The sequence below is a fragment of the Schistosoma haematobium genome, chromosome ZW, assembly GCF_000699445.3.
Source record: "Schistosoma haematobium chromosome ZW, whole genome shotgun sequence".
Lineage (NCBI taxonomy): Eukaryota > Metazoa > Platyhelminthes > Trematoda > Strigeidida > Schistosomatidae > Schistosoma > Schistosoma haematobium.
Genome location: NC_067195.1, coordinates 38,747,083 through 38,889,224, shown reverse-complemented (window position 1 = coordinate 38,889,224; position 142,142 = coordinate 38,747,083). Strand labels below are relative to the sequence as shown.

The 142,142-nt window shown below is 39.7% G+C and overlaps 4 protein-coding genes across 6 annotated transcripts; 3 read left to right on the top strand and 1 right to left on the bottom strand.

Annotated features, from left to right (window-relative positions):
* Positions 1–20,108: 20,108 nt before the first annotated feature.
* Positions 20,109–27,017, top strand: MS3_00003501 (uncharacterized protein). The gene has a single exon (XM_051211320.1). The coding sequence runs from the start codon at positions 20,588–20,590 to the stop codon at positions 21,515–21,517; it is 930 nt and encodes a 309-aa protein (XP_051071365.1). The 5' UTR covers positions 20,109–20,587; the 3' UTR covers positions 21,518–27,017.
* Positions 27,018–30,662: 3,645 nt separating this feature from the next.
* On the top strand, positions 30,663–35,008 carry MS3_00003500 (uncharacterized protein). The gene has a single exon (XM_051211319.1). It carries the CDS (start codon positions 31,140–31,142, stop codon positions 32,067–32,069), a length of 930 nt encoding a protein of 309 aa, XP_051071364.1. The 5' UTR covers positions 30,663–31,139; the 3' UTR covers positions 32,070–35,008.
* Positions 35,009–63,004: 27,996 nt separating this feature from the next.
* SASS6_1 (Spindle assembly abnormal protein 6) lies at positions 63,005–91,704 on the bottom strand. 2 transcript variants are annotated; one of them, XM_051211318.1, is made up of 16 exons: positions 91,562–91,704; positions 91,375–91,516; positions 91,290–91,338; positions 91,174–91,253; positions 91,029–91,133; positions 90,831–90,996; positions 90,724–90,801; positions 90,573–90,692; positions 90,422–90,538; positions 88,387–88,492; positions 87,159–87,322; positions 85,183–85,326; positions 80,758–80,965; positions 77,532–77,911; positions 72,016–72,121; positions 63,005–68,089 (listed from the first exon to the last, which is right to left on the bottom strand). In XM_051211318.1, exons 2-16 carry the CDS (start codon positions 91,419–91,421, stop codon positions 67,887–67,889), a joined length of 2,073 nt encoding a protein of 690 aa, XP_051071363.1. In that variant the 5' UTR covers positions 91,422–91,516; positions 91,562–91,704; the 3' UTR covers positions 63,005–67,886. The 2 variants fall into 2 exon arrangements, with proteins under 2 accessions (XP_051071363.1, XP_051071362.1); XM_051211317.1 differs by having other exon boundaries at positions 90,422–90,692; positions 91,375–91,704.
* An 11,128-nt stretch (positions 91,705–102,832) lies between these two features.
* SENP6_1 (Sentrin-specific protease 6) lies at positions 102,833–127,940 on the top strand (the record flags this gene model as incomplete). Of its 2 annotated transcripts, XM_035732593.2 has the most annotated exons (12): positions 102,833–103,016; positions 103,055–103,380; positions 103,410–103,553; positions 105,695–106,140; positions 109,801–109,940; positions 110,981–111,259; positions 115,013–115,105; positions 116,442–116,646; positions 120,297–120,364; positions 121,553–121,621; positions 125,347–125,506; positions 126,066–126,215. In XM_035732593.2, the coding sequence occupies exons 1-12, from the start codon at positions 102,973–102,975 to the stop codon at positions 126,213–126,215; spliced, it is 2,124 nt and encodes a 707-aa protein (XP_035586950.1). In that variant the 5' UTR covers positions 102,833–102,972. The 2 variants fall into 2 exon arrangements, with proteins under 2 accessions (XP_035586950.1, XP_051071361.1); XM_051211316.1 differs by having other exon boundaries at positions 110,981–127,940.
* Between the last annotated feature and the right edge of the window lie 14,202 nt (positions 127,941–142,142).

Sequence of the window (142,142 nt, the reverse complement as noted above, 5' to 3'; positions counted from 1 at the left end):
CCTAACAAAAGGCTCAACGAATCTTCTTTTAGTATCACATAATCCTATCAAGGTTTTAGGGCTGCAATTAAACGCAACTCAATTTCGTAAATGTGCCCTTCAGCTTAGCAACCAATCAGAATGAGGCAGGAATTATTACATCCGCCATCTTCGTAAGCAATGGCGGTCAGCTTTCTTCGTTCTGTGCTTCTTTCAGCTATTTCTTTTGTGTAGCTACGGAATTTGATGTTTCAGTGTGCTAAAATTCAGAAGTTAGTGTAATACTCTAAACGTTGGAGCAAAGTTTTTCCTGATTTTGCTTTGTTTTCTGGGTTTTACCTGCTGCTAATGAAGTCACTGTATTTATTCAGCTAAGCTGGCTAGTACTAACATAAGACCTTACGTTTTCAAACGACAATCGGTTATGTTTTACCTTGTTTTCTAGATATCCGAAGCCGAAGTTCGTTTTCATTTAGCTAAAATAATTGTTGCTGCCGCCTGTGACTCTAACTGTTAGCATGTTCGTTCCTAACTGTCCTTTATGATGTTATCGGCAAAATGAAAGGAAACAGTCTGCGTTTTTTAAATTTTCTTCCGTAGTATGGACAACACTATCCCACCAACGAGTCAAACTAATACAGAGTGCCAAGCAGTAGGGTATATCGGCACTGATTTCGAAAGGACCCAGACTTCCGACAACTATAGATGAAGTCACAGATGCTACTAATCTATTGCAGAGGGTTTGTTATGAAAAATATGCCATATAGCAGTAATAGAGGGGTTGTACTCATTACTCAGCGCGTTAAAGCAAGCTTAACATCGAAAAGCCGGAAATCTGCTACCAGTGTGTAGTGTATATTTGCTGTTTTGGCCATAAAAGGAAGCCAAAGGGTCATGATCAGGGAGTAAAAAGGTAATTAACTGTTATTAAGCTCACTCTTTTATAGACCATATTTCACCACTCGCAAATATGCGTTTTCTTACGGTATGATGTCAACTGGTATTTAATATGTTCACCCTCACGATGAAAAGTACCTGCAAATTTTCACCTCCATATTCGAATTATTTTTGGACAACTGTCTTACAGTCTGAGTGCTTCGTACGCCCCGAGAAACTCTATTTCTACAACATTCGTAGTTCCAGTATAACTTTCTCACGCAGTAAGTTCAAATTAGACACTAGTCTTTCTAAATAAGCCTGTTAATCTAATATCCATATTCTCTATTTCAGTTAATCGATGAAGACATGTACCACGTGCATCTGCTGTATACTGCCATTTTACTCCAATTCTAACTGTTATATCTTAGTTTTGAATAATAAAATTGCTATATGCTGCAAATACAGACTTATTTGTTTTGATGGAGGTAGGGGGGTTCATGGGATTTTCACTAAAGAGCTAAGCGAGTGCGTATACTGCTGTTTTGCGGGCAACTAAAAGCTCAGACACTTAGCTATCTTGCTACCGATGTTATTGCTAGGGAAATTGTTTAATGACAGTGATCATGAAATATGGTCAGTGATAGATGTACAGTTTAGAAATAAACACCAAACATACTTATCGCTATCTTATAATGTATGACAGCAACAGCATCAAAGGCACGTTTTTTCCTATTTTTAATCAGAGTGATCTGAATCCCTATACACATTAGAAACAGGCAACTCTACTTACTAAACTGATCTGTTTCGTTACAGGCTTCAAGCACTATACTTAAGTATATCATAATTCTTTCAACTAAACAGAATTATACGACAACCAAGAACACTAAACTAAGCAAGTGTCATAGTTATTGTTTCACTTGCAAAGACATGTTGCTCAAAGTAGGTAAATGGACATAATTAAGCCGATAAAACCAAAACACGAAATACAGGCCAGTTGAACTTACCTAAGAAAAAAAGAAGGATACATATATACTGCTTTAAAGCAGTATTCAGTATGAATTCATACTGAAGACAACAGGGAGTTGATCATGGAAACACAGTTTACAGTACAACAAACCTTTCTTCAGTAAAATCATGCACTGACAGTCTATCTGGAAACAATCAACTATGTGAATAAACTCACTATGACTTGAGATATCATCTCAGCGTGCAATGGACGTACAGTGTAACGCAGTCAGACGTGGCGAATAAAAAGTAAAAACAGAGAAAAATTAACTACATAATCTAGTTATTTAATTAAAAATACATTATGAAATGACAAAATCTGTGGTTACTTTAACGCACAAATGACAGTGTGCGATACATTAAGTTTACATGGTTGCGTTGCGGATAAGATCACCCAGTTTTAGTGGGCTAGAAGCTGACAGTATAAGTGTGGTCGTTGAGTATGGTATGAAGAGATATTGTTTCATAACCCCCAGTGAGATAACGTATTCTTATTCTAGTCTCAGAACTTGAATACTTACATCTAAAGTAATATATAGATTTCAAGAACACAACTTGCCTCTTGTTACGAAGTCCAGCACCCTGAATAGGACGCGAGATCCTGAAGGTACATTGAAGCGGTACGCACTGATACTTCGTCTCAACAAACTTAACAAGATAACGGCCTGAAGTAACTGTTTAGCTAATATTGGACTTCTGTTATATGAGTCTGATGAAACTGAATCTATGTAGAATAGATTAAAGACATTAAAACTTGTTGGAGAACCTCGCGAATATCTCGAGATTCACCTTACGAATTATACATTTCGGAAGTAGACGTATTAGCCATGTTGATGTTAAAATCATTTTCGACTTTATATACAGTATTCGTTCGTCCTAATCTCCAGTATTGCATACAATCGTCTAGCCCCTTCTTAAAAAATACAGAGAACTTTTGGAAAACGTTCAGAGAGCAGCAACTAAACTGATTCCCGGAATAACGAGGCTTCCATATAATGCTCGACTGGCCAAGCTAAACCTATTCCCATTGTCATATCTAAGAACTAGAGGTGACTCGATCACATATTTAAATTAATTATTGATGAATTTACATCTGACATGTCCTCACTTTTCTTGTCCGCCAAAACAGAGAATTTGCGAGGACAGTAGGTTTTGTTGGGCAAATGTACTTTGAGTACATTCGAAATATCTCAAACCACACGCTTAAAACAGATATAATGGTGGACATTCCCAGAAAAGTGAATCGATTGTCTATTAATACCCACGAATAATCCAATCGACTTTGGCAGAGCAATCAGATTAGTAGTGTTGCTTACTAATATGTACCACATTACTCCTAGTCCCCGGATTAGCAAGAAAACACCTGGTCTCAGTGCATATATAGGAAATTATCATGTGGAGTAGTACCTGATAATATATGTTCTCAAAGTGTGATTGGTAATGAATCAACTCGTCGACAGAGAATTCAAAGTAAGTGGTAGTTGATTGTATTATGGAATCGTGACAGTTGTAAACAAAGAATGATGAATAGTGTGAAATGAGCAACAATGTCAATAAATATTTATATAAAGGATTCGAATGACAAGGAGCGCGAATAGCGACCTGGCGCGAATGTTCAACTGACAACTGCCTGTAGCTTTTGCCTATCGTCCATACCGAATGTTAGACACTGCAGATGTGAGTGTACCACATTAGAGTTAAGCTTATATTCTGCCTCTAGAATTGTTGCCTAGAGTTTTTTTATATATTGATCTGGTATTGGTTTGTGCGAAATCTTTTTAAAATTTGAGATATTCAATGTTTATCTACTCATGGTAGTGTTCATCACACTTTTAACGAGCTTCTCCGTTATCGTTGTTGGTTTGAAGTGTCTGTCGACATTCCTCATTGAACGACAACTCAGTGTTTCGCCATGTCTTGTGATAAAATTAACAACAACCACTCATGCTTCCTCCTTAGTATTTTCGTTGTAGTTACAACCATCTAAAGGAAAATTTACTACATTACTTAATAACATTAAATATATCAGTCTATGGTAGTAAGTGTAACAAGTTCATTAAATCAGCAGTATGCTTCTGAGTATATTGCATAAATATTGGTGGCCCAATAATGCTGGTTGTACAACCTCATTCGAGATTGGCTTTTCGGACATAAACAAGCCTGTTTCGTCCTAATCTTATGCATTTTCATAGGTATCAAAAGGGTAGTTTTGAGAAAGGTTGCTGGGTTTGAATCAGTATCTCCTCAGTTGTTTGTGTATGATTAATCAATAAAAACTAGGAGCTATTCAACAGTCTAGAGACAGCTAACTTTAATATTCATTTATTTAAGATCTCATCTAATAAAGTAGTCACTGTTTGATGTGCAAATGAGTTTTTTGTTTATGTACAAACGTCTCAAGTCTGATTGAGCTGGTCGAGTTATGTGCGTCAAGTAGTAAAAGTAGTATCCATCTCACAAATTATTAAAACTTATTTTAATCCTAAATCTCCGACTATAAAACTGGCCATTAAAAATAATACACTTAGGAGAAATAGAACTGTCACAGTAAGTAGGCTTGATATTAATGTTAGCTCTTCTTTCTGTGCTCTATCAAGCTCATAGTTGGTTAATGGCTAGTGAAATCTGTATGGTATCAGGTTGTCTCGTCTCGAACTGTCTTGCAGCAATTCTCCATTCATGACTACCTGCCTGAATTCAGTAAGATAAATATAATTTAAAAGCAGTCTCCGTTTTGTAGGTAGGTCATACTTAATTTCTGTCAGAAACTTACTGAGTGTTCATTTTGGTACAAGCACGTACTACGAAAAATATCCTTCAACTAGTGCTACGTTTTTTAGCAGTGTAGGAAAGCTGTTATTCAAAAATTAGGGAATCAGTAGACTAGTAAAGAGATGGATATGCATAACCCTACCCAAACTGTATTCCTACTCAATTTTGTAGTAGTCTTCACCTCAAATTTCAGTAAAGGCGACTTCAGTTTTAAAAACTAAGGGCAAGCTTCTCTTTTTAACCCAGTTTGATAAAACCTTTGATTTGTGATGTCTTCTGGGATTGTAACTGGTTTTTCAAGTGTATGCCTTTCAACTACATTTTTGTGCGGACACTGATGGTATTACCTAGTTGGTGAAGCCAGATTACATTTAGTGGCACCGGTTGAAAATCAGGACCCTCGCCGTTAGGCCACCTCTACGCGGCTTGTGAGATTAGTTTGCTAGTTTCTGTGGTCACACAACGACATCAAGGGTTTAAGAAACTCAGTCGCCGTGTTTTTATCTCCACAAATCGCCGTCAAGCAAATAAAAGTAGTAGTGGGAAGTCATAGACTGAACATATGTCGCTGAAAGTGCTCTGAAATCAACGAACTTGCATTCAACTGAGATGCTATAGGAGATTCTTAGTTCAGGTGGATAGTTTGGGAGTTTCATTCTCCAAGCTAGATGGCTTGGTCGTCGAGCCTTCATTGTTCTGAACAACATTAACACAAACTTCAGGTAGAAATGAAGTATCTGAATTTCTCCACATATGTCTCAGTTTGTCCAGTTGACCTCGATCGTGATTAGTTGTTGTTAAGCTTTAACCTGTCGTTATCTACCTCTTTATTTTGATTGTATCTCTCTCTGATTTGATTCCCGGTCTTATATTTGTTCGTGGTTTTCCTGATTGGTTGATAAATTGAATCGACTTTATTGTGCTTGTTGATTGCTGATTGGTCTGATTGCTAAGTTTCTAAAATTCCCTGGTGTTTGCAGTATTCCCTCTACTGATTTCGACATTTTTCCAATCGACTGTGCCCATAGTTGTTCATGTGCGTTGATATAAACGAAGATATGTCATAGCCTCTGACCGCTAATTGACATTCATGCAGGCGAGGATGAAGGGGACATCCACTTTGTTCGATGTTGTGTTTTTGTAGTTGAGACAGTTTATTTTGTAGATGATGTTCGATTTTTCTTCTTTTGTCATTTTGTCCTTTGGTGTACATAAAACTAATTGGAGTGATTTTACTGTTTTGTGCTACACCCATTACAAACGCCTTCAATAATATCGTGATTTCTGATGTCTTTTATGTATGATAGGATGATCCGTTTGTTTGCTTCTTTACTTGATTTCAATTCTGATGAGTTGGGACGATATTTTTCGGTGAATTGCGTGGGTAGCCGTTTTTTTAAAGATAGTCATTGGGTACTTTTCTTTATTCTTCCGTTCTACAAGTGCTGCAGTGTGTTCTGGCCCTCGAATAAAAATTTTACGCAGTTGATTTTTGTGCATTCAACTAATAAACATATACTCTGGTTAATTTAAGCCATACATAAAGTTTAAGTAGCTTAAGGTTTTAAGCAACCACTAAAAATACATTTGGGTTTCTCGTCTCATTAAAACCTTGAATCTTACACAGATTGTAACAGAAATGTGTTTCATGCAAATCTGGAACTTTTCTCAGTTCAATTTTTCATGATATTTTGTTACGATTTGAAATACTGTGTAACTGCATTTAGAACCGATAACTATAGTATCCCTATGTTGTTTCGGAATGGCGGAAATACTTAGATGTGTATTACAATCTTTGATCCTTATCCATCGAACTATGAAAGTTATCTGTGGATTAACAATATTTTCAATACTTGAGTTCATCTACTTATATACTCCATCTTCAAAGCTATACGATCGTACCTGTGTAAAATAATCAACGTGATAGAAGGTCTTTCCCATGAGATGCTTATATATGTTAGGTGGAATTCGCAAAGTTCAGTTCATACAATTGTTGTTGGTATCTTGACGTGGTGGTCGGGCTTGTCTATCGTGATGAAGCAACCGAGTTATACTGGCTGGAACAACCGTTCCTCAAGGTCCTACCATGTCAAACAGGTCGGTTGAAGAGCGGTAAGACTAAAAGCAACAAACCCAAGGTCCGAAGGCGAAGTCGTACTGCTGACTGTACAGAGGTGTGACAGCAGTAAGGTGTTTCCTTCAGACAACCAGCATGACAGCGATGCTGCCTTCCCACAAGGAGGGTGGGGTTGGAAACGGTCGACCCTAAAAATGCACACCTCGCCTTATCCCACGGAGATTACTCACAAAGAGGTCGGGTGTGACCGGCCTCAAGCAGTTGTCCGTTGGGCACTGCGGTCACGCTCTCAGGTCACTATGACCACCTCTAATCCAATTTCTTTTTCAGGCACCTCCAGAAGAACCCTTCCACGGTGTGGGCAACCAGGAAGTGGTAACCGCCCTCATACCTCTAACAGCACTCAAGACTACCGTATTCATAATCAACCTCCATCATCAATTCCTATTATTCCTCCTACATCGACTTTCACCTCTAAACTTCCTTTTTCGGCTTCCTCCTCAAATGTCACCGTACCCAACGATTCTAGTGCTCAAAACACTGTCCCGGGTCTACTGAAACCTCGCTCCAAACTACACATTGGAGCCTTCAACGTACGCACTCTATGTCAAATCGGTCAGCAGGCTTCCTTGGCTAGAACCCTAGAGTCTCTTACCAGTGTGGTCATTCACTTGACCTCACCTCGGCAACACGGAGAGCCAACGAGATACACCCTCCGTGTATCTGGTGATCCGATAGCCAGCTCTCGTAGACTGGCAGGTGTGGGTATAGCACTAAGCATGAGGGCGGAACAAGCACTGCTAGAGTGGATCCCCGTTAACAGTCGTTTATGTGGTGTTCGACTAAACGGCTCCGTAAGAACTCGGAAGGATAGGGACACACGTCGTTGCCTTTTTGTCGTTTCTGCCTACGCTCCCATCGACTGCAGCTCAGATGAAGTGAAAGATGAATTTTAGAGAAAGCTATCTGAACTTCTCCAGAAAGCTAAACGTTCAGACATAGTACTCGTAGCAGGTGACTTTAATGCTCAGATAGGTAGTTTAAACCAAACAGAAAGGCATTTAGGTGGATATTTTAGTATTCCGACACAGCGAACAGATAATGGTGATCGTCTGCTGCAACTGTGTTCAGACAATCGTTTATTTTTAGCAAACACAAATTTTAAGCATAAGGAGAGACATCGTCTAACATGGCGACCCCTACACCAAGCCAACGATGGACTCAAATAGACCATATTGCCATCAGTCGTCGTTGGAGAGGGTCGGTGAAAGATTGTCGCTCATTCTGGAGTACCTGCTTGGACTCCGACCACGTCCTCATACGAGCACGCACTTGCTTGCGCCTCACTGGACGCAAAAAGCCACATTAAAAAGACCCATTAGAACTGAATTGAGCAGCGAGTAAACCAAAAGTAGGTTCCAGGAACAACTGACGTCACAATTAGGTAGTTCTGAAAACGAGGTTGACCCAGGTGTTGCTTGGAAAGCTATACAAACAGCTGTGGAAACAGCAGTGACATCTATCAGTGATTTAAACCACAGGGTTACAAAAAACCAATGGATTTCCTTAAGGTCTATTGCACTGATGGATTATCGTAAACTCATCCCATCAGGCTCTGAACACGATGAAGAGCGAAAACAAATCAGATCTAGGTTAACCAAAAGTCTAAAGAACGACCATGAGCAGTGGTGGGCGACGAAAGCAAAAGAGATGGAAAAGGAGGCGGCTGTAGGGAACACAAGACAGCTTTATAGACTAATAAAAGAGACTGGAATTAATAAGTCAAGCGTAAGTGAGATTATTTCGGAAAAAGACGATACTCTCATCTACTCCCAGTCCAGACGTTTAGAACGATGGGCGGAACATTTCAGAGAACAGTTCAGCTGGCCTTCAGCTACTCTACAACTACCCTCCATCCCCAGACAGTGTAAATGGAACATTGAAGTAGGTCCCCCAACTCTAGCAGAAGTTCAAAAGGCTATAGTTAATCTGAACCGAGGAAGGGCAGCTGGTCCAGATGGATTGGTTCCAGAGGTCTTTAAGGATGGTGGTCCAATTTAAGCGATTAGGTTGACTAATATTTGAGCTAAGATATGGCAGTTAGACCTTATTCCATCTGACTGGCCACAATCACTTATCGTCCCAATATATGAGAGAGGGTTAAAATCACCCTGTGACAACCACAGAGGGATTAGTTTAACTAATATAGCATCTAAAGTACTGGCCTCAATAATTATCAGACGCCCAACTAAGACTCGTGAACTGCAAACACGAGAGAATCAAGCTGGCTTCAGACCTGGTCGTGGCTGCATCGACCACATATTCACCATTCGTCAGGTTCTAGGACACAGGCATAGTTATCGACGTCCGACGATGGTGGTCTTTCTTGACTTAAAAGTAGCATTTGACTCGGTAGACCGCGAGATTCTGTGGCAGTGTCTGTCATTGAAAGGCGTACCCCAGAAGTACATAAACCTTGTAAAGGCTCTTTACTCGAACACTACCAGTCGAGTCAGGGCTTATGGCGAACTGTCATGTGCTTTTGCAAACTCAAGTGGTGTCCGTCAAGGCTGTTCAACAACCTACAGTGGATCATTAGACATTCCCTTACTAAAATATTTTCCTTCTTTCTCAGCAAAACTCATTACACATACCTTAAACCCGCATTGGGTTTACTAGCATTTTTTACTCCCGATAAAAAGGGAGACACCACGAATTTTTTGGATTAAGTTACACAAAGTGAATAATTTATGTATTTCGCTGTTTTGAAACACCCCATATAAACTTAATTAAGTAGAAAGAAATAATAATCAACAGATGTATATTATTTCTCATGGGCAGACATTTGATCATAGCCGACAAATGTTAGCCGTGGCTATTGTACGTTCAGTCATAAGGTCTGTTTCTGTTCTTTTCTTAAAACTCAAAGGATGGTACCGAAAATTTTGTGCCTCGACCCTCCACAAACATATACGGTTGTATAAGGGAAAACTTGTTATGGAGTCCATAGGATACCCCGAGTGCTTATACCCGTACATAAACCAAAAGACAAAGAGAAGAGAAAATGTTCCAGTCTTATGGAGAGGCAATAGGACTGCATCATTAGTGGAGAACGATTATGGTAAAGCTCAGGTATTCTCAAGTTATTTTGACAATGTTCATGTCATAGAGATGCCCTCCTATTCAGTTAAATTTGTGCAAAATTTTCGGTACCATCCTTTGCACTCATTGCACTGCATGACACTTTCCACAGGTTATGAACATCCTGGACGTTGGTAAATGATTTTTTGCACTGTCCAGTCATAAATCGGAGGTTTTCAAAAAGAAACCAGATGCAAACTATAACCATCTGCAAAATGAACTGATAACTGGTTTGACCATTTTTCAGACTGAACGCTTTATTCGTTTTCCCAAGCTCTACTTGCAACCATGAAACTAAATCTACATGGCAACTTGAACACGCAAAATAAGGCGCGGAGTGTTGAAAAATGGCTTTACTCTAAAGTTAGTTTACATACAGGGAATCGAGGGTATTTATGGAAATTTCAGATGGATTTGGGATGGTACTATGTTAAGTGTACATAGGTTATTCTGGCCTCTGGACAGATCAGTCTATTCGTTCTTCTCAAGCCACATATTTATCGCTTCTCGGCTCTCTGAGCCAAGATAATCATGTGTAGACTGAAGACTTCAGTAATAAGGATAGGGGGTCTATCGACCTATACTAATCCTTGCAGTTTGTAATACTGTGGAGGTCCAATCTCGTTTTTAAAATATTAACAGAAGGTGCTGATATTATTTGTTTCGGTAGAGAATTCCAGTAATTCACTACTCGATGCGAGAAACGAAACTCCGGACGTAAACGATTTGATCTCGGTTTTTGGACTTTCTTCGAATGTCCTCTCAAATGATCAGTCCTAGACAAAAGTAAAAGATAAGACATGCTAATATCAAGGTCGTCGTTCAGTATACGATAAGTCGATATTAGATTACCCCGTATTCTACGGTAAGATAACGGAAATAAGTTAAGGTGTCTCAGTTTGTCTTTATAAGATAGGCCAGATAGACCTTTTACCATCTTGGTACCTCGTCGTTGGACTCTTTCCAGCACATCTGCTTCATACTTGAAACAAGGACTCGCTGCTTGAATCCCATATTCTAAATATGGTCAGACATAAATGGGGTATAATAATCCAAACATTTCATCATCTAAATACTGAAAAGATCTACGAACAGACCATAATACTCCATAGCCTTTCGCAGCAGCAGCCTTACAGTGAATAGGGGTTTTGAGATCACTACCTCGCTAGTTTCAAAAAGGGCAGTGATTTTTGTACTTGTTGTGATTATACTTTCTTTTGGTACTTATTGCACTAAAAAGCATTATTGGTCTACTTTAACTAAGAGTTCTTTGATTAAAGTTTGAAATTTTTCGCTAAATTTTGTCCTGAGTACCTGTTTTTAGTCCTTGACTAACACTTGTGTTCACATTGTTATCATTTTTTGCTTTTAAACCTTTTAAATCGAATTTCAATGGTTTGTAAGACTCACAAATGTGGGCAACCAAATTGTTTGTTCTCCGTTGAGGAGGGAATGCAGTATGACGATTGTAAAAAGTGGTATCACAAAATGTGTACACGACTAAGTCCGACGGCTTACAAAAGATGCTCGAAGCCTAACTCGCATTGGGTTTGTATGTTCTGCTGTACGGATAAGAAGGTACTAATACAGGAGGCTATGGGCCTATTGGCTTTGGCCTGCAAGAAAAACGATGGCGGAAGCACTGATAACAGGAGCACTGACGATGAAGAATGTGTCAGTGTAGTAAGTGATGCTACTGGACCCATTAAACACCTGACTGCGGTTGACAGGAACGTGAAATCTCCGTTGATGTTAACGAGGAATGAGGTGTCGCTTGATATTGACATCGGCAGTCATACACCTCTAGTCGAAATAGAAGATCCGGATAAAACTGTCACCGTTCCACATAGTCCAGGTGTGGCTGTTCTGAGTGGTGACAAATGGACTTCGGTAAGAAGAAAAAAAATAAGAAGAAAAAGGCTGTAGGCAAAACGCAGCTGGTCAGCAAGACATTGGAAGGGATGTTATCAGGAGAAAAATCCTCACTGCGTGACAAGACAGATCTCTCTGATAGATCAGTCATTTTTCATAAGATAAAAGAATCTTCAGATACTGAACCAAAGGCAAGATTTGAACATGATCTCAATCATATTAAGACATCATTAAGTAAACTACTTCCAGATACAGTTTCAGGAGTTAGTATTTGTAAGCTTTATAGAATTGGAAAAAAGGTGGATTCCGAAAGTCCTCAGAAAAACCGCCTCCTAAAGGTTACATTCAACACGGTGGAAGAAAGGAACCTGATTCTAAGTAATTCACATAAACTGATTGGATCCGGAATATATGTCCGTGAGGACCTCAGCCTAACTGATCGTATTAAGAGAAGAGCTGCAGAAGCGGAAATAAACGAGCGTCGCCGAAACGATGAAAGAAACCTCGTTCTTAAGCGTTTTCAGATTGTAAAAGTTCGGAGCAAAACGATCCCCAAGCCATTCTGGGTGGCAAGGGGAAGTTCTCCACAGACTTAAAAGTGTGCTACACAAATGCTCGCAGCCTACTAAATAAAATGGCGGAGCTGAAGTCAGTGGTGGATAAAGAAAAACCGGACGTTATTGCTGTCTCGGAAACTTGGTTAACGTCAGAAGTATTAGATAGTGAAATCCAATTGACTGGTTTCATAAGCAGTAGGGCTGATAGATTAAACCGAAGGGGAGGCGGGGTTATTGTGTACACGAAAAGTACCCTAACCATAAGATTAGCTGAGACAGTAGCACATGTTTCAGGGACATGTGAACTGGTGAGATGTAAGTTGAAATGCCGAAGGCAAGATATTGAAGTAGTTGTAGTTTATCGCAGTCCAGAATGTGTAGCAGATGATTTTCTCCTAAGTAAACTTAAGTCCTGGTGTAACAACGGTAAAAGCCTTGTAGTAGGCGACTTTAATGCACCATATATAAACTGGGTTAACTTAGAAGTAGGGTCATCCATATCGTCGTTCGACTCCAAACTGTTAAAAACCTCGATTGGACTAGCATTATTCCAACACATTAGAGATCCCACAAGATACGACTTAAGAAACTCTTCTTCTCTTTTAGATTTAGTCTTCACACACGGTGATGACGTTGGTCAAACGGCTTTTCTCCCGCCACTTGGGAGAAGTGACCATGCAGTCATCTTATTCAAATTCATGACTGAGATTGCTTGTCAAACAATTGCGCCGGCCCGTCCTAACATATGGAAGGCAGATATGCAGGTAATTAACTCCGCAGCATCGGCTGAAAACTGGGAAATTGACTCAAAGCCATCAGTACAAGAGGCATGGACTCTATTCAGGCAGTTATAAAATCGGGTAACTCAACCATACATACCCTGGACAGTTCCAAAGAAAAAGAAGCACGGACATCCCTGGATAGGGCGGGATATTCGACGTTTACTAAGACAAAATAAGAAATGCTGGGATGTTGCCATCCGCCTTGGCACAGCAGGTACGATGGAACGCTACAGATCGATAAGAAACGAGTGTATAACTAAAATTTGGGAAGCGCAAAGAAAATATGAAATGCAGCTGGCAGAATCTGCACTCAAGCAACCCAAGAGAATATTCTCGTACATAAACCACAGAACAAGGATGCATCATTGGATTCCTAACCTAATTAAAGTAGGAAATGAATCTGAAATGATAGAGGAAGATCAGGAAAAAGCAGAGGTTATGGCTGACTACTTTGGGGCAGTTTTCACTCAGGAACCTCCTCTAGAGAAAGAACCAGACCCAATTACAGAGTCAACAAACCAGCTGCTCACCGTGGACTTCGACCAAAACGATGTGCTTAAGACTCTTAGTACCCTAAACATGGAGAAGTCAACAGGACCAGATGAACTACACCCTAAAATCTTGAGACATATTGCCCAATATATCGCAATCCCACTGACTGTGATATTCAAAATGTCACTTGACCAAGGTGTGTTACCTATGGACTGGAAGGACGCAATCGTCACTCCCATACATAAAACAGGTCCACGACAAGTTCCATTGAATTACAGACCCGTAAGCCTCACCAGTGTTGTAATTAAAATACTGGAAAGAATAATCAAACGGACCATGACGGCATTTATGGAAACCAATAACTTGCTGAACATGGCACAACATGGTTTTAGAAAGGGTCTATCCTGTACAACGAACCTCCTTATAGCTAGGGAGCTCTGGATTAATGCGCTAGACAACGGAAACTCAGTGGATGTTGTCTACATAGACTTCAGTAAGGCTTTTGACAAGGTGCCAACTAATAGACTGCTATTGAAGTTGGCAAACCTTGGTATTGCCGGACCTTTTTTAAAATGGATTAAGGATTTCCTAGTAGGTCGTAGGCAAAAAGTAAGAATAAATTCCAAGTGCTCCATCTGGAGACCAGTACTTAGTGGAGTACCCCAAGGTTCCGTCTTAGGTCCTTTACTTTTTATAATGTACGTTAATGATCTTACAAGTATAGTACAGTCTCCAATGTTATTATACGCTGACGATGTAAAAATTTGGCGAGTAATAACTGGAGACAAAGACGCATTTACTATTCAGGCGGACTTAAATAATATTATAAACTGGTCTAAAGAGTGGCTGATGCCTATCAACTCGGAAAAGTGTGTCTACATGCACTTGGGGATTCAAAGGTTAATACGTACAACATAGGGGATGTGCCATTACCCGTAGTCCGGTCTCATAAGGATCTAGGTGTGACAGTGAGTAATGATCTTAAGACAACGGCCCATCGTCGGGAGGTCGCAGCCAAGGGGTTTCGAACCCTCTGGGCTTTAAAAAGGACATTCACTAAGTTTGATACTACCATGTTCACCACATTATACACATCCTTAGTGAGAACTAAGTTAGAGAACTGTGTTCAGGCTGCAAGCCCCTGTTTAAAAGGTGACTCAGACATACTAGAAAAGGTACAGAGGGCAGCTACGCGCGCAATTCCGGAACTCCGGGGTTTATCATATAAAGAGCGGCTTGAAAAACTGAACCTCTTTACTCTGTCCTATCGCAGACTAAGGGGAGATCTAATATTGATGTACAGAATACTGAGAAATGATTTCGGACCTAACTTATTCTCTCTCTTTCTTCCCACTAGATCGGGACACCTCAGAGGACATAGCAGGCGAGTAGAAAAGCCAAGAACGAACAAAATACCCGTGGCATACAGGTTTTCACACCGAGTCATCAATACTTGGAGCCTGCTGCCTGAAGCAGTGGTGTCCGCACCTTCAATTGACTCTTTCAAGAGAAGACTGGACACTCACAGAAGCATACTAGAAAAGGAATAACATAGGCCGTAGGCCTTCTGTCCTTACTACACAAATCTGAATCTTAATATGACTCCTAAATCTTTATAGTTCCTTACTTTGTGTAGCACGAATCCACATATTGTATAGTGATACGATTCATCATAGTTATTTAATTGCATCATCACACTCTTATTAGGATTTACTTTTAGTGACCACCTGTCCAGCCATGTCACTAATGAGCTAAGATCATCCTGTAATTCTATTCTATCCGACATACTGTGTATGGGTCTCTAAATTTTTATCTCATCAGCGAAGAGTAGATTGGATGGTTTTGCTACAGTTGGTAATTCATTTGCATAAGGTAAAAAGAGAAGAGAACCGAGGATTGTACCTTGGGGAACTCAACTTTTTACAGGTACCCACGAGGAGAGAGCTCCATTAACCCTTCCCCTTTGTCTCCTGTCATGGAGAAAGTTACTTATCCAATCTACGACTGTATAATGGATTCCAAAACGTTCCAGTTTGAATTTAAGACCAGAATGGGAGACCTTATCAAAGGCCTTACTTTGATCTATGAAGATCACATCCACATGAATATTCCTATCTTTTGCAGCAGCCCAAACTTCTCTTGCAATGAGAAGATTTGTCAAGGATGATAGGCCTCTCCAAAAACCATGTTGTTCTTTTCAAGTTGCATATTTATCCTGTGAATTATTGGCTTATTAAACTTGACTGCTTTTAAGAAAGCATATGTGCTCCCGACCTTATGCTTAACAATTATTGCTTTTTAGCAAGTATGGGATAAATCGATTAGACGTTTCATAATGAGTTTTAAGAAAAGAACAGAAACAGACCTTATGACTGAACGTACAATAGCCACGGCTAACATTTGTCGGCTATGATCAAATGTCTGTCCATGAGAAATAATATACATCTGTTGATTATTATTTCTTTCTACTTAATTAAGTTTATATGGGGTGTTTCAAAACAGCGAAATACATAAATTATTCACTTTGTGTAACTTAATCCAAAAAATTCGTGGTGTCTCCCTTTTTATCGGGAGTAAAAAATGCTAGTAAACCCAATGCGGGTTTAAGGTATGTGTAATGAGTTTTGCTGAGAAAGAAGGAAAATATTTTAGTAAGGGAATGTCTAATGATCCACTGTAGGTTGCTGATTTTTTAGTTGCTGGGATCATCGTGTAAGTAATAGTGAGGTTAGACGCATTGTATTAGGGAATAATGGTAAACCAGTTGTCAAGGTTGTGAATCTTCATCGACTGAGATGGTTGGGCCACGTGTTGCGTTATGCCTGAACACCGATTACCACAACGTGCAATGCTAAGCGGTGTTGGAGACGGTTGGAAGTTAGGGGCGGCCAAACCAAAACGTGGCATCAGTGCTTGAAGTCACTAACTTCTGGTCTGAGCCATGTTGGTAGATGCAGACTACTTGGTTGGGTTCCGCGTGACTAATGTAACCAATGGTTGTAGACCCTTAGTGACATGGCTGAGAATCGATCACAATTGTATAGGTGATACACTTTTTGTCCTCCTTTAACTTTGCGATAGGAAATGCTTTATACCTTTATTTCTACGAATTAATTCTTTCTTCCTTATGCACAATCTTTCTTTTGTACATTACTTCCACTGAAGTGACTACTATGAATTCGGTGTTCATCTTCTTGTCCTAATGAAAGATAGAAGTACTCGTCGTCGTCTCTGCCTACGCTCCCACTGACTGCAGCTCAGACGATGTAAAAGACGAGGTTTACAGAAAGCTTTCCAACCTTCTCCGAAATGTTAGGCGCTCTGATGTAGTAATAGTGGCTGGTGACTTCAATGCTAAAGTAAACTAAGCGAAAAGGAAGGATACCTGGGCGGATCTTATGGTGTCGTGGCTCAAATAACAGATAATGGCAACCGTCTATTGCAGCTATTCAGATTTGTCAAGGAAACTGGTATTAGGAATTCAACTGTTAGCGAAACTATCTCAGGAAAAGTTGGACATATTCACTCTCAGTCCAGGAGATTAGATAAATGGGCAGAACAATTTATGGATCGGTTGAACTGGCCCTCAGCCACACTTCGGTTTCCCACTATTTCCATTCGACCTGAATGGCAAGTTGATGTAAGTCCTCCAACTCTTTACGAAATTGAAAAAGCTATGGAGAATCTAGAGCATGGGAGAGCAGAGGACCCTGACAGGTTCACCCCTGAGATTTTTAAGGATGGCGGTTCAGTATTAGGAGTGAGATTGACTGAGGTCTTAGGTAGGATCTGGGAACCGGACGTAATCCCATCTGACTGGTCTCAATCACGGATCGTGCCAGTCTATAAGAAAGGAAAAACAGTCCTCTTGTGACAATCTTAAAGGAACCAGTTTGACTAATATAGTATCTAAAATAGCTGCTCTAGATTGCTGATTTTTTAGTTAAAATATTCAACTTTGACCTACTTAGTTGGAAACTTGAGCGCTTATCCACCTACTTTAATCAATATAACCAACTCTATATCCTAAAAGTAAAGCTCAAAGAAGAGTTAATGAGTTTGCTCTTAGTACGATACATCGTTGAAGCCATGTTGTTCACTTTGTACTTCATCAATCATTTCCTGAACAACCTAATGAAACCGTTTGTCTGGGAATTCATGTAGGTAGAATACAAAGACTATTTCACAGATGGTAAGACTTGGCCTATAGCCAAGTGGGTCAGTCTACTAAGAAACAATCATCTAGACAGTAGATTTTAGGCTGATTAAATGGAACAGCCACTTCATGTTGTTAAATAAAAACGAGCAAACAGTGTAACAAAATATTGACTTTAGCAACCGGATTATATAGATATGTTATTTACTGCTCCAGGCCTCGTTAATCTCAATCGCTCAACGTATTCTCTGATGTTTTATCCTGTTTGCTTTGCTTTTTATGTAATTGGATCAACTTACTAAAACTAATTAGGAACCAGATGTCTAGAGCATTCTTAAAGCAAAACCTACGTTAGTACTCACACTTCTAACCCTAAAAGGCAGCCTAAGGCTTTTTCTGTAACAAATGTCCAAAAGCGTGCTCTACAACAGTTAAACGACAATAGCCAAAACAACACACTATCAATAAAATACTGATCCATTTAGTCTGATTAAAATGGCCTATTGCTGAGGATGTGAAGAACTCAAATACAATTTATGAGCAATACAATCGATATTGACTTAAGGTGAATTTAAGGTCGACCTTTAACATATATTCGTTACATTACTTAGTGAACTTTTAACACACTTATACTGTGATTTGTGTTTAGCGAGAATTTATAAATTACAGTCATTTTAACAGATGTATAACTGATTAACTCAAGTGAATTTTCATTTTTACGGTCACTATCAAAAAGGCTTCCAAAGCTGTAGTCTCATACACCATTATGAAGTTCCAGTTGCGAGATAGTAGCTTAGTGTATGAATACGCAAGTTGTCTAATTATTTATTTACGTACAAACAGTCCTCTGGTGACAATCTTAAAGTAAGCAGTTTGACCAATATAGTGTCTGAAATATTAGCTTCAATAATTCATCGACGCCGAACTAAAGCTGGTGAAGAGCAGACTAGAGAAAACTAGGCTGGTTCTCGGCCTGGACGTGGCGGTATAGACCAGATATTTACACTACGTCAGGTCCTAGAACATAGACACACTCAGACATCCCACAATCGTAGTATTTCTCGAACTTAAGGCGGCATTTGACTCTGTTGATCGTGAGGTTCTACGGCAGTGTTTGTCACTGAAAGGAGTACCGAAGAAGTAAATTAACCTTGTAAAGGTTCTCTACTCGAACACAACTGGTCGAGTGAGAGCTTATGACGAACTGTCATCAGAATTGATTACCTCAAGTGGTGTTTGTCGGGGCTTTCCACTCTCTCCTTTCTTGTTTAACTGTCGGGAGTCTTATCAGTCTTTAAGGACCGGTGTGTGACGGAATCTCAGCACGGATACAGAAGGCTCGAATAGGTTTTGCCAAACTCGCACCATATATGTCGTAGGCGAGATATCTGTCTACCAACCAACGGACGGGTTTACTGCTCAGCAGTTCGTTCCGTCCTACTTTATGGCAGTGAGACATGGCCGGTAAGAGTAGAGGATATTCGTAGGTTACTAGTATTCGATCATAGGTGTCTCCGAAGCATTTCTCGTATATTCTGTGACCACCGAGTAAGTATTGTGGTTGTTACGAAACGGGTACTAGGTAATTGCTATAACTTGTGGCCTGGGTGCCCTGCAAATGTATGACGTAATGATACCGCAAATTAGAGAGCATTGAATTGTCGATCGACCAATGACGCATAAAACACGTACGAGCAGTATAGAGTCCATATTAGGCCTGCTTCCTGCCTAGCCCAGCCAGTTAAGTTCAGAACACCCATCTCAGCCTCTGCAATATGAATCATTTGTTTCAAAGGTACTCGGTTCATATACCAACCAGAAAGACCACATCGTACCATAAAATAGGAAACAACATTTGCACAAGATTTAGCCAAAAGTGAATGTGAGTGTGGGAGGTAGTAATTAATAGAGAGGGCACAATTCAAGAATGGCAAGTCGTAGAATAATAGTTCAAAATGACGCTCATAACAAGAGGGACATGAATAGTTTAGTTATTTAACAATTATATGATAAAAATATACGCACAGTATTAGTCCATAAATGCATCCCCCATGTTACCATTCATTATTCTTATCGAGACATAACAGTAAGGATGGCAAGTCAATTAAGAAAATAGTGAGACTTCATCAGTTGAGATGGCTGGGACATGTGTTACATATGCCCAATCACTGCCTGTCCCGGCGTCAGTTTTTCGGTATAGGAGAAGGTTGGAAGAAATATAAGGGCAGTCAGACTGAAACGTGGAACAAAACTATAGTGACTCACATTTATCACGAGAACACGACTGGTTTAATAGAAACAATTATTCTTATAACCAACTGTACCAGTGCTTGTTTTAATGTGCTTTTGTTTGACTGTGCTAATGACAGCTATTTTGTGCTTCCATTCTTATACTTACACTTTAATTGTAACTTCGCGCGAATTCGGTTACCTTCTGTAACCAAGGTTGTATCGTGGCACGATCTCGGTATCCTTTCGATGCCACGAGATCGCCAGCAAATAAATATCTCGACTTGGTCCATTAATTGCCTTCTGGTATTTGGCTTCTCGGAGATTTTATGGGTTTCTTTGGTTACGTTCAACCTTCGCCTTCTGATCTATTTGGCACGTGTTTCTTGGTAGCGGTGTTCACAGTTAATCTCAACTCGACGCCACGCTACAATTGGTGATCCCAAAGTTTGGGACACGCGACAATTGGTGACCCGTATTTTGGAACACGCCTCTGCTTCTGGTCAAATCTTCCAAAGAAGCCGATTCGGTGAGTCTATGATTTATCTATCCACGTCTGTCGTATATTTTCATATTTTTTAATATATAATATACGCGACATGACGGATAACGGTAAAAATAGTACTAATATAATAGACTCCCATTTATGTGTACCGAATCCCTGGCAATTTTCATTCGCGTGACGATGAATTCCACGCTTTATTCGAGAAATTTTCCCCTATTAACTATTCTCCTCGCTGACCCGGCTGCTTGGTACGGAATGCATTCGCATAAGCATATCTGTCTACCACCCAGCACCAAATGGTTAAGTAAACGGTTTCACTGCCAACTTAAAAGTGCTCTACGAGCACACGAAAACGGCAACTGGTACGAAACCTTACCGCTCGTTCTTTTAGGGATCAGAACGAGCTTGAAGGCAGATATCCAATGTTCCGCCGCTGAACTTGTATACGGCACGACATTGCGTCTGTCCGGAGAATTCTTCACACCACGGAGCAGACCTAATTTCGGTAAATCAGACTACGTCCATCGACTGTCTGCATTTATGCGAACGCTGTCTCCGGTGTCAACTCGAATACAACATCGACAGGTCGCTCTCCCTCGAGAGTTATCTACCTGTTCACATGTTTTTGTACGAGTAGATTCGGTACGCAAACCTTTGCAGCAGCCTTACGAAGGCCCTTTTCACGTGATCGCTCGTCACGAAAAGACCTTCAAGGTTGATCGATATGGACGCGTCGAGATCGTCAGCGTTGATCGTCTCAAACCAGCACACGTCGATGACAGTGCCCTATCTGGTAACCTGAGATTCAATGCTAGACCTATTAAACCTAGCGGGATCCTTAAATCTTCTTCAGGTCCCACGCTAGATACATCTGAGACCTCATTCTCACGTCCCGGTCAACAGCACGCGTCATCTGCACCGTCTACGGACGAGACGATAGTCTCACGTCCAGATCAGCAGAACACGCCGCCTCTGACCTCGGATGAGATTGCAGGCTCACGCGATACGAACGAGACTGCCGTCTCACGTTCCGGTCGCCGAGTACGGTTGCCCGTACGCTTCCGCGAATAGTCGCACAGTCAACAACCGATACGGTGTAGGAATATTCCTATGCTACTTGCATGCTACACTCTTCTCTTTTTTTTGATTTTCTTTTTGTTTCCTGAGCCCTCGCCCTCGACCATCTCCGTTTGGTTCCGTCGACTTCAGTCAACTTTGGCGAAAGCTGGATTGGCCACCCATGCTCTCGTCAACGCACCCAGTCGATATATTGGTTTCGAATGCTTGGCATACGCTTGGTCTCGAACTTGGTCGTTATGGTCGCTTCTGGTCTTTTGGCTCAACGTGGTTTCGTCCTTCGTCTGCAGCGTTTCTGGTCCGCATTCCCTACGAACGCCCTCTTCAGATTCTGGATACAAACCACTCTCGTGTAGCATGCCAACTCAAGCAACAAATACAGCACATCGCTCCTGGTACCGTTCTCCGAAAAGACCTTCGTTGGCAACTCGACGATCAACGATCGCTTTCCTGTTCGCCAATTCTTCCGTCCTACAATCTCTCGTCAGCCGATCAGTCCCACGATTTAAACCGCTATTTATCGAAAGTGTAAACCCTTTCTAGCGGGGGCTCCTGTAGTGACTCACATTTATCACGAGAACACGACTGGTTTAATAGAAACAATTATTCTTATAACCAACTGTACCAGTGCTTGTTTTAATGTGCTTTTGTTTGACTGTGCTAATGACAGCTATTTTGTGCTTCCATTCTTATACTTACACTTTAATTGTAACTTCGCGCGAATTCGGTTACCTTCTGTAACCAAGGTTGTATCGTGGCACGATCTCGGTATCCTTTCGATGCCACGAGATCGCCAGCAAATAAATATCTCGACTTGGTCCATTAATTGCCTTCTGGTATTTGGCTTCTCGGAGATTTTATGGGTTTCTTTGGTTACGTTCAACCTTCGCCTTCTGATCTATTTGGCACGTGTTTCTTGGTAGCGGTGTTCACAGTTAATCTCAACTCGACGCCACGCTACAATTGGTGATCCCAAAGTTTGGGACACGCGACAATTGGTGACCCGTATTTTGGAACACGCCTCTGCTTCTGGTCAAATCTTCCAAAGAAGCCGATTCGGTGAGTCTATGATTTATCTATCCACGTCTGTCGTATATTTTCATATTTTTTAATATATAATATACGCGACATGACGGATAACGGTAAAAATAGTACTAATATAATAGACTCCCATTTATGTGTACCGAATCCCTGGCAATTTTCATTCGCGTGACGATGAATTCCACGCTTTATTCGAGAAATTTTCCCTATTAACTATTCTCCTCGCTGACCCGGCTGCTTGGTACGGAATGCATTCGCATAAGCATATCTGTCTACCACCCAGCACCAAATGGTTAAGTAAACGGTTTCACTGCCAACTTAAAAGTGCTCTACGAGCACACGAAAACGGCAACTGGTACGAAACCTTACCGCTCGTTCTTTTAGGGATCAGAACGAGCTTGAAGGCAGATATCCAATGTTCCGCCGCTGAACTTGTATACGGCACGACATTGCGTCTGTCCGGAGAATTCTTCACACCACGGAGCAGACCTAATTTCGGTAAATCAGACTACGTCCATCGACTGTCTGCATTTATGCGAACGCTGTCTCCGGTGTCAACTCGAATACAACATCGACAGGTCGCTCTCCCTCGAGAGTTATCTACCTGTTCACATGTTTTTGTACGAGTAGATTCGGTACGCAAACCTTTGCAGCAGCCTTACGAAGGCCCTTTTCACGTGATCGCTCGTCACGAAAAGACCTTCAAGGTTGATCGATATGGACGCGTCGAGATCGTCAGCGTTGATCGTCTCAAACCAGCACACGTCGATGACAGTGCCCTATCTGGTAACCTGAGATTCAATGCTAGACCTATTAAACCTAGCGGGATCCTTAAATCTTCTTCAGGTCCCACGCTAGATACATCTGAGACCTCATTCTCACGTCCCGGTCAACAGCACGCGTCATCTGCACCGTCTACGGACGAGACGATAGTCTCACGTCCAGATCAGCAGAACACGCCGCCTCTGACCTCGGATGAGATTGCAGGCTCACGCGATACGAACGAGACTGCCGTCTCACGTTCCGGTCGCCGAGTACGGTTGCCCGTACGCTTCCGCGAATAGTCGCACAGTCAACAACCGATACGGTGTAGGAATATTCCTATGCTACTTGCATGCTACACTCTTCTCTTTTTTTGATTTTCTTTTTGTTTCCTGAGCCCTCGCCCTCGACCATCTCCGTTTGGTTCCGTCGACTTCAGTCAACTTTGGCGAAAGCTGGATTGGCCACCCATGCTCTCGTCAACGCACCCAGTCGATATATTGGTTTCGAATGCTTGGCATACGCTTGGTCTCGAACTTGGTCGTTATGGTCGCTTCTGGTCTTTTGGCTCAACGTGGTTTCGTCCTTCGTCTGCAGCGTTTCTGGTCCGCATTCCCTACGAACGCCCTCTTCAGATTCTGGATACAAACCACTCTCGTGTAGCATGCCAACTCAAGCAACAAATACAGCACATCGCTCCTGGTACCGTTCTCCGAAAAGACCTTCGTTGGCAACTCGACGATCAACGATCGCTTTCCTGTTCGCCAATTCTTCCGTCCTACAATCGCTCGTCAGCCGATCAGTCCCACGATTTAAACCGCTATTTATCGAAAGTGTAAACCCTTTCTAGCGGGGGCTCCTGTAGTGACTCACATTTATCACGAGAACACGACTGGTTTAATAGAAACAATTATTCTTATAACCAACTGTACCAGTGCTTGTTTTAATGTGCTTTTGTTTGACTGTGCTAATGACAGCTATTTTGTGCTTCCATTCTTATACTTACACTTTAATTGTAACTTCGCGCGAATTCGGTTACCTTCTGTAACCAAGGTTGTATCGTGGCACGATCTCGGTATCCTTTCGATGCCACGAGATCGCCAGCAAATAAATATCTCGACTTGGTCCATTAATTGCCTTCTGGTATTTGGCTTCTCGGAGATTTTATGGGTTTCTTTGGTTACGTTCAACCTTCGCCTTCTGATCTATTTGGCACGTGTTTCTTGGTAGCGGTGTTCACAGTTAATCTCAACTCGACGCCACGCTACAATTGGTGATCCCAAAGTTTGGGACACGCGACAATTGGTGACCCGTATTTTGGAACACGCCTCTGCTTCTGGTCAAATCTTCCAAAGAAGCCGATTCGGTGAGTCTATGATTTATCTATCCACGTCTGTCGTATATTTTCATATTTTTTAATATATAATATACGCGACATGACGGATAACGGTAAAAATAGTACTAATATAATAGACTCCCATTTATGTGTACCGAATCCCTGGCAATTTTCATTCGCGTGACGATGAATTCCACGCTTTATTCGAGAAATTTTCCCCTATTAACTATTCTCCTCGCTGACCCGGCTGCTTGGTACGGAATGCATTCGCATAAGCATATCTGTCTACCACCCAGCACCAAATGGTTAAGTAAACGGTTTCACTGCCAACTTAAAAGTGCTCTACGAGCACACGAAAACGGCAACTGGTACGAAACCTTACCGCTCGTTCTTTTAGGGATCAGAACGAGCTTGAAGGCAGATATCCAATGTTCCGCCGCTGAACTTGTATACGGCACGACATTGCGTCTGTCCGGAGAATTCTTCACACCACGGAGCAGACCTAATTTCGGTAAATCAGACTACGTCCATCGACTGTCTGCATTTATGCGAACGCTGTCTCCGGTGTCAACTCGAATACAACATCGACAGGTCGCTCTCCCTCGAGAGTTATCTACCTGTTCACATGTTTTTGTACGAGTAGATTCGGTACGCAAACCTTTGCAGCAGCCTTACGAAGGCCCTTTTCACGTGATCGCTCGTCACGAAAAGACCTTCAAGGTTGATCGATATGGACGCGTCGAGATCGTCAGCGTTGATCGTCTCAAACCAGCACACGTCGATGACAGTGCCCTATCTGGTAACCTGAGATTCAATGCTAGACCTATTAAACCTAGCGGGATCCTTAAATCTTCTTCAGGTCCCACGCTAGATACATCTGAGACCTCATTCTCACGTCCCGGTCAACAGCACGCGTCATCTGCACCGTCTACGGACGAGACGATAGTCTCACGTCCAGATCAGCAGAACACGCCGCCTCTGACCTCGGATGAGATTGCAGGCTCACGCGATACGAACGAGACTGCCGTCTCACGTTCCGGTCGCCGAGTACGGTTGCCCGTACGCTTCCGCGAATAGTCGCACAGTCAACAACCGATACGGTGTAGGAATATTCCTATGCTACTTGCATGCTACACTCTTCTCTTTTTTGATTTTCTTTTTGTTTCCTGAGCCCTCGCCCTCGACCATCTCCGTTTGGTTCCGTCGACTTCAGTCAACTTTGGCGAAAGCTGGATTGGCCACCCATGCTCTTGTCAACGCACCCAGTCGATATATTGGTTTCGAATGCTTGGCATACGCTTGGTCTCGAACTTGGTCGTTATGGTCGCTTCTGGTCTTTTGGCTCAACGTGGTTTCGTCCTTCGTCTGCAGCGTTTCTGGTCCGCATTCCCTACGAACGCCCTCTTCAGATTCTGGATACAAACCACTCTCGTGTAGCATGCCAACTCAAGCAACAAATACAGCACATCGCTCCTGGTACCGTTCTCCGAAAAGACCTTCGTTGGCAACTCGACGATCAACGATCGCTTTCCTGTTCGCCAATTCTTCCGTCCTACAATCGCTCGTCAGCCGATCAGTCCCACGATTTAAACCGCTATTTATCGAAAGTGTAAACCCTTTCTAGCGGGGGCTCCTGTAGTGACTCACATTTATCACGAGAACACGACTGGTTTAATAGAAACAATTATTCTTATAACCAACTGTACCAGTGCTTGTTTTAATGTGCTTTTGTTTGACTGTGCTAATGACAGCTATTTTGTGCTTCCATTCTTATACTTACACTTTAATTGTAACTTCGCGCGAATTCGGTTACCTTCTGTAACCAAGGTTGTATCGTGGCACGATCTCGGTATCCTTTCGATGCCACGAGATCGCCAGCAAATAAATATCTCGACTTGGTCCATTAATTGCCTTCTGGTATTTGGCTTCTCGGAGATTTTATGGGTTTCTTTGGTTACGTTCAACCTTCGCCTTCTGATCTATTTGGCACGTGTTTCTTGGTAGCGGTGTTCACAGTTAATCTCAACTCGACGCCACGCTACAATTGGTGATCCCAAAGTTTGGGACACGCGACAATTGGTGACCCGTATTTTGGAACACGCCTCTGCTTCTGGTCAAATCTTCCAAAGAAGCCGATTCGGTGAGTCTATGATTTATCTATCCACGTCTGTCGTATATTTTCATATTTTTTAATATATAATATACGCGACATGACGGATAACGGTAAAAATAGTACTAATATAATAGACTCCCATTTATGTGTACCGAATCCCTGGCAATTTTCATTCGCGTGACGATGAATTCCACGCTTTATTCGAGAAATTTTCCCCTATTAACTATTCTCCTCGCTGACCCGGCTGCTTGGTACGGAATGCATTCGCATAAGCATATCTGTCTACCACCCAGCACCAAATGGTTAAGTAAACGGTTTCACTGCCAACTTAAAAGTGCTCTACGAGCACACGAAAACGGCAACTGGTACGAAACCTTACCGCTCGTTCTTTTAGGGATCAGAACGAGCTTGAAGGCAGATATCCAATGTTCCGCCGCTGAACTTGTATACGGCACGACATTGCGTCTGTCCGGAGAATTCTTCACACCACGGAGCAGACCTAATTTCGGTAAATCAGACTACGTCCATCGACTGTCTGCATTTATGCGAACGCTGTCTCCGGTGTCAACTCGAATACAACATCGACAGGTCGCTCTCCCTCGAGAGTTATCTACCTGTTCACATGTTTTTGTACGAGTAGATTCGGTACGCAAACCTTTGCAGCAGCCTTACGAAGGCCCTTTTCACGTGATCGCTCGTCACGAAAAGACCTTCAAGGTTGATCGATATGGACGCGTCGAGATCGTCAGCGTTGATCGTCTCAAACCAGCACACGTCGATGACAGTGCCCTATCTGGTAACCTGAGATTCAATGCTAGACCTATTAAACCTAGCGGGATCCTTAAATCTTCTTCAGGTCCCACGCTAGATACATCTGAGACCTCATTCTCACGTCCCGGTCAACAGCACGCGTCATCTGCACCGTCTACGGACGAGACGATAGTCTCACGTCCAGATCAGCAGAACACGCCGCCTCTGACCTCGGATGAGATTGCAGGCTCACGCGATACGAACGAGACTGCCGTCTCACGTTCCGGTCGCCGAGTACGGTTGCCCGTACGCTTCCGCGAATAGTCGCACAGTCAACAACCGATACGGTGTAGGAATATTCCTATGCTACTTGCATGCTACACTCTTCTCTTTTTTGATTTTCTTTTTGTTTCCTGAGCCCTCGCCCTCGACCATCTCCGTTTGGTTCCGTCGACTTCAGTCAACTTTGGCGAAAGCTGGATTGGCCACCCATGCTCTCGTCAACGCACCCAGTCGATATATTGGTTTCGAATGCTTGGCATACGCTTGGTCTCGAACTTGGTCGTTATGGTCGCTTCTGGTCTTTTGGCTCAACGTGGTTTCGTCCTTCGTCTGCAGCGTTTCTGGTCCGCATTCCCTACGAACGCCCTCTTCAGATTATGGATACAAACCACTCTCGTGTAGCATGCCAACTCAAGCAACAAATACAGCACATCGCTCCTGGTACCGTTCTCCGAAAAGACCTTCGTTGGCAACTCGACGATCAACGATCGCTTTCCTGTTCGCCAATTCTTCCGTCCTACAATCGCTCGTCAGCCGATCAGTCCCACGATTTAAACCGCTATTTATCGAAAGTGTAAACCCTTTCTAGCGGGGGCTCCTGTAGTGACTCACATTTATCACGAGAACACGACTGGTTTAATAGAAACAATTATTCTTATAACCAACTGTACCAGTGCTTGTTTTAATGTGCTTTTGTTTGACTGTGCTAATGACAGCTATTTTGTGCTTCCATTCTTATACTTACACTTTAATTGTAACTTCGCGCGAATTCGGTTACCTTCTGTAACCAAGGTTGTATCGTGGCACGATCTCGGTATCCTTTCGATGCCACGAGATCGCCAGCAAATAAATATCTCGACTTGGTCCATTAATTGCCTTCTGGTATTTGGCTTCTCGGAGATTTTATGGGTTTCTTTGGTTACGTTCAACCTTCGCCTTCTGATCTATTTGGCACGTGTTTCTTGGTAGCGGTGTTCACAGTTAATCTCAACTCGACGCCACGCTACAATTGGTGATCCCAAAGTTTGGGACACGCGACAATTGGTGACCCGTATTTTGGAACACGCCTCTGCTTCTGGTCAAATCTTCCAAAGAAGCCGATTCGGTGAGTCTATGATTTATCTATCCACGTCTGTCGTATATTTTCATATTTTTTAATATATAATATACGCGACATGACGGATAACGGTAAAAATAGTACTAATATAATAGACTCCCATTTATGTGTACCGAATCCCTGGCAATTTTCATTCGCGTGACGATGAATTCCACGCTTTATTCGAGAAATTTTCCCCTATTAACTATTCTCCTCGCTGACCCGGCTGCTTGGTACGGAATGCATTCGCATAAGCATATCTGTCTACCACCCAGCACCAAATGGTTAAGTAAACGGTTTCACTGCCAACTTAAAAGTGCTCTACGAGCACACGAAAACGGCAACTGGTACGAAACCTTACCGCTCGTTCTTTTAGGGATCAGAACGAGCTTGAAGGCAGATATCCAATGTTCCGCCGCTGAACTTGTATACGGCACGACATTGCGTCTGTCCGGAGAATTCTTCACACCACGGAGCAGACCTAATTTCGGTAAATCAGACTACGTCCATCGACTGTCTGCATTTATGCGAACGCTGTCTCCGGTGTCAACTCGAATACAACATCGACAGGTCGCTCTCCCTCGAGAGTTATCTACCTGTTCACATGTTTTTGTACGAGTAGATTCGGTACGCAAACCTTTGCAGCAGCCTTACGAAGGCCCTTTTCACGTGATCGCTCGTCACGAAAAGACCTTCAAGGTTGATCGATATGGACGCGTCGAGATCGTCAGCGTTGATCGTCTCAAACCAGCACACGTCGATGACAGTGCCCTATCTGGTAACCTGAGATTCAATGCTAGACCTATTAAACCTAGCGGGATCCTTAAATCTTCTTCAGGTCCCACGCTAGATACATCTGAGACCTCATTCTCACGTCCCGGTCAACAGCACGCGTCATCTGCACCGTCTACGGACGAGACGATAGTCTCACGTCCAGATCAGCAGAACACGCCGCCTCTGACCTCGGATGAGATTGCAGGCTCACGCGATACGAACGAGACTGCCGTCTCACGTTCCGGTCGCCGAGTACGGTTGCCCGTACGCTTCCGCGAATAGTCGCACAGTCAACAACCGATACGGTGTAGGAATATTCCTATGCTACTTGCATGCTACACTCTTCTCTTTTTTGATTTTCTTTTTGTTTCCTGAGCCCTCGCCCTCGACCATCTCCGTTTGGTTCCGTCGACTTCAGTCAACTTTGGCGAAAGCTGGATTGGCCACCCATGCTCTCGTCAACGCACCCAGTCGATATATTGGTTTCGAATGCTTGGCATACGCTTGGTCTCGAACTTGGTCGTTATGGTCGCTTCTGGTCTTTTGGCTCAACGTGGTTTCGTCCTTCGTCTGCAGCGTTTCTGGTCCGCATTCCCTACGAACGCCCTCTTCAGATTCTGGATACAAACCACTCTCGTGTAGCATGCCAACTCAAGCAACAAATACAGCACATCGCTCCTGGTACCGTTCTCCGAAAAGACCTTCGTTGGCAACTCGACGATCAACGATCGCTTTCCTGTTCGCCAATTCTTCCGTCCTACAATCGCTCGTCAGCCGATCAGTCCCACGATTTAAACCGCTATTTATCGAAAGTGTAAACCCTTTCTAGCGGGGGCTCCTGTAGTGACTCACATTTATCACGAGAACACGACTGGTTTAATAGAAACAATTATTCTTATAACCAACTGTACCAGTGCTTGTTTTAATGTGCTTTTGTTTGACTGTGCTAATGACAGCTATTTTGTGCTTCCATTCTTATACTTACACTTTAATTGTAACTTCGCGCGAATTCGGTTACCTTCTGTAACCAAGGTTGTATCGTGGCACGATCTCGGTATCCTTTCGATGCCACGAGATCGCCAGCAAATAAATATCTCGACTTGGTCCATTAATTGCCTTCTGGTATTTGGCTTCTCGGAGATTTTATGGGTTTCTTTGGTTACGTTCAACCTTCGCCTTCTGATCTATTTGGCACGTGTTTCTTGGTAGCGGTGTTCACAGTTAATCTCAACTCGACGCCACGCTACAATTGGTGATCCCAAAGTTTGGGACACGCGACAATTGGTGACCCGTATTTTGGAACACGCCTCTGCTTCTGGTCAAATCTTCCAAAGAAGCCGATTCGGTGAGTCTATGATTTATCTATCCACGTCTGTCGTATATTTTCATATTTTTTAATATATAATATACGCGACATGACGGATAACGGTAAAAATAGTACTAATATAATAGACTCCCATTTATGTGTACCGAATCCCTGGCAATTTTCATTCGCGTGACGATGAATTCCACGCTTTATTCGAGAAATTTTCCCCTATTAACTATTCTCCTCGCTGACCCGGCTGCTTGGTACGGAATGCATTCGCATAAGCATATCTGTCTACCACCCAGCACCAAATGGTTAAGTAAACGGTTTCACTGCCAACTTAAAAGTGCTCTACGAGCACACGAAAACGGCAACTGGTACGAAACCTTACCGCTCGTTCTTTTAGGGATCAGAACGAGCTTGAAGGCAGATATCCAATGTTCCGCCGCTGAACTTGTATACGGCACGACATTGCGTCTGTCCGGAGAATTCTTCACACCACGGAGCAGACCTAATTTCGGTAAATCAGACTACGTCCATCGACTGTCTGCATTTATGCGAACGCTGTCTCCGGTGTCAACTCGAATACAACATCGACAGGTCGCTCTCCCTCGAGAGTTATCTACCTGTTCACATGTTTTTGTACGAGTAGATTCGGTACGCAAACCTTTGCAGCAGCCTTACGAAGGCCCTTTTCACGTGATCGCTCGTCACGAAAAGACCTTCAAGGTTGATCGATATGGACGCGTCGAGATCGTCAGCGTTGATCGTCTCAAACCAGCACACGTCGATGACAGTGCCCTATCTGGTAACCTGAGATTCAATGCTAGACCTATTAAACCTAGCGGGATCCTTAAATCTTCTTCAGGTCCCACGCTAGATACATCTGAGACCTCATTCTCACGTCCCGGTCAACAGCACGCGTCATCTGCACCGTCTACGGACGAGACGATAGTCTCACGTCCAGATCAGCAGAACACGCCGCCTCTGACCTCGGATGAGATTGCAGGCTCACGCGATACGAACGAGACTGCCGTCTCACGTTCCGGTCGCCGAGTACGGTTGCCCGTACGCTTCCGCGAATAGTCGCACAGTCAACAACCGATACGGTGTAGGAATATTCCTATGCTACTTGCATGCTACACTCTTCTCTTTTTTGATTTTCTTTTTGTTTCCTGAGCCCTCGCCCTCGACCATCTCCGTTTGGTTCCGTCGACTTCAGTCAACTTTGGCGAAAGCTGGATTGGCCACCCATGCTCTCGTCAACGCACCCAGTCGATATATTGGTTTCGAATGCTTGGCATACGCTTGGTCTCGAACTTGGTCGTTATGGTCGCTTCTGGTCTTTTGGCTCAACGTGGTTTCGTCCTTCGTCTGCAGCGTTTCTGGTCCGCATTCCCTACGAACGCCCTCTTCAGATTCTGGATACAAACCACTCTCGTGTAGCATGCCAACTCAAGCAACAAATACAGCACATCGCTCCTGGTACCGTTCTCCGAAAAAGACCTTCGTTGGCAACTCGACGATCAACGATCGCTTTCCTGTTCGCCAATTCTTCCGTCCTACAATCTCTCGTCAGCCGATCAGTCCCACGATTTAAACCGCTATTTATCGAAAGTGTAAACCCTTTCTAGCGGGGGCTCCTGTAGTGACTCACATTTATCACGAGAACACGACTGGTTTAATAGAAACAATTATTCTTATAACCAACTGTACCAGTGCTTGTTTTAATGTGCTTTTGTTTGACTGTGCTAATGACAGCTATTTTGTGCTTCCATTCTTATACTTACACTTTAATTGTAACTTCGCGCGAATTCGGTTACCTTCTGTAACCAAGGTTGTATCGTGGCACGATCTCGGTATCCTTTCGATGCCACGAGATCGCCAGCAAATAAATATCTCGACTTGGTCCATTAATTGCCTTCTGGTATTTGGCTTCTCGGAGATTTTATGGGTTTCTTTGGTTACGTTCAACCTTCGCCTTCTGATCTATTTGGCACGTGTTTCTTGGTAGCGGTGTTCACAGTTAATCTCAACTCGACGCCACGCTACAATTGGTGATCCCAAAGTTTGGGACACGCGACAATTGGTGACCCGTATTTTGGAACACGCCTCTGCTTCTGGTCAAATCTTCCAAAGAAGCCGATTCGGTGAGTCTACGATTTATCTATCCACGTCTGTCGTATATTTTCATATTTTTTAATATATAATATACGCGACATGACGGATAACGGTAAAAATAGTACTAATATAATAGACTCCCATTTATGTGTACCGAATCCCTGGCAATTTTCATTCGCGTGACGATGAATTCCACGCTTTATTCGAGAAATTTTCCCCTATTAACTATTCTCCTCGCTGACCCGGCTGCTTGGTACGGAATGCATTCGCATAAGCATATCTGTCTACCACCCAGCACCAAATGGTTAAGTAAACGGTTTCACTGCCAACTTAAAAGTGCTCTACGAGCACACGAAAACGGCAACTGGTACGAAACCTTACCGCTCGTTCTTTTAGGGATCAGAACGAGCTTGAAGGCAGATATCCAATGTTCCGCCGCTGAACTTGTATACGGCACGACATTGCGTCTGTCCGGAGAATTCTTCACACCACGGAGCAGACCTAATTTCGGTAAATCAGACTACGTCCATCGACTGTCTGCATTTATGCGAACGCTGTCTCCGGTGTCAACTCGAATACAACATCGACAGGTCGCTCTCCCTCGAGAGTTATCTACCTGTTCACATGTTTTTGTACGAGTAGATTCGGTACGCAAACCTTTGCAGCAGCCTTACGAAGGCCCTTTTCACGTGATCGCTCGTCACGAAAAGACCTTCAAGGTTGATCGATATGGACGCGTCGAGATCGTCAGCGTTGATCGTCTCAAACCAGCACACGTCGATGACAGTGCCCTATCTGGTAACCTGAGATTCAATGCTAGACCTATTAAACCTAGCGGGATCCTTAAATCTTCTTCAGGTCCCACGCTAGATACATCTGAGACCTCATTCTCACGTCCCGGTCAACAGCACGCGTCATCTGCACCGTCTACGGACGAGACGATAGTCTCACGTCCAGATCAGCAGAACACGCCGCCTCTGACCTCGGATGAGATTGCAGGCTCACGCGATACGAACGAGACTGCCGTCTCACGTTCCGGTCGCCGAGTACGGTTGCCCGTACGCTTCCGCGAATAGTCGCACAGTCAACAACCGATACGGTGTAGGAATATTCCTATGCTACTTGCATGCTACACTCTTCTCTTTTTTGATTTTCTTTTTGTTTCCTGAGCCCTCGCCCTCGACCATCTCCGTTTGGTTCCGTCGACTTCAGTCAACTTTGGCGAAAGCTGGATTGGCCACCCATGCTCTCGTCAACGCACCCAGTCGATATATTGGTTTCGGATGCTTGGCATACGCTTGGTCTCGAACTTGGTCGTTATGGTCGCTTCTGGTCTTTTGGCTCAACGTGGTTTCGTCCTTCGTCTGCAGCGTTTCTGGTCCGCATTCCCTACGAACGCCCTCTTCAGATTCTGGATACAAACCACTCTCGTGTAGCATGCCAACTCAAGCAACAAATACAGCACATCGCTCCTGGTACCGTTCTCCGAAAAAGACCTTCGTTGGCAACTCGACGATCAACGATCGCTTTCCTGTTCGCCAATTCTTCCGTCCTACAATCTCTCGTCAGCCGATCAGTCCCACGATTTAAACCGCTATTTATCGAAAGTGTAAACCCTTTCTAGCGGGGGGCTCCTGTAGTGACTCACATTTATCACGAGAACACGACTGGTTTAATAGAAACAATTATTCTTATAACCAACTGTACCAGTGCTTGTTTTAATGTGCTTTTGTTTGACTGTGCTAATGACAGCTATTTTGTGCTTCCATTCTTATACTTACACTTTAATTGTAACTTCGCGCGAATTCGGTTACCTTCTGTAACCAAGGTTGTATCGTGGCACGATCTCGGTATCCTTTCGATGCCACGAGATCGCCAGCAAATAAATATCTCGACTTGGTCCATTAATTGCCTTCTGGTATTTGGCTTCTCGGAGATTTTATGGGTTTCTTTGGTTACGTCCAACCTTCGCCTTCTGATCTATTTGGCACGTGTTTCTTGGTAGCGGTGTTCACAGTTAATCTCAACTCGACGCCACGCTATATTTGGTAATCCCAATCAGACTACAAATCTATGAAGCCATGGGCATTTGGACTGAGCCATGTTGATGGGTGTAAACTATCGGGTTGGTATTCGCAATACGGCAGCAGCCGATGGCGAAAGACCCTGAATGACGTGGCTCAAAATGGTTTGTAATGGCGCAGGTTCATCCACTCTCTTTGCTCTCCCCGACTCTCCATATTCCTTTCTTTCTTTCCAAATTTATTTCACTGGATTATACTCCTTAAGTGACATATCCCAACCCTAATATCTCCGATTACTGCTTATACTCTTACTACCTCTACCACTATGGGTGTGGGTCGACAAGTGTACCTCTGTTTTGATGTGATATGGCAACTGGGACTGATGTACGAAGTCCTATGTTATTGTATGGCTGGTGGAGAGTGGAAACTTGGACCGATGTATATATGTCCCTGATCCTACGTTGTAGTTGACTAACTGGCTGTCCACGTGAGTGGGTAGACGCAGGTCCCCCTCTCAAAATGCTGTCACATGGCCACGTGCATGAAACCACTGCTATTTCTCATTATGCAACGTTTGTGCTTAATATTCGGTACTGAGATGACCACATGTAATCAAATATCAAGAAAACTGATCAAATGACGCGGTATGCGCAATTAGATTGCCATCCACTTAGCGAGCAGAATTTAGTGTGTACATACATATTGTCACTACTTCAACGCATAGTAAAGCAATTATATAAGAAAGATTAGTTCAGCACCAATCTTTCTCATTTAATTTCTTAACGAGTGTATTCCGTTTATTAAAAAAAAACAATTATAATCAAATACAAACTTTATAATGTTAGCATAATCACTAAATGCATTCCATATTAACCGGATTTGAACAAAAGGATTGCAACTTGTCCAGCGTAGAAGTAGATAAAGTGTTTTGTTTCATGTGTTACGTAGCTCCCAAAGTTCCTCCCAACGACACAATGCCACGTTGGATTATGTTTCTTGTCGAACTATTTCATAAAATATAAAAGAATGGGACATACTTCTTTCTTAATATATGCAGCAATATCTTTCTCGATGTTGTACTTTTCAAATGCTTGGGTTGCTGCCTCTATCGCATCTTGTTGCATTTCCTCGGACATATCTGCATTTTTGATAACAGCCTTCCTGGATCCGTCACCCATCTCCAGCAAGATAATCAACGCACACCACAGCTAACGAGATCAGAAAAACAGTGATATACAGGTCGTTTGTCTACAAAACGACCTAACTGATATGTGATTGGTTTGTATTTAGTAAGTTGGCTTCAATGGCATTCTATTGGACGCGACATATTCCACCCACGTAATCGTATTCCTATTGGTAAACGGAATAATTAGACAGGTATGGTCGCTGCTGGTGTGACATCCGGCTACCTATTGGCTTAGTCACTATGATTGTGGGCATAGCATATTTTCTCTCCACTCATCCTGACAACCAATCAAATCTTTGAGCTAGTGGCGCGATCTGCGTCCTTTCCGAGGTCACAACAAAACAAGATGAATACTGTATTTTGTTCATCATTTCGCTTCGTCTAGTTTGCAGTTTCGGTGGAGTTGTAGTTGCTTGGAATCAACCAAGTTTGCTTCTTTTGACTACATTTGTATTGCTAATGTTGTGACGAGAAGCTGAATAAAATTCCCCATCGTTTTCCATTTAGGAGGAATGTTGTAGGTTGATTGTGTGGTATTATTATTATTTTGTATTAACTGTTTTATAACTGGATAGAGTTTCCTGATTAGCTGGTAAGTCGCCAAGGTCGTCTGTATATTATACTTTTACCGAGTGTTGTAGATTTGTATTTTCCGAATGTCAAAAATCAAATCCATCGTCTCAAAACGTTGGTTTTTCACACTATTTTTTCATGTTAACATTGTGATTATCGCCGGTTTCCAGCACTAGGCTGCTCTGTCGCAGGTCGGGATGTTCCCCGTTCACCCTTGCCTATGTTGCGTTCATTTTAATTCCTCATAGCCTTCAGTGTAGTCAACAAGCGTTTTACTAACCACCGTTTGCTGTACTGGTATGTCATAAGCGCCATCTGAAATGTGAAATCGAGCCTTTGGTTTATTGAAATTGGGCAATGGTGTTATTGGGGCTACTGAGTAAACTTGCACTATTTTCAGAAATGTTTCCTTGTATGCATCAAATTGCTTAAGTAAAGTTATGACGCAATTTGTGCGGTTTTCGCAGTGGTCTTAGTTTAAGGGGATGCCTAGATAGTCTCAAAGGTTAGCTAGATGTGCTAAGCAGGCAATCTGGTTTAAAGGCAGCAGGCTGTATTGCCCTGAAATCACTCGACCTCGTGAGAAAATCCTAACATATTCACTCTCAATCCAGGAGATTGGATAAATGGGCAGAACAATTTAGGGATCGGTTGAACTGGCCCTCAGCCACACTTCGGTTTCCCACTATTTCCATTCGACCTGAATGGCAAGTTGATGTAAGTCCTTCAACTCTTTACGAAATTGAAAAAGCTATGGAGAATCTGGAGCGTGGGAGAGCAGCGGACCCTGACAGGTTCACCCCTGAGATTTTTAAGGATGGCGGTTCAGTATTAGGAGTGAGATTGACTGAGGTCTTAGGTAGGATCTGGGAACCGGACGTAATCCCATCTGACTGGTCTCAATCACGGATCGTGCCAGTCTATAAGAAAGGAAAAACAGTCCTCTTGTGACAATCCTAAAGGAACCAGTTTGACTAATATAGTGTCTAAAATATTAGCTTCAATACTACATCGACGCCTAACTAAAGCTCGTGAAGAGCAGACTAGAGAAAAACTTACTGGTTTTCAACCTGGACGTGGCGGTATAGACCGGTTATTCATGTTCCTTTCTTTCTCTTTCCAAATTTATTTCACTGGATTATACTCCTTAAATATCATCTCCCAACCCTGATGTATCCGATTACTGCTTATACTCTTACTACCTCTACCACTATGGGATGTGAATCGACAATTGTATCTATGTGTTAATGTGGTATGGCAACTCAGACTGAATTACGAACGTACGAAAATATACGTTGCGACTGACTGAATGAGCCAGCCGAACATCATACGGGAGCTTCGCTATCCCGGGAATCAGCTTAGTTGCTGTTCTCTGAACCTCTTCCAAGTCTCACAATATTTTTTAAGAAGGGGCTAGCCGATTGTATGCAATTCTAAATTTTAGGACGCATGAATACTGTATACAAAGTCAAAAAACTTTTAGCGTCGACGTGACTAAAGGCCCCACGTATTGACCGTAAAGTTCTAGAACATTTGGCGGCTATCGCACGGCAGCGTGCAGTCGTCTTTAAGTCATGGCTAACGATGACTCCTAAGTCATTGTGTGCCTGGACAACAGTGTCATTCATCATGTACGTACCTGTGCCTTAATGACGGGTATGCATCACAATACACTTGAAAGTATTTATCGGCAACTGCCAAGTTTGAGACCATCCAGATACTTTCTCCAGGTCATTTTGGAGTTCTAAGCTATCACCCTCACATCGTATCGTTCTCCATATCTTGACATCGTCAGCATATAGCAAGACCGATGATAATAGGAGACGAGGAAGGTCATTTACATACAAGAGGAATAACGCTAGCCCCAAAACTGTACTCTGGGGCACTCTACTAAGCAGTTTCTCAGTTAGACAACTTGGAGTTCTCCCATACTCTGTTGGCGCCCAACTAGGAAGTATTTTATCCACGTCAATAGATTTCCTCCAACCCCGACATTTCTTAACTTACATAACAGCCGGTTGTGCGGAACTTCGTCAAATGCTTTGCTGAAGTCAATGTAGGCTACGTCTACGGGTAAATTTTGGTCCTTAAGAGCGCACGAGTTTTCACGAACCACTAATAAGTTAGTGAGACAGGAATAACCTATTCTATAACCATGTTGCTTTTTCGAAAGGATCCGGTTCTCATCGAGATACTTAAACAGCTCCTTCTGGATAATCTTCTATAAAATCTTAACAACCACACTAGTTAGGCTAACGGGTTGGTAATTCTCAGGTTTACGTTTCGTACCTGTTTTGAAGACAGGACTTACTATGGCGTTCTTCCAGTCTTTTGGTAAACGACCCTGAGTTACGGATAGATTAAGGCATATACTCAATGAAGTTAGCTAATTCCTTTAGTAACCTAGGATGCCGTCCATCGGGTCTCGTGGATTTGCTTATGCAGGCTTATTTACCAGACCAAAGACATCGAGTTCTTCAATGTTCATGCTGGCCAGTGTGTGTGTGGGGATTTTTATGGACTGACGGAAAGGGTGTTTTCACGGTATATAAATTGCTAAAATAGTTTGAAAATACTTGGGCTTTACCAAAGTCGTCCTCCACTAATAATGAGGCAGTACTGTCTCCCTATAGTGCCGGAATATTTCCTCTTCTTTTTGTCCTCTGGTCTATATACCGTGGATATGGATGTGTCCAGACTGTCAGTTTATCCTTACACTACACAGGTTTAAGATTAATTTGATCGAGTTAAACTAAACTGATATATATATAACTTTTGGCTCCTTGGATTTCAGTACTACAAATTCAAGATTATATGCTCCAAAACAATCATGGGCTGACTGATTTGTGGATCGGGCTGTTAATGACCAAGACGACGTAGCCACAGCTTTCACCTTGGATGTATTCAAAATGTAACTACGTAAACCAGGAAATCTTGTTCGAAAATGACATCTCCCAATGAATCAGGAATGTGATGTTATCCAATTACATAAAATTTTGTTCATGTTTGTAGATTCACATTAAAAAATAAATTACAATATAGATCTCTGAACCTTGCTTTTAGTATATACACGGGTTTAAGTTTGATATCCAACATTTCGAGCTTCTGACGACAGTTTCTTAGATCCTCGTATTTGCTTATTTCAGTAGTTTTATTGTCACTTGCAATTGAGGCCGTTTCAGTATGTATTTTCCTGCGCTGCCTTGGATCACTACACATATTCTATAGTTGATTGTTATATCGCAAGATAATACCGGTTTTATTTTGCAATCATCTGATCTAGACATGGGAATGCAGTGTGAATGTAAATTGGTTTATACAGACTGCGATGCATACACTTAATACTACTTCCAGGATTGCTTATTTCCGCATCGGACCGTTGTTAACACGTAATTAATTAAACATGCTACTGGACCGAACTGTAAGTTAAAAACCTTAGAATTTATTGTTGTAACATTTACTGGTAGACCACTTCTGGTGTCATTTACCATGTAACCACTCCATCTTGATAATTTAGTCAAGCCAGTCCATCTCGATAACATAAAAATCCATTGGATGATAAATATAAAGACTCATATCCTTTTAGTGTTGCTCAGTCAGTCAGTCAGTCAGTTGCTCATTAACTTCGGGTTAAGAAAATAAGCCTAAATAACACGGATTTGCATAACCAATGTGCAGTTAGTTTATCTGCATTTAGAAAGTGTAACAATTGAATGCTCAAGTGAATAGCTTATCCCACATGGCGTAGTTATCTATTAGTGAACGGCATCAGAGTTCGGTCGTTTTGCTAAAACGCACGTCAATGTTTAAATGCAAAGAAGTCCTACTACAATGAACTTAACTCAAGGAAGTAAAATCAGAATTGAGAAACAATTCTTGGGAAGATTTATTCAGATAATAAGAGATTAATTCACATCTTTTATATGTTCCTTTTGAGCCACTTCACAGGATGCGTCAATTTACCCAAGAAGTAAAAGGAATAAAAATCGTGACTATTAGGGCATGACGTTGCGAACGAGAAATTACAGACACGTCGGTATATAGCGTACAGATCTTACAGTTCGAGAGGTACCAAGAGATACGGAATACAACCCGGCAGGGCATAGTACAAAACCTGAGAGGATTACCATATACTTTTACCGAAACTTCAGTCATCACACTTTTGTCTGGTAGATGTAGCATTAGACTTGACTTACAATTGTGGTGCGTGCTACTTATATTGATATAAGTAGTATATAACGCGAGTTAAAGAACGCAATGTTTGGCAGCAGAAGATGGGGGAAGAGCGAGAACACAATGGAATTTGTAAGAAACCGCATAAACAATCAAATGTGAGACAATGGATTGATGATTGCAACAGAAACAGTCCGGTTTGATATGATGGAATGATATTTTGCAAACTAACGATTTACTATATGGCTTTTCTATTTTACCAAGTAACTCTGTGATTTTGTGCTAACTACAATTCTGTTGTCCTCACCTGTGTTCTCCTTCACTATATTTGGTGTCACTGCCTTCACTAAGGATGAAGATTCCATGACCGAAGGAATTTGAGGACGGAGATGTGCTGAGCTTCCTGAAGGAGTTTGAGGTCGTGGCGGAGATGGTGGGAGTGAAGGAGCCGAACGCGAAGTTGGGGACGCTGCTGAGAGGCAGGGCGAAGGCTAACTATGACAACTTGGACGGTGCTGGCGGGAAGACGACATGGGAGACAGTCACGGAGCGGTTGGCGGCGGAGTTCGACAGCCCAGTGGACAAAGAGGAGGCACTGCAGAAGTTTCGGTTGACGGGGTTGCCGGTCGATGGTGACTCACTGGTGCTGGCTGTGGAGCTTACCAGATTGTTACTCCGTGCGCCGCCGAGTCTGGATGAGGAGTCGGAGGCACAGTTGTTGGAGTCGCAGTTTATTGAGAGTGTGCCCGCCACCGTCTCCTAACAGCCGAAACTAGTGGACGCAGCGCAACCGATGGATATCAGTGAACTGGCGAAGGTGACTCGTCAGTTGATGATGCGAACAGTAGATCCGGTCGGGTGCGAAAAGCAGGAGATAAGTAATGTCGAGAAGAAGATTGAGGAGCTGGAGCGTGAGATTGCAGCAATACGAGTGAACCATAAAAGGAACGATAAATGTTACGCTTGTGGAGGGACAGGACATTGGAAGACAAACTGGCCAACAAGACGAAGACGCAGATATTTTAGACGTTATAACGAGTGTATTTTCTATCCTAGGAATCTGGGGGTTGTTGTGTTAGTAGACAGAGGGGCAGTGTATACGAGAGTGAACATAAATGAACGGGATTTAGTTTGTCTGATCGATACAGGAGCAGCAGTATCTTTAATAAGCAAAGAACAATGTAATAGACTTAAGCCGTGTGCATTAGCTGTCCACACTATAGGAAGCCATATGTTAGAGGTGTTGGGGGTATCTAACAGTATCGTAAAAGTGGGAGATGCTGAGATAAATTTTCCGTTCGTGGCAACCACAAGCTTATCGAGACCGATATTAGGAGCAGATTTCCTAAGAGAAGTAAAAGCGATAGTTGACTTAAGAGGCGGTAAGGTGGTCACGAAATATGGTTCATTGACAATACACGAAAGTAGCGAAGTGGCTGAAATAAGAGTTGCAGCGGATGTCTCGTCAAAGAAACCAAACATTAACGAGTTATGCAAAAAGTATGCGAAACTGTTCGCTGGAGATGGGGAGCCATATGGATTTTGTGACAGAGTAAAGCACGAAATGCCGATAAAGAACGATCGAGTAAATATATTTGCAACACGTCGTGTCCCGGTGCATTTAGAGGCCGAGGTAAATCGTCAGGTCCAGGAAATGTTAAAAGAAGATATAATTGAGGAAGCGGACAGCCCATATAGCTCATCGGTGTTGTTGGTAAAGAAACCAAGTGGAAAGTACAGATTTCAGAGAATTGAATAATATAACAGACCTGAAACCTTGTGCGATGCCAACAGTGGTGGAAACATTAGATCGGCTACAGAATGCCACGGTGTTTGCAGTGCTGGATTTACGGTCAGGTTATTGGCAACTGTAACTTCCGGGGGCTACTGCCGGTCCCAAGCCCGGATAAAGGAGGAGGGTTGGGCATGGGGTTAGCGTCCCCATCCCGTAGAAAACTAACTCGCTAAAAAAACGCTAACCAGAAAAAATTATTCAAACCTTTTAAACTCTGCCCTGGGAGTCAGATCTTCATTTAGAAGAATTATGACGCCTCATGATGAAAGCCGAATTCCTTCGGAAGTTACGAGGCCGATGCCCCTTCTGACAACCAGAGCGACCATTTATTTAGGTACATGGAATGTTCCTACAATGTGGGACACCGGAAGAGCCTTCCAAATTGCTGCAGAAATGAGAAGATACAACATAGAGGTACTTGGGGTCAGTGAAACACATTGGACAACAACGACTAACTACAGGAGAGCTCCTGTTATACTCCGGCCATGAAGAAGAAAATGCACCACATACACAAGGAGTTGCATTGATGCTGTCCAAACAAGCGCAAAATGCACTTATAGGATGGGAATCTCATGGACCAAGGATCATCAAAGCCTCGTTTAAAACAAAGAAAGAGGGCATTTCAATGAACATCATCCAATACTATGCGCCTACCAACGACTACAATGAAGACGCTAAAGATCAATTCTACAATAGCCTGCAGTATGGTAAACCACGGAGTTCTGGAATTGCACGGGTTGCTGCCCTCTGTACATTTTACAGGATATCCGAGTCACCTTTTAAATAGGGGCTTGCAGCCTGAATGCAGTTCTCAAGCTTAGTTCTCACTACGATTGTGTATGTTGTAGTGAACTTGGTAGTATCTGACTTAGGGAATGTCCGTCTTATAGCCTAGAGGGTTCTAAACCCCTTGTCTGCAACCTCCCGGCAGTGGGCCATGGTCTTAAGATCATGACCAACTGACACCTCAGGATCCTGTGAGATCGGACCACGGGTACAGGCACTTCTCCTACGCTGTTCATATTTATCTTTGTATCTCCAAAGTGTATGTAGGCACACTTTGTAGCCTTGATAGGTATCAGCCATTCTTTAGATCAACTAATCACACTATTTAACTCTGCCTGGAGTGTGCATGCATCCGCGTCTCCCGTTATTACTTGCCACATTTTACATCATAAGCGTACGGTAATATTACGAATTCAATTATACTTAGGAGATCATTTACATACAGTATAAAAAGTATAGGACCTAGGACAGAACCTTGCGGTCCTCGACTAAGTACTGGAGACCAGTACTTAGTCTACAGGTGGAGCACTTTGAGTTTACTCTTACTTTCTGTCTACGACCTACTAGGGAATCCTTAAGCTACTTTAGGAAAGGTCCAGTAATGCCATGATTTTCTGGTCTCAATAACAGTCTATTCGTTATCACCATGTCAAATGCTTTGACAAAATCTATGTAAACAACGTCCACTAATTTTCCATTGTCTAGAGCCTTTATCCATCTCTCCCTTGTTATGAGGTTTGCTGTGCAAGACAAACCCTTTGTGAAACTATGTTGTTCGCTGTTTAACAATTTGTTGGTTTTCACAAATGTCGTTGTGGTCTTCCTAAATATTTATCCCAGTATTTCGACTACGATGCTGGTGTGGCTGACAGATCTGTAGTCCGATGGGAGTTACTAAGGTCCTGTTTTATGTATTGAAGTGATGACTGAATCATTCCGGTCGGTAGGTAACACACCTTGGTCAGGTGGTATATTGAATATAACAGTTAGTAGGGCTGCAATGTATTGTACAATTTGTCTCAGGATTTTGGGATGTGGTCCATCCGGTCCTCTTGACTTTCCTATGTCTAAGGTGCTGAGAACATTAAGTTCACCATCTCGACCAAAGTCCACGGTGAGAAGGCGACTTGTTGACTTTGCATTTGAGTCTAGTTCTTAGTCTAGAAGAGGTTCTTGAGTGAAAACTGTCCCTAAATAGTTTGCAAAAGTCTCCGCTTTTTCCTGGTCATCGTTTATCATTCAAGATTCACACCCTTGCTTAATTGGCTTTGGAATCAAATGCTGCATCTTTTTTCCGTTATTTATGTACGAGATTAGTCTCTTAGGCTGCTTGATTGCAGATCGTGCCAACTGTATTCTATATTTCTTCTGAGATTCCTGGATTTTAACCATAGGCGAATTTCTTACCGACATGTAGCGTTCCATCGTATTTGCTTTGACAAGGCTGATGGCAACGTTGCAACATGTCTTCTTGTTTTAGTAAACGTCGAATATCCCAGCCTATCCAGGAATGGCTGTGCTTCTTCTTTTGGGACTGTTTAGGATATATATGGTTGAGCTACCCGACTGTATAACTGTCCCTCCTACTGATGCCTCTGAGCCAATTATCCAGCTTTCAGTCGCCTCCATGTCTACATTCCATATGTTAGGACGGACCGGCGCAACTGTTTGCCAGGCCATCTCAGCTATGAACTTGAATTAGATGACAGCATGATCACTTCTTTCTAGAGGTGGGAGGAAAACCAATGACTGACATCATCGCCGTGTGTGAAGACTAATCCCAAGAGAGACGATGGTATTCGTAAGTCCTACCTGGTGGGATCTCCAATGTATTGGAATAAACCTAGTGTAGTTGTTTTTTTCTAAGGTTAAGTTACATTTTGTGTACAGGATAACCCCACCTCCCCAACGGTTTAGTCTAGCATCCCCACTTGACAAAAACCAGTCAACTGAATTTCATTACCAAACACTTCCGACATTAACTATGTTTCTGAGACAGCAATGATATTCGAGTATTCTATATCCACCATTATTTTGAGCTCTGCCATTTTATTTTATAGGCTATGGGCTATGAGTTTGCGTGAGTTTCCCACTATTGGGTTTCTTTGTGCAGCCGGAGCAAGGGTAGCATTTAAGAGGAGGCTTTTCAGAGTAGTTTCACAATCCACATTTTGCCCATTGTACAAAGCTTACATATGCTTAATCGTAAAACTGTTTCTAGGAGAAGTTTGCTTATTAGGGATTTATTCTGGCTTAACTCGTGCTCAAATCTAGCCTTTAGTTCCTTTCCGGAAGATTCTCTCAACTCATAAAAAATGACTGGCTTTTCAGCGTGGTCCGCTTTAACTCACTGTGGATTTTTATTTCCTGGAATCTTCCCCTCCTTGCAATTCAAGTTGGCGTCACACGCAAAGGTTTCACTGTTTTGTTTTCCTTTTCTGGGTGTAGTTGTATGCCAACCACTCGCCTTATTTTATCTCATGATTACATCCTCTACATCGCTCAGACTTTGCTCCCCATTGTCTGTTTTGCGTCGATATGTGAATTTAGAACCTGTTCGAACACATAGAGCTTTTCAACATTCAATATTAGATTGAAGATGCCACAGGTATTCGGAGTTTGACAAAGCTTTAACCAGTAATACCTAATATGAATCGTATCCACCAAGTGAATTTTTTGTCCCTGGTAAACTTCATCGTTCTTTTTATCGTCTTTTCCAGTCGTCCTGGAAAAAAATATGTAAGTGCATGTCAAAATAAACTCGTACGCGCTTTAAGACACAAAATAGGCGAGAAAAGGTCAATAACGTAAAAGCGTATTTTACAAAAATTTTTTTGTTTTTGTTTAAAAAAAAATTTTTTAATATATCTATTAACCAAATAATAAATATATATAAGCATGTAAAAATTGATTTTTTTAAAAATTATATATAATGCCATGGAAAATCGAGATGAAGCAAAATGTTAACTAGTGTCTCACGTGCAATAGTCATTTAAATGTTCTGGAAATCTTACTCTTCTTCCAGAACGCGTTGTCTTATGTTTGTTTTCAGATACTGTCGAATTATTATCGTGCGTGTTGGTCGTCGGATGAGATATTATAAGTGTCGGAGTCGTGTCGTTCGATTGTACTGAAGGGAAATCGACGTAGATATGACTTTCTCCCAAATACTCTGCTTTGAGGCGATCGATGCTGATGCTGTCGTTGGTTCCGTTCTTATCGATTATATAGTACTTGGGTTTGCGTTGAAGAACTTTGACAGTTCCTTCGTATGCTGATTCGAAAGGTCGTTGGTGCGAGTTTTGACGCACGAAGACGTGTGTACTATATCGTAAGTCAGGTTGAACGAAAGCATCAGTTGATTGCGGTTGAGTGGAAACAGGTTTAACTGAACGCATTGCGTTTGTAAGCCTGTTCGTGTAGGAGGTTAGATCCATATTCATTGACGAGGATGAAGGATCCACGAATTCTCCTGCAAGTCGAAGTGTCATTCAATAAACGAGTTGAGCCGCACTGTATCCAATGTCAGCTTTCACTGCATTGCGGATACCTAGTAAGACGAGTGGAAGACCGTCGGTCCACTGTGAAACGTTTGCAGCTGATAGTGAAGCTTTTAGTTGTCGGTGAAAGCGTTCTACTATCCCGTTTGCTTGTGGGTGGTAGGTGGTCGTTCGTAAGCGAGTGATTCCTAAAAGTGTGGTCAGACGATGGAAAAGTTCAGATTCTAACTGATGTGGCCAGCAAAACCGTTCTACTATCAGCTTGATGGTTGCACGAACACCTGGATGAGAAAGTTTGTGCAACGTCTTGAAGACGTTGCGTCGATAACGTTTCGGCACGATTGGGCGATCCCTACCTGTAGACGCGCCACACAGTAAGGTTTCCTTACCTGTTCCCATCTGTTTGATGCGTAGCATGAGGGTTTTAGACAATAACTCGTGCTGAAGATCAGTGTCTTCTTTTTGAAGTTGGGCGGGTTTAAGAAGGTCGATTCCTTGGAAACTGTTCAAGGAAGTTATACGAGACAAAGCGTCTGCAACTAGATTGTTTGCTCCAGAAATGTGTTGTATATCATAAGTAAATTGTGGAACGTGGTCCAGTTGTCAAGACTCTTTAGGTGAGTACTTGGTTGAAGATGAACTTTAAGAGAAGGTAAGAAGTTTATGATCAGTAAAAGGGGTGAAATCTCGGCCTTCGATAGAGTGTAGAAAGTTCCGTACAGCACAATAAATAGCTAGGAGTTCCATACTGAAAGTGCTATACTTTGGTTCAGAATTTTGTAACCGTCTCGAGAAAAATGCTAAAGGTTACCAGAAGGGGTCAATCCATTGTTGTAAGACTCCATTGATTGCTGAGTCGGATGCGTCGACTGCAATGCTAATCGGCGCTTGGGTGTTCTGATTCGTAAGCCTGGTTGCCTTTAAGATAAGTTCCATAACCATGTAGAATGCTTTTTGAGTGGTATCGTCCGAATCGGTGGATTTCGCATTTCCACGAAGTTGGTCGGTCCGCGGTTTCATAAGGGACGAACCGTTTGGTATGAACAGTCTATAGAAACCTACAAGGCCGTTAAACGTGCGTAATCGCTTGATGGTGATCTGTTCTGGGTAATCCAGAATGGCCGCCACTTTTGTTCTAAGGGGTCGAATGCCTTGCGCATCTATAATGTGTCCTAGGAAGTCTTATGCGTCGGTTCCGATTTGGCATTTCTGAATGTTTACAGCAATGCCATGTTTTTGTAGTAGATCGAAAACAAGATCCAGATGCTTGAGATGCGATTCTCCGTCCAGACTTGCTATTAGACAGTCGTCAACATACTCATGTACGAAGTCCAGACGTCGAAAAACGTCATCCATGTTTGGGCAGCATTTCTTAGGCCGAAAGGCAGGCGCGAAAATTAATAAAGTACGGACGGAGTTATGACTGCGGTTTTAGGAATATCGTCAGTGGTCATGGGAATTTGGTTGTAAGCTTTTACTAAGTCGATTTTCGAAAAGACAGTTGTATCTTTCAAGGTAGCTGTCAAATCGTGAATGTAGGGCAACGGGTAACGATCGGGAATGGTTTTCGCATTCAATCGTCGATAATCACCAGTTGGACGCCAATCGTTGCTGTCCTTTTTAGGGACCATGTGCAACGGAGATGCCCATGGGCTGTTTGACGGTCTTATGATACCTAAGTCTATCATATGGTCGAATTCGTTTTCCGCCAACCTTAGCTTTTCGGAGGCCGGTCGGCATGCTTTCGAGAATACAGGTGGTCCTGTAGTCCTGATGTGATGTGTAACATTGCTGGTTACACACGGCAATTTCGGTTGCGTTTGGTATATCTCGGAGTACTTATCGGGTAGTGGTTGATAAAATGGATCTATCGTATGCTTATTTGTGACTGTAGATAATCTGCGACCACAACAAGAAGTCACGCTAACAGATAAATTAGTGTTTCCGTCTGCCAGCCTCCGTTTGCGCGTATCGATTAGTAGATTGTGGTGTTGCAGCAGGTCTACACCAACAATTGACATAGAAACATCTGCAACAATGAAGATCCAGTGAATGGGTTTGCGTAAACGCACGTTAAGGTAAACGTACCTTTTGCCATACGTAGCGATAGGCTTTCCGTTTGCCGCCTGTAAGTTTAAAACCGGTTTGTGAAACTTGTCGTTATAATTTGCTGCAAGAACGCTAACTTCTGCGCTAGTGTCGACGAGATAGCGAACTCTCGTTATCACATCTGTGAAGTACAACAGACGTCTATGTTCGCCGGCTACGGTTGCCGTTAACGCGTGCCGGCATGGAAGTTTCCCGAAATGTTTTTCGTGTCGGTCGGTTTTGAGTTGGGAAAATTGCAGGGTTTTCTGAAATTTCTGGAAGACTTTCCATACTGGTTATGATACGAGCATCAGTCGGGGTTATCAATCTCCCGTGGTTTAGAGACAGATCGCTTACGTGAAGTGCTTCTTCGCGGGAGTGGGAGAGTCCGCTCTCCCTCTCGAAATACTCTCACACGGCCGCGCGTATACAGCCTCTGCCAGGGAAGTCCTACTCATTGCCTTCTCGTGGCGGGGGTGTTGTTTACGAAAATGAGAGGACGAAAAGCGAATGTCCGGCGCTTTAACCGGATTCCAAACCAATGATGCACATGGGCTCCAGTATGCTGCGGGAACAAATGGCGTATGAACCAATTCCTTGGTCACCGGCTACCATGGGACTGCATCTCCTCACGATGCTCCACTACCTTATGGGTTAGACCTTTAGGTCAAAGGCTCGGGGTGTGGCCTTCTAAGAAAACCACCTGCTTTGGTTTGGGCACCCGGGCAGTATCTCAGCCCGCACACAAAAACATGATAAACTATCTACTTATGGAAAACATTCATCTCGCTCCAAATACCAATCAAGTGACTCGCATTATTATTATTATTACTATTATTATTGTTGTTTACTACGTCATTATTCACCCTCTTTTATTCCCACACTGTTTATACTTATTTTTCGACTTATACAGCAGCTCGTACATGGTGGAAATTCGACTATATCTAAACGTTCTCGAGTCACTGTCCGGTTGAAAATTGTATGTTACCACCGAATACGAGAACTGAAGCAGTTTTTCTGAAACCACGTGCACCACTCAAACTGGCTGCCTTCAACGTTCGCACACTTATGCAGGTCGGACAACAGATAGGGCTGGCTATGTCTTTAGAAAGTCTTAATATCGATGTTTGCTGTCTATCCGAGATCCGTATTCAAGACTCTGGTGCAGTACTACAAATTCGCACTCCATCTGTCGCTTCGAAAAGCTTGTTTTACGTGCGCTTATCCGGGGACCCTGTGGCATCTTCGTCTGGTCTTGCTGGCGTTGGTGTCGCACTAAGCTCTAGAGCTGAGGCAGCACTAGTCGATTGGATCCCCATTAACAGTCGGTTATGTGCTGTTAGATTAGAAAGTTCCATCAAAGTGAGAAGAAATCGGCGTGAGAAACGATGTCTTTTCGTCATCTCCGCCTATGCCCCGACAGATTGCAGCCCGGATGCAATCAAGGATGAGTTTTACCACCAGTTATCTGTTCTTCTCCAGAAAGTGCGTTCGACAGATATTGTAGTACTAGCCGGAGACTTGAATGCCCAGGTCGGGCGTCTAGGCACAGAAGAGAGTCGTTTAGGTGGCCGATGGGGACTCGTTGGTCTCAGGTCAGATAACGGGGACCGTCTACTGCAACTTTGCACAGACCACAACCTGTTTCTGGCTAGCACTAACTTTCGGCACAGTCATCGCCGATGTGCCACCTGGCGTCCTCCCTCTGCATCTCAAGCCTGGACTCAGATTGATCACATCGCGGTCAGCTACCGCTGGCGTGGTTGTGTACAAGACTGCAGCTCCTTTTGGAGTACCTATCTGGACTCTGACCATGCCTTGGTCTGCGCCAATCTTGCCTTACATTTCAGTGTACAACGAAGTGATCGCCATCAACGGATTGATGTTAGCAAGCTGGTTGCAACTTCTGTTGCAAGTAAGTATCGAACCGAACTAGCCTCTAGGCTAGCTACCACTCCACCGAAAAGTACAGATGAGCATTGGTTGCAATTGCATGACGCCATGAAAATGGCGGGAACAGTCAGTTCTGGGTTCGCGAAACGTCACGCTTATAAGCACTGGGTTTCTTCTGGTTCCTTGCAACTCATTGAAGCCCGTTGGTCTACTCCGGGTGACCGTGAGTTTGACCATAAACGAAGGATGTTACGTAATGAAATTGGGCAAAGCTTACGTAAGTATCGAGAAGCCTGGTGGTCAAAGCGTGCTAATGAGCTGGAAGCAGCAGCTGCATCTGGTAACTACCGGAAGCTTTTCCAACTCATCCAAGCCACTGGCAGCAAGAAGTCTGGTGTGAGTGAAACAATCTGCGAGGATGATGGGATGCCAATCACTAACATCCATCGACGTCTTGGACGATGGGCAGAACTTTTCGAAGGGCAGTTCAACTGGCCTGCTGCTCCGGCAACATCGGTCATACTGTCCTGCCCTCCATGGCCGGTGACGACTGATCCACCAAATGAGGAGGAAGTCCGCAAGGAACTCCAACTCTTGAAGCGTTACAAATCACCTGGCCCAGATGACTTACCTCCGGCTCTTTTTAAAGATGGTGGTGACTTTTTGACTAACAAGTATCGGGGGATAATTTTACCTCCGATTGCATCCAATCTATTGGCTTCCGTCATACTTCGTAGGTTGTTCAAAACTCGAGAAAGATTGACTCGCGAGGAGTAGGCTGGGTTTCGTTCCGGTCGAGGATGTATTGATCATATCTTCACCCTCCGCCAAATGTTAGAACACCGCCATACTTATCAAAGGCCAACAATCTTAGTGTTTCTTGACATCAGGGCTGCCTTCGATTCGTTGGACAGGACTGTTCTCTGGGATTGTCTATTGAAGAAGGGTGTGTCTGAGAGGTTTATTAACATCCTAAAAGCCCTATATACAAACACCTCAGGCAGAGTGAGGGCATACAACCACCTCTCTCCATTGTTCCATTCGAGCAGTCTAGCTGTAAAAGGTCGGATCTACAACGCGTCGGTGAGGGCAGTTTTGCTCTATGCTTGTGAAACCTGGTCTCTCCGAGTTGAGGACGTTAGACGACTCTCTGTGTTCGATCATCGTTGTCTCCGAAGGATTGCTGACATCCAGTGGCAACACCATGTCAGTAATGCAGAGGTTCGGCATCGTGTGTTCGGGCACAGAGACGATAATGCAATTGGTGTCACCATCTTGAAACACCGACTTCGGTGGCTTGAACATGTTCTACGAATGTCGTCCCAGAGAATTCCACGTCGTGCATTATTTGCCGACTCTGGGACTGGTTGGAAGAAGCGGAGAGGTGGTCAGTGCATGACATGGTGTCGTGGCATGAAAGGAAGCTGCAAATGGCTGGCTTCTGTCGGTCCTTCACGACTCCCTGGTTGGGGTCCGAGAGATGGTGCAACACAATGGCTAGAGAGACGTTATCAAATATGGCTCAGAATAGAAGCCAGTGGCGATCCTGCTGTAACCTTCTTTTACTTTCTTCATAAAGTGTTTGTGCCTCCCTTAACTGAAGGATCTCTTCTGATTGTACCTTTCCATCCCCTCATTATTACTACACTACCTTTCACCAACCACTTTAATATTGTTCTCTTTTTTTGCGCTCCTTACCTTTTTTCTCTTCGAATTCTCATTGTTTTGTGTGACGCATATATATTGGCGCTCTCTTTTACCAATATTTATATTATAGTGAATTCAATCGACGCATATATGTGCCTGATCTCGCGTTGTAACTGACTAACGCGTGTTCCTAAGTCGTGGTGTTTTCGTGCCTCTATTTCCATCACGTTATTTGTCAATAAAGATACATAAATGTCAGAAATTCAGCGTCATCTTGTTAAGACATTGTCATGGGAGATATCTGAAGTATCTTTCATGAATCTAGGTAACCATCGTGCTATTGATAGAAGAAACCAGAGAAGTCGTGAATAAGTCTTTATTTGGATCGCTCAGTCACAGTCGAGCGTGGGATTATTTGTTAAGACAAACGAAGCCTCTCAACATTCAATATAGGATAATAGGAAATATAACGCCTATACAGAATAAGGTGAGTGAATACTTGAACTATACTGTATTGACATATGCTTAGTTGTTTGAGGTGAACTCTTAACCAACCAACCTAAGCTGTTACATTATCTTCCTCCTCCAATCGACTTCCGTAGGAACGTCGTTTTGAATAACCTATCAAAAACACCTTAGTTCTCTTTTCTCAGCCTAAGGGAAAATTATAAACTCTCTCACCGTTTGACTTCCGATCAATGGCAACTAACTCCGTCGGCAATCGCCGATAGTCCATGGATGTCTGTTCATTTGCTAGCTTGTCATCTTATTTTGTAGCATGTGATTTCTTCTGCAACTATCGCTGATGGTTTGCTACGTGCTCGCAAGAGAGTGTGAGAATATCTGAGAAAATGCCGCGAGCGGACTACCCAACACCATGTTGGTGAAGTAGGATTTTTCTATGCTCAGATCGGCTATCAGGTCTTCACTCACCTGCCTGTTGAGTCGCCCTCAAGTAAAAAGTAAAGAAGAATCTACTTCAAAGTTAATGGTGAAGACCAATCAAACCTGGAGAACTGCTCCACTGCCTGCATAAAATAATAAGATACAAAACGAAATACATAAATATAATTAATAATTGTTCGGTTTCACGTAAGTGGTTGGCCTCCAGATCGCATTGGTCTTCTGGAAGGAAATAGATGTAGTGTATATATCTTGTGTACGAAGAAGTATGAAAACAAAAAAATACTCTTTTATAATGCATATATGTAAAAGTGTGAACGTGCTAGAATTTGCACTCGTTGTCAAACCCAACCAAATGTATGACCTTAAGCCTATGATAACCGCCTTTTATAACCAGGTACGTAACCAAGTGTGCATAAGAGTACTCCACAAAACAGAAAAGAATATATGGTTAAGGAGAAAAAAGATTATGTGGAGTACGAGGATCAAGTACATTTGTGTCAAGTACCCTTTTCTGGTTTGATGTAAGTATGCATGACATACTGAAGCAATATTTCGTCAATTCACAACCTCCCAATTTTGGGGAAGTCGCCATAGTAAACTTTGAGGGAATGACACAGAAACCCCAAAACTTTCCTAAAATTCCCCAGAATCTTACAACATTTTGGGGAAGTATGCATTTATATTATTGAAACCCCAAAATTTTCCACAATTTTTGGGAAATTTTGCGTTTTTCCCCAAAATTTACACTGACTTTGGGGTTTTTCCCCGAAATCACCATACTTCTCCAAAAACTGCAACGGAAATCACTGAAAAACCAGGCGAGAATACAAACGTACAGTGTTTACTGCGACTTTAACTTATTTTTATTTTATGCAGTGCCAAAGAAAGTTAACGTTAACCGATCTATCGCTGTAATTAAAAGGAAGATTCGTTACACATTCCAATGTATATTACGGTAAATAAAATTACAAATCATTGATTTATACCAGGTTTTTTCACTGAGTTGTCACACGAGTAGGTTACGTAGACGATGAACCATTATTCATAACGTTCTACAAAAATATGTTTTGGTTTATAAGCAAATGTCAAGATATGTGATAGGTCGATGACGTCCGAGCAGTATAACAATATCGTTAATAATGCAAACAAAGAACTTACAGTTACTTCTGTTAAAGCACGCGAAGCCAGCTGAAAGCACGATGGCCAAGAAATAAATTTTTGGCGAGACTCTAATTTAGCGACGACCTTTGAACGAATCTTAAATGACCTTGACAATTATTAGCCAATCAGAAGACAGTATTAAGTGAGAATATATTGTAAGTAATGAATTACAGTAGATATTCTTCTTTTACATGATTTAAGAACTTGTTAAGGTTTGATGAAAGTTCAGAGGCTCTGAATTCATAATGCATATTGTATAGAAACTCGTCCATAGGGTTAGTGGTTAGGATTGCAGCCTGTCCATAGACACCTCTTCTCTAAAATCCGATGTAAACCGATCGCATGTTAGCACCCCCACCCTAACCATAACCCAACCATAATCTAACCCTAACCTCAACCTAACCCTAAACCCTAATCTAACCCTAACCTTAACCTAACCCTAACCTCAACCTAACCCTAAACCCCAATCTAACCCTAAACCCTAACCTTAACCTAACCCTAACCTTAACATAACCCTAAACCCCAATCTAACCCTAAACCCTAACCTTAACCTAACCCTAACCTCAACCTAACCCTAAACCCTAATCTAACCCTAACCTTAACCTAACCCTAAACCCTAATCTAACCCTAAACCCTAACCTTAACCTAACCCTAACCTTAACCTAACCCTAAACCCTAATCTAACCCTAACCTTAGCCCTAAACCCTAATCTAACCCTTAACCTTAACCTAACCCTTAACCCCTAACCCTATGGACGAGTTTCTATACAATATGCATTATGAATTCAGAACTTCTGAGCCTTTATCAAACCTCAACAAGTTTTTAAATCATGTAAAAGAAGAATATCCACTGTAATTCATTACTTTCTTGTAATATATTTTTACTTTATACTGTCTTCTGATTGGCTAATAATTGAAATTGCTCAAACGCTTCTCATTGGCTCATCCCTAAATTAGTCTCGCCAAATTTTTTACTGACAAGAAAAAAGCTTTATCAGTATAAATATTGATCACAAAGTAACATTAAAAGTGCAATATGTATTATACCAAACATGTAAAGTTATTTGCAGCTCACTCTTTCTTTGGATCGCCATCCATGCTTATTTACTTTATCTCTTGCGTCATGCAAGAAAGCCTGGCTTACAACATCCATGGCGTATATTACATCCTTTTCTGGACAGGTTGCACTTCGGAATCCGGAACACAGAACAACTACAAATACATTAATACAGTAGTGTGGAATTACTTTGCACCGTATGGTGAAATTTGTATTTACTAATACCAAATTTACTTTTCGTTCCGTGTAATGTGTACGTGTTCGCCAGTTACGGCGACAACAGGTAACTTAGACAGACTTTTGCTGATTTACGATGATCATCAGATATGAGCTCGCACAATCTGTTCACCTAAAATTTGTTCAAATACCTGTTACAAATTACGAACTGATCACGGAACCTTAGCTCATCTAAAGCAATTTCAAAAGAACGCAACTCACCATGCGTTCTTAATGGGAAAGCAATAGTTGAATTATCTACCTGCTCGGTACGCCTGTCCATTACTTCCATGGATAAGCGTTCATTTATAGCGCTCAGTTTATAGATCTTGCTTGACAGTTCAGCGACTGCTTTCAGAATCATTTTAAGCACTTTAATGTCATCATTGCACAACCTTCTCTTATCATGATAACATTAAATCCAACTTACGGTTTATTAACTTCCGTTGATGTACACGGAAGCGGTGGTGGGAAAACCTCTGTTTTCGATTAACTACTTTATGAGCATTGATTAAACAGGTACATACTTTGCTATAGGTGAGAATCTTTCTGTCAAATTGTTGACAACTAGAAAGTCTACCAGGGCAATCTCACTTCAACCTCAGCAACCTCTAGTTCTTCAGAGGTGCATAAATAACCGTTAAGTTTGCGTTTAGCAGCCCTAACACAAAAGTGATTTAGTAAGTTTAAAAACTTACCTTTTCGGTTCGTCCGCTTCACACGGTACCGTTTCATCGTCTGTTGAAATTTTCTTATCGTAACGAGTACTGCGGTTAAACAGACCTTCATTTCCTCGGCTAAATAGTAGTCATCTAAAAATAGTGAATTTAAAGTGAAGCGACTATCAAAATCGACACTATCAATAACATCATTTTCAGTCACATCATCACGATAAAGAAAATGGTCATTGTTCAGCAGCTATTTTTCAGGGGTGCAAAGAACTTGAAAATTGATTACATTCATGAGGATTCACTAACACTTCCTGATGGACGAGGCAAAATCACTAACCAACATACGTGACGTGACTGCGAGCTGGAGTGTCACAAATAACAGCAAATAATTTAACCGTTAAATGTACCTGACACTTATCTGCAGAAATACATGCTATCAGCAACTCTTGTAACTCAGTTATAGGTGCTGCGGACATGTTGAAATCAAATGGCTTTACTTCACCACCATAGATTCCAACTATGGCGAACGGTAAGACTAAAAGCAGCAACTCAAGGTCTGAGGGCGAAGTCGCACTGCTGACTGTACAGAGGTGTGACAGCAGTAAGGTGTTTCCCTCGGACAACCAGCATGACAGCGATGCTGCCTTCCCACAAGGAGGGGTGGGGTTAGAAAAGGTCGACCCTAAAAATGCACACCTCACCTTACCTCACGGATTTCCGTCTCCGGCGGTAAGGCCCCTTGAAGAACAGAGCTAACACGTCGAAAACCTTCCACAAAAAGGCCGTGCGCGACCGGCCTCAAGCAGTTGTCCCTTGGGCTCTGCGGTCACGCTCCCAGGTCGTAAAGACCAACATTAATCCAATTTCCTTTTCAAGTTCCTCAAGAAATACCCTTCCACGATGTGGGCAACCGGGAAGTGATATCAGCCCTCATACCCGTAACAGCACACGAGACCAAGTTGGTCACATTCAAATCCTTCCTACACCTCCTAATACCTCTCTTATCTCCATGACTAACCCTCCTCACGTCTCTTTATCACCTCGCACCGCTAGGGCAAACGATTCGAGTACGTGGAACGCCATTCCTGGTCTCCTGAAACAATGCGCTAAACTACACGTAGGAGCTTTTAACGTGCGAACACTGTGCCAAATAGGACAGCAGGCTTCCTTAGCTAGGACTTTAGAATCTCGCGCCATCGATGTGTGCTGTATCTCCGATACCCGCTTACAGGATCCAAGTAGTGTCATTCATTTGACCTCACCATGCCAAAATAAAGAACCGACTCGATTTACGCTTCGTGTATCTGGAAGCCCTGATTCTGCTTCCCGTGGCCTCGCCGGCGTAGGTATAGCATTGAGTCCTAGGGCAGAACTAGCTCTCTTAGAGTGGATCCCAGTAAACAGTCGTTTGTGCGCTGTCCGACTGAACGGAACAGTAAGAATCCGGAAAGATAGGGACACTCGTCGTTGCCTCTTCGTCGTCTCTGCCTATTCTCCCACTGACTGCAGCTCAGATGATGTGAAAGATGAGTTTTACAGAAAGCCTTCGGACCTTCTCCGAAAAGCTAAGCTCTCGGATGTAGTAATAGTGGCCGGTGACTTTAATGCTCTAGTAGGTAAACTAAGCGATAGGGAAAGACACCTAGATGGATCTTATGGTGTCGTGGCGACCGTCTGTTGCAGCTATGCTCAGATAACCGCCTGTTCCTTGCAAATACTAACTTTAAGCATAAGGAAAAACATCTTTTAACATGGCAACCACCTAATTCGTCCCAACGTTGGACCCAAATAGATCACATCGCTATCAGCCACCGATGAAGGGGCTCGATAGAAGACTGTCGCTCATTCTGGAGTATATGCTTAGGTTCAGATAATGCTCTAGTGCGAGCGCGTATTTGTCTGCGTCTTACTGGACGTAGGAAAGATGCTACAAGGAAACCTCTTAGGGCCCTACTTAATGATAGTCAAGTTGAGAGTATATTTCAGGAACAACTAGGAAAACAGGCAGCCATGTATGTGATGCCCACCCCGATGCAGCATGGAATGATATCCGAAAAGCTGTGGAAACAGCAGTGATATCTGCTAGTAAGGTAAACCAGAAGGTTAGGGAGCAACACTGGATCTCAGTAGCATCTATCTCACTGATAAATGCTCGGAAACTCATTCCACCTGGCTCTGAACATAATGAAGAGCGGAGTCAGCTTAAGCGCAAGCTGACAAGAAGTCTACGCAATGATCGCGAACAGTGGTGGGTAGCGAAAGCAAGAGAGATGGAAAAGGCAGAGGCAATAGGTAATAGCAGACAATTGTTCAGACTCGTTAAGGAAACCGGAATTAGGAACCCGACCGTTAGCGAAACAGTCTCAGAGAAAGATGGACATATTATTCATTCTCAATCCAGGAGATTGGATAGATGGGCAGAACACTTTAGGGATCAGTTCAACTGGCCTTCAGCCACACTTCGGTTTCCCATGATCTCTAGTCAACCTGAATGGCAAGTTAATGTAGGTCCTCCGACTCTTTACGAAGTTGAAAAAGCCATAGGAAATCTGAAACGAGGGAGAGCAGCAGGCCCTGACAGGTTTACTCCTGGGATTTTTAAGGATGGTGGTCCAGTATTAGTAATGAGATTAACCGAGGTCTTAGGTAGAATTTGGGAACTGGACGTAATCCCATTTGACTGGTCTCAATCACTGATTGTGCCAGTCTATAAGAAAGGACAAAAGTCCTCTTGTGACAATCACAGAGGAATCAGTTTGACTAATATAGTGTCTAAAATATTAGCCTCAATAATACTTCGACGCCTAACTAAAGCTCGTGAAGAGCAGACTAGAGAAAACCAGGCTGGTTTTCGACCTGGACGTGGTTGTATAGACCAGATATTCACACTACGTCAGGTCCTAGAACATAGACACACTCAGACATCCCACAATGGTAGTATTTCTCGACCTTAAGGCGGCATTCGACTCTATTGATCGTGAGGTTCTATGGCAGTGTTTGTCACTGAAAGGAGTACCAAAGAAGTACATTAACCTTATAAAGGCTCTCTACTCGAACACAACTGGTAGAGTGAGAGCTTATGGCGAACTGTCATCAGAATTGATTACATCAAGTGGTGTTCGTCAGGGCTACCCACTCTTGTTCAACTTTGTCATTGACGTGCTTCTAGAGATAACACTTGCCTCGTCTAAATTTCCAGGGGTTGAACTTCTACCAGGAGGTTCACTTGTTGACTTGGAATATGCTGATGACATAGTTTTATTTGGTGAAGACGCTGACAAAATGCAGAGTCTTCTGACCACTGTAAGCAACAATGCAAGCATGTTCGGGATGCGATTCTCTCCCTCGAAATGCAAAATTTTGCTTCAGGATTGGGTTGCATCGACACCCGAACTAGTGATAGGGAGTGAAGTAGTTGAGTGTGTCGACCGCTTCACTTATCTTGGAAGTCTCACCAGCCCTTGTGGTTTAGTGTGTGACGAAATCTCAGCACGGATACAGAAGGCTCGACTAGCTTTTGCCAACTTGCGTCATTTATGGCGTAGGCGAGATATCCGTCTGTCAACCAAAGGACGTGTTTACTGCGCAGCAGTTCGTTCCGTCCTACTTTATGGCAGTGAAACATGGCCAGTAAGAGTAGAGGACATTCGTAAGTTACTATTATTCGATCATATGTATCTTCGAAGCATTGCTCATATATCCTGGGACCACCGAGTAACTCAGTTGTTAGGAAACGGGTACTGGGTAAGGATGGCAAATCAATTGATGAAGTAGTGAAACTTCATCAGTTGAGATGGCTGGGACACATGTTACGTATGCCCAACCACCAAATGTCCCGACGTGCGATGTTTTCTGTTGTAGGAGTAGGTTGGAAGAATGCTATGGTCGGCCAGACCAAAACATGGCACAAATCCATGAAGTCATTAACAAGTGGGCTGAGCCATGTTGGTAGGTGTAGACTACGTGGTTGGAGACCGCGAGATGAAAGCAACCGATGGTTAGAGACCCTGAATGACATGGCTCAAAATCGTTTGCAATGGCGCAGGTGCATCCACTCTTTGTGTTCTCCCAAATTCTAATCTTCTGAATTCTCCATGTCCCTTTTTTCCTCTTTCCAAATTTATTCCACTGGATTATACTCTTTAAATAACATCTTCAAACCCTAATCTTCCCTATTACTGCTTATACTCTTGCTACTTCTACCACTACGGGATTTGAATCGACAAGTGCATCTCTGTGCTAATGTGGCGTTGCAACTCGAACTGATGTACTTACGTACGAAGTTCTACGTTGTTACTGACTGATTGACTGATCGTTGACTATAGTGTCAGAAGACTGGGCGCAACTACATGAAGCAGTGGCTATATCTGAGACAATATTAGTACACTGCTCTTTAGCTGCGGTGATCCCTACTTCTGTGACGACAACTGAATTGTTGTTCTCTTCGTCACTGCTCGTTAACTGATACTTTTTTATAAATTTAGCTTTTAACTTCCGCAACCTTCTGTGATAGTTTGATCTGGAATAGCCCAGCAACATCAAGTCTCAGGTGGCTTGAGCCCGCATTTTAGCAGTCTTATACAGCTGTAAATTATTATTCTGAAAGAGACAATTAACTTAAGAAGGACTGAACACAAACCGTAATCGAAGTTTTGAAAAAGTGGTTTAAAGCCGACGACCCATTGTCTCGTGTCTGTTTGACGTATTAAAACAAGACATGAAATTTGATAGATTATTCCTGTCCAAAAGTTTTTATTGTATACAAGTTAACAAATAATTATTGTAATTAAATATTTTAAGGTTTAATAATCCAGTGGAGATGAAATGTTATTCTGAAAAATGCGCTACGCATAGTTTGGGGATTTTCCACAAAGTTCCCCCAAAGTTGGGAGCCTGGGATCTGAATAGTGCCAATAAAACTGGGTTATATGATCACAATAAAAAGCATGCTGCAGGAAAACTGGTTAACCTATTGCATGATTTTTCTAAACATGAAAAAATAATGAGAACCTTAATAAGTACTTGACCATTGTTTAATTAAAAACGTTTTGTCTAAAAGCCACTTATCAATAGTAGTATCGATCGTATCAAGCTTCTAAGCATATCTTCAACCGAGAACGTTTTAGAAGTAGTTCATATGGTATATATGTAGCCAGTCAGTGAAGAAATGTATATTAGGAGCACTGCAAACCAGAAAAAGAAATTATAAAACTCGCCTGGGTTGATTTTTTAATTCGCCGTTACTGCCAGGATTAGTTGTATGGGTTCATAGTACATGCTCACAGGGAATTTGTTCTATCTTTCCCTCTAACTTTTTTACTTGTCTACTCTTTTTATGTTTTTGATTAATATTACTCAGCAATCGTTAAAGAATACCTAGCCTATGTATCCAGTATTTAAAAAATCAACATAATACTTATATATCAAAAGTAGATCTGGGTAGTTGTGGGTAGTATAATATCGCAAACTACTTTTTTTGGAAAGTTTTTGGTAATTAAATAAGATAGGTGAGACGGTATGAGGAAAAATTTTTTTAAAATAAACTCAGGACCATACTAGATACGTAGTTAGATTTTATTCTGCAGCCAAAACTGTAAATATCCTTGACTGACTAATCGGATGTGCCCAGCTTTTTTAGCCACTTGTAAAGATTTATCGTTTTTACATGTCGTTTCCGTAATTGTTTTGTCAGTTAAACGGCCTAACAACACGTATGGTGGTTCATGATCGAGATAAGTCAGTTTTAACCTATCAAAACTTACAGAGTCGATGTTTTCATGTCTCTCTATCATGAAATATTTAGATTTTCTTCAGACGACTTTGAAAGGAACTATAGTGACTCACGTGCAATTGAGTTTATTCTCATTTAACTCAGTTAAGCCCTTTTGCTAACTTATTTAGCGGACAAAGTCATCCGCACTATAACAATTTATTGTACCCTTATTATTATTGTGCTTGTATGAAATACGTATGCTTGAATATTGCTTACTGCCTACGCATCTATTCACTCTGCTAGTCTTACTACTAACCGCTTATTTGATTCGATTACTCATTCATTTCACTATATATATATATATATATATATATATATATATATATATATATATATATATATATATATATATATATATATATATATATATATATGTCCATGTTATTCATATTCAACACATTCTCGTCCCGCTCTTGATCTGGCTCTCGCTCGCTTGCTTGCTTGCCTTTCGGCACAACTCTTCTATGCTTGTTTAACGCATCTGTACATTTGGATATATATGTGTGGTCGCGTAATAAACGTAATCAACGCTTCGTATCCGCCTTCTGATTAATATACCGTTGGGGCGTTATATAGAACGGTTAACAAGACGAACTGTGTACGAAGTTTAAGGATTATATTGAATACCGACCACCACAGACCTTCAAATGGAGTGCTAAGTGGTGCTTTTATTTTGTCACATCTTATTCAGACGTGCATGCAATTGCTTAGGTCTTTAGGTACATATATGGCGCGCGATTGTTCACAAGTATTATTTGGCTTAAGTTTGGACATATAATCCCGCGGTCGATCTGGGTAATTTTCTAAATTAAGTTTTTGACTGTTAGTATCAGGGTTAATAAATTCACCTTGTGGTCTCAGAGTTGTTCCGAAAACCAGTTCCGCAGCTGAACAATGCGTGTCAGTTTTGACAGATCTTCATATTCCCAACATAACTAACTGTACGGATTCTGTCGACTGATTGGGGTTTGAGTGAGATATAAGGGCGCTTTTTAGCTGACGGTGAAAACGTTCTACCAGCCCATTAGCCTGAGGATGATATGCAGTGCAGCGTATCCTTTTGGAGCCTAGAAGTTTGGCCAAGTTATTAAGTAGTTCGGATTCAAATTGCGCTCCTCTATCCGTCGTTATTGTTATGGGCGTACCAAAAATGATTATCCAGTACTGCATGAAAACCTTGGCTACTGTTTCCGCTGTGATGTCCGCTTTGGGGATGGCTATAGGGAATCTGGTAAATCGTTCGAACGTGGTAAAGGGCCTACTAAGTCGATATGCACATGGGCAAATCGTGCATCTGGTTGCGAGAAAACACATATAGGTAAATTTGTGTGACGATTAACCTTCGGTTGTTCGCATGCTGAACACTCGCTAACCCACTTATGTACATCCTTCTGTTAATTCGGCCATATATATCTGGCATTGATTATCTTAGTTGAAGCTTTTGCGCCAGGATGAGACAAAGAATGAAAGTTATTATATATCAACTTTCGCATATTTTTGGGAACGAAAGGTCGCGGCATTGCCTTGGTCGTGTCACAGAAAATTAGAATACCATCGATAGGTGATGGGAACTGTTTTAAGTTAAGACTTGAATTGTTTGTTTTAAGTGGGTTTTGTAATTCTAGATCCTGTTCTTGTTCGTGTCTCAACGTCTCGAAGTTTACTGTAGACTGCTGTAGCACGTTCGTTTCTAGTCTAGATAAAGCATCTGCTGCCTGATTGTCCTGACCTTTGACATGTCGGGTATCACTTGTGAGCTGTGATATATAGTCAAGGTGTCGGACCTTTCGAGGTGAGTATTTATCGGCTCTCGCTTTTAATGCATTCATTAGTGGTTTGTGATCCGTAAAGACTATAAGTATTTAATGGTCAGGTAGATTGCAAGTTCTCACCCGAAGATAGAATACCTTATCTCTGCTGCAGTGAGTCTTTTCGAGGAGAAAGCGATTGGTTTTCAGTTGGTTAAGGGTACCGCCTACTGCTTTATCTGAAGCATCCACCACCAAAGCAAGTGGGGAAAGCGAATTCGGATACATCAACGCAGTTGCCTGAGCCAGTTTATCTTTAAGCTGTTTAATAGCTTCGACGGCGTCAGAAAACAGTTTGAATTCTTTTGGTTTTCCTTTAAATGAATCTGTCAAAAGTTGCATTAATTGTGCTCAACCGGGTATAGATCTACGATAAAAGTTAATTAGACCTAGAAAAATTCCTCAGTTGTGTTAGAGAACTAGGTATGGGGTATTGTTTGATGGTGTCCACTTCTTCTTTGATCGGTGTAATCCCTTCTGGGCTTATTGTGTGACAGAGAAATTCTAGAGTTCGAACACCGAAAACACACTTTGATGTGTGTTCATTCCATATTCATCCAATCTTTTTAACACTGCTCGTACATGCTGTTCGTGTGATTTTAAATCGGGGCTGGCAATTAACAAATCGTCTATATACCCTCGTGCAAATGGCATATCTCGAAGTAGGTTATCCATGAATCTGAAATGTTTGTGCCGCATTTCTCAAGCCGAATGGCATGCGTACAAACTCGAACAAGCCAAAAGGTGTAGTAACAGCTGTCTTGGAGATATCTTCGTCAGCCACCGGGATATTGTGATATGCCCTAAGTCAATTTTAGTAGATATGTTCATACCCTGTAAACCGTTTGTGAAATCTGGGTATGCGGTATTGGGTACCTATTTGGTACGGTTTGGCGGTTGAGGGCTCTGCGATCCCCGCACGGTCGCCAGTCGCCTTCATTCTTCATTGGGACCATATGCAAAGAGGATGCCCATTGACTATCAGAGGGACAGATAGTACCCAGTTGTAGTATATAGTCAAATTTGGCCCCGGCGACTTTGAGCTTATCTGGTGCTAGTCTCCTGGGTTTTGCGAACACGAGTGCACCTTCGGTTTTGATAGTATGACTTACCTTTAGAAGGCTGTGGGTTTAGTGTAGTTAAGTTTGGAAATTCCGCGAGTATATCTTGGAATTTCTCTGTTGTTACTGCAGGAGTTTGAATCAAGTTAAGAGATGTGATGTGACTTTCTTTGCCTTTTGTGTAATTCGAAGTTTCTTTCAGTGTTAAGCGCCGTTTCTTGGTGTCAACTAGAAATTCGTATATCTCTAGAAAGTCCATCCCCAGTATTGCCAGATCTAAATCGGCTACAGTAAAAACCCAGGGGAATTGCCTGCTGAATCTCAAATCTAGTGTTAAAGTTTTCTGCCCAAATGTCGCGATTTTAGTTTTATTGGCAGCTTGAAGTGTAATTGGATATGTTTCTCGGCTCAGCTCAGTTTTATTTTGAGGGATGATACTAAGAGCAGCGCCAGTATCTACCAAGAAATCCAAGCGACTGTTTAGGCGCCCCTCCTCAGTCGTCGCGACCTGGGGAGAGGTTACTCGTTTCCCGCTTTCTTGGAATTTTGCTTCGGCACGGCGCATGGACTTGGTTGAGTTGACACCAAATTTCCAGTGATACCAACAGGACTGCCCAGATCGTCTGGACCTTTTTGACCTGTCTTGTGACTTGGATCTTGGTCGTTGTGGTGACCTACTCCTGTTTCTATGACCCATTTGATTCTGGCGACAGCCAGACTTGAGAGACTTTTAACACTCGCAATGAGTCCTTCTGTGACTGGGTCTTTTGCTGGTTCTTCTTTTTGTGTGTGATTTATCGTGCGTTATCCAGTTGGAGGACCTCTTTCCATTATTTTATCGGCTATACGTGCTAAATGAGATAAGGATGTTCCAGGATTTTGTGCATCGAAACAGTGTTGGATGTAGCATGGGAGAGCTTGTATCCATCCTTGTTTTAGGACTGCTTCACCCACGGAGACCTATCACCTAGTGTTTCTCCTTGGAAAAGCCTTTGGATTCTTTGACTGTCTGATAATAATAAACGGTTCATTATCTCTCGTCTTAAGATGGTGTATGGTTGTGGCGATGGTGAACTTAAAATCAAGTCACAGACTTCTTTGGCGACTGAAGGAGGAAGGATAGAACACAAGTCTCTATAGCGATTCCTTCAGATTTGATATTGTGCCTCGTGAAATAATGCTCTAGTTGAGCAAACCACAACTCAGGATCACTAGGAGCAAATTCTAGAAGTCGGGATTTCGTAGTCATAACAGTGTCTATCTCCACTGGTGACAAATCCTCCAGGTTTTGGGTTTGTATTGAGTCTGACATGAGGTATGTGACCAATATAGTACCGAAATTAGCACGAAAAATGGTTACTACAACACGAATAGCTTTAGTTAAAAAAAAAAACTATGTATATACCCAACTTGGTTTACGGATAACCAGAGGGTCTACGTTTGCGACTAAGTAAAGAAAATAATATTAATAACAAAAATGAGATTAAATTAGTGTTTAATAGGGCTCACCAGTTTCGTGACTCTGGGTAACCCTCGTGCTATTGATAGAAGAAACCAGAGAAGTCGTGAATAAGTCTTTATTTGGATCGCTCAGTCACAGTCGAGCGTGGGATTATTTGTTAAGACAAACGAAGCCTCTCAACATTCAATATAGGATAATAGGAAATATGACGCCTATACAGAATAAGGTGAGTGAATACTTGAACTATACTGTATTGACATATGCTTAGTTGTTTGAGGTGAACTCTTAACCAACCAACCTAAGTTGTTAAAGCCTCCTAACCGAGATATATAATATCCAATCAGCTGTGTACTCTCGAACAACCTCACCAAACAGAATATCATTTATCCTTAAGACGTTTGATTTCCTTCTGAGGCTTATGGATTACAGCGAGGTGTTCGAACAGGGGGATATCATTGGTTTCAGTCTTACTTGATTGCACATTACAGTGCCTAATAACCTTACATGCATCTATAAAACTGCCGTTGTTCCATATTCCTATGATCCTAGCAACAAACTACCTGTGACTATGATAACATAAAGTATCCCAGCAAACAACCTGTTTTTACGGGTATGAGACCATCATGATTTACAATTTTTATGCAAATTTTGTTAATGACTCACTTCCTGATAAACCTGTTGTTATTTTTGTAATTATGCCTTTATCCTCAGATTTAGTTGGCTATTAGATACCTAGAGCACGAACCAAGCTAACTTGAACTGAAAACAAATTTGATAAGTGAATTCATTCATCTAGAAAAACTTTATTCATAAATAACTAAGCAAACAGATAACTTTTTTAGTCACTAGTTTCACAGAAAATTTACAGACTATAAGTTGAAAATAAGAACACAGAAAAGTGTAACCGAACTGATTGGTAAACTGCAGATTTGCCAGCTGTAAAAATGTGAAACAAACTATTTATCTTATTTTACTTGAAGGTCGAATGATAACAAACAGAAAATCAAAGAGATACTTGGGGAAAATAGGCAGAAGCCAGTGATTGTTGATGATAGTTTTGATCATTAGTATAATCGATGGTTTCTAGGCACTTGGTTGATGATATCTTTTGATCAAAAATATTTCGTGATTTGCCATTGCGATCGGCAGATTCTGTGGTCAATGTGTCAGGAATTTCGGGTGGGATACATGAACCCGAATAGGGATCTATAAATGAAAACAAAACGAAAACTTTTACAAAATACTTCCCAATTGTAGTTTGAATCCAAACCAATTAAGCTAGTGTAGGGGTATGTAGAGAAAACGAATAATCTTTATAAACTCACTCTACATCTTACTTATTCATCGGATAAGGAATTGTAAATGATTGCCGACCGTTGTTGCTACCTTGACGGGGTGGTCGGGCTTGCCTATCGTGATGAAGCAACCGAGCTATACTGGCTGGGACAACCGTTCCTCAAGGTCCTACCATGTCAGACAGGTCGGTTGAAGAGCGGTAAGACTAAAAGCAACAAACCCAAGGTCCGAAGGCGAAGTCGTACTGCTGACTGTACAGAGGTGTGACAGCAGTAAGGTGTTTCCTTCAGACAACCAGCATGACAGCGATGCTGCCTTCCCACAAGGAGGGGTGGGGTTAGAAAAGGTCGACTCTAAAAATGCACACCTCGCCTTATCCCACGGATATCCGTCTCCGGCGGTAAGGTCTCAACAAGTACGGAGCTAACACAAAAATTACCCATAAAAAGGTCGTGTGTGACCGACCTCAAGCAGTTGTCCCTTGGGCACTGCGGTCACGCTCTTAAGTCACTATGACCACCTCTAATCCAATTTCCTTTTCAGGTACCTCCAGAACAATCCTTCCACGGTGTGGGCAACCGGGAAGTGATAACCGCCCTCATAACTGTAACAGCACTCATGACCACTGTATTCATAATCAACCTCCGTCTTCAATTCCTATTACTCCTCCTACATCGACTTTCACCTCTAAACTTCCTTTTTCGGCTTCCTCCTCAAATGTCACCAAAGCCAACGATTCTAGTGCTCAAAACACTCTCACGTCTACTGAAACCTCGCTCCAAACTACACATTGGAACCTTCAACGTACGCACCCTATGTCAAATCGGTCAACAGGCTTCCCTGGCTACAACCCTAGAATCTCGTACCACTGACGTATGCTGTGTCTCTGAAACACTCATACAGGATCCCAGTGTGGTTATTCACTTGACCTCACCTCGACAAAACGGAGAGTCAAAGAGATACACCCTCCGTGTATCTGGTGACCCGATGGCCAGCTCTCGTTGACCGGCAGGAGTAGGGATAGCACTAAGCATGAGGGCAGAACAAGCACTGTTAGAGTGGATCCCCGTTAACAGTCGTTTATGTGGTGTTCGACTAAACGGCCGCGTAAGAACTCGGAAGGATAGGGACACACGTCGTTGCCTTTTTGTCGTTTCTGCCTACGCTCCCACCGACTGCAGCTTGGATGAAGTGAAAGATGAATTTTACAGAAAGCTATCTGAAACGAGGAAGGGCAGCTGATCCAGACGGATTGGCTCCAGGGGTCTTTAAGGCTGGTGGTTCAATTTTAGCGATTAGGTTGACTAATATTTTAGCTAAGATCTGGGAGTTAGACCTTATTCCATCTGACTGGTCACAATCACTTATCGTCCCAATACATAAGAGAGGGTTAAAATCATCCTGTGACAACCACAGAGGGATTAGTTTAACTAATATAGTATCTACAATACTAGCCTCGATAATTATCAGACGCCTAACTAAGACTCGTGAACTGCAAACACGAGAGAACCAAGCTGGCTTCAGACCTGGTCGTGGCTGCATCGACCACATATTCACCATTCGTCAGGTTCTAGAACACAGGCATACTTATCGGCGTCCGACAATGGTGGTCTTTCTTGACTTGAAAGCAGCATTTGATTCGGTAGACCGCGAGATTCTGTGGCAGTGTCTGTCATTGAAAGGCGTACCTCAGAAGTACATAAACCTTGTGAAGGCTCTTTACTCGAACACTACCAGTCGAGTCAGAGCTTATGGCGAACTGTCATCTACTTTTGTAACCTCAAGTGGTGTCCGTCAAGGCTGTTCACTTTCTCCATTTTTGTTTAACTTCATCATAGACCTATTGATAGAAATAACACTCTCGTCTACTGAATTCTCGGGTATTGATCTCCATCCAGGAGGTCCACTTATCGACTTAGAATACGAAGATAATATAGTCCTGTTTGGTGAAGACGCTGACAAAATGCAGAGTCTTTTGGTAGCACTGAGCAACAATGCCAGAATGTTTGGAATGTGCTTCTCTCCCTCGAAATGCAAGTTGTTGCTACAGGACTGGTCTGCGTCAACACCTGAACTAAGGATAGGGAGTGAAGTAGTCGAACGCGTTGACAACTTCACTTATCTTGGAAGTTTAATCAGCCCTAATGGGTTGGTGTCTGATGAAATCTCTGCCCGGATTCGAAAAGCTCGCTTGGCTCTTGCAATCTTACGTCACCTATGGCGAAGGCGAGATATCCGTCTATCAATAGAAGGACGAGTATACTGCGCGGCAGTCCGTTCTGTTTTAATTTACGGCAGCGAAACATGGCCATTAAGAGCAGAAGACACTTGTAAGTTACTAGTATTTGACCACAGATGCCTTAGAAATATTGCTGGCGTCTGCTGGGATCACCAGGTAAGTAATAGTGAGGTTAGATGCAGGGTATTAGGGAATGATGGTAAATCAGTTGATGAGGTTGTGAATCTTCATCGACTGAGATGGTTAGGTCACGTTTTACCTATGTCCGAACACCGATTACCACGACGTGCAATGCTAACCGGTGTTGGAGATGGTTGGAAGAAGGTTAGGGGCGGCCAAACCAAAACGTGGCATCAGTCCTTGAAGTCACTAACTTCTGATATGAGCCATGTTGGTAGATGCAGACTACTTGGTTGGGGTCCGCGTGACTATCGTAATCAATGGTTGGAGACTCTTGGTGACATGGCTGAGAATCGATCACGATGGCGTCGGTGTATACACCATCTGTCTTCCCTTAAACTAAGAGATTAAAATTGATTCATATCCTTCTTTCTGCGAACTAATTCTTTCTTCCTGTACTATATCCTATTGCAATCTTTCTTTTATATATTACCACCTCTGAATTAACCACTTATATGAATCCGGTGTCCATCTTGTGTTAATGAGGTATGGCAAATTGGACCGATGCCTATATGTGCCTGGTCCTACGTTGTAGCTGACTGACTGTAAATGATTCTCTCTCCCTACACTTCGTAGTAGTAACTGATGTGGTGGTCGAGACCACTTACAATTGTTTCTTTATTTCCCAGAACATTTGAGCGAAGAAACCAAAGTTCGATGGTGGTCATACGCTTTATTTTGTCTAACTATATCGATAGGGGTTCAGAAAAACCTAACACCTTCCCTTAAAGAATTTTGAAGAGGTGGTGGCACGCTTTGAAATAGAACAAATTCGAGACTGAATGTAAACATCACCATAAAAAGGATGCATTTGGTAACTTTTAAACAGCTGTTGTCTGAGCACTGCAGTCCTTCGTTCAGGTCGATGAAAATATCAATATTAAACTGATTTTTTTCCTGTAATTTTAGGGAGACGACTAACTTTCCGTAATGTTGCTGTAAAGTGATATTCCCCTGGACACATTCAGTTGCACCCAATTTATTTGGAAGAAACACACTCGATAATACATATTTTAACCTTGATTGTTTTTACAGTTAACTGGCATTAAACCCATTGTATCCATAACTTAGGAACCTGTGTTGAAGACACTGTGAACACTAACTTTCGTAGTCACATTTTATTGAGAATATCCTACTAGATCATATAATACCTCTTTAAAATATATTAATATCACGAATTCAGTGCCCAACAATACTGTGATAAAAGATGTATGTTAAGTCTGAAAAGTTTCGTTTAAAAAATGAAAATGTAGTCTAGATTCTCACATCTACTTGTTCCATAACATTACTCTAGGTACAGTGAGATTAGTAGCATTGCTATTTCGTACTTTAAAACATTGAGCTCGATGAATATTTTATTTCCTAAACGAACGATACAATAAATAAGAAACATGACGTAATCGAGTGAACAACTTACAATTAAGTGTATCTGTAACACGGAATAACTCACTATTTTCTTTAGGGATCACACAGCTCGAAGTGGATATTGGCAGGTGAGTAGTAAGTACTGTAGATGGGAGATTCTATGGTAAAAGCAAAAAACAGTCACAACATTCAAGAAAGTATCGATTTCAAAGGGTAAGGCATTAAAGTACAAATCTGGTATGATCTTGATGAAAAACGATGTCAGATACAATTGTATTATTTAAACAAATGACAGAAATAATTCATGATAATTAGGTCTTAATTTCATAAACTCATTACTTGTACTACGAAATCCCTGTCTTCAAAATATCCGTGTTCTGAATAACCGTTAATCGAATTTCCCTTTGTATATAACTGTGTCAATTTTCTAGGACAAAAACAAGTTTGCTCACCGTTCGCGTCCCATCAATAATTCAACCAACCAAACTATATATCACTGGGCATTGTCTATCAAATAGCATTCTGTTCATTCATTTTAACAATCCAAAATATGATGAGCACTATGATTTTCAAAACCGTCCCATCAATTACTATAAAAATGTGACTAGTTTTGGGTGGATGAAAGTTTCTGAACGGATTCAAAATGCTCGTTTGACATCTGCCAACTTACGTCGCCTATAGCAAAGGCGAGATATCCATCTGTCAATTAATGGACGAGAATACTGTGCGGCAGTTCGATCTGTTCTACTTTAAGGTTGCGAAACGTGGCCATTAAGAGTAAAAGATACTCGTAAGCTACTAGTATTTGATCACAAATGTGTTATAAATATTGCTCGCATCTGCTGGAATCATCGGGCAAGTGATAGTGAGGTTAGACTCAGGATATTAAGTAATGATGGTAAATCAGTGGATGAGGTTGTAAATCTTCATCGACTGAGATGGTTGGGCCACGTGTTACGTATGCGTGAACACCGCTTACCACGACGCGCAACGCTGACTAGTGTTGGAGATGCCTGGAATAAAGTTAGGGGCGGCCAAACCAAAATGTTACATCAGTCGTTGAAGTCACTAACTTCTAATAATAATCTAGGCCGAAAGCCACACGTGGTGTAGAACCGTCAAAAGGGAAGCAATAACACCATCATTTAATTCAGTAACAGACCATGGTCAGTAGAACAGAAGAATAGACGACGGAGAGCATTTATTTAGATATCAACAGTAGCGAGTGTGCCAAAACAACAAATTAATATTGTCCGTTTCATAGTCGATACAAATAAACAATAAACATTGAATATAAATGTAGCCTCACATAAAGTGTCACAAATAAAAATGTAAATGGTACTTGTCTCTATCGCTATAAATATTGCTGAACGTATATGTCACTATAATCCCCACATCATGTAAAAGCGATAGAGATACAGAGGATTAGAATTTTTAAAATAATAACTAAACTTGTTAATGCTAAATTTTAATAATCCAAACAAGATATAATTGTTCTGTTATCAAGAGACCCTAATTATGAGCTCTACATGGATTAAATTCCAACAACCCTGAAAACTCTAAGCCTCGGCTCCTAACCCTTAATCAGTAAGGCCATAATCAATGTACGACTTTTGAGCAACCGTGAAGTAAAATTGAGGATACCCGCCTGGATCAGGAGTTTAAACTGACATCAGCTATGATGACATAATTGCTATTCAGCCACAATGATGCATCAATTTTGTGACAAAATCCAAGACTTGTTATATTAAATCCTTACCCCTTGATTAGTACGTAACCCCATTTGTTATTTATCATCGAATCCATTTTGGTGATGCAATTTTTTCTATCCTCCTATAGACATACATTTTCCATATACCTATATATACGAATGTACAGCTTAAGTAAATGATTTCGTCGAAAAGAAAATTTTCTTCGCAGAATTCTCTTTTTCTTATTCAGTGACACTATGGGTTATTTTAATTATCTAAATCTGATTGGTTTGTCTATAAATTATATTCTAGTCCTAAAAACTCCCAGGCATTTGTTCTTAGTCCCAACACTTCCTACCCCTAGAACCAAACCCCAAAACAACTGAACCCAGGCACACCAAATGATGAGCTTCGAATCTGTTCCTTGTTGGGACATTATATTTAACTTTCAAATTTTACATTTGATATTTTTGTATTCATGAACTTTTTACACCATTTATAGATTTTACCTTCAGTATAATGGAAACGATACATGAAATGTCGGGGCTTAAGTCTCTCCCACCCCCCATCTCTCAACTCATGACACTGTACTGATAATAACTAAGTCTTGTTCTGCTACTTGCATGCACAATTCCTCAAAGTAGTTAAGAAACTGCTGCGCGATTTTAACTCGTATTTTCATTAGTGGTGTTTCTGAACTACAAGATAACATAAAAAGGCTGTCCATAGATGCGTAGACCTTACCAACCGACATAGATTAGACCAGTTCTTCCACAATATAGAATTGTAACACAGCTCTGAAAATAAATGTTACTACGTATGAAGAAGGTTACTGGTCAACAGACAGTAGACAGAGGCATCTTCAGACAGAGTAATTGTATGTAATTTACTGTGAGATTTTCAATGGTTCTCCTTAGTTTGCTTATGGATTATGGAAGCTAATCAGATAGACACACTGTATACTCGGTGAATGTAGAGCAACTTTGGACGAATTTTGAACTCAAAGTGTTTTCTGGAAATTATAATCATAGTGATTTGGTTGGTTTTGAATTTTCTTTGACTTCAAAATCCCATTAAATTTGCTATGTCATTGTTTGGAGTTACTACGCTGTCACATGATATAGGATTTCCATTGTGATGCACTTTTTCTGAATTTGAGTTAGTAATTTGTGAGTAGTGCTCTCCTTCCGGTCTATTGACGGAGGACTTTGTAAAATTTAATGATGATTGTACCATCTGAACACATAGAAATTCCCACCAGTTGGTCAGTCAGCGACAACGTGGGACCAGGCACATATATGCATCACTCCAACTTACCACACCTAATTAGCACAACAAGATGAACACCAAATCCATAGAAATAGTCACCTCAATGGTAGTAATGTATAAAAGAAAGATTGCGTATAAGGATATATTACAGGAAGAAAGAATTAGTTGGTAGAAAGAAAGGTATAAAGCAATTTCGAACGCACGGTTTAAGGAAAGACAAAGAGTGCATACACCTATGCCATTGTGATCGATTCTGAGCCATGTCACCCAGTCTCCAACCATTGGTTACGATAGTCATGCGGATCTCAACCAAGTAGTCTGCATCTACCAACATGTCTGAGATAAGTTAGTGACTTCAACGACTGATGTAACATTTTGGTTTGGCCGCCCCTAACTTTATTCCAGGCATCTCCAACACTAGTCAGCGTTGCGCGTCGTGGTAAGCGGTGTTCACGCATACGTAACACGTGGCCCAACCATCTCAGTCGATGAAGATTTACAACCTCATCCACTGATTTACCATCATTACTTAATACCCTGAGTCTAACCTCACTATCACTTGCCCGATGATTCCAGCAGATGCGAGCAATATTTATAACACATTTGTGATCAAATACTAGTAGCTTACGAGTATCTTTTACTCTTAATGGCCACGTTTCGCAACCTTAAAGTAGAACAGATCGAACTGCCGCACAGTATTCTCGTCTTTTTATTGATAGACGGATATGTTGCTTCCACTATAGGTGACGTAATTATATGTGAAAAAGCTAACTTGTCTAGACGAAACGTTGGAATTATTTAAATTTCAATCGCTGAGATGATCTCAAATATAATTTTCATATATAATTACTTCTCTATACTCGGCGCCCAATTTCTGTCAAACTATTCCTTCTAATCTTGACGAATATTCGTATAGGTGAGGTAAGTTGGAAAGTGCCAAACGAGCAGAGATCTCGATGGAGTTTTGTTCTCTGAGCTGGATGGTTTGGTCGTGGAGCTTTCATCGTTCTTCTGAACGACATCATCAGCACAAACTTCAGATAGAAGTGAAGTGTTTGAATTTCTCTATATGCGTTTCACAGCTTGTTCTGTACACCTCGACGCCGACTGGATGAAATAACAAAGGAAGACAAATCAAACATCATCTACAAAATAAATTGTTCCAATTGCGAAAAACATTACATCGGACAAAGCGAACGCCACCTTCGCCTACATGAACATCAATTAGCAGTCAAACGCTATGATACTTCCTCACTTATATCAATACACGTGGACAACTGCGGACACATTCGATTGGAAAAATGTGGAAATCTTGGACATAGGAAATTCCAAAAACACCAGAGAATTTTTACAATCGTGGCACTCAGGTCAATCAGCAATCAACAAGCACATTGAAATGGATCCAATTTATCAACCAATCAGAAAAATCATGCACAAATATAGGAACAAAAATCAAACCAATGGGAGACAACCAAAACAAAGAAGTAAACAATGACAAATTTAAGGTCAATAAGAACCAATCAACGTCGAGGTGTACAGAACAAGCTGTGAAACGCATATGGAGAAATTCGAACACTTCACTTCTATCTGAAGTTTGTGCTGATGATGTCGTTCAGAAGAACGATGAAAGCTCCACGATCAAACCACCCAGCTCCATCAAAATCATCCACCTGAGCTAAAAATCTCCATCATCTCAAGAGCAGAGATTTCGTCAGGCATTAATCCATTACGGCTGATCAGACTCCAAGATAAGTGAAGCTGTCGATGCGTTCGACTAATTCACTCCCTATCCTTAGTTCAGGTGTTGACGCAGTCCTGTCCTGAAGCAACAACGTGCATTTAGAGGGAGAGAAACGCATTCCAAACATCCTGGCATTGTTACTCCGTGTCACCAAAAGACTCTGCATTTTGTCAGCGTCTTCACCAAACACGATTATGTCATCTGCGTATTCTAAGTCGATAAGTGAAGCTCCTGGTAGGAGATCAACTCTTAAAAATTCAGTCGACGAGAACGTTTTTTCCAGCAGTAGGTCTATGATGAATTTAAACAGAAATGGAGATAGTGGACAACACTGACGGACACCACTTGAGATTACGAGGTCAGATGACAGTTCACGACAAGCTCGACTCAACTGGTAGTTTTTGAGCAAAGAGTCTTTACAAAGTTTATGTACTTCTGAGGTACACCCTTCAATGACACACTGCCACAGAACCTCTCGGTCTACAGAGTCAAATATTGCTTTTAAGTCAAGAAAAACTAGCATTGCAATAAATGAAGTACGGAAAAATATTAAATTTCGCAAACATTTTCAGAAGTGTGAATTTTCATACTGACAGTGGTGTTTGCAAGGTTTGTACGTACATAAATGATTGAGAATACAAGGAAATTTTCAATAAATAAACGCTTTCCCAATAAGAGATTTCGACCTAATTGTAAAAGAAGGAGTGGACACGAGTTATGTAACTTAGATACTCATCGAATACATAAATCTCGATAAAGCTGAGCTGAGAGTTAACATGTTGGATTCCCTTAGTAAGTATATCTTCACGAGAAGAAATATACATTAATGTAATTACTCTTCTCAGTTGACAGTAAAATGATTCTTACCGTATTATCCATTGCAGAAGAAATAATTTTCACATATAAATTATTTTTCGAACTGTTGGGTGCTTCTATGAGTCTTTTGTCAACTGTTTGCAAGATGTTGCTATTTGAAGATGAAGACACCATGACAGATGTATGTGTATCAAATAAAGGGACTACATGAGAAGCTTGTGAATTCTGCGTTAATGGGATGTATGAAGGAGTAGTTTCGAATGCTGAGGGTTTCTCACTTCCAGAAGAGACAACTGTAAGTGAATTAATAGTAGGAGGAGGACCAACTACTCCAGAAGACACACTTATTACTGGGAACGCTGAAAGCTTCAAGCGATTTTGTACATAATCTGAATCGTTCTCGGCAATCTGGCGATTCAACCAAGCGATAACTGCGAAACATTTAGTAAAATTAAAGAATAATCATGTTCTTGATAAAAATCCTTATAACGGTTAAACGAGACACCAACTTATTGTTTAATATTATTATTATTAAAAACCTTTGTTATGGTCCCAATAGTTTTCTTAGGTGACGAAGTCTTCTGTACATTATCATAAATGTTCAAAAACGTAGTTTGGTAAACTTTAAGACAAGCATAAACAAAGTAAAACTGTTCTTTTTATGCAAGGATTTTTGAGTAATGTGCGCATCTGTTGGCCACAAAAGATCCAATCAAGGTGTTCGTAACCAACCGCATATTAATTATATCTGTGAAAAAGGAACCGTCCCAAGTTTTGTAATAGTTATCTAAAGCTAGTGTTCTGTAATTTGGTTATACTTTCTTTAAATGACTTCATTTTACACTATATTCAACTGATTTTTAATAACCAATAACTCAGGCGTATCTGTAATGTCAAGAATTCCACACAAATGGAACGTTTTACCATAATACGGTAGACAGGGAAAGAGTAGAAGTAGTCATACATATGATGGGAATCAAAAGAACAATAACAACGCTGGAAGAAAAAATAATAATATTCTAAAATTTCACATTGCAGATTTCTATTTATCAACAGAAAATGTCAATATATCTAACAAAAGTACCTATTCAACGCGGGCTAATGCATGAAGAAATAAATTGTCTGTCACGATCTCTAGAAAAAAGACAATACATTTATAACGCGGTAGGTGTAAATCCAGTGATAATTACAGAAACACTGAATACGAGAGTATTAAGAGTAACACTATAACTAACTAGTGTATTTAAAATGAATGGACATAAGACGTGATATCAATATAGATTTACAAATAAGAGTGTTATTAGGTCCTTGTAAGCATATCATCTATAGATATAGATTGATAATTAACTTCTTACAAAATAGGAAACTAAAGCTCGAAATTCGCAGATTTTCGAAAATCAGGAAAAATTTCTATTTATAAAGTTTCTACCACTAACGTTCTGCTTGAGGTGCTATGGCTCGACCGTTGATAACTAGGCTACAGATTTGAACTCCCTCAAACCGACATAGATCTAGACAACCAAGTTGTGTTACTAGTCTTCATTAATAAAGCGAAATTTAAAAACACAGAACAAGAATCTATGATCAGTAAATGAATGGTTCACTTAAATTTAGGGTTGTGAATTACGAAAATAATGATTCAATTTTGTGGATTACCTATGTTATGGTGACCAAGACACTCAAAACCTTTTCAGTACAAGAAGTATCACTGGTACTCTAAATTTTTCGATGTATTTTGTCCTGATTAAGTGAAAGATATATCAGTGGAATTTTTTCACTGCTGTCCAAGATACCAACCAATGATTTTTGACAAATACGAAAGAGAATAATACATTGCGACGAAAAAATAGTGAGAATCAGATGAACATATCCAGCCTATTTGAATTAATACAAAATTAACTCGGTCTGGATATTTGTAGAGATCGCAGCATTTTCACAGTTGAACTCACGAGTCGATCTAAGCCAGATCACCATCGAAAACATGAAAGCAATGGACGACCGATCCGTCCTAGTACGGGTCTTATCAGCAGTGCGCATCCAAGATCCCGCACGCGGGACTCGAATCTAGGATCTTCAGTCGTGCGCGCGAACGCTTAAGCTCTAAACCGCCAAGCCGGCATTCAACTTCAATCAACCCATAATCTTGCGCAACCTTCATCCATTGCCAGAAGTGGATAACTGTCTCACACCTGACACAGATTGGACTCCACTGGTCACGGCTTCTTACTGAAACTCCAAGTTACATCATTAAGCTAGTCACTAGTGAGCACATGATTGTTATAAGTAGGAGCATTTGCGGAGACTAGTATTTTCACAGTTGAAATCATGAGTCGATCTAAATTAATTACATAAAATTAAGTATTAATGATCAATATCATGATATCTGGCTGTTATGATAAAAGGCTAGCATTTGAATAGTATTCAACAATCGGCCATTCATAGTGAATTAGAACAACTAACTAGCAATGTATACAAAACTATCAAGATCAATCCGAATTATGATTGAATATTTGTGAAAAGAAAAGTTAAATGAACAATTCACGCTGTTCATCTTTAATTCACACTAATTTGTAGTCATAATATCTAGACAATCATCTGAATTCTTGAATTTGTATAGGCTACATTTCCTGTTGTCATTGTGAAATGTAAATACAACAAATTTTTTGCATCATAAGATATTAAGACCCATCCTCAAGTTCTCATTGCACCGATTCGTTTTTGGATAATAGATTTCATTGAATTAATACTCAATCTACTAAACGTATGACATAACATAATAGTTTGGATAAAAAAAGAGATTAAACAAAAATAAAACCACTAGATCACGCTACTTAAATTTCCAACAAAATAATAATTTTAGAATCCAATGCAAGATGTAAATGATACTTGTTAAAAACCCATCACACACACCACTGATTTCAAAATTATTATTTTGAGACTTTCATACTTTACAGAAATCCGTTGTGATTTCGCAATAAGTGACATGCATAGATGGCCGTCGAGCGTTTAGATAGACCTGCTCAAAATTTTAAAATGTAGGTGCACTACTTCGGTAATTTCTCACTAAGAGGTGATAGCAGATACTATCTTTAATAAAGATGAATATCAGGAAAGATAGTTTTACACCATGAAATCGGTCAAATAAGCACAAAACTAAAAATGAAGAATTTCAACGCGAGCTGTGGTATACATACATATGAATACATTGTGTACGATAAAATATTCATTGTTCTTTCGTTATATAAAAATGAATCGTAGTCAGTTTTCCATAACTTACTTATTTCATTGGACTTGATTGTTTTCTGAGCATCTGTTAAACCTTGCAAGGTTTGATCATGCTCTTCAACAATCTGAGTGTTGAGCTTTTTGACATTCGTGATTTCCGATCTTAATTTGTCTAGTTCGGTATGTAGTCTCTGAATTTCAGAGTCTTTGGAAACTAGTAAACGCTCCTGTTCCGCTGCTACTTGACCACGTAATTTAGCCTAAGACAAATGAATATCTAAATGTTTACATTATTATTTAAATGTAACGTTGTATAGAATAAAACATCCCAGTTGTAAATAATTGTACGAATTACTGTACCGAATGGTAATATAATGGAACCGATACAAACAACTAAAATGGAAGCTCAACGAATAAAAAACTGACTTGTCTGAAATGCTATGATTCGACTGAAGTTTAACGGTGCTAACGTTTAGATCTAGATTCAAGGATTTGATTATCAAAGCAATCGGTTCTGATCAGTCATAATGTATGAGTAGAGAGCACGGAAATTATCCATCAATGATAACGACAACATAATCTAAACTCATTGGATGAAAATCTACTGGGAGTAATTACTTGTAAAGATTATATTTGAAATGATCTCAGAGGTTGGAATCTAAATATTTCAAAGTTTTGTCCAGCAGACTTGTCTGCACTTCTTCAGGGTAATAATCGAAATTATCAAAGAATATATAATATTCAACAGTTAAATCTATGCTGTGCTCATCCAATCAGATTCAGATTCTGACATTAGTGAGTGGGATATTATGCTTGTTTGCTTGTGAATTTGATTTATTAATAATTCATATTAAGTGTTAATTTGCTTTTTGTTTATTAGAAGTAAGAATAAAAATGTGAATTGAAAATGTTTTTGAAACATCGATGTGTATGTAAAACAAGAATCACCAAATACATAATTGTAATGGCAAAATATTCAAATTCATTTATGTAAAAATAACGGTTCATGAGAAGTAAACAAGCTGGATAGAGTTAGGGTCTAATCACTTGTTAATGACTATTTGCCAAGGGGTGACTAGTTGAATACCGACCTTTTTTGTTCAGGTCGGTCTTACTAGCCCATATATATATATAGCGCTTCTGCTGTAGGTCTTTTTTTATGCATGCCAAACTCTTTCCGAAGTATTTTGGTCCTTTCAAAGCTCATCTTTCTAACGCATGTAACAATATCACCAACCTATTCTAAAGTTTCTTAAAATCAACTGACTATTCGGGAACATTTTTCAAACATTGTTTGTGTTCCTTCAAACTGTCATTCAACTGTCAAGAGGTTTCACTCACATAAACTACATTACAATCATGACGACTGATCTCATGGATAACAATCTGTTTTTTTCTTTGAAAATTTGTCCTTCCATCAACTCTGAGGTGAGACTATAATTAATGCAGAACCTTTGAGCAACGCAAAAATGACCCTGGAATGTCCACTTACTATTATTAATGTGAGAAACTACGACTAGGATTTATAGTTAGACGTTAGGGTCAAGAACTAGATTTAATGTTTCTATCACGAACTGACCAGCCATAATGCCAAAATGGTATCTAACCAAATGATTGAATGAATTTCGCGCCTAAATCAAAGATCTGCTATCTTAAACCCGATTGGTCCGTCCGTAAGTTAGTCTCGCCAACGCTGATAATATGGTATTTGAATATGATTGGATGAGCATAACACACATTTGATTGGACTGTTAAATATTATATCTTCTTTGATAATTTTGATTCTGATTATTGCCCTGAAGAAGTCCAGACAAGTCTGCGGGACGGAAAATCGAATTGTTTGGATTTCAATCTTTGAGATTATTTCAAATATAATTTCTACAAATAATATCTTTTCTATACTCGACGCCCAATTTCAGTAAAACTATTCGTTCAAATATTGACGAATATTCGTACCGGAAATGCTTTTCTTAAGAACCCAACTAAATTCATTTATTCCGCGACACGATACCACTAACTTATCCACTGAATTTTGCACTTTCACAAAAGATTCTTCATAGCAATCGTCTTCAAAATACCATAAGTATGGTCGACACGGTGCCGAAGAATTAAGCCTCATAGTCAGGCCTTAATTGGTCGGATGAACTCATTTCCTCTAGTAGCCAATGCTATTTCATCATATTTATTTTGTGTTTATATTTTGTATATAAGCATTCTATTTCATTGTATGAGAATCTAGTCGCCTAGCTAGTAGTATTGTCTTTGGTTTCTAATCATTTGAATCAATAATACGGTCACATGAGCATCCATCACTCGGCCATATCGCACCATTCCATTGATCTATCGATTAGCATTTCATTAATCGATTTTGACAGTCGAAAATCTTACTCCACAACAATGGGTCAATATAAAATCAAACACTACATTTCTTGAATCTTTCAGACAATTTAAACTATCCGCAAAGAAGAAACTTCAATCACAATAAATAGACTAACTTCAGTAGTTTATTCGTCGCACGATCAAAAGATAGCACCAATGTTTTTACGTTTTTTACACCTCAAACAAGAACACCAGAGGACCAGGTGAGTGCTCTGCAAGTAATTCCGATATTTACACTAAGGAATTACGTGATCTTATGAGAAAAATGCAGGAACCAATAACAATCGTGCATTCGAAAAATGGTTATTTTATAGGTTTGTACAGAAATACGGTGGTGAATACTGGCACAAGATTTATTTATTTATTTGAGCACATACATATTGGTAAAAGAGTGCGCCAAATATATATGCGCCACACACAGGCACAAGAACATGAACAAATAAACTTGGAAGGAACGTATTCAAGGATTATTAAGTATTCGGTGAAATTAGACGAAGACTGAAAACTGTATTTTTCGCGTCAAAGCTAGTTTCCCTTTCCACGCGAGATGTTGGTTAGTGACATAAAGAAATTTGTAAATGTGTACTCATAAAGAAGTCATTCAGAATGACGAAGAATAAGGTATATACATGTACTGAAGAGTCTACATACATTTGAAGTAGATAAGTGATGATATTAGTTAGATTGTTCACCATCTACTAAATATAAAACACCAGATAAATGTAATATGCACATTTACAATAATTAGTGAACTGTGTTTCTCTGTTTTCGAAAACCAAGGCAATCAGGAGCTAAATACTAATTTTTAATATTAAAATGTTATCTTTTAATCTTTCAGTGCCTTAGTAACACAAATTGAAAACGCAATTATTCTCTTTTACTTTTCCAAATATAATTAATTCTGATGCTATCACTATTCCTTGTTAGTAGTTTGTTTGTCAATGTTGGACAATAAAATCAAACAGTACAAAACCATTACATTGATAGTTCAATTAAAAAAGTAACTGATTTGTTAATACAGACTCATTTATTTATTTTTAAGCCGTATTACTTCTTTCAGAGCAGATGAGATGGATATATTATGTTGCCCTAACTGAAGAGGGAGTGGATTTTGATTGTATGACCCACTGAGTTGAAAGATAAATCCATTAACTACTGAACCAAAGCTTAGTTTACAACACCTTACCAAAACCTCTTCAATTAGAACTAAACATTAATTTAGCATTTAAAATAGTTTGCTATTTTTGAATAAGTTCTCATGTTACTACTTGTTGATCATTGAAGATGTTCGAGCGTGTTAACTTAAATTCTGCTGCCGAGAATACGACAAAATAACGAATCCAGCGTACCTTATTTATTTTTAAAAGAAAATTATGATGTGAATTAAATGTGCCACACTCTACAACTGATTCTATCCCACAAGGTTGATCATTTTTGTTGGAATATGGAGACTTCAAGTAAGTCAACGTAAAGTTAGATATTACTTTCAGTCATATTTTTCACTTTCGCGAATTAATGAGACACGACAAGTGTTTGTCGACCAGGCAGGTAATAACATCGACTTAATAAAGAGTAATTAGACTTAACCTACAGAATAGGGTGACGTAACTGATAGTTTGTATAAAAAGAAAATATGTAAAGAAACGGCTTAGTTGCTAAAGTACACGACTTTTGACCAGTAAATTATGGGCTCGAACCCTGACCAATTTAATTTGGACTGGACAAGTTGGGTAGTATTAATAGACTTCATACACCATGGCATTAAACAGTGTACATAAATCTGCACTTTTTTGATGAATTACATCACTACTCTTCTATTGAAAGAGAGTATATAATTTATCACGGAGAATTTTCTAACAAAGACGTACTCAATCTGAATATTTATGTTCATGAGCATCCAAAATAGAGCATACTACTAGGAGCCTTCTTAATAGTAAAAACATTTTCTTAGTTGTTCATTTTTTCACATTTCGAAGAAAAAGTTTCAATACAACACCATAAAATCGTTTTATTAATTTTCTTGATATTTTGAACTTATGAAGAGACATGATGATAATAGTATATTATTACTGTAAACAATCCTTAAAACTTTCATTACCTTTGTTTGGAAACTCTTGACTTCACTTTGTAAGCGTTTAATGATTTCATTGGATTTATTTATTTCCTCTGTATTCGAAGCTAAATGTTTCTCCAAATTTTGTATGTTACGACAATGTTGTTCTGATTGTTCAAGTAAATGCAACTAAACAAAAGAGAATATTATGAGCAACTGTATAATCTACATAAATTATCCGAACATTTTTCATTTAAAACCTTTTTATTAAAAATGCAATATATATACATTATGAAACAAACAGAATAATTAAGTAGGGAATTTGCTAAAGATACGCAAAACTATACAAAGATGAATGACGAACTTTCAAATTCTGTTAATTTAATGACGGCTGTATCCTCTATCCCGTAGAGACATCATTTTAGATATAGTATTGATATTCAAGGCTTCAACAAGTTCTGTTAAATTTAAGCATATTCGTAAATGAATAAATATAGGTTAGTCATGAAAACCAAAGATCAAAGGGGTGAAATGAATCATATATTTAATGATGCTTATCTAGGGAGAAGTGAGAACAAACATCTATAAAGTGAACGAGCACTTGTGAAACAAACTTACAAAAAGTAGTAGTGTGGCGTGAGCTACTTATATTGATATGAGTAGTATATAACGTGAGTTAAAGGAACGTGATGTCTGGCAGCAGAAAATGGGGAAGATCAAGAAAGGAAGAGCGAGAACACAATGGAATTTGTGAGAAAACGCATGAACAATGGAATGGGAGACAACGGATTGGTGTTTGCAACAGAAACAGTCCAGTTTGGTTTGATGCATGAATATTCTGCAAATTGACAATTTACTATATGGTATTCAGATTTTATTGAGATAGTCTGTAATTGTCGTGTTAAATACATTCGATTGTCCCCACCCGTGTTCTTGTTCATTACAGTAGGATTTTCATGAAAAAAGTTGTTAGGAGGCTTACAGTGTCCAATTCGTTAAACTTTTAACTGATTTATTACAGAATATCTAGAGGTTTTATGGAATAAATTATGTAGCTGGGCTGAAGAAACAGACTTCCCTTATCCCTATGTCAAATTATTAGATGTTAGTAGCGAGCATATCAATCGCTTGTTTATACGTGTCAACGTAATAACTAAGTTTAGTTGGTGTAGGAATACAATTACAAAGAAATTTATTATGCTCCATCTAATCATTTTAGTCTATAATTGCTGAAACTAACATAGTATTAACTATGGGTAGCCAGCCAGTTTACCTTAAGTCGAGACATTCACTTTCCCTTAAACCATATAGTTCCATGTTTAAAAACCTATTCTGTTAGTTATTAACCCACTTATTTTACTTGAATTGGTGCAAATAATATGAAGACAATGCATGGAGGTCCTGTAAAAAAAGAATTGTCCGAGTTATAAGAATAATATAAGCAAAAAAATAAATTGTAATAAACCAATGTGTAGAAAACTGAATCTCCGATGATTCATGACTTGGCGTAAGTCGTTTCTTTTATCATTTCAGATATGATAAATATGCTTTTATTATCACAAAACTTCTACTGGATTTACTCGAAGTTAAAAATTCAAGTCTTGACAAAGATATCTAAAAACGGTCTGAGTTACTTGACCCAGTGAACCTGATTTTGTAGGCCAGGAATAAGCAAATATAAATGAGACCGAGACTACGAAGCTTTGATAGAATAGTGACTACGAGAATTCAAATTAATTTATTTTCTTGCCACCATACGTTGTAAAAAAGTACATTTATCAACTACAGAATAAATTCATAAAACGATAAGACAACTCGTTTTTAAAAAACCTTGGAAAACTGTAGCACCTTTTTGTTTGTACTTCACCGCAGTGATTTAATTGCTGTATTACTGCGTTCTAATGAAAAGGTAGCATAATTTAGAAAGTAAATGAATACGATTATATTGAACTAGATACAAATACTATGACTCAGAATTTTAAAAAATTTATGTAATGTGTAAATTTCTTATGACACATTACCTTTTGTTCGTGTTCTTTAGTTAACGAATTCTCTAAGTCCAGTATTTGTTTACCTTTGGTAATCATATTTTCTTCTAATATAGATATTTTACTTTGTAACTGATTAGCCATTTCTGTTTGTAGATCATATGCCCGGTTGGTTGTATCCAATTGAGAACGTACAACTAACAATAAAATTTAACATGTATAAACTAATGATAAGAATAAGTGGGGCAGACTTCCAATTAATACGAAGATGAATATAGAATTTAAACGTCGTTTACTTTTGCCAGGTAATGAAGACCAAACTATTTACAAAAAGATTAAAAAGAGAAACTTCGCCTGGAGATGCTGTTGTCCATTGTAAAAAATTCCTTGTAAAACACTTGATCATTCTGGTGGAGACCTAAATGCCAAGATTAGAATGGACAACACCGAATATAAAGGCGTCGTAGGGCGATATGGACTGTTTAAAAGGGATGATAATGTAGTGAGACTGGCAGGTCTGTGTGCTTTCAACAACATCGTCATAAACGGCAGCATTTCTCCAATAAATGCATACACTGTCATGGGATTTACCGGACCACGCTACAGAAAACTAAATTGACCACATCCAACCAAGACGTAAGAATAAGAAATGATGTAGCTTCGAATCGTCTTTGTGATGACCAAGCTAAAAAGGCAGTGAATAGTTGAACAAGCAGCATTACATAAGTTTGATATAGCCTTAGCTGCTAAAAAGCTCTGTCAGTTCAGAATAACCCTCAGCAAAAACTTCTAAGTCTTACAATATCTAGAAAAAAGAAGTCACTATAGATAGCGACTTGAGAAAAAGTAAAGAAGTAACACGCTGAACATCCCAAGAGGTGCTTAGAGCTAGCAAGCACCAATATAAAATGTATACTACACAGTCTGATTTCATTTGGGATTTAAAATTTTTGACTAGCAAATAAGATTTTCTAACTATTTACAATGAGGCACAAAAAATGAGCCAAATAAATGAAGGGTCGTACAATCTGTAAATAAATGAATAGGAGTGATAGTTTTTAAGGAAACAGATTTCAGCAGTTTTGTAGAAAAACAACAAAGAAGTACTTATTTCCGTTAATAAGAGATTGTTTTAGTTTTATGAATGTGATAAAGAACCACATTAAGATCGCCACAAGTTTTTATATATATATATATATATATATATATATATATATATATAAAGCTTTGACAAAATTGATTAAAAACGGGTGAAACCTACTTTTGATATCTTCAGTTAAAGAAATATTTTCAGTTTCTGCAAACTTTAGTTTCTCCTGGAGTGTTTCTACGCGTGTTTGAAGGACAGACTGTTGATCCCGTAGATTCTGCTCAACGAAAAACAAAAGACTTTTATTTCCTTATTTAACGAATGTCAGTAATGCCATGGATATGGATAAAACAATGTTAAAATCAAGGACGAGAATCGATCTACTTCATAACACTGAGACACATATTGGGTAGTCTAAAAGAAACTAAAAGGACTGAGAACTAGTGTGTTACGTTAGCGTAAACCGTGGTACTTTAACAAGAAAATGGTGGATGGGAAGACCCAAGTAAAAACACCAAAACGATAGATGGGGACCAAGTTGACCCCCAAAACTAGTCAAAATAAGTAACTGAATATCATATTAACACCATATAGTTAAACGTCTATGACCAACAGATATAGCCAATAAGAGTACTTCTTTTTGAAATGTGATTAAACGTCACAGACGAATGGGGAAAGAAACCAACATAATAGGTTATAATGAGTCGAGGATTTCTACAATAAGAATGTCTACTGTAAGGGGAAAGTTAGGATGAGATATATCTTATAGTAGAAACGAGGTTTTTAGAAATACATAGGTATGTTTTCATCAACTCGACTACATTTGTAACAGCAAAACAAGAAACCCGAAAAATCACTAGACATGACACGGTTTATGGATAAACAGATTGCTAAATGAATATTTGGAAGTTCGAATACACAAAGATAATATTCGAAGGACTTAAATATGATGCACCATCAGGGCAAGGGAATCCGATAAAAAAAATAAACCTTTTAAAAAATTTAGCATACTAGTTGAATCACCTGTATTCGTATAATAGCAATCACATTTCTGTCAGTAACCAAGATATAGTACAAACAAACTAGTTAAAACAGAATTTGGTGATACTAGTAAATGAATATAATTAAGTCAATGGAAAAAGTAACTACCCCAAATGCCCTGGTATGGTCGATAGTGTGGAGAGTCAACTCTCTCACATGGCTACATGCATAAAACCACTGCCAAGGAAGTCCTTTTCGCTTCCTTCTCGCAGCAGGAGTGTTGTTTACGAAACTGAAAGAAAAGCAGATGTCTGGCACTTTAACCGGGTGGTGGAAACGGAGCACCCACCTAGGAGATTTGGAAAACCCTGATTCCAAATCAATGGTGCACATGGGCTCTAGGATTCTGAGGGAACAAATAGGGCATGGAACTATTGTTGGTCACCGGCTACCATAGGAATGCATTTCCTAACATTTCTTCACTGCCTTGTGGTTTAGACCTTTAGGTCAAAGGCTCGGGGTGTAGCCCCCTAAGAAAACCACCTGCTTCGGTTTCGGTGCCCGGGCAGTATTTCAGCCCTCACACAAATCGAATAATTTATGTAGTGCATATCTATTTGGTGCCTTCTTGTACCAATATTTATGTGCGTTTGAATTAACTTAAAAACCTCTAAAGGTAAGTGACAGACTTTCGATATCTGACCATGTATTTTGATAAGTCCCATAAAAATTTAACAGTGCATTTTCATCTGTATGCCAGTGAAACATGAGTTCATACACTTGCTAATATTTCGGTGTTAATGTTTCCAAATAATTTTTTTCACCCACCGACCAATCCAGTCAAGTGCCCCATTAGGAGGTATGCCTGTTTGAAACCTGTGGAAGCATTAATATTTGATCGATGGATCGAAAATTTCTGACAGGATCTAAGTCCTCTCCCATAGATGACTGAAAACATGACACGTAACAGGCAAAACAAATTGGTTACGAAAATGAACTAGCTTCCCTGTGACCGTAAGTATAGAAATATGAAGTCGAATCTACGATAGTCAGTGTCAAGTTCTGTTTTAAAAGTGGCAATGTTAACTTTTCTTGGGAAAACAAAATGAGTTTCAGCCAGTAGTCTCTTATAAATATATGAAAAAACTTAATAAGTCACCATAGACTACGTAGTTCAACTAATAAAAAGGAAGTAATTTATAACGGTCTCTTACTAAATACTCACTTTGTTATTGTTCAATGCTAAATCCAAACGACTTTTAAAGTCCTTTTGAAGCTCCTCTTGTATTTGATTGGCTAAATCTTTTTCTTTGGAAAGAGATTCTTCTAACTTCGTTTTTACCTAAGAATTTATAACTATTGACAAAAGGCTGAACCTCATCATGTTTCGATTGCAATTCCCTGATAGCAAACTCATTCTCGGAGCGAAGACTAAGTTCTTTAGCTGAACATGCTACTTTGAACGCTTGGAACTCGTCTTTTATTAACTTCGTACCCTAAAGGTGTAAAAAGGATGAAAAAACACACCTCCTCTGCAGATTTCAGAGACGACGTCAATTCGGATACAGAATGGCTAAGTTGCCTGATAATGGCATCGCTTTCAGCCTAAAAATAAAGTAAACCTACACAAGTACTTTATGTTTTTTTAAACGGCTTGCTAGAAATAGTTTAAGCTTTTCGTCATCAGCTGCATACAAATTGAGACTCAAATGGTGAAGATATTTGAAATTGGTGGCCTCAATTATCTGCAATAAACCGCAATCTCTTTCTTCAGTGTTTCTGGAAAACCGAAGTCCATATCTAAAATAAGTTGACAGGTATAACCAGCTTACTTCGGAGTTTCGATAGCCTCCTCTTGTGAACAAATGCACAAGAGATCTGCTACTTTCTGTTCAAATTCGTTGAAATTAATGAGCAAACCTTGCTGCTGTTTAATTCTATAAAAGTGATGAGATCGAAAGTGGAATCAGTACATACTCAGTAAACTCATCAACGGTAATTCTAATGAAATAAAGAAAACAAAAGTCATCGTCATCTGTCAATCTTATTTCTAGATCCTGACTCGACATAAATCTAATCAAGTGAAGAGTTACCTTTTTTAGGTCTGAAGAACAACCTAGCTCGATATCTATGTTTAAGATCCTATTAACGATTGATAAGGATGAACTAGGATATTACCGGTCTTTTCCGTCAAAAGACACCAAATGACGACCTGAATAAAACATCAGGATAATGAAAGCCTCTTCCTATGAAGGTTTGTGTACAAAAAGATAGGAGGTTGCTGTTAAGAATATCAACAAAAGTACGTCTCCGAAGGAATCTGGAAGCAAGGATATATAACACTTAGACCAATGACAATACTGACACTTGAAAACCACTTGCATTTACAAATGAAAAATAGTAGAATGACAAACAATTTAAAGACAAGTAAAGAGAAACCCTAAGGATAAAGCTTCCTAATGAACCACATAATCAATCAAACGACCAGCGCAGAAATATATCCCCGGCTTCGACCTTGAAATTTGAAAGTTTAAAACAAACAATTTAGACACTAGACCGGTTTATACAATGACGAAATTTTTACCAGCACCACCTGATTCATCTACTCCATCATTAAAAATATCTATGACGAGATATTAAAAATTAACATACTTCATTCTTTTACAATCTTTAAGGCTTATGTTAAATGGTAAAGTAAAATAAGTTTAATCAGATCAGACAAGTATATTAATTTCAGAGGATAATGCAGTTTTCCCCAACTGAACATGTTCTGATGAAAAAGGGATACCTTTTGTCCAGAGAGATAGATGGCTTGACCAGCATATGTCAGGTAACAAAATAATTCATTAGGTAGTCATAAAAGGAAAGCTATAAAATTGACATAGGAAAGAGTAAAAATAGGAAACAAGTCCAAGTTAAGTAAATAAACCAATGTAGCCAGACTTAACAAATACGGAAATACGTAAATGAAAGAATACATAAAAACGGAATTTCAACCAGGATGATAAGTAACAAAGTGGAATAGACAGTCCCCACCAGGTTTTATGATCATTACGGAGACGTTTTGAAATCTTATATGTATTGCTGAACTAACCATCTGCCGTAATAGACGTGCCGTATTGTAAGAACCTCACAGGAACGCAGTATTCACCAACGGGACGTTTCACGAAGCCGTGAGTGGACCTAGTCTTTATTTAAATGGGGTTCTGTAGGCGCGTGCATGCTGATTTATACTTTCCAACGAATTACCTCCTACCCTTAGACTTATCCCAGTTTGTTGTCAATGCTAAGTGCAGCCAATTCTTTTTCAACCAATCTTTTGGAATGATAAATTTGTTGAACGGCAAAGCGCATGACTGGAATCCAAGAAGATACTCTAAAATGAAAACAATCTTGTAAGCGACCGCGGCATCGGTAGCTAGTCGCAATATGGCCATCATGAGCCCAGACTTAAGTTGAGGAGGGAAGACATGACAGTTCAGAAAGCTTGCGATCTGTGCAAATCTGTGGAAAACATTCTCCATTATCCGAGCAGGGATCAATGAGTTGCCATCGCTTTCAGTCCGTTACAACGTAGGTCCAGGCACATATATGCATCAGTCTAAGTTGCCACACCTCAATAGTACAATCTGGACACCGAATTCATAGAAACAGTTACTTTGACGGTAGTAAAATAATCAGAGTATAGGTGAACACAACGAGAAGACATTGTTTTCCGCCCCCGAATGCCCTGGTACGGCCGAGAGTGGGAGAGTCCGCTCTCCCTCTCGAAATACTCTCACACGGCCGCGCGTATACAGCCTCTGCCAGGGAAGTCCTACTCATTGCCTTCTCGTGGCGGGGGTGTTGTTTACGAAAATGAGAGGACGAAAAGCGAATGTCCGGCGCTTTAACCGGATTCCAAACCAATGATGCACATGGGCTCCAGTATCCTGCGGGAACAAATGGCGTATGAACCAATCGTTGGTCACCGGCTACCATGGGATTGCATCTCCTTACGATGTTCCACTGCCTTGTGGGTTAGACTTTTAGGTCAAACGCTCGGGGAGTGACCCCTAAGATAACCACCTGCTTCGGTTTGAGCACCCGGGCAGTATCACAGCCCACACACAAATGATGAACTCTTTATGTCTATGGAAATTACTTTTCTCGCTTCGAAAAACAACCAATTGATTCAAATTATTATCATTACAACTATTGTCATTATTAATACTATTATTATTATTACTATTATTGTCATTATTATTATTATTTTCCACATTATTCACCCTCTTTTATACTTATACAGCGGCTCGTACATGGTGGAAATTCGACTATATCTAAACGTTCTCGAGTCACTGTCCGGTTGAAAATTGTATGTTACCACCGAATACGAGAACTGAAGCAGTTTTTCTGAAACCACGTGCACCACTCAAACTGGCTGCCTTCAACGTTCGCACACTTATGCAGGTCGGACAACAGATAGGGCTGGCTATGTCTTTAGAAAGTCTTAATATCGATGTTTGCTGTCTATCCGAGATCCGTATTCAAGACTCTGGTGCAGTACTACAAATTCGCACTCCATCTGTCGCTTCGAAAAGCTTGTTTTACGTGCGCTTATCCGGGGACCCTGTGGCATCTTCGTCTGGTCTTGCTGGCGTTGGTGTCGCACTAAGCTCTAGAGCTGAGGCAGCAACAGTCGATTGGATCCCCATTAACAGTCGGTTATGTGCTGTTAGATTAGAAAGTTCCATCAAAGTGAGAAGGAATCGGCGTGAGAAACGATGTCTTTTCGTCATCTCCGCCTATGCCCCGACAGATTGCAGCCCGGATGCAATCAAGGATGAGTTTTACCACCAGTTATCTGTTCTTCTCCAGAAAGTGCGTTCGACAGATATTGTAGTACTAGCCGGAGACTTGAATGCTCAGGTCGGGCGTCTAGGCACAGAAGAGAGTCGTTTAGGTGGCCGATGGGGACTCGTTGGTCGCAGGTCAGATAACGGGGACCGTCTACCGCAACTGTGCACAGACCACAACCTGTTTCTGGCTAGCACTAGATGACCAGTGTAGCAGCAGTAGGTCTCAATATACACAAAGGGAAAAGCAAGATTCTCCGATAAAACACAGCATGCACCAATCCAATCACAACTGACGGAGAAGATTTGGAAGATGTAAAAACCTGTACATATTTGGGCAGCATCATTGATGAACACGGTGTATCTGATGCAGATGTGGAGGCGCGGATCGGAAAAGCAAGAGCAGCATATTTACAACTGAAGAACATCTGGATCTCAAAGTGGAATAGAGAGTCCCCACCAGGTTTTATGATCATTACGGAGACGTTTTGAAATCTTATATGTATTGCTGAACTAACCATCTGCCGTAATAGACGTGCCGTATTGTAAGAACCTCACAGGAACGCAGTATTCACCAACGGGACGTTTCACGAAGCCGTGAGTGGACCTAGTCTTTATTTAAATGGGGTTCTGTAGGCGCGTGCATGCTGATTTATACTTTCCAACGAATTACCTCCTACCCTTAGACTTATCCCAGTTTGTTGTCAATGCTAAGTGCAGCCAATTCTTTTTCAACCAATCTTTTGGAATGATAAATTTGTTGAACGGCAAAGCGCATGACTGGAATCCAAGAAGATACTCTAAAATGAAAACAATCTTGTAAGCGACCGCGGCATCGGTAGCTAGTCGCAATATGGCCATCATGAGCCCAGACTTAAGTTGAGGAGGGAAGACATGACAGTTCAGAAAGCTTGCGATCTGTGCAAATCTGTGGAAAACATTCTCCATTATCCGAGCAGGGATCAATGAGTTGCCATCGCTTTCAGTCCGTTACAACGTAGGTCCAGGCACATATATGCATCAGTCTAAGTTGCCACACCTCAATAGTACAATCTGGACACCGAATTCATAGAAACAGTTACTTTGACGGTAGTAAAATAATCAGAGTATAGGTGAACACAACGAGAAGACATTGTTTTCCACATCGTTGCGAGACGTTAGTGTTAGTGTTAAATGTCCGTTTTTCGATCTGTTTCGATGTATGAACTTTGTGGATAGAAATTTTAAAAGACGTACACTATTGTAGGATAGGTACATGAACTCTTCCGCCCGAGGACAACCTTCGATAGGCAATAATCTGGCAATGTGAGATCATTCAATTTAGATTACTCAGGTGGCATATTTCTGTTTGAGCAAGACGTCAGTGAAATGAACTCGTCTGAATGTCTTGAGGACTACATTAGTGTTAGTTGGGTCTCCAACAATTCGAAATGCTTTAGAACTACAGTGGGCCAGTTTTTAGTCTGAACATATGGAGGTAAGTAGTTCAGCACACTGACGATACTCACCTTGGCAGCTCCATTAGCATTGGGCGATAGATAGACGACAGAATTTTGACACGAATGAAAACCTTGTTTGGATTTTCATAGAAGAAGTAGTACTGAGATGTTCGCTTAATCCCTGATGAAAGCTACACATAACTGTACCTTTTATACATGAGTCTGATTTGATCCTTGGAATATGATAATTTGGTGGCTTATTTATCCAACCATACAAGATAATATTTACAGACCAGTAGTAGTTATTATAGCCTGAAGCAGACGCATAACGATTACAACCCTGATGAAAGCTAATATCTGTGCCATTATCCTAGTCCTAGCATAAAAGAAGAACAAAATAGTAACCAACGGCTGAAATCACAGTAAAGAAGACAAAAACTTAATAACTTGTAATGGTATCGTTAATTTTTGCGTAGTTACAATAGATTTGACGATAATACAGTTTTTATGTGCTTTATTCATATTATTTCATGAAATGCTAAGTCATTAGTCTAATTTCAGTGTATGACCGTGTAGATCACCAACGTAGATGATCTATGTCGAAATGATTGGAGGCCGACTCGAGTTAGACGTGAATGGTGTGACGAACCAACTAACGTCGAAGTCACACCTCGTGGTCAACACCTTACATGGACTACCCCCATTGACGTAACAAGGTACTATAGATGCTTTGAAGACTGTACAACACAAAGGACGTTATTACAGAAATATATTAGTTAAAGTAGATACAAGCGAAAGTAAGACCACTGCCGCATGGGCCAGTCCATGGCGTATGATTAACTAATGCGCGTTGCTTGTACATGACCTTGGCAGGGAGCGATGATCTGTTCGACATTCAGTGATCCAACTGCCGGATGATTTGGCTAGGGCTCAGTGACATTTCACTGGCCCTACAATACTCCCCCACCAGATTCAACGGCCGTTTGAATCTGTACCAAACATGTTGGGAGCAGTCGCGCGCCAGAGAGTGCCAAACGAATATTATAAATCCTCCAGGTATTGCTTATCTGTAAAACAAATGGAAAGGAGGCGGCAGAAACTGGTCGGGAAACAGCGAGTCATAATATGTTAGTAGGACGTTGCTTAAACGTAAATTGATCAACCATAGAAATAATGAAAAGAACAAAACGTTTTATTGTTCTATCAAGTCGCGCTGAAATATATAGCCTTGTAAAGTAATTCAGTTCCTCCGATGACAAACGTTAAGTCTGCCGCAAAAGTAATGATGCTATAGCGATAGTAGGATAAGTGTATTATCAATCGATATCCATATTTGTACTGTCATTAGTTTAAAGTTGTAAGTCGGACAGTGTCGTTGACAGCTATTAATTAGTGTCAAATTCTAGTTATATCTATATCTAACAGACTAACCGTAAGTACAGAAGTATAACAGTGAAGAGTGGTCGTGATTTCGTTGTGCGAAGCTATTGACCAACTTGTAGTCACAGTTTGAAAAGTCGATGACTGCTGTTACAGTCAGTAAGGGTTGAAGGCTACAAATCGACAGCAAAAGGTGGCACGATGAAGTCTCTAAAAGATGATAAACGGTGAATGCTGCGTGTTTGTTCGGTTAGTGAACAGAAAAATATCGAAAAGAACATAAGAAACCAAGAGTGTCACTCTGGACTCATGTCAATGATACCCGTGAAAAACGCTGTCAGTGTTGGGATAGAGGCGACAATATCGTTTTCAGTTTGCAGGAGATTCGCTCGACTGCATAAACTGATGATTCGCGCGAATGTTGTCGTCAGACCACCAATTGAACTGGACAGGTTGTAAATCGTCGAGTAGTTGAACAGCCGATTGATGTACCGGAATCATCTGTTAAACAACAGCCACGAGGAAACAATACTTCATAAAATGAAGTACGACATCGAAGTAGAACTACAATAGTTCAGATGTGTTACAATGTCAAGTCTAAATAACATCGTTCTTACGTATACTGACAGTTGCACTGAACGTTCGCTTAGGTATGATTAGCGTAACAGTTGGATGTGTGAATAAAAACATATACGAAAACTATGGTTGGGTTCGTGGAGAATTTTCGAGGACGTTTAGATATTTTCCAAACCCGTATCGCATGTAAATAAACCGAAAATAGAATTAAAATGACTGCTGTGTAATAAGGAAATCGAGCCATGATTTACCGTGTGAATTATTAGCAAATACAAGGGGTATAATAAACATTAATTAAAATGGTAACCACCAATGTAACTAAGGTTTAGAGGGTCCAGATAACGTGGCCATTTCGTAAAAGGATGATACAAAGAGCTTATTACCTAGCATTAAGTGACATATTAAGTACGACAACATGTGTACTTGGGGTATGGACTAAGCGTGCTCGTGTACATGCAATATGTTTTACCACAGTATGTCGACTAACGAGTCATAAATGTACATGATTTCGACTAAAACTTGACGGCAGTGACAGAATATATGACTAGTTTACGTGAAAGCAACTACGAAATGTTATCACGCATCATAAATATAGTACGAAATAATCTAATGAAATTATGAAACTCGCCTGGGTTACTCTTGCCTCTCAGTAATGAAGATATGAAGTAGGCAGTAGTTTGAATCTGGATTATGTACGAGGTACTGTTGATTAAATTTTTCGATTAACACAGCATTGTAGACTGACGAACAGTCTAAACGAGATCTAAGATCGCAGGAAATTTATAGTTCAAACTCACCGTAAATTTATAGCATTCGTATCCTCTGTTTGGCCATGGAACTCAGCAATTGGAAATTAGGCAGGCAGTGGTAAAAAAAGGCAGAACATTCTAGTGGATAGTGGTTAAGCAGAAAGATGAATTTATAGTCGATAGTTTATCTTGTCTTATTTATACCAGTGGATAAGGTACAAAGAGATATGCGTTCGTGTTGCCTTGTGGCTATACTCACGAGTGGTTGATATTTTAACAGACATATTACACAGGAGCATTTACATGCTGCTAATGCTTGTTAAAGAACCACGATAGCCGATTATAGTCGTAGTTGATTGGTTAGTTCTGTCGATTGAACGAATTATCTAGGTTTAAATGCTAATCAACATTGACATGAAGCAACGAAAGTTCACAGTAACAGATTAACATAGGCGATGATAAAAATGAAAAAGAATAAGTATAGAATACAATAATAAAGATTATAGTGATAGGTTGCGTTATTCGAAGTCTTGCTCACCAGTGTAAATCACCAACGTAGATGATCTATGTCGAAATGATTGGAGGCCGACTCGAGTTAGACGTGAATGGTGTGACGAACCAACTAACGTCGAAGTCACACCTCGTGGTCAACACCTTACATGGACTACCCCCATTGACGTAACAAGGTACTATAGATGCTTTGAAGACTGTACAACACAAAGGACGTTATTACAGAAATATATTAGTTAAAGTAGATACAAGCGAAAGTAAGACCACTGCCGCATGGGCCAGTCCATGGCGTATGATTAACTAATGCGCGTTGCTTGTACATGACCTTGGCAGGGAGCGATGATCTGTTCGACATTCAGTGATCCAACTGCCGGATGATTTGGCTAGGGCTCAGTGACATTTCACTGGCCCTACAACCGAGTATTAATTCATACCTGCCCACTATGCGATTGAGGGAAAACTGTTCTAGCAGCACATGGATAATGGATTCTCAAGGATTTTGAGATGTCATGTACTGCAAAGTGGAAAATACCTATCAACCTAGATTTGAAATCAAAATGTAGCTTCGCAAATATATTCAGAATAACCTTTAACTTTTGACAGTGCACAAAGTTGAAATAAAATGTAACACAAAGAAGTGTCACGATGTCACAGGGTCGTTGCCATTTAGCAACGAGACCTTATGCCAAACTGTCGTCAAATGTCGCCACAAATACAAACAAAAAGACAGCAGCCTTGCACTGAAGTTATTCTACCTATTGTCTCTATTCTGTAACATAGAAACGTTATAAAACTTTTCCGATTATACTATAAGCTAGGTGTGTAGAAGTATTTTTAAAGCAATTTTCAATCTACGCCTTGAAATGATTGATTTTTACGGTTTCGGACCTACATTCTCGGCTAGATTGCTCGAAAAACTTACCAAGCTAGCTTTTACTGGGTCTTTCGTTAATAACAATCAGTAGATCAATTGTAAGTTGAAAAAGATGGATGGTCTGGTTCATATTTTGGTTCTGATCTGAAGGGCAGCTTGTCAAGCTATAAACATTTATCTCAGTTGATTTTATGATGTGCACATTTAAAACCAATTTTGATGAGTAAGATTCAAATATTTTGCTCTGAGTAGAGAATACGATGAACATAATGTTATGACCAATCTGACTGAGATTAACCACTGTGTTCATCTTCATAGGGTACAAAGACTATCTGGATCACTCATAGTCAAAAGTTGTATCAAACAACGACTTTGGTGCTACATTCTTGCCACACTATATTACAGTAACGAATGTCGAAATTTGAAATATATCATCTGTGCTACACTTAAATGTTCCACTGATGAATAGAGAGATACACTACGAAGAAAAATGGTTACTAACTATAACTTTCAAGTACCTTAGAGTCAACACAATGTAACCAAACATCTCTCTGCAGGAACTAATCCCACCAACAAAAAGTGTAAGCCACACTCCACGACCCTGTGTCAAGTGAAATAAAGACTTATCAGCACACATTTTCGATGAACGTTAACACACAGAAAAATAGAGGAAATTAAGAAAAACGCGAATACAATCAAATCGAGCGTCTTGAGCGAATTCACAAAGCACTTTTCCGCTAAGTTATTTATCAATAAAGATACATAAATGTCAGAAATTCAGCTTCATCCTGTTAAGACATTGTCATGGGAGATATCTGAAGTATCCAACCCACCGTAAACTGCCACTGTAAATAACGCCGCTCTTTACCCGTTCTTGATATGTATATCTTAGTCAATTTTGATCTTCGAATTCTGACTCGTTTGTTACCAACGGTTTTTCTTTCCGCTTTCTGATTCTAAAGACCCAAACATTTGAGATTTGTTGCGGAATCTTTTATGATAATTACCATACAGAACAATGTGGTGGCAGGTTTACAAATATAAATAAAATTCGCCTATTCCAAATTAAGAAGTCCTGTTTTACCCGTTGTTTGATCGGAAGCTCCGAATCACAATACATTCGTTTTTCAGTCAACACAAGGTCTTTACTTAGTTCATCTGATTCTTTAGATTTTAGGAAGTTACTTGAATGGTTTTGAATGCCGTTGAATTTCTGAGTTTATTCCGTTAGGACCAATATTTTGGTTTCACTACATATTTCATCCGTTCAGTGTAACTGGATTATTTGTTTTGGACAAATTCAAACCTATTAAAGCAAAAAGACGTGGAGTGGAGCAAGGATATACCATGAAAACCAGAAGGGAATCCGGATATGAACTTTAGGTTTTTAGAGTTGTTTGTGCTTTGTCTAATATCATTGTTGAGATGTTTGATGATAACACGAGTGTTCATATTGTAATTTCCAGCCAACTTGTTTTCATTAGTTCTAAATATGATCGGTCAGAAAACATGTAACGAGAAAATCTAGTAATGCAGTAAATCTTCAACCAAGGTCAAATAGTTTTTTCCCGGACAAGATTGACTAGAGAACGTTAAGTGTAGTTAAAAGGCAGTTGAACAGAGGTTAGAAAACGTGAGAAGTAAAAAGAACAAACAAATGACAATACTGCCCAATGGAATACTTTGGAGATATTTCATAGTGTTCTTTCCGTTACAGACTTTAATGTAATTACTATCTCCAATTGTATGGAGCATCCCGTTACTGTTCAAACCAATGCCTTGCCTGTCGAGAAATAACTTCAAAAATCTCCCCTACGTGTGATTGTGATTACTATCTTCTGCAATGCCTAAGGAATTAAGTAGTATCGTGAAGTACTCAATAATTTCAATGTTCATCTATAGAAATAGAAAGCGTCGATCTAAAAACAGCATACCCATTCTTCTAAACTTCGCTGCATCTTCGTTTATTTCGCTGATGAATGTAATTAGGGTGTCATATGAATATGTTAGATTCCCACTTTGCTTGCTCGTTGAAAATATTTAGAGCTACGTTTAAATTCTGCTCAACTGAAGAACATTTGACCTAGTAATTTCTGTAGAAAACGTACATGTCTACAGAATCCAAATTGGAACTCGTTGATTCAATAGTACTATTATCAGCCTTAAGTATCAGCACAGAAAGAACTAAGAATTTTTATTTTACTACACAACACATAACAACAGTCAATAACTAAGTGAGATACAAATAAGAATGTTTTTAAGACTATTCAATGGTCGAAAATGCATGTATACCAGGGAATCAAGGCAGCATACAAACTAGTAGTTCGAGCACAGAATGCTTGTTGTCACTTCAGTCTTTCAACGCCAGGTAAACTAAAGTGAGGTAGTTTAAAACAGAGAGTGACTTTTAACTCAAGCCAAACCATTAAAGTATAGGGCTGAAAATATTCAAGATCAAAGATATGAACAAAGAAGTTTATAGTTCGAACAAACAATTGAGATTGTTGAGGTTCAATATAACAATTGATCAGTCAATACTTTCATTTCCTCTCATAACACTGTGACCCCCGCCTTTGAAGAACAGATGGCATTGAATAAGAGTAATCGTGGTAAAGACGGTCATGAAGAGCACTTCAAACTAATTTTTACTATCGAAACTGACAGACATGAGTTCAATGCCAAATGATGATAAAGCTACTTAATTTAGTGTGTTTTTACTCACCTTAAGAAGTACTTTGCGTGTTATGACTGTTACTTTTGAAATGCTCTCAATTATCCTCACAACTGAGCCGTGGCATGTGATTACCAGCATTTAGTGGACAGCTTAGATAACTGATTGTTTTTATTGCTTTAGTTGTGTTAGAAACCCTCGGTAGATAACGACCTATCTTCATTCTATTTGAAAATAGGGCCTCCGAATCTAACAATCTGATACTTAATATTTGTGTTGCGATTTATGCCATTAATTTCCTATCCATATGAAATTTTTTCATCTTTTTTTGTTTCTCATTAAAATCCATTCCATAGTTTTTGTTCTCCTCAACAACTATTGGTCACCAAATTTTATCCGTAATTCTATCAGTAATACCACTTTAAATAGCTTTATTCTACTTTCCAAAATGATCTTGACCTTATAAATAGTAATCAGATAAAGCGATATCGGGATGATATAACAGTTATGCATTAAACCACACCTCGTCTGAACATTTAGAAACCTTGATGTTTGCCTGATTTCAGAGAATTGTTCAATGAGTAAAACGAGTTGTTTTAAACTTCAGCAGATTGAGAACCTACTTTCGAAGCTGAGAAATCAAGTAAAACAAGGAAAAAGGTTAGTTCACTCACTTGGCATTGAATTCGTTCATTAAAACTTGAATTTGACCTAGAAGGCGCGTTTCATTGGCCTTCAGATTATGATGTTACGAGAGATCCAAGATGCGCTGGGTGGGAAGTCACCGTATGTTTTTACGTGTTTGTAAAGGTTTATTTCCACAGAACTGTTCATGAAGAAAAAAATAAAAGGTTTTGGAAGTGTCCTCAACCAAACTGTCACGGCCTTGCTTGTCCCACTGACTTCAGGTGTACTATGTGCAACAAAGTTATTGATTTATCTGATACCTCTCTGAAGTCTTCTGCTAAAACAGAACCTGTCATACCATCATCCAATGGCACACCATCGCTGAAGAGATCAAGGATGGCCAACAACAACCATCTTGTTCCTCTTAACATATTCAGTATCGGAAGGTCAGGGATTTTTGATGGCCGTGCTGAAGATTGTTGCATCAGTTCAACTTCCATTTCATGCAAAGTGAAAGTAGAAGGTAAGCCTTTTACGTATTCTATTTCCCAGGCGTGTGGACTAGTGTCACCATCCAATACAATAATATGGAAATGCTTGTTTTCTGCGAAACCCTCCAAGTGATTTTCGTCAAACCATCTATTTCTTTCAAGACACAGCTTTCTGAATTGCTTAGAATCAAGGAATTCATTTTGCGTGAGTTTTTTGATCAGTTATCATATGATTTCATACTGAGGAGCACTCATTTTCCGTTACGTAACCGAACTCCCTAATATTGTTTAGCTTCAGCGAACAGTAAAGTGTTCATCATGCATTAGTAATCTAGGTAACTAAACAGATATTGATCACCCAACTGTCGTGATGAGCTAATAGTTCATATGTAAGCACTACTCTCGACGTTATATCATAAACTGACCTGACTACTAAATCCATGGGCACCATGAGAACCATTAGAATGACACGCTTAAAGTGGAATCAAACAGCATAAAATTTGTAATAGCAATAGGTTAAATCACCATGAATATAATAAGACATTCCCTACTCCATTACTTTTTACCTTATGTGGCTACTACTGGGTGTGATCTATTCATTGCAAACGATTATTCGATGCAAGCGAAAGCCCTTGTAACTCTTGGCACTCTGACCATACCCAGTATATATTGTACATGCAATCGCTTTTCACTAACCCACAAGGGTCTATCCGGTTAGCACAATAGTGTTTTTTAGGTAATAACCATACCCATTCCACGTACTTCAAAGCTGCTTATAGGATATCAGTTTCATTATTAAAGATACATGAGTTTGTTTTCTTACCAGTTTGTAGGGATATGTCCTGTGTTCCTATTCAGTATTCTCCTAGAGCTTGACCAGCTGTACTAGGAAATATATTCTGTGTAATAGTCTCAAAAAGGGATAGTATACTGATTTGATCATCGTTACAGTTATTCGCTTCATCTGTCCAGAACTTTGAGCATAGTTCCATAGTCACAATTCTTTGTTCACGCCCTACTATATGATCGACCAATGTACGTACATTCATCAACCATCGTCCTTCCTCGTTATTGTCGATATCAGTAATGAACATGCAGTAGTTAATTCATTCATTTCTGCCTCATTTGATTCCGTCTCTCTAACTGATCATAAACTTCTCAATATCTCAGCTACTCCTACAACAGATATAAACCATAATGCTCATAGAATGATTTAATACAAGAAGGATATCCACTGTTAAATATTTTGATTATTTGTAAATAGATTTGTAATTGATCTTCTACGATATTGGTTAGTTACATAGCCTGAAGAATTACAAGTTCTCTTTGCAGACCAGATCAATTATACTGTCACGATAACTTAGCTGCCCCAAATACCCTACTACCGTCTAGTGTATGCAGAGTCCACTCTCCCGAAATGCTCCCATATGACCACGCGAATATAGCCACTACCAGGCAAGTCCTACTCACTCCCTTCTCATGGCGGGGTGTTTATGAAATTGAGAGGACGAAAAGTGAACATCGGACACTTGAACCGGGTTAGTGAGCACGGCTGATCTACCTAGAAGAACTGGAAGACCGTAATCCCAAATCATTGGTGCATATAGGTTCCACGCTACTAAGGGAACAAATGACGTTTGAGCCTATTCATGACCACCGGCTATCAGAAGACCGCATCTCCTAACGTTGATTCACCGCCTTGTGGATTAAACCTCTGGGCTAAAGGCTTGAGATTAGCTGCCTAAGTAAATCATCTGCTTTGGTTTGGAGACCTGGACAGTATCCCAAACCACATAGATTTAGTGATAATTACCTTATGTGGTGCATATGTATTTTGATGCTCCTTTGTACTAATGTTTTTGTTCAAACAGATGATTAATATATAAACAGTGTAATCCCTAGGTAAACTCACATTTGAAACATCCATTTTTAACCTCAGTCATGTTTTTAAGAATCTTCAAACTCACATGCTACACAACCAGATTATGTCCTCACTACCCGTTAGTATCCATTACTGTTGACAAAAGTCTAAAAATTAAAAATTTAACTTCTTTCTGACCCATAAATAGGGTACTTTAGCACTGGTTAGTTCATCAAAATTCGTTGTAGCAAGCAGTGACTTAGTCTTTGTTGACTAGACCAAAAAGCGTTCAGTAATAACCGTTCTCCTTTAATCTTAATGAAATCCTTAGTTTTCTAACTACATGGTTTCTACTCATTATTTCGTCCACACAAAACTAATTTTATTAGATTCTTTAATAAACATTTTTATTTAGGGAGGTAATTTTTTTGAAAGTGTTTTGATCATATGGTTTGACAAACCCTTCCCATTTATTCATTTTAAAGCAAGCGTCAAATGGTTAATTTTGGTATTCCGGGAACCATCTGCTAGCGACTTGTTGTATGTAACAGTAGATGATCTCGAAGGTTTAGCCAATCGAGTTCGTGAAAATGGATCTTGTGACATAAATTGTAGTGCAGAAAAGGCTAGAGAAATTCTTTCTAGTTGTGGCCTTCGTCTGCCACGTGCTGAATCTAAAAGGACTAATTCAACTTTTCGTGAGTCTCAGATTTCTAACCAAGTCGATCAAACTCAAACCAAGTCTGATAAGTATCCCATTTCAAATTTGGAATCTAGTTCATCCCAAGTTGACAAACACACAAATGAGGGAGGTCTGCTGACTGATGTGATAAATACTCTTACTCATTCCGGTATCCAACTGACAAATAACTCAAGTTCACTTCCTCAGGAAAGCGGAAATACTATCCAAGGAAAACTGACAATAGGTGAAGTAAGTTACAGGATCGTTTCACATATCGTAAATCCAATAGTAGTATAAACCTGTTCTAATTTTTGTGTGGTGTCGATATTGTTCATCCTCTTTTTTCGGCATGTTTTCACTCCTTAATTCGTTGACCACAAAATTTAGGTTATTCACTCAGAATCTTGTTACATTTATCTCGCATTGTGTTACTTGTAATGGTGGATAAGTTTCTAGTTGAGTAGTTTATGCAAGATCGATGTTACAACTGTATTTTAATCATTGACGTACTGATTATGTTCTACATTATGAAGATATTTATGAATCTTAAATAAAAATGAAACAGCTGCACGTGATTTGCTGATTACCAGTGGTTACTGCCAGCCTGCACTTAAAATTGTCTTCAATTAAGTCTTTCGTCCTCCTATTCATTGAATTTTTTAGAAATCGTAATTGTGTATAGTCGTTGCTACCACTTTCAGAAAACATTAAACTTCCTGGTTAGTGTGTTGCGCATCGGATTTCTATGTCTGGGATCCTACTAAGGACTTAGTTAATACTGTTTCCGAATGACATGTTAGATTTTTGTCTTCTTTGTATTTTTCATTCTTCTTAAAACTATCAGTATTGTAAACTGGCTTCTTCTACAAAAACGCCTGTAACTCGTTTCAGTCGTGATTAAGTACTTTTTCAATAGCAAATCATGTGATATGAAAACACTTGGTGTGGCGTGTTTTCAGCGTGATTGAATTGCCAATAATTCAGTTTATTGATCAAATTTAAACATTTTAGTGGCTCCGATCAACCTTCTGTATAATGTCTAAATAATCCTTCACAGCTCCCCGTGTTGAAAAGAAAGTGGATTTTTAGCTTAATGGACCTATCTTAATAGATCTAGTCCTCTGCTTTATCGATTGGATTTATACAAGTTGGTAGGTTGACTTAGGATACTGGAATACTAGACGAGCCGAAATTTTGGTGAATTTGATATTACAGGTTGAAATCATGAGTCAGTTGAAGCTAGACCACCATTGAAAACCTGGAAGCACTGGACGGCCGTTCCGTCCTAGCATGAGACTCCTCAGCAGCGCGCATCAACGAAACCGCCTCCTGCGGGACTCGAACCCAGGACCTACTGGCTTCGCGCGCGAGCACTTAACCATTAGACCACTGAGCCGCCACCCAATGGTGTTAATGTCTAGCTTCAACCAATCCACGAAGTTGCGCCATCGAACACCAATGTCTTCAGTGAGCTGATATCTCACAACAGACCTGGTTGAACTCCACTGGTGACGGCTTCTCACTAGAACTCCAGGAGGTTCTCCTGAGAGAGATCCTGTGAGATATCAGCTCACTGAAGACATTGGTGTTCGATGGCGCAACTTCGTGGATTGGTTGAAGTTAGACATTAACACCATCGGGTGCCGGCTCAGTGGTTAAGTGCTCGCGCGCGAAGCCAGTAGGTCCTGGGTTCGAGCCCCTCAGGAGGCGGGTTCGTGGATGCGTACTGCTGAGGAGTCCCATGCTAGGGCGAGACGGCCGTCCAGTGCTTCCAGGTTTTCAATGGTGGTCTAGCTTCAACTGACTCGTGATTTCAGCCTGTGAAATTTACTAAAATCTCCACAAAACTCATTCTGATAATTTGATATTAGTCAGTTTTTTACCACCTAATAAACTGATCCTATTGATATCATGCTCTTTCTCCCAGGTAACTTAGGTAAGTCAAATGAACTGGTAGAATTCACGGTAAAAGTATTGAAATATACATTCTGTTAGCAAAAACAACTAGTGGTTTGCACTTGATTTTGTATGCCAACCTAATACTTTTAAAGTATTTGGCACATTAACTACTTACTAATTGTAAGTAATAGAATTTTTTCGGTGAAATATCCTCCCACTTCTGACCTCATCCTAAAGCACACTAGAAGTCTGTACTGACGTGTCCATTAATTGTAAAATATTAATTCACCTTTCTCGTCCTTAAATTTGAAAGAAATACATCGTCATGTTTACGTCAATACATGATCATTTTCTATAGAGAAACTATCTTTTCAATGAGAATAGATTGTAATTATTATGCAACTATTTGATAAAACAAACGTTTGTTAGACAAGTGACAAAGTCCTTGATATCTTAAGTGACTGTGGATTGAGGACGGATGATGTTAAAGAAAAGCTGGTTCTTACCCGTAAAAGCATGTAGAAATTAAATCCCTAAATGACTTTCAGTCTTTCGATAAAAAGTTACGGAACCAAACGAACAGTAAATTGAACTTTTTTTGCATGATTTTCTTTTATCATTTTATAAAATAAAAACAATGCACTTATTGCAGTTATCGGGTAGTGCAGATTTTAATTAAGCTCGCTTTCTCTCTTAAGACATAGGCCTCCCACAAAGGACCAACAAAAAACTACCTTGTCCTCTCCTTTACAGTTGTTGCCAACTGCTGCTCATTATCTTAAGGTGTTCCTCCAGTTATCTGCACTGTGTTCTTTGATCTGCCTCTTCTTACTTCCGAATTACGGATCGCCTCGTGACGCAGTTTGATAATTTCTCTAATGTGTGTCCTATCCTCTTCCAGAGTCTTTTCCTAATCCTTTCCAGTTGGAAGCTGGTTTGTTATCTGTCTCAGTAGGTTATTGCTGATGGACTCCGGTCAAGGGATCTGGAGTATCGTGCGTTGACAGCTGTTTGTGAATACATGTACCTTTTCGATTGTGGTTGTAGTAGTTCTTCAAGTTTCAGCTCAGTGCAATAGAAATGTCGTGACGTTCGTATTGAAGATTATGAATTTGGTCTCAGGTGACGCTTGTTGTGAGTTCCAGGTGATCTTCGGTTGTAGGGATATTGACCCTTGCTTTGCAAATACGTGTCTTCACGACTTCATAAGATCCCTCTTGTTTTTAAATGATACTCCCTAGGTACATAAAGGCACCCGCCTCTTCCGGAACTTCTCCATCAAGTGCGATTCGGTTGGTGCTCGCTGTGTTATATTTAAAGGGTCTTGCTTTTTCCGTCGTAAATGTTGAGACATACTCCTGTCGAGGCGACTGCTGTTACACTGGCTATCTTTGTCTGCATCTCTTGCTGTGTATGTGATAACAGTACTGAGTAATCTACAAAGTTCAACTCACTCAGCTGTGTTCAACATGTACAATGAATTCCGTGCTTTTCGTGAGATGTGGAGGTGTTGATAATCCAGTCAACAGCTAGTAGAGAGGGAAACTGTGAGATTAAGCAGCCTTGTCTTGACACAAGTTGTAGGAGTTCCGTGTGATAGTGAAAATCTCAAGTGGTTTATAGTGTCAGTTAAATTCTACAAGGTTATTCTATCCACGCTATCGAGTGCTGTTGTATCTTATCACCTTTGTGACTATTCAAATGGTCCTCTCGGTCTCTCACACTGCCTGGAGATGTCATGTTTTTATATAAATTGTTGTTTTACAGGTCTTAAGGAGCTTCAGCTTCTTGCCTTCCTGTGACTTGGCTTTCATTACGAGACATAATTTTTCCATATGAAAACCTTTCAACTCTCAGGAAAAAGCTCGATTAAATTAACTGGGTTTCTCTGATCACCATTGTATCTTTTATTATTCGACTCTAATGCTTCACAATCTAAACTTAATTTATTCAGCACTTGACAGTGACCCTATTTCCTTACAATGCTTTTTTTCTTAATTGTTTATGAAGTGTAATAAAGAATGTGACGATTTAATCATTCTCTGTGAAGAAAATACTGGCGAATGGATTCAGAATGCTAGGTCATCTGCTTTGACTAACAGTGGCAATCCTCAAACTGAATCATCTACGAATCCTGATGACGATTCCTTGTAAGTCTTAAAGTATGTGATTATAATAACATTTTACTTTTTTTGTCACTTGCCAAGTTGCTTAACGTTGTACGTTATCATCATGTAACATCAAGTCAACTGATAGAATGATAAATATTAGAAGTCATTAGAAATGTACATAGACGCACATACCGGTGAAATTAACACTTATAGTTCTATTGGCTGTTTTGTCATCATTAACTATAACAACACCTTTTTACAACTGAATAAAAATGATTTCTGTTGGTCAGTAACTATCATTCATAGTATATTAAACACGATTATAGACAAGGGAGTTAGTGTAATTGTGTTATTATTTGTTTGTAATTTGTGTGATTATCATCTTAGGATGATTGGTATCTAAACTTTATTGCGACTAAATGATTTAGTTTCTAAGCCAACTTCTAGCCCCCAAATGCCCTGGTACAGCCGAAAGTGGGGAAAGTCAACTTTCCCTCTCGAAATTCACTCACTTGGCCACATGCATAAAACCACTGCCAAGGAAGTCCTTTTCGCTTCCTTCTCGCAGCAGGAGTGTTGTTTACGAAACTGAAAGAAAAGCAGATGTCTGGCACTTTAACCGGGTGGTGGAAACGGAGCACCCACCTAGGAGATTTGGAAAACCCTGATTCCAAATCAATGGTGCACATGGGCTCTAGGATTCTGAGGGAACAAATAGGGCATGGAACTATTGTTGGTCACCGGCTACCATAGGGATGCATTTCCTAACATTTCTTCACTGCCTTGTGGTTTAGACCTTTAGGTCAAAGGCTCGGGGTGTAGCCCCCTAAGAAAACCACCTGCTTCGGTTTCGGTGCCCGGGCAGTATTTCAGCCCTCACACAAATCGAATAATTTATGTAGTGCATATCTATTTGGTGCCTTCTTGTACCTATTTTTATGTGTTTAAATAAATAAATAATCGTCTACACATATAAATTGTATGCACAGAACACTATTGTATATTCATGTTGGACCTTTCATTTATTTTAGTGTCAAATGAACAGTGTGTATATTTTAATCTTGTTCTATTGATTATAGGAAGTTCGACTACAAACCTCCTGGGTCTACTGACAGTATAACAATAACCAATAATGATATTGAGTGTCTTGCACCTGGAGCTCTTTTAAATGATGCTATAATTAACTTCTATCTCAAATTTTTGTATTTCGAAAAGCTCACAAGTTTCCAAAAACAAGCCACTTATTTGTTCAATGTATTTTTCTACAGTCGGCTGGCGAGTGGTGGTTATATATCGAGTGATGTACGTAGTTCTACATTCTCAACTAATTTACCAAAGACTTCAGAAACCACAGATGAGTATGTACAAATCTTACGAAGTTTGGTGTTTTTATTAATGTTATTTTTTGTATTATATCTACGTTCCTTTCCTCGTAAATTATATGTGTTCGTTAGAGTTTTTAATGTTATGTGTTTTTGTGTTTTACTTTCACTTTAAAATGAAATCTCACTTCAAAATTACAGGTATTTATTACACTGTTTATCGTCATAAATTGTATCGGATACCATACAATAACCAATCTTACTCTCTCTTCCATATCTCATCATCTGCCCATATCAATAAAAAATATGATAACTATTCAAGTAATAGACACATCAACTAAGCTTATATTGCTTTTACGACTTCGAAAATACATGCAACATTCACATTTTCACGTTGCATATATTCAAGCTTTGATTTTCAATGTATACCAATAATTTTTAACGCAACCGTAACACACCTCTATAGAGTCATACCATAGTTCAGAACCCGGCAAATATTGGTTCTCGAGAGACGTAATGGTTTTCGCTCTCGTCGAGGATGCATCCATCCGATCTTCACTCCGTTTCAAAGTTTAGAACACTGTCATTCTTATTACAGGCCAAAAATCATAGTGTTTCTTAACGTTAGTGCTCCCTTCACTTCTTTGGACAGGACTGTTGACTGAAATTGCCCATTAAAGAAGAGTTTGTTTAAGAAGTTTATTCACAACTTAAGAGACCTATATACGAATACCTCAGGTAGAGTGAGAGCATACAACCACCTTTCTCCATTGTTCTATTCAAGCAGTGGGGAGGCTACACAATCTCACGATTCGTCTTCAACTTTGCCATTGATGCGATTCTGGATACAGCTCTGATGGATGTACGTAATGGTGGTGTGGATTTGTCATCTGGAAAACGACACTTTGGCCTTGAGTGTGTGGACGATATTATGTTACCGTGCGATGATATCAAAACCATGCAGTCCGCACTTAATCAGTTAGCAGTTAGTGTCCGTAGGTGTGGCATGTGGTTAACACCTTCCAAGTGCAAAGTACTTTTACAAGACTGGTAGCACCTACTGTGCTTGGTCATCGTTGTCTCCGAAGAATTGCTAACACCATCTTGAAACATCGACTTCGGTGACTTGGACATGTCTTAAGAATATCATCACAGTGAGTTCCACATCGTGCATTATTTGCCGATTCAATGACCAGTTGGAAAAAGAGGAGGGGTGGTCAGTGCACGACATAGTGTCGTGGTATGAAAGAAAGCTTTACAGGACTAGCTTCTGTTGTTGGTTCACGACTCCCTGGTTGGGGCTCTAGGTATGGTGCAACACAGGAGCTTGATATGTCATCAGATATGGCTCAGAACAGAAGCTAGTGGCGATCGTGTTGTAACCTTCTTTTACCTTCTTCATGAAAGTGAATGTAACTTCTTTAACTGAAACAATTTTTTCTAGTTGTATTTTTGTTGACTGAACTGTTTCTCCCATTATTATTTCACTCTCACACACTAGTTTCCGTTCATTGTTGGTCTTCTTTTATTATACTCACCCTACATTCCTTATCCTTTCATAACCTCATTGTTATTGTGTGGCACACATATATTTGGTTCCCCCTTGTACTAATTTATGTGTTCAAATAAATAAATACCTTTCAATTTATTATTATATTAAATAAAAAGACCCTAATTTTAAACTGTATATATCAGGCTGTATCCGGTTAATTAAGTTGCTCCAAGCATATTTGAAATGATTTATTTATATCAGCATAGAAAGTTACTGTATCCATAATAAAATCAAAGTCGTTTATTGCTAATCAGGATCTTAACAGAATAACGATCTTGTATGGAGGAATGAAGATAGTTACAAGATTATACACAAAATATAAGCAGACTCAATATTCATTAGAAGTACTGCGTATTAACAAGATGAAGTCTAAATCAGCATTTCAAGCTAGTCGATTAAATACTGACAACAGATATGAAGTGATATACTGATTTCGGGATCTAATGAGTTGTGAGTATTGAAGTGCTCTAATCAATAGTTTGGTAAGTTCCGAAAGAAAAACGATTGTCCCTCCTAAGGAGTCTTCCGGTTAAAATTGCGAGTGCCTTAAGATCTTACTATATCTCTATACAAATAATATTCATTTTCTAATAAACTTTCCTCTCCTCTGGTTTTCTACTGGCAAAACCTGTAATCACTTTTTATTGGAGTAAACACCTCATTAAATCCATCATACTTTGTTGTTCTCAGTCAGTCTTTGGCAACTTTGAGATCTATAACAATTATGTATGGGATCGGGTTGTCGTGTCTTACATTATCATACCGAGAGAACAATTTAAAACACGGGAAGCGGGAAAACTGGTGAAAATCTAACTAAGAGTTAAATATTAAAAAGTACATGTGAAACCGAAGAATAAACTGTGCAGAATGATAATGAGCTCAACATTTACAGAAATATAAATAATCAGTTTGATTGCTTCAATGGGATCGATTTTGACCCTTGTCACCAAACCACGGATTACGACTATTGTGACTGGAAACAGTTGTGAACCTTGCCTTAACTCACCTAGCTCAGACTGGTTGTCAGTGACTCCATGAACTCATGCCATGTCTTCACTTGGCCGCCTTTAGCCTTCTAACCTAATTCTATGTTAACCAGAATATAACTCTTATGAGTAGTTAGTGGTAGGATTTGCATAACATGGCTCAACCTCATGAATTGTTACACATTCCATCTATCGACTTTTTATTTGTTACTGCCTCACGAGTTCCAGGTTAACCGTTTTATTTTTATAAATTCCACTTCACCGAATTCTAATTACTCAGTGAATACGGCTGCCAGCCACCACATTAAAAAACATATTGATCATGTTTTTTTTTCAATTACTAAATGCTTATCCTTGATTTTGTCTCGTGACATTTTACAACTATCAGCACTAACTATAACAGCAAGAAATCCCATTGGTGATGTTTAGCATATCTGAGAAGCTCATAACGCATTAAAACAGTATTCATGATGTAGAAATATCTCCATACGATCATTAACGAATTGTAGGCTTTATGACAAATTAATTTTCCATATATCCATGACATTTCCTTGTTGTTTCTTATCAGACTATACGAAAAACAAGGTGGACTTGTCCAATCACTAATATACCCTAAAAATAAGGTGGTGAATGCATGAAAAATACTTCTAAAACTCACGAACAAAAATAACTATTGATTTCACCAATTCGAAAGATACCAAACATGTCACAAAAGTGATTAGAATACAACTCATTAACTAATCTAAATTGACATCTTTATATATCATTTAAGCGTGTAAGTTTCTTACAACTCCTCATAGGGATATCAAGGAACAAAAAGATAAAGACTAAAATATCAATCATTAATAACAGGAAAGTTGAGTACAATAATTGGTCAACTTATTTCTCTCGATTTCACTAATAACATAATGTGGTGTTTGTTCTGTTAAGGAGAAACTGTGCAGCATTATCTCTGCTATTTTGCTGTACTCACTGAATCAGTAATTTATTCATCCGCATCGAAAGTTCTTAATGATCATTACGAAATTATTTCAACTGTAATGTCATTGCATCAAATTACGTTTATCTCTGCTAACCGCATGACACGAGTAAGCGTTAGTTGGGAAGATTTTCTCTATGTTTATATGATTGACAAATTCTCAACGAAATTTGAAAATAATCCGACAAGTATTCAAAAAAATTCTCAAGATACTACCACACCCTTCAGAAAATATTCAATTCTTCCATTTCCAATTCATGTTGTTTTCATAGAACAATTTTTGCTCAGCATGCTAATGTTGCGAAATGGACACGTCGAGTCGATCTTTTCAGTAAAGATTATATTATTATTCCAATTAACGAATGGTAGGTCTCTGAAAAATTTATTTTTTTAAACATGGATTGAATTATGTTAAGCTAATTGAATTTTTAGGATTATTTGGTTTACCATTGAACATTTTTCAAATTTTTCAATAGTGTTGTCAAACTTTTCTAGTATCACAATCCTCAGTAGTTTACTCAGAATCCATTCGAAAATGTCTAGGTCTCAAAGAGTACTGCTGTTCGCAGTACTGACCACGTAAAAAATGGACCACTTACATGAAAAACTTTGGTATAACCACTCATGAACCTCGTATTTCAGTGTTAGTTTTAACTGTGTTGATAAGGTCATTCACCTACTCTACTATTTTACAAAACAATACTGAACAGTCAATTAACTTGGTAGAATTGTTACGATAAACAATCAGAAAACTTGTTTTTTCCATTAGTCAGAATTATTATGTGGTTGGACGCATCAAATGGTTTGTTCATTTTGACGGAAAATCCCCCCTAATGAGCACCTTTGTCGTAGAAAATATTTGTCTACATATGTTGAGACTAATAATAGAAGTCTGTTCAGTACGATATGTAATTACATTTTGTGGAATTATCAACATATAATATTGTAACAACTCACAGAATAGTAATTCCGTAAAACAACATGTTGCCTTTAAAGAAATCTAAAATATATCATAATCCAGAATAATATAACTCATTTATCGAGTACAGGTTTATGTACTTGGATTTTGTGTTCACTTTATTTGGTAAGAAAGTTGAGGACAATATGCAGTTGAGCGAATCAAAGTTAACGAAACACACAACAAATCTAAAGTGTGATTTTAAAATGTATTCCTTAACCACTGAATGCTTGCCCCACGACATAACACAATTCGTCCAACGAAGTCCCGAGTAATATGACCACAGTATTTCTTCTGAATGATTAAACTTAAAATAGGTTCGACGCCGTTTTCTTTGTTGAATTTCTAGACTGGATGTTTAATGTTTCTGAAAGTCATTTATGTTGATAGTGGTATGTACTACTGTCAGTTTATTTTTAAATAAGTAATCAGATGATCGTTTAATTATTGATTTAAAAGTTTGAATATTCCTTCATCTACGTCGATTTGTTTAGGCGAGTCGTATCATGAACTCTTACACTAGAAATACTGACGGAAATCAAGTACATTAAACTTGGTAGATAGGTTATACTAAAAATATAGTTCTAGTTACATTTGTTCACTTAGTCACTACTACAATTGTTTATTGTTCTTTAGTATTTAAATTAATCCACCGTCACTGATTCTGATTGTTTACCTTTTATAAACCGCATGACATTCTGTATATTCAGATTGATTGGTCGTCATTGTTAAAACTCTTTCAGTGCACATTGGTTTCTTGGTCTTGTCTGCTATCCATGGATGGCGGGAATGGTCAGTTACACGGCTCTCTATCGTGAAGAAGTTTATCATCTCTGCCAGTTGACAGAAAAATTTACTAATGTCGATCTCATCAACTTCTCAGGCGACGATTTAAATTCCCTAGATATTGGTGAAGAAGTTATTCAAAGGTTGCCTACTGACACTCCAGTAAGTAATCAATCAGAAAATTTTAACATTTATACAATTGCCCGAAACTTTTAAAATTCAAATTTGAGAGCTTTGCATCTGTTTTGTTAAAATATATTCATGCCAAGTTTTACATGTACCTATAAAAATTGTTGCTATGGTTCTTAGAAAAGGCATCAGCCTCGTGACTTACGAAGAATCTCGGCTTTCACCATGGGGCGTCATAATTTATGTTATTTATGTTATGCACCTACCAATGATAGTAACAATGACAGTAAAGGTCAGTTCTATGAGCGGCTGCAATCAATCATAGCAAAGTGCCCAAGAAAGGCTCTCACCATCCTGATGGGAGACCTAAACGTCAAGGTTGGAATGGACAACACTGGGCAAAGCAAGGACTGCATTCCTACAACTGAAGAACATATGGCACTCGAAACAACAGTCAGCCAACATCAAAGTGAGAATCTTCAATACTAACGCTAAGACAGTCCTACTGTACGGGGCTGAAACTCCGAGGACTACCACAACCATTATCAAAAAGGTACAAGTATTTATAAACAATTGTCTACACAAGATACTCAATGTCTGTAGGTCGGATACCATCAACAACGACCTACTATGGGAGAGATCAAACCAGCTTCGAGCTGAAGAGGAAATCGGGAGAAGACGTTGGAGGTGGATAGGACATACATTCCCTCTCTATTGAGTAAATCGTAAAAGGCCCGGGACCTATTGCTAAGGGCTATCTTGAATTCGTTGAGTTTGTCAGTATCCCGAAGAATGGGTGTATTGAACTTTTGTGATGTTGTGTGCCCCGTTCTTCAGTTCTTCTTGAGTTTCAGTTTCATCTTGGAGACCAGCAAGTGATAATCTGAGGCTATATCAGCTCCTTTCTTGATTCTCACATCTTCCATCGTCCTCCTGAACTTTTCGTTGATGCAGATATGTTCGATTTAGTTCTGTGTAGTATGATCCAGTGCAATCCATGTGGCTTTGTGTATGCGTTTATGTGGGAATATGGTGCCCCCTGCGACCAGTTTATTGAAGGCACATAGGTCCGCAAACCTCTCACCATTTTCGTTCCTTTCTCCTAGTCTGTGTCGTCTTATGATGTCTTCATATCCGGTGTTGTCCATTCGAACCTTGGCATTTATGTCCCCCATGAGAACGGTCGAGTCCTTTGCTGGGCATTTCCCAACGATTGACTGCAGCCTATCGTAGAGTTGATCTTTAACGTCTTCATTGCAGTCGTTGGTAGGCCTTAGTAATTTTCGAGTGAAAAGAATGATCCTAATGATAGCAGTCACTCATCTCTACTGAGGCGCAGTATTTTACATCTGAACACTGAATCTTAGTGGCTGGAGCAGTATATCTTGCTTGTTAACCCCTTAACGACGTAGAGTTTTCTCCATATGTTATCCGAGAAGTGTTCAGTGTTCATCTACATTGCAAGTCAAGTTGATTCTACAAGAACTCACTCTTATACAATGTTCCCCATCTCCAGAGATCGTATTACAGACGGTCAGTCGATTAAGCTTGAAGCATGTTTCCATAATTCATATTTGCCAGTACATCCATAAGTTATTCGTTGTTAGTATCAGTATTAATTGATGACTACTTAATTTTTGTATCTCGCAGATAATTAATTTCCTTTTCTAATAACAGTGTCGTTTACCTTGTCTGACGAAAACATCTTAATAATTCACTCTTGTACGGAAGATACTGTAGGGCCAGTGAAATGTCACTGAGTCATAGCCAAATCATCCGGCAGTTGGGTCACTGAATATCAAACAGTTCACCGATCTTCGTCAAAACCAACGACAACTAACGCGCATTAGTTAATCGCACGCCATTGACTGGTCCATGCGGTTAGCCGGCTGATCCAACTCCAGCTGGCTGCCAATCATCCGATATAGATCATCTACTTTAGTGATCTACAATACCTTACTTTATATACCTTTTAGGTGGTGTTAACATTGTTAGCTGATATTGTATCTGAGCATGCAAGGAAAGACCTGATCTGTCATCAGTGTTGCATCTGCAACAGAATAATAGTATTTTCTTTGCAATTACTAATGGTCCCATAGATATTAATTCAGTAGTGTTTTAATGTAACATCTGGTTACGGGACCACACATTAAAAACAAAACAGTTGAACAAATGATACTTCTGGACACAGTCCATGGTTTTATTACGTGTTAAAAAGAGTTACTTCGACATATATCTATTTCTGAAAACATGTACAGAGGAATAAACAGATGCAGGGACTACTGTGTTGATGTTTTTGCAAAATATAGACGTAACAATTAATATAACTGTCCCAATTCACAGAGTCAGAAAATTGAATAAAATCCGATTCATTATTGAAGCACAACAAACGGCTAGACTACTTTACAAAAATTTATTGTCCAACACCAAAAGAAAACTGTCGACAACGAATAATCAATCGGTGCCTGAAAAGCAAACACTCGTTACCAGTTTGATTTGTCACAATATGTACAACCATACATTGATGATGAGTAATCTTTGTACTTCTTGTTTGACTACAAATCATAATCATTGCTACCATGGAATTGTACTATCTGTTCATTTTTCCAAACAGAATTTCTGTTACGATGTAACTATTAGAGGTAATTTGTATGGAATTGATAGTGATAAGTGAGTGTCGAATGACGAATAGTAACAGAAAATTAGTCAGTCATCTATATGACTAATAAGCAATGAATGGTGAATGTAGTACTGATAAAAAATGTCTTGTACTTTCCCTCAATGCTTGTATAAATAACTGTACATTTAGTATTTTTGGTATTTTTAGGTTTCTATAACGACTCAAGCCACTTAGCTATAAACCGATTTAATTAACTATTTAATTCCAGTTGTATGTTTATTTAGTTTAAACAGATCCTCGGTTCTGATAATTTCCCTGTTTCAACGTTTATTATGTTACGACTTTATCTGACATAAATATATTTTTCCCACGCTTTGAATTCCCATTCATAATTTCCCAGATTTTGTCATCTAATACTTTGAACTAGAAGTGACTTTTCTGGAGACAAACCTTGAGAAACATTACAGCGTGATTGTCCTTACCTTGTATCTAATAAACTGTTGTTGTATGAGGATTTGAGTGTTAAGGAACTGACGTAAACTAGGGAAAGCAAGATGTGACTACCCACTGAGTGTAGACTGAAAAATACTCAACTTACCATTAAATGTGTGATTTCCCTCCTGTTATTGACTTCTACTCTAAACTCACCGATTCCATGCTGGGTGTAATTGTGTCAAACAAAGTATTTTTTAGTCTACACTCTGGTTCTCTATATTTAGTTGTGATTCGTGTATCTAATATGACGTTATCCCAGTTTGTGTGTAGCGTATCGATCGAGTATCCAATCTAGTGGTAGTATAGTCTCAGTCACCGATCTTATTATCATATTATAGTGGTATATCATGGAAATGGAAAATATTTTTATTCCGCCATTATATCAGAAACCCACAAATTTCAATCACGACTGTTACCCACCTACTAGCCTCACGTAAACACACCTTTTAGACCGAACGGTTTTCCACCTTTTTTCTGGGGTCGGCTATGCACGGTTAGTGTTCACTACATAAATAAATTATTATTTCAATTATTGATTGTCAACACGGGACCTATTCTTCCATTCTAGGGTGAAGCATTTGATCGGTGGCGGCGAAGACGTTTAGCCTGGCTTCGTCAACGTGGTGTTAACGCAATGTAAGTTGTTTTTGTTACTCCATAGGAGAAATCAATATTCCCAAATCTACTTACTGGAACATAAGTCTAGTTTGCATGTGCGGAATTATTACTCAGTCTGTTCCGTCTATCAACCAAAGGACGTGTATACTGCGCAGCAGTTCGTTCCGTCCTACTTTATGGCAGTGAAACATGACCGATAAGATTAGAGGATATTCGTAGGTTACTAGCATTCGATCATAGGTGTCTTCAAAACATTGCTCGTATATTCTGGAACCACCGAGTAAGTAACTCAGTTGCTAGGACACAGGTACTAGGTAAGGATGACAAATCAGTTAGGAAGTAGGAAAACTTCATCAGTTGAGATGGCTGGGATATGTGTTACGTATGCCCAACCACCGACGTGCGATGTTTTCTGGTGTAGGAGTAGGTTGGAAGAATGCTAGGGGTGACCAGACCAAAACATGGCACAAGTCCATGAAGTCACTGACAAGTTGACTGAGTCATGTTGGTAGGTGTAGACTACCTGGTTGGTATCCGCGAGACGATAGAAACCGATGGTTCGAGACCTTGAATGACATGGCTCAAAATCGTTTGTAATGGCGCAGGTGCATCTACTCTTTGTGTTCTCCCAAATTCTAATCTCCTGATTTCTTCATGTCCCCTTTTTTTCTCTTTCCAAATTCATTTCACTGGATTATACTCCTCAAATAAAAACTTCAAACCCTAATGTTTCCGATTACTGTTTATACTCTTACTACCTCTATCACTAAGAGATTTGAGTCGACAACTGCATCTCTGTGCTAATGTGGTATGGCAACTCGAACTGATGTACGTACGTACGAAGTTCTACGTTGTCACTGACGGACTGACTCAGTCTGTTCAGTCGAACTACTATGTGAAAATTAAGCAACTCCTTTTTCTATTTAACTTGTATTGTTAGTTACATAGAGTTCATATTCTTGTTTCTGTACCAAAAACTTTTCGGTTCACAGTTGTATACTGTATTTCTAATACCATATACTTGACGTTAACTCGTACCTCAATATGTTTATCAGTTGGTCCAAAATATAACCCTGTGGCAAGTAAATAACTTGATATTTTAGAGACTTTATAATCACTCTCACATGTATATATTCTATTTAGTTAGCTTTATTTTTTCTTTGTAACTGTTACTAAATCCCATTATTTTGAAAAAACCCTGAATAGGCCATGTGTTTTACTATTCGATTCGCTTCCTTGTCAAAGCCGAGTTGGCAATTTGCATGTTATTCGAAAGTAAGTTACCTCTATTTTTTTCAGCATTATTTATTCAATAAAGCCATCAAATCTTACTTTACGAACATTATTCTCCTTGAGATCTCACTGTCCCACCAAATAGAGACATTCGTATTGAACTTTCAGATAATTTTCACTGTACTGAAACCTCTTTGATTAAACTCGACATCTTATTGTTGTCACAGGTCACTAGTCCGTGACTGTAGTTTTTGATTATTTCAGTAGAAATATGACTTGACTTTTAAAACATATAATTTGTGATTTTAGACAGGAAAATTTATTAATGTCTCGTGTATGCACATGCAGCAAGTTACTGCAATGCCCCATTATTATTGGCGTTAGCATTGGCACAGTTGATCAAACATATTAGCATTCACCAGATTACTCGTAGTATTATCGTACCGTTTAATCAATCGTTACTGAGATTATTGCAAGGAATCACTGCCATGTGCTAGTTGGATGTATACGAAGAGTTTATCAGATGAAATAAAGCAGAATTAATTAAATACAATCAAGTCACCCTAAGAATAGACGCTCAGTTAGACCAGAAGTACTTTTTTGAAGAGGAATCGACTCATATGTATAAAGCACCTGGTTAAAGAGAGTTATACTAGTGTGCCTAATTTAACTTTGAATAGAAAGAAGCAGCAAGCGCATGGTTGTTTACCGAACAACATGTTCGGAGGTGTAAATAAACCCAGATCATAACAGTTGTGAAAAATGTTTGGAGACGAAAAATTATTAAGGAGAGTAACTCGTACCAGTAATTGGGTGACTATTGTTTACTGTGAACAAACTAGTCTTGTGCAAGAACAAAAAAGATTACTTCTCCTTCTGTAACTGCTAGGAATAATTACTTTACAACGAGAAGAAAGTTGATTCGCTGTCTTTGCGAATATCTAAGCGACATTGTCTAACCACAAATGACTACATATCACAATATCACTCGATAGATCTATCTATAATAAGGCATAATAATGACTGTTAATTACTCTATTAATTAAACTAACTAGAAAACTACTAATAGACACAAATAAATAAAATATTTAACCTTCCGACTTCCATGCTCTGCAATCTGGTTTCGCGACTGCTCCACTAACACTTGTTATATCGATTGATTTATCATAACATTGAGGAGGGATTCTATGTAACACATATATCAGGTGTGAGAGCACCCAAAATCTGCTACAATTACATCTGAAATGTGATCAGAGTGTGACTCGTTTAGAACATTTTTCTCACACTGACTAGAGGTGAGTGAATTGTGAGGATAAATAACACTTGATATGGGTCCATTAGAACTATAATTAGATTTGAACCCATTGAGAATTCGTGCATCATATTGACTAATTTTTCACAAGAAACAAATGCATCGTGAGAACAAGCAACATTTGTTATGATATCGCTGGAATTTGATACATTCGAAACATTTTTCTCAAACTCATTAAGGACTTCATAAGAAATAATGAATCATCAAGATAGTCAGCATCTGATATGACATCATTAGGAATTTGATCAGAAATTGATTCATTTGAAACATTTGTCCCACCCGACGTGACTGGATAATTAGAATGAGAGGGATGTGACAAAAGAACATTTGAACATTGTCCAGAGTCAACATTATTAAGGATTTCATGCAATTGGTTCACTTTATGAATTTAAATAAAGCAAGAACAAATATTGGTGCAGAATAGTATGAATTCATATTATTTCGAGGTTTGTCGTCAGTTGCTTACAAACCAAAAATGTGATAGAATTTTTACATCGAGATAGTGTGTAAACAATTGACATGGATGAGTGTAAATAACAGGATTACAATAATAACTATATATATATGCTAGAACAGGTCAGAGGTTAAAAAAGGAATTAATTCAGGGTGGGTGGTGTAATAGTTTAGTGAAGTCCATAAATTGTATGATGATTTTGGAGATTAATGAAATTGGATAATCATAAGTTAGGTTACGTAATAATTAAATCGAATTTGAAAAGTTAAGATAATTTAAGAGGATCAGGTGGTGGAAATGTGTGAATAATAATGTGTTTTTTGGTTGAGATCATGAATTGATGTTAGACCACCGTTGGAAACCTGGAAGTACTGGATGGCCGTTTCGTCCTAGTATGGGACTCCTCCTAGGACAAAATGGCCGTCCAGTTCTTCCAGGTTTCCAACGGTGGTCTAACATCAATTAATTCATGATCTCAACCAAAAAAACTTAACAATCTCCACAACCCCCATACTGATAATAATAATGTGGTTTAAGAATTATGTAATAGGGGAGGAGTATAAATATTTTAAAATAAATAAATGAATAAAATAACCCAAATAACCAAAATACGCACACAAAAAAGGGGGTTACCACGGTAGTGATAAGTTCATTCAAGTCTCTTTTTGAATTCATAAATCCGGTTTAAGTTTTTTGATCACAATGGCTTCAGCAAAACGGAGGGTGGTCGTACTTCTTTGTCTGTTGATAATTTTGAAAGCGTGCGGAATGTCGACGGTGTGCCCGGTGTCAAGTAGATGTCGAGCTATTGCGTTGTTGAAAGTCTTAGTCCCTCGCAGTTTTTTGAAACATGCTCAGAAATTCGTACATGCACTCTCCTCTCAGTTCTTCCAATGTATGTGTTTGGCACGTACATGTGAATTGGTAAATGCAGTTGGAGCTATTAAGAAAAGAGGACTTGTCGATTTTGGTTTGTTTAAGTGAGCAGTTCGTTTGCCATACTGTCATAAGTTTTGCTGCTGAGTAGGTCACTTTCAACGCACAGTTTAGTCTGTGATTAATTATTCCGGCAATTTCATCACCTTTGAAACGTAAGTATAAGAAGCAGGTTTTCTTTTCTACTCCATCGTATTTTGTGCGAGGATTATTATTAAGGAATTTGTTGACCTCTTCCTCATTCACAAAACTGTTCCTTACTGTATCAGTTAACTCGTTAAGTGTATCTAGAACTTTTGAGTGCGATTCCAAATTTGATTGTTTAAGCATATGTTCGTTCGATGCACCGATGAGCATTAAGTGGGATCTGATTAACAAATAAATCTTCAATAAACTGAAGCATCCGTTTTACTTTTGCTGCTGAAACTGACATGTTCTCACATTAGTAACCGCGTCGTTTATTGTAACAGAGACTTGATAAATAAGAGCAGAATTATATTTATAACTGAGGAAACAGGATTTGGGGTAAGTTGAACTGAAAACTGGGTTATAACTGGAAACAGACAGTTATGTTGGAAACTGAAGCTTGTAAATTGACCCAGTCAGCGATTGTTTTGTTTTCTTTTTTTCCGAAATTCCTGTCGTCAGTTGTTCTATCTAGTCGTCGATAATTGTTATGTCAGAATCGCTTATTACTTATACCTGTAAAACGGTGAACCACTGCCATTCCCATGACGTAAAGAACACCAAGACCGGTACAAGTGATTTATTAACCCCAAAACATAAAAACGACCCTGGTTAACAATAAATTCATTTGTATATTGACAGTACACCCATTTTGATTATTAATTAGAACAAAGTCACATATATGAGAAATACGTAGTTATAACAAATCGTATGCTGCATGTCATGTTGAGCATAGTTCATGTTAACTTAATACAAGAATATCGTATCTTGAACAAAAACCACAATGAGTAAAAGAATGTAACATTGGTTTTTAATCCCACTATATTGTAGACTACTAATAAACACATATAAATGCAAATATTTTATTTTTTATTTCAGTTATTTACAAGCTGAATGGAATACTCGCAGATCAGCCCAAGATGGTGTTCTCCGCTTCGATAAGGATACAATTCGAGGTTTTAGTCCTCGAGTGCCTGTTCAGAGTAACCTGGTTGATTGTGGAATCTACCTACTTCATTACGTGGAAATGTTTTTCAAGGTGAATTTAATTGTTTTGACATACCGTAGTTAGTTATGGGTGTAAACTTGATGTGTTATTGTTAACATGTAACTTGTAAATCTGAATATCGGTCATTTATTTCAGGCTATCAAAGTGTGTATGGTCCTTCGCTTGATGGGCTGGGCCTAATACAAATGAATCGTACCTGTGGTTAGAATTATATGTTTATTATGTACCTAGTGTGCTCATTCTGATGTAAACCTACGGAAACCAATCTTTGTACTATAGTTACTGTGTATACTTGGGTGTAAACTCTCATCTTCTGTATAATATTCGCTTATATAGATTTCTAAAATAATATCAGAAAATTCTATCCATATTAATGATCATTTGTCCATTTCTTTATATGCATTACCTTAGTAACTGATGACTTGTAACCCCTAATATACTTATTGGATTGCTCTTTAAATTGTTTCATACGCGACCCTGCAGTTTACTTTTGTCGACAGTGTTTTCGTGAAATAATCTATCAATAACTGACCGAAAAGTTAACTCTATCACTTATTCGCCTTTTTACCACTGGTTAATATATTTTTAGAAACCTGTTCAAAGTTATACGAAGGATTATTTCCAACACGAAATGGCTGGTTGGTTTCCAGAAGCTACTGTCAGCCAGAAGCGTGCCCAAATCCGTGACCTTTTGGTTAACCTACGAGAGCGTACACTGAGGGAGAAGGCTAAAAATTGATTCCAATACAAATCACTGTAACACTATTCCTCTTAATAACTTACGAAATTCAATTCTTCAAATGGATATAACCACCCCATCTTCTTGTATATAAATACACTCCCATCGTTCCTCTTGCATTTCGATTGTCTTTTTCGACAGTGTGATTGGTTCGGAGACTACTACTAAACTATTATTGACACTTTTTGTATTACAATTCTTTCAGTCGAATATTTGCCTTCGACTTATTTTAAAACACTGGGCTATCATCAAATGAATCTTAATACATTTGTTAAAACTAACTGTGAACGCACTACTGTGTGATTTTATAGTTTTACTATTTGTAATACATCACTGACACCAACCATAACGGTCATTGTAAAGTTTTTCTTTCTGCACGCTATTATTATTTTCATAAAAGCAGGAAACTAATAATGAGTATTTGTGCATGTTTCTGTATTTTCCAATTTCCCAACTGCATTGTATGCCACACAGGTGAAGTTATTAGTGGATATATCGACCAATCATGTGTAATTGATTGATGCACTACTGACTATATGTAACCCATTGAATTCAGTTAGGAATTCAAAAAACACTAAACTACAAAATTGGTGAGTAACTGATACCGAAAGCGTATAAAGTTCTATGAACGTATGCCATAACACTGAGGAACCTACCTGTGTTTCCTACCTCCAGTAAAGTGTTGCACAGCCATATGCGAAAACAGCGAAGTACCTTGGAACGTCTTTGCTCGTTTGTAGACAGACAGACACCGTTTGTTCAACATACGCGACGAAAGTACAAAATCCAAACAAGGTTTTCATTCGTGTCAAAATTCTGTCGTCTATCTATCGCCCAATGCTAATGGAGCTGCCAAGGTGAGTATCGTCAGTGTGCTGAACTACTTACCTCCATATGTTCAGACTAAAAACTGGCCCACTGTAGTTCTAAAGCATTTCGAATTGTTGGAGACCCAACTAACACTAATGTAGTCCTCAAGACATTCAGACGAGTTCATTTCACTGACGTCTTACTCAAACAGAAATATGCCACCTGAGTAATCTAAATTGAATGATCTCACATTGCCAGATTATTGCCTATCGAAGGTTGTCCTCGGGCGGAAGAGTTCATGTACCTATCCTACAATAGTGTACGTCTTTTAAAATTTCTATCCACAACGTTCATACATCGAAACAGATCGAACAACGGACATTTACGACTAAGACTAACGTCTCGCAACGATGTGGAAAACTTTTTATTTATTTATTTTATTTGAACACATAAATATTAGTACAAGAGAGCGCCAATATATATGCGCCACACAAAACAGTGAGAATGCGAAGAGAAATAAAAAAACAACTAAGGAGCGCAAAAGAAAAAGGGAACAATAACGAAGAGATTGGTGTAAGGTAATGTGGTAGTAACGAGATACAATCAGAAGAAATCTTTCAGGTAAAGGAGACACAACCACTTTTTATGAAGAAAGTAAAAGGTTACAGCAGGATCGCCACTGGCTTCTATTCTGAGCCATATCTGATAACGTCTCTAGCCACTGTGTAGCACCATCTCTCGGACCCCAACCAGGGAGTCGTGAAGGGCCAACACAAGCCAGTCCTGTACAGCTTTCATGCCACGACACCATGTCATGCACTGACCACCTCTCCGCTTCTTCCAACCAGTTCCAGAGTCGGCAAGTAATGCACGACGTGGAATTCTCTGGGACGACATTCGTAGAACATGTCCAAGCCACCGAAGTCGGTGTTTCAAGATGGTGACACCAATTGAATTATCATCTCTGTGTCCGAACACACGATGCCGAACCTCTGCATTACTGACATGGTGTTGCCACTGAATGTCAGCAATCCTTCGGAGACAGCGATGATCGAACACAGAGAGTCGTCTAACGTCCTCAACTCGGAGAGACCAGGTTTCACAAGCATAGAGCAAAACTGCTCTCACCGACGCGTTATAGATCCGACCTTTTACAGCCAGACTAACATCACGAAGGCGCCAAAGGTGGCCCAGATTGGCCTAAGCCGCTCTGGCTTTCACTATTCGTGCATTGGTCTCATCACTCACACCCCCACCAGCACTTATGCAGCTACCCAGATACACGAACTTCTCGACTACTTCTATCTGCTCACCATCCAGAGTGAGTACAGGATTAGAATCCTGCCAGTCTTGTAGAAGTACTTTGCACTTCGAAGGTGCAAAGCACATACCATACCTACGGACACTGATTGCCAACTGATTAAGTGCGGATTGCATGCCTTGGGCAGTATCGCACAGTAAGACAATATCGTCCGCATACTCAAGGTCGAGAAGTCTTTCTCCAGGCAACAGATCCACGCCATCATTACATACATTCATCAGAGCTGTTTCTAGAAAATCATCGATGGCAAAGTTGAAGAGGAATGGTGAGATTGGGCAACCCTGCCTAACCCCACTGCTCGAATGGAACAATGGAGAAAGGTGGTTGTATGCCCTCACTCTGCCTGAGGTGTTTGTATATAGGGCTTTTAGGATGTTAATAAACTTCTCAGGCACACCCTTCTTCAATAGACAATCCCAGAGAACAGTCCTGTCCAACGAATCGAAGGTAGCCCTGATGTCAAGAAACACTACGATTGTTGGCCTTTGATAAGTATGGCGGTGTTCTAACATGAAGATATGATCAATACATCCTCGACCAGAACGAAACCCAGCCTGCTCCTCGCGAGTCAATCTTTCTCGGGTTTTGAACAACCCACGAAGTATGACGGAAGCCAATAGCTTGGACGCAATCGGAAGTAGACTTATCCCCCGATAGTTGTTACAGGAACGACGTGAACCCTTTTTAAAGATAGGGACAAATATCGACTCATTCCATGACGTTGGTACACTCTCTAGTTCCCAAACCTTTGTAAACAACGTCGTCAATTCCTTAGTCAAAAAGTCACCACCATCTTTAAAAGGAGTCGGAGGTAAGTCATCTGGGCCAGATGATTTGTAACGCTTCAAGAGTTGGAGTTCCTTGCGGACTTCCTCCTCGTTTGGTGGATCAGTCGTCACCGGCCATGGAGGGCAGGATAGTCTGACCGATGTTGCCGGAGCAGCAGGCCAGTTGAACTGCCCTTCGAAAAATTCTGCCCACCGTCCAAGACGTCGATGGATGTTAGTGATTGGCATCCCATCATCCTCGCAGATTGTTTCACTCACACCAGACTTCTTGCTGCCAGTAGCTTGGATGAGCTGGAAGAGCTTCCGGTAGTTATCAGATGCAGCTGCTGCTTCCAGCTCATTAGCACGCATCGACCACCAGGCTTCTCGGTCCCTACGCAAGCTTTGCCCAATTTCATTGCGTAACATCCTTCGTTTATGGTCAAACTCACGGTCACCCGGAGTACACCGACGGGCTTCAATGAGTTGTAAGGAACCAGAAGAAACCCAGTGCTTAAAAGCGGGACGTTTCGCAAACCCACAACTGACTGTTCCCGCCATTTTCATGGCGTCATGCAATTGCAACCAATGCATATCTATACTTTTCAGTGGAGTGGTAGCTAGCCTACTGGCTAGCTCGGTTCGATACTTACTTGCAACAGAAGTTGCAACCAGCTTGCTAATATCAATCCGTTGATGGTGGTCACTTCGTTGTCCACTGAAAAGTAAGGCAAGATTGGCGCAGACCAAGACATGGTCAGAGTCCAGATAGGTACTCCAAAAGGAGCGGCAGTCTTGTACACAACCACGCCAGCGGTAGCTGACCGCGATGTGATCAATTTGAGTCCAGGCTTGAGATGCAGAGGGAGGACGCCAGGTGGCACATCGGCGATGATTGTGCGGAAAGTTAGTGCTAGCCAGAAACAGGTTGTGGTCTGTGCAAAGTTGCGGTAGACGGTCCCCGTTATCTGACCTGCGACCAACGAGTCCCCATCGGCCACCTAAACGACTCTCTTCTGTGCCTAGACGCCCGACCTGAGCATTCAAGTCTCCGGCTAGTACTACAATATCTGTCGAACGCACTTTCTGGAGAAGAACAGATAACTGGTGGTAAAACTCATCCTTGATTGCATCCGGGCTGCAATCTGTCGGGGCATAGGCGGAGATGACGAAAAGACATCGTTTCTCACGCCGATTCCTTCTCACTTTGATGGAACTTTCTAATCTAACAGCACATAACCGACTGTTAATGGGGATCCAATCGACTGTTGCTGCCTCAGCTCTAGAGCTTAGTGCGACACCAACGCCAGCAAGACCAGACGAAGATGCCACAGGGTCCCCGGATAAGCGCACGTAAAACAAGCTTTTCGAAGCGACAGATGGAGTGCGAATTTGTAGTACTGCACCAGAGTCTTGAATACGGATCTCGGATAGACAGCAAACATCGATATTAAGACTTTCTAAAGACATAGCCAGCCCTATCTGTTGTCCGACCTGCATAAGTGTGCGAACGTTGAAGGCAGCCAGTTTGAGTGGTGCACGTGGTTTCAGAAAAACTGCTTCAGTTCTCGTATTCGGTGGTAACATACAATTTTCAACCGGACAGTGACTCGAGAACGTTTAGATATAGTCGAATTTCCACCATGTACGAGCCGCTGTATAAGTATAAAAGAGGGTGAATAATGTGGAAAATAATAATAATAATGACAATAATAGTAATAATAATAATAGTATTAATAATGACAATAGTTGTAATGATAATAATTTGAATCAATTGGTTGTTTTTCGAAGCGAGAAAAGTAATTTCCATAGACATAAAGAGTTCATCATTTGTGTGTGGGCTGTGATACTGCCCGGGTGCTCAAACCGAAGCAGGTGGTTATCTTAGGGGTCACTCCCCGAGCGTTTGACCTAAAAGTCTAACCCACAAGGCAGTGGAACATCGTAAGGAGATGCAATCCCATGGTAGCCGGTGACCAACGATTGGTTCATACGCCATTTGTTCCCGCAGGATACTGGAGCCCATGTGCATCATTGGTTTGGAATCCGGTTAAAGCGCCGGACATTCGCTTTTCGTCCTCTCATTTTCGTAAACAACACCCCCGCCACGAGAAGGCAATGAGTAGGACTTCCCTGGCAGAGGCTGTATACGCGCGGCCGTGTGAGAGTATTTCGAGAGGGAGAGCGGACTCTCCCACTCTCGGCCGTACCAGGGCATTCGGGGGCGGAAAACAATGTCTTCTCGTTGTGTTCACCTATACTCTGATTATTTTACTACCGTCAAAGTAACTGTTTCTATGAATTCGGTGTCCAGATTGTACTATTGAGGTGTGGCAACTTAGACTGATGCATATATGTGCCTGGACCTACGTTGTAACGGACTGAAAGCGATGGCAACTCATTGATCCCTGCTCGGATAATGGAGAATGTTTTCCACAGATTCGCACAGATCGCAAGCTTTCTGAACTGTCATGTCTTCCCTCCTCAACTTAAGTCTGGGCTCATGATGGCCATATTGCGACTAGCTACCGATGCCGCGGTCGCTTACAAGATTGTTTTCATTTTAGAGTATCTTCTTGGATTCCAGTCATGCGCTTTGCCGTTCAACAAATTTATCATTCCAAAAGATTGGTTGAAAAAGAATTGGCTGCACTTAGCATTGACAACAAACTGAGATAAGTCTAAGGGTAGGAGGTAATTCGTTGGAAAGTATAAATCAGCATGCACGCGCCTACAGAACCCCATTTAAATAAAGACTAGGTCCACTCACGGCTTCGTGAAACGTCCCGTTGGTGAATACTGCGTTCCTGTGAGGTTCTTACAATACGGCACGTCTATTACGGCAGATGGTTAGTTCAGCAATACATATAAGATTTCAAAACGTCTCCGTAATGATCATAAAACCTGGTGGGGACTCTCTATTCCACTTTGAGATCCAGATGTTCTTCAGTTGTAAATATGCTGCTCTTGCTTTTCCGATCCGCGCCTCTACACCTGCATCAGATGCACCGTGTTCATCAATGATGCTGCCCAAATATGTACAGGTTTTTACATCTTCCAAATCTTCTCCGTCAGTTGTGATTGGATTGGTGCATGCTGTGTTTTATCGGAGAATCTTGCTTTTCCCTTTGTGTATATTGAGACCTACTGCTGCTACACTGGTCATCTTCTCCTGCATTTGTTGTTGCGATTGCGATAGGAGGGCCAGATCATCTGCGAAGTCTAGATCGTCCAGCTGCATCCTAGATGTCCACTGCATCCCGCGTTTCCCTTCAGATGTTGACATCTTCATGATCCAGGAGAAAGAGAAAGGGTGAGAGTAAGCAACCTTGCCTGACATCGGTCTTTACCTCGAACGAGTCTGTCAATTGTCCTCCATGCACAATTTTGCAGTTTAATCCATCATAGGAATCCCGTATGAGATTGACTATCTCATGAGGCACGCCGTGGTGTCGAAGAAGCTTCCATAGTGTTGTTCTGTCCACGCTATCAAATGCTTTTTCGTAGTCAATGAAGTTGATGTAGAGTGATGAATTCCATTCCATTGATTGTTGCACAATGATTCGTAGAGTTGCTCATTCAAAATAAGCTTCTGTAGTATCACGTGACCGAACTTACTCTAATTCACTACGGACGAATCATAGGAAGTGATCGAGAATGTTTACTGATATTTAGTAAATAAGAGGCATAACAAAAGGTTTCTCTACCAGTGATCCGCTTATTACAGTTAGCCAGTCGTCAGCACATTTAGTTATTCCACAGGATTAGGAAAGCGACGTCACCTGGCCCAGGAACTAGTTCACCACCATGTTAACTTGAATAACACTGCAAAAAACCCATTGTTTATGAAATACAACGTAGACACTCGGTCGAGACCTTTATAGAGGATCAGGTCTTGGTTCATTAAACATTCGCAGCAGATATAGGTGAATTAAATATTAGCTGATGAACGTCTATTACTGAAACGTATATCCAAATGTAATGCTAGGTTTTCTGCTTTCTAGACTGAAATCTACAATATGAAATGCTTAGTTTGAAAGCTCCATCCACAAGCTTTTGAAAATCAGCTATAGGATTTATTCCCTAAATAGCCCACTCCATAGAGAGACCTAGTAACCTACTAATGTAACCTTCCTAAGGAGTGTTTGCTTAATAAGCATTTTTATGATGCTTTTCATGAATGTTTTCCGTTTGAATGTGTTGTCCATGTACACGGAACAATTATAAATACCTGATTTACTGATTATAAATTCCAATTCTGAAGTTACCATGTACGATTATCAGCCATCTTCCTCACTCTTCATCCAAACAAGGATCAGAATTTGATGATTAGTATTTTATGTAAGATGGAATGTCACAATTTTCGGTCCAGATTTTAAAAGGTAATACCGTTAAATTATTATTTTCGCGACTGTTTACCTTCAGATAGCATCCCACTCTAATCTTTTTGGAAATTCAAGTCAGCTGTTTCTATGATCCACATTTCAATTAATTTGTATCCATCAGCTGATACGGAATATCTTCAAAATTAAAAGAAATGTATATTGTTTCCCTACTTTAAAAGTTTTGATGCACTTTTAATGAATACTTTATTATTAAGTTTTTTTATATATCCATCTATTTGTTATCTATGCATCAGCTTAGATCACGTGATAGCTACGTCCTTGTTTACCTACCTTTCAGTTGAAAGTTTTCGAGTTGTTTTTTTCAGAATTTCAATTGGGAATCCTAAAACAATATGTGAACATTTACGGTGTGAAAATGTAAATCCATAACTATCGTTTTATAAATCTTACTGTTATATATTAGGGAAGATTAAATTACGAGTGACTTTGAGACCTATTAATGAGCTTATATATACACCTATTGTATAACTGTTCAGTAAGTAGACTACGTATACCTATATTCCCTTAATGGTAAGTTTCATTTTGACCTATAGATTATTATTATACGATTTACTGTTCTTAAGCTATACTCAGTTTATTGACTAGTCTCCCACGTTCACAGCCATTTTTCGGCTTGATATTCTATAAGTGTTATTTCCTACTTTATGATGTGATGTGGTCTGTGTGGCTGGTACATAAACTAAGTATGTTTGAAATAAATGATTCACTTAGTAGGAGCTGTTATTAATGTTCTGGACTCAAGTGGACAGGCTAGGCGAACGAAGGACCAATAATATCGCTAGGCTGACCGATCGAGCGTCTTTGGTTTGGCACAGTACTAAGATTGAATAAGTCGTATTTCGATTGGCGAATAAATCACGTGATAACTGACCGGCCTTTAAGTAATAACATACTACTCAATAATGTTAAGATTATTACTATGAAATTGCTGGAAATTCATGTCATTATCTAGTATCACCCACAACAGTGCTTCAAATCGTAAACACTTCATCTCGACGCCTAAGCCCTAAAATTCAGTCGTGAGTAGGGTCATGCTTATGTACTAGGAATTAGTCTCATAACAACATTCTTTCATTTTAATACCCTTATATGGTGACTACTAGACTATGAAATCAATCGTTTGATCACCTTAAAGTTGTCAAAAGTGTTCACCTAACGCATATCGGACGAAACATTATCCTAGAAGCCAGCTGAGGTAGACGGGGAAAAGATAGTAACTTTAATTATTTCTACAAATAATCAATATCAGTGACTGGGTCTATTTACTGCCTAATTCGCATAGTTAGGAACCTAATTACTATAATGTAGAATGGATTAGAAACAACGAAAAAAATTACGTCGTCCGGCTGTATCTGATATACGTTAAAAACAGAATTACACGCAAACGTTTTGTACTTAAAATACTCAGGAACAGAGTAAGGATTGGACTTGGTTGATCACAATTTTTCTTTTCAGAAACTTTTTCGTAGAACACTAAGTATAGTTTCTCTTAAGATATGTTTTTAAAAATTGACTGATTCCCTAAGATGATCGAAATAACTTAGCATTTGAGTAAATCACTCTACATACAGTGATGAAAGGTTGTCTGTCGCTAATAGCTTTCTTCGATCCATCATCGGTTAGAAATTTGGTGATCTTTTTTGAGCAAAAAATAAATGTAGCATTCGCTCTCTCACTATTGTTCTCACTAAATGCTTGCGGAACAGCAGAATCGAGTAGGGAATTTCTAATTTTCCGTCCTCTGTCAGTGCAAGAACGTAGACCCACTAGATAGTGTACACCAAACGAGATAGGACTCTAGTAAATTTGCACAAACTCTATCCGGTTTACCGATCAATCAATCTTTTATATGACAACAGTTCAAACGATTAGAAACAAATAAACCTTGATAGGAATAAAATGAGTAGAGTTCAGTTGATAAAATAAGATAGTTGGAATAAAACTCAATGGTGTAATAAATGCAAGATAGAGTTTAAAGAAAAAGAAAAAAAATTATTAAGATATAACGAAGGAATATTAATCACCAAGGCAAGGAAAGATTAATAACCATCTCCTTTTGAACACATAAATCAGGCTTTTGGCGCCTGATAGCAACTGCTTCAGCAAACTTCAGAAGACTGGAGTTTGGCTGCTTACTAATCACCTTGAATGATTGTAGGGTATCGACCTGATGCCCTGTATCAAGATGTTTGGTGATTATAGGTAGAATTACCAATCATTTTCCTTTTTAGAAGTTCTCTAAGCATGCCTTTGATTCGTTTTTCTGTTGAATCAGTTAAATCTTTTTGGGATTTATCTACCTTGAATCTCAGTTGATCGTCAAGGATCTGCTTCATCTTAGTTACATAATCAGCTGTATTCATTAGGACGACACCTGGACCTTTATCCGGTCGTAAAATCATCACCTCATTATTTTGTTTGATGTTTCTTAGGGCTGTCAGATGTTCTCTGGATAGAAGATTAGACTTTGGTGTCGATGACACGAAGTATTGGTTTGCAATATCAACTAACTTTGATTTGAACCTTCCTTTCTTTTCCTCATTCATTGGCTTAAAATCCTTTAACTGGTCAAACAGACTTTCGAATTGAGCTTCTGTATCGATCCTGTCAGTATTTGTTTTTGGTATATGAAATTTTAGTCCCAGTGATAAAGCTTCTGCTTCTGTATTATTAAGCTTCATATTTGATAAGTTGTAGATAAACTTCGAAGGGTTTTCCGGAAACCCTAAACATAAATAATGAGGTGATAATTTTACGACCGGATAAAGGTTCAGGTGTCGTCCTAATGAATACAGCTGATTATGTAACTAAGATGAAGCAGATCCTTGACGATCAACTGAGATTCAAGGTAGATAAATCCCAAAAAGATTTAACTGATTCAACAGAAAAACGAATCAAAGGCATGCTTAGAGAACTTCTAAAAAGGAAAATGATTGGTAATTCTACTTATAATGATCTAAAACCACGTGGGTCACGTCTGCCTCATATGTATGGTTTACCAAAAGTTCACAAGCACGACGTTCCCCTTAGACCTATCCTATCAATTATTAACTCACCGTATCACAAAGTTGCACGCTGGCTAGCAGAAAAACTAGAACCGGTTCGTCGAAGATTAGCAACATATACGTCAAAAGATTCATTCCAGTTTGCTGATAGACTAAATCGTATTAATGTTGCCGATAAGTTCATGGTTTCTTTTGATGTAACATCCTTGTTCACCAATATACCACTTCTTGAAACTATTGATATAATTTGTCAGAATTATGATCTCCTACCTTTACCAGCCCCGGAATTCAAAGAACTACTATTAATGTGCACAACAGACGTTCAATTCCAGTTTAATAACACCAAATATCGTCAGATCGACGGCGTAGCAATGGGAAGCCCACTAGGTCCAATTCTGGCAGATATTTTTATGGGGTATCTTGAAAACATGGTGCTCAAACAGACGATTAGCGAAACGACGGAATATTCCAGATATGTTGATGACACGTTTATTGTCTGTAACAATAAACAGCATGCAATCCGCATGCTAAAACACTTCAATAACGCTCATCCTAACATACAATTTACTATGGAACACGAACAGAATGACATGTTCCACTTTCTTGATGTTGCTATAAAACGTAGGAGAGATGGGACAGTCCAACGTTCGATTTATCGAAAAAGTACTTGGAATGGCATTTACCTGAATTTCAATAGCTTTTGTCCACTCAGTTACAAGAAGGCATTAGTTAAAACACTATTTTATAGGGCAGAAAAGATATGTACCACTGACAAACTCGAAGAAGAATTGATGAAAGTGGAAAAATGCCTGCGAGACAACTTTTACCCACAAAAGTTTATTGACAAGTATAAGAAGCATAAAGAAAACAATACTGAAGTAATTACTGTCAATCAAAAACCAATAACTATAAGTCTTAACTTCAAAGGTGACGAGGTTGCAAACACAATCAACAGGAGACTGAATACTGCGCTAGCCAGAACTTATCCGGCGGCCAAACTTCAATTCCGTATAAAACAACATGCTCAATAACTCAATCAAAAGTTGATAAGCATCCTTTTCATGTTACCGCCAATTGTATTTATAAATTTACGTGTACCTGCAAAATCAGCTACATTGGCCGAACAGAAAGGAGGGCATATCTCAGATTTCTTGAGCATGTTCCAAAAGCCTCAGAACAAGAGAAAGAAAGACTCTAAATAGTGCAATCACCAAACATCTTCTTGATACAGGGCATCAGGTCGATACCCTACAATCATTCAAGGTGATTAGTAAGCAGCCAAACTCCAGTCTTCTGAAGTTTGCTGAAGCAGTTGCTATCAGGCGCCAAAAGCCTGATTTATGTGTTCAAAAGGAGATGGTTATTAATCTTTCCTTGCCTTGGTGATTAATATTCCTTCGTTATATCTTAATAATTTTTTTTCTTTTTCTTTAAACTCTATCTTGCATTTATTACACCATTGAGTTTTATTCCAACTATCTTATTTTATCAACTGAACTCTACTCATTTTATTCCTATCAAGGTTTATTTGTTTCTAATCGTTTGAACTGTTGTCACAATGTTCTTTCATCACATAAGGTATATATTTACAATATTCAGTCTATTAAATTTATTTACACCCTTGCTATACTATACGAATATGTCTTTAATATAACTTCCAATCAAACTCTTTTATGTAAATAATTTAAACCCATTAATTATGATTTTAAATATCACAGGTTGTAAGCAGCTGACGAGAACCAACGAAATAAAAATGAATTCATGCTATTCTGCTAGAATGTTTGTTCTTGCTCTTTTCAAAATGATAAAGGGAACTATGTGTATGAAATCTTTTATATCAAGAAACTTTCACTCCTAATATTTTTTTCTGGCAGCAGTGTCCATTTTAATCAGAATTTATAGTGAAACAAGTTTTTCGCTAGCATATTTCCATACATCTGGTGCACAAATCATTACACTTGTAAATAGAAATATATCTTTTACAAAACACAAATTTTTTACCATCCCGTATTTCACCTCATAATTTACGTAAAATTATTCAGAGTAAAAAAAATGTAGGATGCCTAAATTGGTTGGATGTTTCCCTTGCTAATTTTGAAATCTAGGTGACAACTTCTTCTAAACACTCAAACACGTTTGGAGAAAACATGATAAACTTGCATATTATTTCATTTCATATATCTAACTTTAATGGGAAACTGTGAACTAAATAGGAAGAAGAATCAGACAGTACGAGTTGATTCAAATTGAAAAATCGAAATCCTCAAGCATTTACAACTACTAATTTCTGACGTTTTTAAAACTAGGAAGAAAAACTACACATTTCCATGGATCAATTGCAAAGTCAGTGACCTCATAAATTAGTGTTAAGTCTAGGTTTTGCTATACTTAGCCTCTTTCCAGTCTATCACCCTTCTAAGTTTAAGATTACTTGACAAGTAATTAATCAAAGTAACATAAGGGTAGTTAGATCTATAATAAAACTTAATTTATTGACGACTATCAAATAAACCAGTGGGAGATATAGGCTTCCTTACTAGTATCTCTAAAATAATGGAAAAACCGTATCGAAGTTTTGGTTGCTGTGATCTTATTCATTCCCATATAACATATATAACACTAAAAGTATTACTTTCAGCATAAAATGCCAGTGACAAGGATGTGTGAGACTTTAAAACATAACAAACAAGTCCCGTATTCTTACTTTTGTAATAACTACAAAATCCCCTTGGTACCTTAGCGCAATCTTAATTATTGCAAAAGACGGATCTCAACCGTCAACCAATATCCAAGTCAGAAACTTCAATACGAACTTCAAGACACTTCTACCGTACGGAGCTGAAACTTTGAGAACTACTACAACCATCATCAAGAAGGTGCAAGTTTTTATAAATAGCTATCTACGCAAGATATTCAAAATCCATTGGCCGGATACCATCAGCAACAACTTTCTGTGAGAGAGGACAAACCAGCTTTCAGCTGAGGAGGAAATTAGGAAGAGACGATGGAAATTGATAGCACATATATTACAGAAATCACCAAACTGCATCACGAGACATGCCCTAACTTGCAATCCTGAAGGGTAGAGGAAAAGAGGAAGGTCGAAGAATACATTACGTCGCGAGATAGAAGCAGATATGAAAAGGATGAATAACAACAGGAAAGAGTATGAAAGAATTGCCCAGGCAGGGTTGGGTGGAGAGTGCTGGTGTGCGGCCTATATTCCTCCACGAGAAGTAATAGCCCCAAGAATGGAACTTGAAACGACTTTAATCTGGTAGAAATTAAAGGTCTAAGCTAGGAGACCCTATTACATATCAGAAGTAGACAGACTACGAGGCTTTTCTGTTCAGAAGGAGCAAATATGTAACCCAGTATTTTAGTCATATTTATTTTTTAAAGCAGTTAATCTACAGGTGATTTGAATTGTCTACATGAATTAAGTTATTGACTAATTTTTTCCTTTAATACTGAACAGTTCAACGTATTCAGACCTGACATAACTCAGAGTATCTTTAATAAACCTGTTGATCAGTTCGTAGATTTTATTCCTGATGGGTAGCTAAGCAATCATCTGAAGCCTTACTTATTTCTGTCTCAAGCAGAAAGTTATATTCAGCCAAACAGTAGAAATACTTTGTTTCAGTGAATACATATCCGAAATAAATAACCTTATCAAAATCTTGTGGGGTAATATACTGTATTTCTTAGGTATTTATTATTGTGATACTCGTTTTGTGCAGGAACTAAGGTATCATATCTCTCGCCTACATTTGCGGATGCTGAACTCCAGAGTACGTCCCATCTCCTATTCCGCTCAAGTTCATGAGGCCAAAAATTAGGATAGATGCAAATACGAGAGGATGGTTGTGGGTGAGTGAATTGTCCTACCAAAAACCATCGTCTATTTTGTCATTTTAACAACCTACAAATATATATGAGCTAAAGAGTATCAATCAGCTTCCGATAATAGAGCTATCCTCATTTTCTTCCTCTTTATTGTTGGTTGATCAGGTATTATGAGAGCACATTGGTGACCAAATAGAATAGCAAAAGATAAGGACCCAGTTTTAATGTCAGTGTTAACTCACGACTGGCTACCTACCACATGCGGCACCAAAATCTTTACTAATTAATATATGCTACCATTTAATTGAAGTTTAAAATACTGCATTTTGCCCGCACGGTAATAATTCTCTGAGATGTACTCGTTATTTTCGTTGGTAATTATTTCGTCAGGCCTAACGATGCATTCTAGTAGTTGAAAGTCGACTCATATAGGTAAACAACTGACAGTAAGCACAGCGCGGATTATCCTAGAATAATATTTCAGCCGAGGTTATTTATCAGCAATCAACGGATATGACATCATCCAAAATCCGAGTTTAACGTTCTCTAGATATTTCATGCCATGGTTAAAAGACTATGACGCAAGTCTGCCTTTCTTCAAGATCATAAATTTCCCTTCATGACGTAGAATATTACAGATTCTTGTTACCCCTCCCTGAGGCACTGGCTTTAAAAATAACAGGGTTATCCAACAAATGACTATTTCTCACAATATCCAAAATATATAACTCCGGTAAGAGTGAAGATGCCACAGGTATTCGGAGTTTTACAACGCTTTAACCAGTAACACCTAATATGAAGCGTACCCACCAAGTGAAATCAAAAGACAGAAGCGAGGAGGTTAGAAGATATATTTGATAGACTATCAATATATCGAGGATCGTCTGATCTAATCTGGCTAGCGATTGCAGGGGTTGTTGAGCACGGCGTTCCCACTCGTGATCTGGTGCGGATGCATGACCGAGCGCCTACAGCTAGGTGAGTCCATTAAAACTAATGTGGTCAGTATCCAATGTCGAAAACTCAGAGAGCTATTTATTTTGGGAATTTATTTACCGCTACAAGAGCATACTACGCTGATCTTAAGCGATTTATCTGAGAGTATGTAAACGCTGTCTGATTATTTAACAATTAATAACACGGAGCAATGAAATAACATTTTTGATCTGAATAATTGATTAGCACATGTCAAAATATCCCTTGTAGAAAAGAAAAGTTTTAGTCTACACATATACCAAGTGTCGGGATAGTGTGAGTTAAGGTACTCTACCAATAGAGTTTTCATCACTAACTGATATTAGATATAATGTAGAAAGGTTAGGATTAGTTACTAGAAAACTATAATTTATGAACGACCGTTGAGCGAGGTCCAAGTGACTTTGAGACAAATACCCTATTTTCTAGGGTAAGACAAGAATCTAGAGCTCACATGAAAGTAATGAAGTCTAAGCATAATCTACAGAGCTCAACTGTACGTTTACAAATTGACTAGTGAAGCGAATACCTGGAGTAATACCATCCCCTTAAAAGGAGGCTCACAAAAGCACTTTAAGAAAGGCTGGCTTTGCCACTGGAACTCGTCAGAAATTTCATCTGATTTTTGACTTATTTTCTGATAGCCATATTTAAGTGAGTGGTCACTCACCACTCATGTGACTTATCCGAAAACCTTAAGTAACTAAGTCTCAAGAACAACCTAATTATTCTTTTCCTTTGGCATAAATGCTTGATTCAAGCTCACAGCACCTAAAATGGATACAAGAGGAAGA

Coding starts and splice junctions, on each gene's coding strand:
- MS3_00003501 (XM_051211320.1), top strand. CDS start 20,588: ATGTGTACCGAATCCCTGGCAATTTTCATTCGCGTGACGATGAATTCC.
- MS3_00003500 (XM_051211319.1), top strand. CDS start 31,140: ATGTGTACCGAATCCCTGGCAATTTTCATTCGCGTGACGATGAATTCC.
- SASS6_1 (XM_051211318.1), bottom strand. CDS start 91,421: ATGTTTTATTCAGGTCGTCATTTGGTGTCTTTTGACGGAAAAGACCG. Junction 91,339..91,374: donor TCTTTTGACGGAAAAGACCG/GTAATATCCTAG, acceptor AATCGTTAATAG/GATCTTAAACATAGATATCG. Junction 90,693..90,723: donor CTCTGAAATCTGCAGAGGAG/GTGTGTTTTTTC, acceptor TTACACCTTTAG/GGTACGAAGTTAATAAAAGA.